Below are 144,179 nucleotides of genomic sequence, written 5' to 3' on the forward strand. Positions count from 1 at the left end.
GATCTCTTCATTTCTAGGTTCTTTCAAGGAGCTTCAAAGAAGTTCATTTAGGGGCTTCATCATCTATCTCCCATGTCCATGTCACAACCTTTCAAGATCTAGCTTCCTCCATCAGTGATAGTGGAGCTTGTCATCAAGAGAGGACTTCAACATTCATCCTTCTTCTACATTCACATCCTCTTGATCCAATCAACTTGGTAAAGTGAGCTGATTTTATTTGATTGATAAATCCTACTATTGTAAGGTGAATTTGTTCATTTACTTTAATTTCTAGCATTACAATTATTTCTATTTCAAGGTTAATTCCTAGAATGGGATTTGACCAAGGCAATACCCCCATCAACAAGATAGAACTATTTTTCTTGCAAGTTAAAAATTTTAAAAAGAATAACAAAGCAGAGATTTAAATACCCTTTTAGCCAAACTTCAGAGATTTAAAGTTAGTTTTTTGGTCAGACACAAAAGGTTAGGGATGCATTGTGTCCCCATACCCATAGATTAACCTTGTCTCAGATTTGTAGAATTTGATGATGAACAAATTCATAGATCCCTGGATATCTTGCATGCACATAACCTATTACAAGGAAGAAAGAAAGGCAGAGAGAGAGAAGGGTTTGCTCGATAAACAAGAAGATTGAATTTACTTGTGCAAAATAGAATGAATGAAATTACAACCGATAAATATTTATGAAGGAGATCAAAACCCTAAAAGGGAAGCCCTAAGAGGTAAAATCCATTTAATAATTACTAATTAATTATTAAATGTGAATGCAAAAAATCATAAAGGAGAAATATTAAGAAGGGAGAAAAGGTAATTTAATAAATTAAATTAAATTAACCTTTTTCTCTAACACCCCCCTTAAGATGAGAAACAACCCAGCTATAAACAATGCAAGGAAACTACAATGTTGAAAGAAGACTTGAGTCCCAACAACAAGGCTTGATGAGGTACCCAATTACAACCAAATCTCTATGAAATATAGAAATAGAGAAAACCTAGTGGGAAAAACTCTACTCCAAAAAGAGATAGAAAAGGATGCACAAATGAAACATCTCAAGAGAATCTCTCAAGACCATAAGTACATTGAAAGCCCTCATGATAGAAGCTTGAGACTCCATATCTCCCCTAGAATGGCAGAACTCTTGTGCCAATGAACATACCAATATGGCTCCAATCTAAAGAAAACAAAGGTAATGGAAAAGGATTAAAAAACCCATGTATGTAAGGTGTAGCTGGAAGTCCTAGATGATGCTCAAAGGAGAAAGCATGAGAATCCTAAAATGGGATCTCCAATGGAGGTGAGATAATAGATGGGCTCAATTTGTCATCTAAGAGATGTGTGTCCTCTGATATATCCTCAACAACTACAATAGGTGGCTCAAGGACTAAAGCTACAATAGTAGGTAATGCTAAAGAGTAATCATCTACAAGATATGGAATCTAAATAGCATGTGGAGGTTTAGAAGTCACAACATTGGTCTCAGGAACAACACTTAAGTTCAAGTGACTTGACTTCGCCTCAGTAGACTCTCATGAAAAAAAGAGCAATTCTTTGATAGTGGACATGGTGGACCAAAATGTGAGAAGAAATATAGATGAGAAGCATGAGGAATGGTCCATGTAGCAATAATATTGTATGTCTCACTATCTCTCATATGCATTGAATCCTGTGCAAACTCAATTATCTTCCCTATCCCACTATGTGTAATATAATAAATAGAGAGAAGGTTAGAGGACAAAGATGGAACACAAAGTACATCATGAAATGTACCATCATCAATGTCAATAGAACCTTTACCACATATAGCCATAATAGTGTTGTTCCCCATCAAAATGTGTTGAGTAGGAGAAGCCTCAAAAGAAGAGAACAAATCCTGAGAAGATGCCATATGGTGTGAAGCACCTAAATCCAGTAACCATCTTGAAGAATGAGGAATAATAGTTGCACATAGTGCATTACCCTTTCCTATATCTTTACCATCTAACTAAAATGATGATGATGAAGAATATTTTTGAGAACTAGAAGGAATATCAATGTTTCTCTTTTGAAGGAGAGTTGTCAATCTAAAACTTGTTTGGCATGGCCATCTAACTTCTTCTCATAGAAATGTGACTCATCATGATTAGGCTTATTAAAATAGGAACACTTTGGTCTTTTTGGCTTTGGTTTACCCCCATTAGGAGGAGGTGGCCCTAATGAAATGTGAGTCCTAGAATCAATTTGAGACTCTATAAAATGAGATTTTTGAGTCTTCTCTTTCATCCCTAAAGATGATTGATCTACCAATACATGATTATGTGAGCCTGTGAGAGAATCCAACTAAGAGAGATTAGCTTGCTCTCAAGTCAAATGATCACAAAAAACCTTAATGGATGACATGGAAAATCTATTACCCAAAGCATCTTTGGTGGAATAGAAGGTAGAAGCAAAAATCTAAAAGTTTCCATGAAGCTTAGAAAGAATAAGATAAATGCACTCAATGTCAATATTGGTCTTCCCACAACCCTGCAAAAAATATCTCTATTGATTGAACTTCATCAAGAAGTCCTCAATGGAAGAAAAATAATATGATACAAGAGAGGTAATCTTTGCCTCAATTTGAAGTGCCCTAAACTCATTCACTGTACCAAACAAGCCTTCAAGCTACATAGCTAGAGGGGTATTGCACCCATCAAGATGAAATTGTAGAATGTCAAATACTTATAAAATAATCAATCTCATTGCCTCATCCATCTTATTCCTATGTTACATGACCTCAAAAGGCCTCTGTAAAATTGGTTACACTACATCTAAACAAGACCACAACCCTTTTGATTGGAGAAGTCATGTCATCAAGGTCTTCCATGTGTGATAGTTATGAGGGTACAAAAGTTCTAGACAAGAAGAGGTCTCAATCATTGTTTTAGAAGGTGTTGGATTTTTTTTGAAAAAAAAATTGGTTTACTGATGTAAATAACAAAAACAATAATACAAAACATCCCGCACAATGTAAAAATTGAATCCCAACTGCTAGAAAGAATGCGTAAACAAGAAAAGAGAAAAAAATTTAGTTTATAATCACATGTATCTTTGAGAAATACTGATGAAAAATATTAGAGAATCTGAATAGAGCTCGAGAAGAGCTTTCTGGCACTTTTTCTAGATCAAAAAATAAAGCTACAATGAACAAGTTGTGCCCCCTGAAAGATGATAGACATCAATAAGCTTCAAGCATAGAAAAAGGTACCAAAATTGAAATAAATCCAAAACATACCTACACCATTGTCTCCATCTCTGAACCATCTTTTTGGCACTTCTTTTGGATTGAAAAAAGACCCTCATATGCTCAAGATATCGCAAAGAAACCAACAATAGGCTTTTAGGACAAAATAAATCAAACAATGATGGGTGAATGACCATCAAATTTTGGCATGAAAAATGTTGACATCAGCACTTGTGCATATGTCAGTGACTATACCGCTGATGTTAGCACTTTTAAAGTGTTTTTTGACTTTGTTTTTGGCATTTCTAATTTTTTAAACCTTTTGCATGGGTCATTTTTTTTTTTAAACTTTTCCAACACTTTATTTAAAAAACTTGTTTCTTTTTCTTAAAAAAAACTGATTTATTTTTTAATAAAAAATAAATCTCTATGTTAGGAAGTGTGTCAAATTGAGGGGCAATTTTTTTTGCCTCAAATTTCAACTATGTCTGAATTGGATGTACCTTATATGAAAATAGGGTTTTTTGGACATTTTGAGCACAATGGTGAGGTCTATTTTTGCTCAATGTGATCTAAAAATTAGAGACCCCCCTATTTTCACACAAAAATTTGAAAAATCCCAGATTTCTTTTGTCAAACCCTTGTTCTTTTTCTTTAGACAAGAACAAGCAGTCGCAAACAAGGTTCTAATACCATGTAGAATTTGATAATGAACAAATTCATAGATCCCTAGATATCTTGCATGCAAAAAACCTATTACAATCAAGAAAGAAAGCCAGAGAAGGGTTTTCTTGATAAACAAGAAGAATGAATTTACTTATACAAAATTGAATGAATGAAATTACAACTAATCAATCCTATGAAGGAGATCAAAACTCTAAAATGGAAGCCCTAAGAGGTAAAAGATGCTTAATAATGACTAATTAATTATTAAATGTGAATGCAAAAAAGTATAACAAAGAAATCTATTTTTCAAGGTTAGTTATTTATTTTCTTTATTCATTTCGACAAACTTAATTTCTAGATCCATAGTATTTAATTTTATAACTTCTTAGTAGATGAGGCTTTTCAGAATCTTGTATTATTTCTATCATTAGATATTTGTTTGCTTTAGTGATCCTTCATCATTTGGATTGTATTAATATGCTCATATATCATAACCTTATAGTTAGAATCAAAAGGTTCAATCTCCTTCACTTCCCTTTGAGGTATAAGGTCAACCCCCAAAATGAAATGTGTAGTAATTGAGACCTTTTCTAGTTGCTTCACATTTCACCTTGTACAATACAAAAATTGTTGAGATTAAATCTGTTGCACATATTGCATAATATTTTTATTTTATTTTATTTTATTATATAATGATTCACCTAGATGGGCATGCAACATGTAGAGATTCCCATGGGATATACTTGATGAATTGTATTGTAACATTGTGATAATATTCTCTTACTATCAAAAAATGGGAGCCTAATATGGTTTTATCATATTCCTTTTTCCTTTCTACCCCGATTTGGGCCAGACTTTCTGGACTCCCTCTCGAATTCTGGCATGAGGACATTTTTAAGGGTATAGCTAGTTCTTTTGGTGAGCTGGTGGCTCTGGATAATGCTACTGTGACCAGATCCAAACTCTAGAGTGCTAGACTATATGTGAAGGTGGTGGATCTGAATCACCTCCCTAAAAAGGTGGATTTAATCTCTAAGCTTGGTAAGAAAACTCAAGTAATCATTTTTGAAGATCTTCCTAATGCTTGTTATGCTTGTAAGAAACAGGGTCACTTGGTTAAAAACTACCCCTCCAAGAGTAAAATCCACTTGAGTAGTGAGAAGGAAGTGAAAAAGACTAAGGTTCAGTAAAAGAAGGTTTGGAAACCTAAAGGCATTCATCTCAAAGAGAAGAAAGAGAATGAGAACTCAATAGCTCCACCAGCAGTTGTGGATATTGTCTCTGAGCTTCTTCTTAAGGATGGGGCTAGGCTCATGCCTGAGATGGAGAACATAAACTCTAAAAAAGAAGTGAATGGCTTACAACTTGATCCCATCTTGCCTGAACAAGGTATAGATGACCTGCCAGATTTATCAAAGCAAATTGTTCTTTATCAAAAGATGGAGGATAAATGGAGTGATCTTGATGAGATGATAGAGCTTGAGGAAGGAGAATTCTTGGCTGAATCTGGAGCTCATAGAGAGGATGATGAAACTCAGCCCAAGGAGATGGAGGTTTTTGCCCCTTTACTTTCCCAAGATACCCTTATTAAGGACCCTCCTATCCTAGAAGCTGTCAAAGAAGATGGATTAAACTCAAAGCTTAAATCAAATTCAAAGAAAAGGGCTGAAAAAAAGAATAACATAAAGGCGGTTGAGACTCAAAGCAGTAAATTAGAATTGCATACTAAAGTGAATCCCAAAGCTTCGACCCTGGTAAAACCTAGGAAAAAAATAGACCAGCAGTCCAAGGTGAAACCAGATGTTGGGTCTCCAGATGGACGTGGAAGTTAATCTTCTAAGAAAACTAAGGAGTTAGAAAGCTTGCAGAATATTGCTGATGGTTGTCAAGCAACTATTCTAGATTATACCCCTAAAATATGGAAATGAAAATTATTACCTAGAATATTAGGGGGTTGAATAGTGAATTTTGTTAGAGAATAGAAACCTGATTTTCTTCTGCTTCAGGAAACTAAGATGAACAAAGAGAAAGCAGAGCAGATAAAATTTTTTTTAAATTACTCTATAAATGCTAGTAGTTCAGAAGGTGCTTCAGGGGGAACCCTGATGCTATGGAAAAAAAATTTCTTTACTGGGACTATTTTGAGGGCTAGTAAATACTTTATGATTGCTAAAATTACTAGTGCTGATCAAAAAGAGGACTGGTATATTGTGAATATATATGCGCCCAACTTGAAAAGCCAAAGGAAGAAAGTTTGGGACTCTATATCCAATTTTAAAAGTATGGATTACTCTGGAAGGTGGATAATCATGGGAGACTTCAATGTCCCTCTTTATGACCATGAAAAAATGGGAGGTAATGCTACCCAGCTCGAAGGTAGAATGGACCTTAAGGAGTTTATAAACAAAGAGGGCCTAATGGATATGGATCTTCAAGGCTTTCAGTTTACTTTGAGTAATAAGAGATTTGGCAATGATTGTTCAAGCAAGGCTTGACCATGCTCTTATCTCTCCTGATTGGAAAAATTATTTCATCTGCAAGTTGGAAGCCCACCAGAAAATTGGTTCTGATCACTTCCCTCTTATTTTCACTACTAATAAGATTAGTCCTAAGATGAATTTTCCTTTTAGATTTGAGAAGATGTGGATGCAGCACCCTCAGTTTGAAAGAAAAATGGAAGAATGGTGGAACATCAAAATTAATGGTACTGCTCTCTTCAGAGTGACTTCTTAACTTAAAAATGTCAAAAAGAAAGTCAAAATTTGGAACAAAAATTGTTTTGGAAACATTTTTGAGGATAAATCTGTATTGAAAGAGGACATCCAAAAAATCCAAAATATAATTCAGAAGGATGGATATTCCCGAGACCTTCTTTTAGAAGAAAATGAAAAGCTGACTCAATACCACGACATCATTACTAAAGAAGAGATCTACTGGAGGCAAAGATCAAGATTGATATGGCTGATTGAAGGAGATAAAAATACCAAATTTTTCCATCTATCCACTCTGAAGCATAGAGCCAAATCTCACATTTCACATCTTACTAAGGGAGATTTGAAGATTGAGGAGGATAAGGACATCATGGATGAGATGGTGACTTTTTTCTCTGGTCTTATGACAGCGGACCCCAATATCAATATGGAACACCAGGCTGAATTCCTTAGAGTGATCCCCACCCTGGTTTCAAAGGATCAAAACAAATTTTTAATCTCAATTCCTAAGAATGATAAAAATTTCAAAGCTGTTAGTTCTCTAGGAGGAGAAAAAGCCCCTGGTCCTAATGGCTTTCCCATGTTTTTCTTTTAGAAACTTTGGAAACTTGTTGGAAAAGATGTTTGTGATGCGGTAAAGGAATTCTTTGGGGCAAAACAAATGCTAAAGGAAGTCAATTCCACATTCTTCTACCTAATTCCTAAGAAAATTGGAGCTGATTCACCTGATCAGTTTAGGCCGATCAGCCTTTGTAATTCTTTCTATAAAATTATCTCCAAAGTGCTTATTACTAGATTGCTTTTGGTGACCCCTTTGATCATTGCTAACCAACAAAATAGCTTCACTCCAGGTAGACAAATCCTCAATTCTGTGATTTCTACTCATGAGAATATGCATTCCTTATCTTGTTCTAACAATCAAGGATTTGTAATGAAAGTGGATGTTGCTAAGGCTTATGACAGAGTTGATTGGTCTTTTCTCTCAAAAATTTTGTTTACCTTTGGCTTTGACAACAAGGTTGTTAGACTGATACATCAGTTGATCTCTACTTCTTCTATTGTTGTCCTGCTTAATGGTAGCTCTTCTCAATTTTTTAGGACCCTTTATCCCCCATTCTCTTTGTTATTATGGCTAATTGTTTGGGGAGGTACATTGGGGATCTGGTGCATAAAGGAGTTATTAAGGGCTTACAACCCTCTTCCCATCCTCTTATATGTTCTCATGTCCAATTTGTTGATGATACCATCTTTATGGGGAAATTTGAAGTCAGGGAAGCCAGAAATTTGAAGCAAGCAATTAATCTTTATTCTTCTACCTCAAGCCAACTGGTTAACTAGAATAAAAGTGTTGTGTTTTTTCTCAATACCCCTATTCTTAGACAACATAAAATTGCCAAAATCTTTGGTTGTTCTATAAGGTCTTTCCCTTCTTCCTATCTGGGTCTTCCTTTAGACTTGAAGGCTCCGGATTCCTTCTAGGAAGACCTTATTAACAAATTCAGCAAGAAGTTGGCTGGTTGGAAAGGGAACCTTTTAAGCCAGGATGGTAAATTAATTCTTCTTAAAGCTTCACTCCAAAGTATACCAACTTATGCTTTAAGTCTTTTTAAAATCCCCACTAAATTTTTTGAGGCTATTGACAAAATTCAAAAGAATTTTTTATGGACTGGTGCAGAGGAAAAAAAGAGAATGCCTTTAATTGCTTGGGACCAAGTTTGTAAACCGGTCAGGGAAGGTGGACTGGGCATCCGAAAAATCAGAAGCATGAATAAAGCTCTTCTAGCTAAACAAGGATGGCATGTCTTTCATGAAAACAAAGAGTGGAGTATCATTTGGAAACACAAGTGCCTTCTTAATTTTGTTTCTCTTCCTGATTTCTTCTCTTCTTCTGATGTTGCTCATCCTTCCTCCATTTGGGGAGTTGTGTAGGGAACAAAGAAAATTCTTGGAGATGGGTGCTCTTGGAAAATTGGTAATGGAATTAGGGTGAGATTTTGGGAAGATGTTTGGCTTAAGGATCACCCCCTGATTGAAGATGTTCAAGATATGACACAGGTTGACTTATGCAAGCAGAGATATGGCCCTCTTGTTAGTCATTACTGGCAGAATGACTCTTTGGTGAACTTGAAGGACATTGATCAATGCTTCAATCACATCCAATTATCTCTCAATACTTTTTCTCTCCATCCTTCTTTTGAGGATGAGATTATTTGGTATGCTAATCCTAGTGGGCCATTCAAAGTTTCTTCTTTCTTTGTTTCTAAGGAGAAGAAAAATCTTCCCTTTTGGTCGCAGGCTTGGACTAAGGATCTCATTCCTAAAATTAACATCTTCTTTTGGGTCCTGCTTCAAAATAAAATTTTGACCCTTGATAACTTGCAGAAAAGAGGTATAAATTTGGTGAATAGGTGTATTTTAAGCAAGAATGGATTTGAAGATAGAGACCACCTATTTTTGAACTACTCTTTTACCCAGCAAGTCTGGACTGAGATCCTTATGTATTGGAATTTGACCTGGGTTCATCATAACAATGTGGAATCTTCTTTAAAAGCTAGCAATGCCCTTCTAAGAATTTTGATGTTCAATTCATATGGAAAATTACTCTTCCTCATCTCTGGTGGGGTATTTGGAAAGAAAGAAATAATAGAATTTTTAGAAATAGAGAGATTCCTGGATGGGTGCTTGGTCAGAATATTATTAGAGCTTTTAAGGAGAACTTCAGATCTTTGAAGAACCCTGATAAAACCTTTCTTGTTGATAATCCAATGCATTCCAAAAATCCTAAACTTCAAACTGATAACCCAAGATTGACCATCACTTGGAGTTCCCCCCCTTATGGTTGGATTAAAGGAAACTTTGATGGTGCTGCTAAGGGCAACCCGAGAAGTGCGAGTTGTGGAGGTGTCTTGAGAGATCATAAGGGAAATGTTAAAGATGCTATAGCAATCCCCATAGGCAAGGCTAATAGTCACATTGCTGAAGCAACGGTTGCCCTTTATACTATAAAAATTGTCATGGATTTGGGATGTCCGAATTTATGGTTGGAAGGTGACTCTCTAAATATTGTGAATATCCTAAATAATAAAAGTTCTATCTCATGGTCGATAGAGGCCACAATCAAGGAGATCAAATACCTTATTCAAAAATTTGAAAAAGTTGTCATATCCCATACCTTTCAGGAGGCCAACGGTGTTGCTGATTGGATTGCCAACTATGTTGTTCTATCGGGGCAAAAGGTGAGGTGGACTGATGTATTAACTAACCAAGTTGATCTCAAAGCAATTATTCATTATGAAGCCATCCATGCGCAAGTGGGAAAGATTTGTAAAGATTAGAAAGTTAATGATTTCGTGGAGTGAGCATATTATTGCCAGATTTTCTTCCCCAAGGAAGTACACTCAAATGAATGCGATGTGGTTTTTGCATGTATCTCCAAAAAAGGGAGTCTCTTTTGATGGGATGAAAAATAGTTTTCATTTTAACTCTTTCACTCTCTGCATCTGATTACTTTAGTTTGAGTGTGTTGTCAATTCTCTACAGATGGGGGGCAAACCATGCAAGCAAGAACCAAAAAATTGTGATGCCTGGAAAGCTTGGGAGGATGTATGGAAAATTTTGCAGAAAGGAAATGTGACCTTTTATCTGGAGTGACTCAATGGTTTTAAGCCACACATCACTACGGCTTTCTTTAAGAACTAGTCCAATGAAAAAGTCACTCTCCATGGTGTTACTGTGAAACTTACAGAGGATTTTATTGTAGAGATCATGGGGCTCTCCACGGCGGACATAAAATTCACCAAGCAAACCAGTATTTCAAATGCAGCCTACAAAAAGTTTTTGAAAATGGAAGACGAGGAGAAGCAACTGGAAAAGAGTGGTGATTTCTTCAATGTGCATCAGATAAAGGAGATCTGGAGGGATGTTCTTTGTTGTATCTGTGAGTATTTCATACTTGATGAAAGAAGTAAAAGAGTTCATAAATGCCACTTTGTTTTTTTAAATCACTTCAGACATAAAGATAGAATATCTTTCCCCTTCTTTCTACGGTTTTCTTTACTCCATCGTTTAGAAGCTCATAAGAAGAAGGAGTTCAGACCCATTTTACATGAAGGGTTGATTCTTCTTATAGAGAGGTACTGTAAAAATAAACACATTGCTTCCACTCCCTCTAAGGACAAGAAGAAGGACTCCATTAAGAGTAAGAACAGTGACTCTATTAAGGGTAAAGATAAAGCCCTGAATTTGAAACCCTCAGCTTCTCAAAAACATGAGGATGACAAGTCTGAGACCGAGAAATTAGAAAGTCGTAAGAATATTAACCCTGAGGTTGAGGAAGATACTAACGTCGGGGATTTAAGCTCTAACTTGGGCAGGTACCCAGAGACTGAAGGTAATAATGAAAAAGGGAAAGAGGAAGCCAATAGTGAAGGTAATTTTGAATAGAGAAAATTTGTTAATGAGGGTAACTAGGCTATATCTAGTGGGGGTGATAAAGAGGAAGATAATACTGTTAGGAACCTTGTTGAGAAGAGTAAGGAGGACCATATGGCTAAGACTGCTTCTCTTGTCAAGGGGATAGAGGGAAAAAAAAAGAAGGATTCTACTCACATAGAGGACTCTGCTAGGGTTCGAGAGGAGGATCAAATGGAAATGGAGGAAACAAATGACAATGTCCATTCCCCCCACATGGGACTGCTGAAGATGATAGTGACTCAATGAAGAGGGATACCATGCTCTCTTTCCTGCATTCTGCAAAGGATAAAGCTGACACCATGCTCAAAGTAGATTCTTGGATCTAAAATGAAATGATGGGTTTGAAGAAAAAGGTGGAAATTCTCCAACATAACCTAGATACTACCAATGTCAAACTTAGCCAACTGGAAGGGTAGATGGGATACATCCCTAATAAACTTAACAACTATGAGCAGAACCTCAGAATGCTAATCAAGGAGAGTGGCACTAAGATGGAACAGGTCACCTCGAGTATATGTGCAGTCATCGCAAGCCTGGGCAAAAGGGCTAATGAAGATATCACTTTGACTGAGGGTTCAAGCAAAAGAACAAGGCAGATCTCGAGGAAGAGTGCAATGAAAGTTGATGTTGCTTCGGTTGCTGACACCGTTCAAGAGACTGCTGCAATTGGTAAGGAAGCTGCTAAAATGATCTTGGAGCTGCAATAGTGGCTCTGGGTCAGGTTCCCTGGTTTAGTTTCTATCTGTTCTGGTTACTGGTTGGGGTCTCTGGTCCTGGTTTTGGTTTTTATCATTTTGACTGTTTGTGGTTCCAAGTCCCTGTAAAACCTAGTTAGTTTGTTCTTGGACTTTTCTAGTGGTTTTAGGTCCCTGTAAAACCTAATTTTGATTCTGTTCTACAGTTTGTTGTAGGTTTCTTTTACCTGGTTAGGCTATATTGCTTTGTCTTTCTGCTTTTTGTTAAAGGGTTTCGAGGTCCCTTCAAAACTTGCTTTTACCGTAATCTAAAACATTGTGATAATATTTGACGTAATTATTTAATATTGGGGAAAATAAGTAAATGTCAAATATTAAATATAGGCCAATGAGTTAGGTTGCACATGGTTTATGTAATAGTACTTGGTGGTTTTGTGCAACTTGCTACTATATAAGTAGCCACAAGGGTAATTGTAGGGACAAGACAAAAGGGCAAAAGGAAAAAGGAAAGTTGGGCAAGACAGGGCTTGACAAGTTAGCCAAGGGAGAATTTTTGCAGGTTGGAAGCATGGCATGGGATGTGTGAATTTATGCTTTTTCACATGGATTTCTTGGTTGTGGCTATGGCTTTGAAAGCTTACATGGTTGTATTCCAATGGTATTTTGTTGATTAATATATGGTGATGGATGCTTTTGGAGGCTGGGTTTTTTGTGGGTATATCTTGTGTCACATTTTTGTGGGTATGTTGTCTATTCTCTTGCACGTGGATTTCAATTACATGTTTATTTCAAATCTATTATGGGTTATGTGAAAATGGTTATATTTTTTGTCACAATTTTCCTTACAAGTGGTATCAAAGTTATGGTTTTGTTGTTGTAACCCTAGATTGAATCCATGGCGATGCATGAAAGGATTGAAAAAGGGCAAGGTATATGGGTTTTATAGGTTGTTTATTGTAGACCTCAGAGTTTTGGATTTGTTTTTTGTAGATATACCCCAGGGTATATCTTGTGTCACATTTTTTTGGGTATGTTGTCTATTCTTTTGCACATAGATTTCAATTACATGTTTATTTCATATCTATTTTGGGTTATGTGAAAATGGTTATATTTTTTGTTACAATTTTCCTTACAAGTGGTATCAGAGCCATGGTTTTTTTGTTGTAACCCTAGATTGAATCCATGGTGATGCATGAAAGGATAAAAGAAAGGGCAAGGTATATGGGTTTAATAGGTTGTTTATTGCAGACCTCAGAGTTCTAGATTTGTTTTTATGATGGAAAGTTGGTAGATTTTAGGCATGTGAAATTGTTGGTCAAAAGGGTTTTTGGATGTTTCATTTAAATGAGGGTTTTACTTGGAGCTTGCATAAATGACCTCCTCAACAAAAACAGACCTCACCATTAGATCTAGGTTAATTTTTTTATAAATTTTGATAAATAATATGCCCTAGCTTGGCTATGTTGATAGAAAATGTAAAAGGTTTTTAGTTTCAACGTATGACAAATGTCAAATTTAATCTCGTCAAAAATTTTGTCACCAAAAAAAATGAAAAATCACAATGAAAATGGAAAAAAGATTATCTTGGTAAAACAACCATAACTTTCTCTCAAAATATCAGATTTCATACTTTTTATAGTTGTTGGAAAGATAATTCAAAGCACTACAACTTGGTATAGCTTTGATCTATGATTTTGAAATGTTGTCTTATTTTAATAGGCCAAACGTTAGATGTTATTAATTTTGAGCACAGATTAGGGTATAACTTGATCGTATATAGTCAAATTTTGGGTGTTAAGTAGCCAATGAAAAGATCTTGGAGAGCTCTACACATTGTTTTAGATTGGGTGCAGGTTTGGCATGGTTGATTATGTGATATGTTAATATGAATGGTTTATTAATATATTTACTATGGTAACATTGTAAGTTTATGACATTGTATATTTTGTAGATTTGAGATTTGATTTCATTGTATACTCAGCTTATATTTTAGATTTGTCTCATGATGATATGGTTATAGGTGTCTAATTTGGATATGTATGATGACTTATTGCTTCTAAAATTTGTGTAGTGTTGTAAGTAGTTTATATTTATAGGTTGTATTTATGGTTTGGATATGGGTTGTTGTTGCCCATTGATCTTTCATTATTGATACACATTCAGATTAGTGGCTTGGATTTGGATTATCTATACCCTTGGTCACATGATTTTGATTTGTCTTCATATAGAAGAGATGAGATGTTGTTACCAGGTATCGTCATTGTGGAGTATTTTATGTTGATAAGTTGAACACTTTGAGAGTTAACTGCTTGGTTCATGGATGTGATCATGGTGTCATGGATTTTGGTATGACATGATTAGATATACAGGTACATCTTTGATGTTTGTTGGTTTGGATTCCTGATTTGATTATGGTGTATATCTTCTTGGTTGAGGATCATGGTTAACCAATTTCTTTTGAGGAGCTCATGATGTGTACTTTGAGTTATTTGGTGGTTTGATGCCTTGGTTAATTCTCATGGTTAGAGGATATGTTTTCATCATCATGTCATGGATAGCTTAGATACATGGTTGAGTGGGAGATTATGATAGTGATGAGGTGGTAGTACAAGATTAGTTCCTAGTTTGGTTTGTATCTTCTTCGTTTGGTCTTGGTTTCACTTGGTATAGATTGTTTGGCCATGTATGTAGACTTAGAGGATCTTTATGTAGGAGATAAATTTTATGATGTCATGGATGACTCAATACCACAGTTGAGTGGGATTTTTTGGCATTGATATATTTATTGAGTGTTTGTAGATGTTGGAGGTTTTTCTTAGATCTTATTGTAGCATAAGCGTCTTTGACATTTGCATTGTGCACTTGGTTCTTCATGGTGTGTGGAGATGGTTGCATCTTGAGGAATCATGGGGTTCTTAGTAAAGGTGTATTTTATGCTTTCATTTGATATATTATCCTTGGTGTTAGGATGGTTTCATTATTATGTCATGATATACTCTTGATATGCATTTAGAGTTTTGACATGTTATGGTATTTCAAATAGAGCATGTTGTCTCTTTGGTCAAGATGGTTTAGATTATGTTGTCATTTTTATGATCCTAAGGGCATGGTTGGAATATTGGCATTGATCTTAGTTTAGTTTCTTGGTATTGAGTACATTGATCACTTACTAGATACTTTGTGATATTGCTATGTTGCATTTGGAGTTAGAATGGATTGATTGGTTACAAGTTCTCATGGATGCTTAGAGATGATGGTGATGTTGTATTCTCTTGGATTAGAGAAGTACTTGTTGTGATAGTTGATGGTTTTAGTAGGAAGTCTGAGGGGCATTCACCTTATATGAACTTGAGAGGAGATTATTTTTAGATGAGTCTTGGTTGGAGACTTGTATATTTAAATGATCATTATCATTCCCCACTCTTGGTCTACTCAGTGGTTTACTGCTTGAGAGGTATAGCCCATTGTTTCTCTCAGGTGCATTATGTTTATGCTTGTCTTTCATTGATATGGATCTTGAGCTATGGTACATGAGTTAGTTCTCGAGGTTCATTTGAGAGATGGTATAGCATTGGTTATCTCCTTGTGCATATGTTGTAATGTTGGTTGAGTTTTGGAGATGGTTTTATATTGGGCATATTCCTTGGATTAAGAATGGTTATTCCTTGGTTTAGGAATGTTTTATGAGTTTGATCTTCTTGTGAAAGGCTTACATCCATGATTAGCTATATCATATGGTCTGGGTGTTATTGTTTCTTCTTGGTTGTAGTTTTATCAAGGAGATCTTACTTGGCACTATTTACATCTAGAGGTGTGTGTAGAAGGACATGATACAAGTTATCATTTGTATGGTTTATCTTTAGTCTTGGTTATCTTCCTAGATGTTCATTTTTAGTTACATTAGATTTGAGATTGATTGGAGATTGTGATCACTAGTTTGTGTTCATGTATGTCTTGTGAGAGATGACATGGTCATTCCTTTATCTCTTTCCTTTGTTGGTTGTGGAGAACTTGGGAGAGTGTTGGAGACTTTCTATGAGATTTATTCTTGTAGGTTATTGATTTTTATGTGTTGTGGATGTCTTTGATACTATATGGATTCACTTCTATGAGATATTGTGAGTAGATCAGTTATAGATTTGGCATTATCTTTTACAGTGTGAGCTTCTTGGTATATATGTAACAGGTATTTCTCTTGAGGCTTATGATTGCAGAATACAGATCGGATATGTTGATGATGTCATATTAACTTGTTATACCTTTGTGTTGGAAACAATTCTTCCAATTATATGTTTCCATTGATGTTACAGAAATGTCAGTATTAACCAAGAAATGAAGGACTGACAATATTAACCAAGCATATTTGGTATTGATTGAGCGATTAGGTAATGAAGATCATTTCATTATTAACTAAGTAGTTGGTTAATGAAGAATGTCCTTCTTGTAGTAATAACTAAGTGGTCAGGCATCAAAGGACTTCCAGTGTTAACTGAGCCTTCAATCCTAATATTGATCGAGTGATAGAAAAATATAATTATCTAATTATTAACTAATTGAGGCTAACTATTTGGATATTTATTTGTTATTTAAAGGGGTATTTAAGCTAACTTGTCAAATCCTATGATATATAAGAAACATCAAATAGTGAGGATGAAATGAACAAATGAAAGATGTAGAATAAGATGGATATGTGAGTGAAAGTAGAGTAGGAAAGTGTCAAAGATAAGTTGCAAAGAAGATTCTTATAAGTAAGGATATAGAGATCAAGCTAGAATAGAGATCTAAATCTGAAAAGGAAGTTTCTTCACAAATCAGGTCAAATTGTTGTTACCTTCTAACCATTGTAGCAGTGAATAAATCTCTTAACAGAGTTCACTTAACAGTCATGTTGTAAATCCTCTAACAAGGTGACATTTCAAGATTGAAGTGTTTGAAGACCTCTAACCAAATTACTCCTAATAGGTTGATCTAAATCCTCTAACAAGGTCATACTTAGTAGTATGTATTGTAACCTTTAATAGTGTTGGCTCTTAACATGGCTCACTTTAAAAGAATGAAAATTATTGTGACTAGTTGCATGGTGGTTTTCCCAAATTGGGTTTCCACATTAAATCTTGGTTTCATCTATGTCCATGTTACTTTATTTATGCTTTATGTTCTTGCAACTAAGTTATTAAAGGTTAAAAATATATTAATATTCATAAGACTGCTTTGTCAATTGAGTGACAGCAATATCTTAGTTATAACCAAGCTGGACAGTATTGCATTGTCAATGATGAGTTTTATTTGACATTGATGGATAGGGAATTATTATTTTGGTAACTAAATCACCCCTCCCCTCTTAGTTACTCTCTTCATTTCCAAAAATTGGTATTAGATCATTTGGTGTTGCAGGAAAGGTGTCAAGGACCTAAGCTAAAGATCAAGATGTCATACAGAAGGGAGATTCTCAAGCTTAATAGAGAAAACTTTTTAACATGGCAGGAGTTGATGAAGCTACACTTATCAAGCATTAGTGATATTGGTTTTTTCTACTTTGAAAAAAAATATGTTCCACCACCTAAACCTATGACTATGGAACAGATGAAAGAGGCAAAGGATCACAATATAATGATGATATATATAGCTTCCTCTCCATACTATTCTAAATTTAATGAGGTTAAAGATTGTCCTACTACATTTAAAATATGGGAAAATTACAGAGAGTCTATGGACATGATAAAAATATGCAAGAGCCAAGGCAAAAATATTAAGAGGCAAGTTTAATTGAATGAAAATGAAAGAAGGTGAGAACATTGTTCAATATAGTGGAAGAATTGAAGAAAGTGTGAGTGCAATCAGAGTTGCAGGAGGAGATATAATTGATGAGACAATGGTCAACAAGCTACTAATAACTCTTCTTCCTATTTATTCAATTAGAGTTTCAGAAATTCAAGAGATGAGATGCAATCCTAAAAATAATATAACCTTGGATGTAATTGTGGGAAGATTAACTAATTTTGAATTGAAATACTTTGATAACCATGCCCCAACTTCTAGTAGGTTGATAGTTAAGAAGAAGATGAATCGGATGAAGACCTTGAAGTCATTGAAGCCCTACTTGCAAAAAGAGTATCAAAAGGGAAAGAAAAATTCAAAGGTGAAATTCCATTTATTTATTTCTCATGTGAAGAGGTTGGCCATATTGTTGCAAGATATCCAAACAAAGAAGATAAAGATGAGAAAATAAATAACAGGTTCAAATTCAAGAAAGACCTCAAGAGCTACAAGGACTACAAAGACAGAGGTAAGAAATCTTGTTACATTGCTAAACATTTTGATATTGATGATAATGAAGAAGAAGTACTTTACATTTCTATTAAAGATGAATCTAATAATGAGGAAAATAAAAAGATGGCACTTATCGCTCATGTTAGCAAAAATGATACATGGATAGTAGATAGTGGTTGTTCTCATCAAATGACTAGTGACAAAACTAAGTTTGAACATTTAGAACACTATGATAGTGGAAGTGTTAGATTTGCAAACAATGAACCATGTTATGTAAAAGGAAAAGGAATCATAATATTAATTTAAGGAATCAAATGTGAAAATTCCTACTGGGTTGAAGGATTAAGACATAATCTACTCAGTGTGGCACAACTGAACAATATAGGATACAAGGTAGAATTCATGAATGGAAAATTTAAACTATTGGATGGAAAAGGAAACCTAGTTGGGACTAGTAATCAGACAAAAGGTAATTTTTTTTACCTAGATCTCACTAAAAGTACATGTTTATTAGCTCAAATAGAGGAAAGTTGGCTATGGCATAAAAGAATGTGTCATGTTAACTTTAATAACCTAGTTACCATAAGAAAGAACAAAAGATTAAGAGGCATACCAAATTTGAAGAAACCTAAGATGGGCATGTGTAAACAATGTCAAATTAGAAATATGAGTAAAAGAATTTTTAGAAGTAAGTCTTTCAATTTTGAAGAATTTTTGAACTAGTTCATAAAGATCTTTGTGGACCAATAGGTATGGAAAGCCACTAAAGAGACATATAGCTCATTATATTTGTTGATGATTATTCTAGGATGATTACTACAATGTTCTTAAAAGATAAATCTAATTTCTTTCAAAAGTTCAAATGGTATTTGGCTAGAGTTGAGAAGGAAACAGGGAAGAATCTGAAATGCCTGAGATTAGATAAAGGAGGTGAATTCAATGAATTATTCAATGAAAGAGGAACCAAAAGATAGGTATTAGAACCTAGGACACCAAATTAGAATGGTATAGCAAAAAGAAGGAATAGATCCATCATGGAGTGTGCAAGAACACTAATGACTAAGAAAAATATTGCACCAAAATACTGGAGAGAAGCAATCAACATAGCAATTCATACACTAAACCAAGTTCAACTAAAGAAAGGTACAAACAAAACACCTTATAAATTATGGTATGGGTACAAGCCTAATGTTTTTTATCTCATAGTATTTGGAAGAAAATTTTATATCTTGAAAGATGTTAGGAAAGGAAAACTAGATGCAAAAAGTGATGAAGGTATATTCTTAGGGTACTACAATAAAAGTAAGGCATACAAATGCTTGAATCTCACTACTCACAAAGTCATGGAAAGTGCACATGTGAAGATTGAGGAGTTTTCAAAAAGAAGTAAAGAACATAGCAGCAACGAGCCTAATTATTACAGAAAGTTTGTTTACTATTAGGAGGAACCTAAGACTTTACCACAAATAGTTGAAACCCAACAACAAAAAAGTAGACCTAGAAAATTACTGGCAAGGCAGCCTAAGTCATAGGCAGTACAACCCAAGTTGTAGCTAGATCAGTCAAAGGAACCCAAGTCAGAGATAGTACAACCTGAGTCGTAGATAGTGCAACCTAAGATGTAGAAAAATCAGCCAGAAGAACCCGAGAAAAAGGTAGAAGATAATGGAGAACCAACTGAGCCTAGTTCAGAATCAAGAAAGAAAGATCCAAGACTTACAAAATTTGTCAAAAGACATCATGCACCTAAAAAAATAATTGGTGGAGAGACACATGGCATACTGACAAGGAAAAAATTAAAAGGTACATGTTTGCTTATTGAAGATGCTTTAGAAAATGAAGGTTGGATAAAGGCAATGAATGAAGAAATTGAGCAAATAGAAAAGAATATTACTTGGTCTCTTGTACCTATGCATAAGGATAAGAATGTGATTGGTACAAAATGGATATTCAGAAATAAGTTGAATGAGAAGGAGAAGCAACAAGGAAAAAAGCAAGGCTAGTATGCAAAGGTTATGCTCAAGAAGCTATTGACTATGGGGAAACATTTGCCCCTATGGCAAGACTTGAAGGATTTAGAATACTACTAGCATATGCTACACAAAAAGGATATAAATTATATTAGATGGATGTAAAATCAGCTTTCTTAAATGGAATATTGGAAGAAGAAGTCTACATTGAATAGCCTTAAGGTTTCATTGATCCAGGCAAAAGAGGCATGGTATGTAAACTTCACAAAGTTCTATATAATGAAGCAAGCTCCTAGAGCATGGTATGAAAGGCTACATGGATATCTGGTAAGAATTGGTTTTGAAAAGATAAATGATAATAGTAATTTGTATATTAAGGAAGGACCACAAGACAAGATATTAATTGCAAAAATATTTGTAGATAATATCATATTTGGAGGACATGAAATGTTATGCAAGTCATTTGTTAAAGAAATGAAGAAAGAATTTGAAATATCTGTGTTTGGAGAAATAAAATTCTTTGTGGGTCTACAAGTTCATCAAATGAAGGATGGCATATTCATCACTTAGTCAAAATACATCAAGTAAACATTGAAAGCATTTGGAATGGAAGATTCCAAACCAGTTGGAACACCTATTTCTGCTAGACATAAACTTTCAAAGAACAATGATTCGAAATAGGTAATTAAAAATACATACATATCAATGATTGGGAAACTTCAATATGTGGTACACACCAGACCTAATATTGCATTGGGAGTTGGCATAGTTGCAAGGTTTTCTACTAATCCTAAAGAAATCACATGATGATAGTAAAAATAATTATGAGGTACCTAAAAGGAACTAAAGAATATGGTTTATGGTATAAGAAAGGAGGAAATCTTGAGTTAAGAACCTTTACTAATGCAAATTGGGTAGGAAGCATTGATAATAGAAAAAGAACTAGTGGAAAAGCATTATTTCTTGGAAGGAGACTAGTGTCTTTGACAAGAAAGAAACATAATTGTATTTCTCAATCAATAGCAAAGGCAAAATATTTTGATGTAGCAATCAATTGTTCTAACATAATATGGATCAAGCAATTACTGTCAGGTGTGAAGGAGGAAATCAAGGAACCATTGGTTATCTATTGTGATAATACAAGTGCAATAAATTTATCCAATAACCTTGTGATGCACACAAAGACAAAACACATTGTAATCAAGTATCACTTCCTAAGGGAATTGGTTCAAGACAAAGAGGTGAGATTGGAATATTTGAACACCAAGGAGCAATAGTAGATATATTTACTAAGGCATTACCTAAGAATGCATTTATGTATCTAAGAGGTAAAATAGGGATTATTCCCCTATCTAATGCTCACTAAAAAAAAGATAGTGATTCATAAACCAAGTTGCATTGAACATCTATCAAGTTGATGCAGATTGTCACACTTCAGGTGTGAAATGTACAAAATATTGCATATGAATCAATACAAAAGGTACATAAAAACTTTAAAGTTTGTATCCTTTGGCATTTGATGTCAAAGAGGAAAAGTTAAGTGTCAACAAGAAAGAATTACAAGGGATAGTTGAAGTGAAAGAAGAAAGAGGAAGATTTTTGTATCTCATCAAGAAAAGTATTTAGATGATGGAATATCAGAAAAGAGAGATAAAATGATAAAAGTACACAACAAAGTGATGATAGATGTAAGAGGGAGAATTCATTTGGAATTAGCTAAGGAAAAATCAGGCAGAATCACAGAGGGAGTTGGTATGGATGAGAATCAGAATGAAACTAAGGATATTATTAAATTTCTCATACTTTTATTAGTTTATGTTGACATGTTGCATTTTCATCAATGCCAAATAAGGAGTTTTTTGGAAACAATTCTTCCAATTGTATATTTTCATTGGTGTTACACAAATGTCAGTATTAACTAAGAAATGAAGGATTGGTAGTATTAACCAAGCATATTTAGTGTTGACCGAGTAGTTGGGTAATGAAGATTAGTTTAGTGTTAACTGAGCAGTCGGTTAATGAAGGATATCCTTCTTGCAGTGTTAACCAAGTGGTCAGGCATCAAAGGACTTCTAGTGTTAACCAAGCATTCAGTCCTAGTATTGACTAAGTGACAATAGAATACAATTGTCTAATTACTAACTCGTTGATGTTGACTATTTGGATTTTTTTTGTTATTTGAAAGGGTATTAAAGCCAACTTGTCAAATCTTATGATATATAAGAAAGGTTAAATAGTGAGGATGAAATGAACAAGTGAAAGATGTGGAATAAGATGGATATGTGAATGAAAGTAGAGTAGGAAAGTGTGAAAGATAAGTTGCAAAGAATATTCTAATCAATAAAGACCTAGAGATCAAGCCAAAACAAAGATCTAAATCTGCAAAGGAAGTTGCTTCACAAATCAAGTCAAATTATTGTTACCTTCTAAACATTGTAGCAGTGAAGAAATCTCTTAACAGAGTTAACTTAACAGCCATATTGTAAATCCTCTAACAAGGTTATTGTTGTGGTGTACACAACACACGCCCCATTCCTCACTAGGAATGGGAACCCCCTACTTTTTTTGACTCCCAGACTCACAGTTTGAGAGTTGGAAGAAGAAAAATTGATTAATAAGTTAGAATTTTAGAGTCAAAAAGTTGAAAAATACAAAAAATTAGAAATCGAAAAAAATCCCCAAAAAAATTGGAAAACATAAAAACACAAAAATATTAGAAAATGAAAAATTGAAATGCAAATTTCAAAAAAAAAATCCCTGCTCACCTGCGCTTGCATCGAGGCACAACGCATGTCTTGCTTAGCATGCAAGGGGGAGAAGGGTTATAAAAACCCTCTCCCTTTCCTTTTCCCCCATTTTTTTTTCAAACTTTCCACAAGAGAGGGAGCAAGGTGAGCTCCCCCCACTCTTTTCCTTCCATGGTCGCGCACAGGCGTTGCGCACTAGCTCTGCATGCTGGCTGCACGTACACTAGTCGCATGCGCTGGCCGCGCAAACCGTGGGTGTTGCATGCTCGGCGTGCACGTGCGCATGTTTTCCTTAATTTTTTTAATATATTTTTTTTAAATAAAAAAATTTAAAAATAATAAAAAATTAAAAATAAAAAAAAATAAAAAATAAATAAATCCATGAGGGGGACTTTTTTTTTTTTACTTATGTTTTTGCTTGTACACTATCTTTGTGACTAATAAACTCTTTTCTCTCAATGTGTGGGCAACGTGATCAGATGGCGTCCACATCTAGAGCAGCACCCAAACCCATAGTTTTCAAGTTCCAAGGCATACCCCCAAAGTCAAGGCTCCACGATGATTATGCTGAGATCAAAGATATTGACCTCTAACACACGGACTTGGGAAATTTTCTGAGAGTTTGCAACAATCCAACAGAAAGGTCAACCATGATGTCCGCACTGATCTATTCTGGATTAGTGAATGCAGCATCACATCTAGGGACTGTACAATTAACTGAATTAATCATGACCTTATCTTGGCATTTCGTTCCTGATGAAAGGGTAGTTAAGAGTGTCACCAGAGAAGTGATATTGGATCTACAACCTGATAACATTGAGAGGGTCTTCCATCTTCCTAGAGTTGATCAGTTCATCTGACTCTCCTATGAAGCAGCTGAAAGATGGTATCGAGAGCATCACCAAGAGGCCATTGATATCATACATTCCTCATACCTTATTGAGAAGCCACCTCGGGGAAAGACAATCAAAAAAGTAGATATGACTCGAGGATACATGAAGGATGACATAGGATACTCTATCATTCTCCTGAGAAGAGTCATGGGCTTACCTACAGTAGGTCATCTCACTCCATTCATGGTCAACTTCATTGAGACCATCAGGCATGCAAAGATACCACTGGATTGGGCCACCACACTAAGTGAAAACTTGTGTGAGCAGCTGAGGATAGTAAAGGACAAGAAGAAGTTTTATATCACTTCTTATATGGTGTACCTACTTGCGGCAAGGGCAAAAAACTATCTCGAGTTGTATAGGAAAGATAGTATTCAAGACCCCAATGCTTGGCCATACATAGTCTACCCTCAGTTGGTGAAGAAGAAGTTATTAGCACAAAGAAAGGAGTACAGAGTTGTGAATGATGCATTTATCTTTGTGATCATTCAATTCATTGAGGGAGATTATGGGAAGAGGTTATCTAATGAAGCCAAAGCACAGATCACAGCTCTCAGAGCCTACTTCATCTAGTTCAAGACATTCACGTATATTCGGGTAGGTGGTGCATCCATCAATCCTAAGAAGCTCCCAAGATATCCAAGTGACAAGCTGGTCCTATTAGAGATTTCTTGACAAATTGAGTTAGCCTATGAGAGGATCAAGAGACAATGGAGACCTTGTTGGACATGGCCATTGGTCATAGGAGCATATCAGGTGAAGAGGAAATAGGATATTCTAACCTTCGAGTGGGAATGGGAGAACTATCCCCTTGAAGAATACAACTCTCATCAGCCATGTTTTGATAATGTTGGAAAAGTAGAGAATCTTGCAGGAAAGGACTTCTATCATGAGGATGCTATTGAAGATCATTGGATGAATGCCACAAATGACTATGATGTCTGCATCAAAGACTATTATAGGATGACTTTGTATCTAGCAGAAAAGGCTCTCCATTTGACCATCCCTGATGAGATAAGGCTACAAGACTCTAAGGAATTATTGGATCCCCTGTTCAATGCAGATAAGGTTGGTGAAAGACCCATTCTGAATGCAGAAGTTGATAGAGAGGAAGGAGATGACATCAATCATCGAGCGAGGCATCTCATCAAAATGACAAAGAATTGGATCAAGAAGCCTTTTCCACTTGACCCAATTTCAGATATAGTGATCTTCCATGCACATGCTCACCCAAAAAGGGGTAAAAGAAGGAAAGTCACAATTCGTACCTTTGCGCTCCAATCTCCTATCAAGCCAGAGACAATCTACTAGCTTGATCGCCCAGTTGGATACTATCACCCTCCATGGAGGAAGGGAAAGAGGAAGAGAGCCTCTCCTTAGAGGATTCAGATAGAATGTGTTGTAGAACTTGTGTCTCCTCAGTAGCAAGAACAAATCCCACAAGAGTCCCAAGATATTGGAATTACTCAAATCCAGGATGAACCTTAGTTGCCTCCTGTTGTGCCAAGCCAACCAGAAGAAGGAGAAATTCCAAAGACCTTCGTCCCTCCTGTACAAGGAGAGCCCATTTCTCCTTCTATCTCGAAGAGACATAAGAGGATCAAAATTAAGATGAAGAAGAGACAAAGGATCATTAGAGGATTAGTGCCTAATCCATCTATTCCTAAAACCATTCCAGAGGAAGAAACAAAATCAGAGGAGGAGGAGGAACAAGTGCCCCTACAAGGAAGAACTTGGCTAGTAAAAGCCACAAAGTTGGAAAGAAGAAAGAGTGCCACGAGTATCCTACCACCCACCCAAACAGAACCTGTAGAACTCTCTTCTTCGAAAGATAAAGTGCAGCAGTGGGTGAATGAGCAAAGGGAGCGAGGTGAGGATGTTTTCTCTATGACAGATTTTGATTTCATGCCCGTGGGTATAGAGTTAGTTGGGGATAAGATTAGAGACACCCCTACAAGTGAACTCCAATAGGAAGACTAGACGCAAATTCTGCCAGATACACAGGGTCCTGGTCTTACTCCTCCATCTCCACCGTAGGTTATGGTGGTAGATAAGGGTTTAGTAACTCCCCCACCTCTGATTTCAGAAGAGGAACAGGTTCAAAAGGAACCGTCATCATAGGAGCAAGCAGAACCAAGGGCTACTGATGAAGCATCAAAAGAGGGACAAATAGTAAAATATGTGCAACAACCTCCCCATGATGTTGAGGAGCAAGCTATAGGATCTACGGAGACCAAAGCTACAGAAGAAGAGTCCTCACAATAGGAGGCGACTCCAAGTAAGAGTGATAAAGGGAAGGAGGTAGTTGAACACATCCCTTCATCATCAAGAGCCAAGGTTGTAGAGAAACACATTCTGAGATGGTTTTGAAAAGAGATAATGAGGAGTGCTAAGCCTCAATTCCATGCTTCAGAGGATGATATTTGTGATATTGCAGAGATTTTGAACAAACCTGAGTCTCCATTACATTATGAAATGCCATTTGTGTTTGTCACTACCGTACAGAACCAAGATTTATTTGCACAAGTGGCTCTCCCTCTTGAAGGTAAAGATGTAGAAGTTGTTAGTCTTGAAGATTATGAAGTGAAGGATGTTATGTTGGGAAAGCCTACATGGGATTCAGCCCAAAAAATGATGACTATGGGAGTCAAAGAGGTTCTCAGGAACATGGAGCAAGATGAGATTAAACTCTGAATGCTTCGAAGGCAAGTTGAGATCCTAAAGGGATATCGAGCCAAATTTGTTGGTCCTCTTGATCCTGAGTGCCCTGAGGAGACTCTAAATACCATTCTTAGAGAAAGGGAAGGTGTACGGCTCAATCCATTTTTGAGAGCTTGTAAGGAATGGTGAGAAAGCCTTGAGGATAGAGGTGTTACCACAATCATAGGGGATTTGAAGTTATTGCATGCTACGCAAGAGAATGTGAATAAGATCATTGCAATTTTGAGGTAGGACTTCAGTATCATGGATGAGGTACGGGCATGGAGCAAGGATTTGCAAACTCTACAAGCCATAAAGGGCCAAAGGTATTGCATTCTGATTGATGTATATCTTGGAAAAGAGTTAGACATGATAGATGATTGGATAGAGAAGATAGCATATGGCAATAAAGTGATGGAAACATTACACGAGGAGATCCATCGGCTCAAGGACCAAGCCCAAGAGAAAATTTTGGAAGCAGTAAAGTTGTATAGTGATGCATGCTTGGACATTTTTGAAGATGAAGAACGAGAGAAGCTATTGCTAGTTGAGGTAGTAGTAGAGAATTTTGAGAAGACTTTAGAGGAAGCATCTAGTGATGAAGATATCAGGCAAGCCTTCAAAATACCAAAAGCACTATTGGAGTTGGACACCAAACTTGGAGATTTTGTAGATACTTGAATTGAGGTGGACAACTACAGACAGAAGGTGAAAGATAAATATAAGGCTTTAGATCTTCCAAATGCAACTAAGATCGCTGAGATGATAGATAAATTCAAGGGAAAACATCCAAACATAGCTTTGGGATGAAGAAGAACAAAACCCAAATGCCAGAATTTCAATTTTGACACTTAGTAAAATTTTGAGATTTTGACCTTGTCAACGTCTGCAACTCCACATTTTCATGTAGCTCCACAAGTCCACAACTCTACATTTTCATACAAGTTTGCAGGTGCGCAGGTACCGAGGTCCGCAGCTTCACAATTCAGAAGTGTTAGAACAATTAACTACCGATTCCAAAAATGGCACCTTCCATGCATTAGGAGTGCATTCTGACAGCAATTCAACTCCGATACATGCCTAGTGAAGGACCAGCTTCTATTTTTGGCACCTCCATACACTTTCACTTTGACTGATGGCTTCCTCCTACTTTCTCTCTCATGCTTTCTTTGTTTTTGACATGTAAAGTGCTCATGCATCCAATTAATGAATGAAATATGGATGGAGTCCCTCTAAGCACTAGATTAATGGTTAGTTTGTATATATTTAGTCTGTTTTAATGTTTTAAAAGCATTTCATTGCATGAAGATATCTCTCACTCTCAACACAAATTGAGGAGACAATTTCTTATAAATACCCCATTGTAATATGTAACAAGGGTTGTCGTTATTATGCAATAAAATTATGCTTTTGGTGCTCACATTTGGAGTGTAGTGATTCTTTCCTGAATGTGTTGTTGTTTTGTGAATTTTATTCATGAGATTGTGATTGAACCAAAAGTTTATTGCGTTGTTTTTGGTTGTGCGATCTTTTAGTTCTAGTGTTTGCTATAGATTTACAAATTTTGTTGATGTAACGAGCTTGAGAAGAGATCGTCAAATTGTGTCTGCATAGCCTTTTGTCTCACATGAGCGCACTTTCTATGGCCTTGCAATTTGATGAAAGGTGAAATATCATACGATTGTTAAAGTTTCTCACTGATAATTGCATCAGTGGATTCTAGGAAGCGTTGCTCCTGTTTTCATTGGTTTCCTACCAATTTCTTTGAAAGTTTAACTCGCAGCGTGTTGTTTTCTGTAGCTTATGTCAGTTTAGGATTTCAAATTCAAGTTATTTCAATTTCATGTTATTTGTTTTCAGTTTCGTTGTTTTCTTTACTAACCCCTTGTTAGAATAGGAACTCATTTTAGTTGCACTATTAGAATTGCATTCATTGAAAAAACCAGAAAATACAAAAATATTATTCTTTTGTATGTGATTTTGAGACAATAGATAGATATACTTCATTCTGAGTTTAAATCAAAACCAGCAAAGGCCTCCTTATGAACAATCACATTTATCTTCAACTGAGCAGATTTTGGTACGTCGCAAGACAAATACTGAACCTTGGAGTTGATCCCCAAAAGATTAGCTTTTTGAGAGAGGAATTGTGTAATGGATTCTGTGGTTGACCTAATGTAAAACGACTACCCGACACTAACCTTTCAAGATTGAAGAGTTTGAAGACCTCTAATCAAGCCACTCCTAACAGAGCGGTCTAAATCCTCTAATAAGTTCATACTTAATAGTATATATTTTAACCTTTAACAAGGTTGGCTCTTAACAGGGCTCACTTCATAAGAGTAAAAATTATTGTGACTAGTTGCATGGTGGTTTTCCCAAATTGGGTTTCCACGTTAAATCTTGGTGTCATCTATGTTCATGTTACTTTCTTTATGCTTTATGTTTCTACAACTAAGTTACTAAAGGTTAAAAACATATTAATATTCATAAGACTTCTTTGTTAACTGAGTGACAGCAATATCTTAGTTATAACTGAGTTAGATAGTATTGCTTTATCAATGAAAAGTTTGATTTGACATCTAGGGACAAGGAATTATTTTTGTGGTAATTGATTCACCCCTCCCCTCTCAGCTACTCTCTTCATTTTCAAAACTTTGGAGGTATGAATAGTTGGATGGGTTGGCACTTTTTGTGGGTGTTATTTCAGCTATGGATTTTGACAACTATGGATACATACGATTACCCTTGGATCAAGTTTTTGTGCTTGGCATTTCATTTGGTACAGGATTTAATAATTCTTATATGACACGATGGGTGGATTTCTCTTTGGATGGCTTCTATGTATGTCTAGTGGTAATGGATAATAGAAGGTGAGACCATTCGTGTTTGAGATGTTGGATACAACTTTAATTTTTTTGTGGGTACCAGGATGGAGCACGTGGTGTACTTTGATCCATGATGGTGGATGTGCTAAAAGGGATTGTTTCCTTGTTCATTTATGTGGCTAGTGATTGACCCTATGCAATGTATACAACAAGTCAGAGATTTTTGAGATTATGTGGGTTCCACACATTGCATAACATTTTTAAGATTATATTATTTCATTTTATTATGTAATGTTACACTTAGGAGCACCTAGATGGACATGCAATAAGTAGAGACTCCCATGGGATATACTTGATCAGTTGTATTGTAACGTTGTGATAATATTTGATGTAATTATTTTATATTGGAAAAAATAATTAAATGTCAAATATTAAATGTGGGTCAATGGGTTAGGTACCACATGATTTTAGCACATGATTTATGTAATACCACTTGGTGGTTTTGTGGGATGTGCTACTATATAAGCAGCCAAAAGGGTAGTTGTTGAGACAAGATAGAAGGGCAAAAGGAAAAAGGAAAGTTGATCAAGACAAGGCTTGACAGGTTATAGCCAAGAGAGAATTTGTGAAGGTTGGAAACATGGCATGGGATGTGTGGATTTATGCTTGTTCACATGGATAGCTTAGTTGTGGCTATGGATTTGAAAGCTTCCATGGTTGTATTGCAATGTTATTTAGCTAATTAATACATGGTGATGGATGCTTTTGGAGGCTAGGTGTTTTTCTTCAATGAGGATTTCCCAAGGTATATCTTGTGTCACATTTTTGTGGGTATGATGTCTATTCTCTTGCATGTGGATTTCAATTACATATTTATTTCAGATCTATTATAGGTTATGTGGAAATGGTTATATTGTTTGTTGCAAGTTTCCTTACACAAATAGGGAATATTCAACTAATGCACAAAGTGACTCCAACATCTTCACAAATTTTAATCATGGTAATCTCAAGAACTTGAAAGGACCAACAATGGCTCCATCAAATTGCTAGAAACTTGATTGAACTTTCATTTTGTTGATTATGATCTGATTTTGGTTTTTTGTATAGGGTTTTGGGTCCCCTCAAAACCTATTTTTACCTTAATCCAAAAATAATGGCTCCGCCTAGACATGTATGGATTTTGTACGCATAGAAAGATCTCAAATATATGAGTACAGTATACCACACATTTGTCACTAATCTTATTCTTTTCAAGCAAAAAACTAGACTTAGCTTTTATTTGGTGGTCCTAGGCCACCAAAAAATAAACACCAAAACCTTATTTATCAAAAGTGTGATTCTCATCCATATATGTAACCAACGGCATGAAAGCATAATTGCATACCTATTGGCTGTGTATATATGCATCTATGGGTTTAAAAGTACTTTATATTTACAATTGTCAATGTTCTTCCTATCATGTCCCACAACATAATCATACTCAAGAAAGTGTCATCATTCATCTCATCACTAGGTGGAAAGGAAATGTAATTTTCATCAAGTAATGCATCAACATACAATATGCAATGATTTTCATGCATCACCATAGTTATCTAGCTAAAAAGAAGTTGAAACCTCTAATTTGTCTTCATGTATATCCTCAACTTCACAAATAAGTATACTCGTCAAGACACTTGGTTCCTCCAAAAATTATGCATACAATGGATTGCAGACCAAGTGCAAGCCTCTTTCATCAACATTGTGACAAAGGACCATCATATCTATATCATCATCTTCATCAAATAATGCATTAAAATCGTAATTAAACCCATAGTCCACGTCGATGTCACAATCTTCTTCATCAAAAGAAGAAAAATCTAAATATGAACAAGAACATAGATTAACATAATAATCCGTGTGACATGAAGGTTCATTGTCATGATCCTCATTTTCTTCTTTAGTTAATTCACTGCATGAGGGTGATTCATGTGAAAATGAACTAATGTCATCAGCACTTTACACACTAACATCATCATTATCTGATGTGTAGCCTTCATCATTTTCTTTATCCAATATACATGATGCATTTAAAACATGGGGCTATTGATTATCATCACATGTATCCTCCAAAATGGAACAAAAAACAATTCCATCATATAGTGAGAAATCTGAAAATATTTCACTTGCTACTTCAGCAATGCTACATTATTCTTCACTACCTCTTTGGCATTTACATGAGGAATAACTACTATCCGCAAACAATTATAGTCTCTCACGTCACTTATTGGAATCAAAATTGAATACATGGTTAGTATGATTAGTAAGGATAAATATAGTTTGACATTTATTTTCACCTCTTTATTCACATACATCTTCAATTGATTGTTTATGACGACGAATACGAGCAGGTAGAAAGCCCCTTGGGATTCCATACTTTGTGTTATTCTCAATATCCATTGTTGTCATAAAAGTATTATGTAAAGTTTTGGGTTCTTTGCCTTTTAACAAGAAACTCCTCCTCTTATCAAAAGCCCCCAAGTAAACAACTAAACGCACCTCATCATCAGCCATGAGACTTATTTTGATTTTAAAAGAAAGGGCCAAATTATCCTCTTATGTTTGAATCTCCATGAGTCTTTAAACTACTGCATGAGGATTAATCCTCTCACCAAATTTCTCCATGAAAGTTGCAGTTAATTTTTTCCATGAAGAGATAGAATATGTAGGTAGAAAATAACAATAATCCCAGGCATCTTCCTTCAAAGTTTGATCAAACAACTTTATGAAAATATCCTCATGGCACGTCTCATAATCACTCATCAAATCAGAAAACTATTGCAAGTGCTTAATTTCTTACTCAAATTCCCTCCAACCAAACTTTGGTAAATACTTATTTATCTTAGTAGGAACAACATTGGAGAAGTCTCTAATGTCATCAAAATAAAATGGTCTATGTATTTTCATAGAGAAACTACTACAATAACTTGTCATGGGCTGCATTCTATGTGAAAAAATATCTGATATTTTGCACATTTACATTTAAATCATACCCACTTATAAAATTGTCAGATTTACAGCTTGTAGCATAAAATTTACTTATCTATCATAAAATACAACTTAATTCAATAATGCATAAGCTTAAAAACATATCTAATGCTGAAATTACTTAATATGGAACCAATTCTTTACAACATCACTTTCATTTAAAATATTTTACACATGAAAATCAAAATATATAGAAGTTTTGAGGTTGTAAATATGCTTGTTGGCTGGAAATATTATTAGATTTGAAGTTTGTTTCACACCTTCACTAAATTCTTTGTAGAGTAACCACCTCTTTAAAGAGGAAAAATACTAATCAACTGAAATTTCTTTTCAACTTCATCTTTCTTAAAAAACCAGCAACAACATAACAAAACCTCCACCTCCAACAAGATGACCTCATATGATTTCCTTCCTTGACCAAGAACCACATCACAAGGGATTCAAATATGCTTCATCACAATTGAAAATCCTTATTTATTTTCTTCAATAATACAACTAGTGCAGAGATCTTCGGAGTTTCCACTCACAACAAGTGAGATAATATGGAACAATTACATAACATGGAAAAATCTTAAGAAAATTTACACTTGATAAAATATAATACATATGATTGAGCTACCCTTGGATAGTTTTTTTGATTAAGGAAAACAGGTTTTGAAGGGTGCTGAAACCTTTTACACATCAAAATATTTTCAATGGAGACCGAATAAAAGAAACAACAAACCAGAGTTGGTATGTCACCATCCAAAATAAGGTGACCAGGGTGGCCTCACAGATAGCACAGTACACTTCTGCCACCAAATAAAACTCAATACAACAATTTAGGATCATTTAATCCCAAAAGAGTGAGATCTAAGAAGTCAATTAGAGGATTGTTGGGAACGTTTGTATTTTTTCCTTTAACCTTTGTCCAACCTTCCTCCACCAGAGAAGCCTCCTTCTCCCAAACAAAAGCATTGACATCTAATCCAACCAGAGAAACGGGCACAACCACACTAGAAAATTTGCCCATAGGAACCCGGCCCGTAGAGGGAGGGGTGACCACATTCACATCCAACAACTAATCAATAGCTTGTTCAAATAGAGCAGAGTCTTTAAAGACTGAGTAATGCTAAACCAAAGCCCCAGACCACCAAGAAGGTCTTTTCTTTTATTTCTTCAATTCTTCTAGATAGAACGCTATAATATGTCCAATCTTGGAGTAGACCCTACAAATGAAAAGGAATTCCTTCATAGTCTAGAGTATGAATTAGAGACCTCAAGTTTGATCTTCTCAAGGAGGCCCTTCAAAGTATCAACCACCACAAGGATGCGAACATAAGCAGTATGCAAATTATTAGAAGATTTAGAACCCACCATTTGGAAGTCACCAATGGCATCTCTCATAGCTTCAAGAACCGACTCCAGCCATAGGTGAAGGGGAAGATTCAGGAGCCTAACCTAAAGAGGCAAATGAGAAAAAGATTCTGATGCAGGGTCAAAAACCACGTGCCAGGGTTTAGCCAACAAAGGGTAACAGTCCTCCTAGCTGAAGCAACTACACAAAATAGCCCTCTTGTCATCAACAGCATCAAATTTTACTATGAAAAAACCCCTAGCCACAGGGTAAATCTAGACAGATTTAGAAATCAACATGTCCATGTGCTAGAAATCTAAGCATGAAGAGCCTGAAGGGAAGGCCAGAAGTCTCAAAATCTAAAAATAGTTTCCCTCTCAGAGAAATCCTCAATCTTATGAGCAATTTCTTCGGCAACATCATCCTCCAAATCCAATCGGATAGGATTGCAAACTGTGAGAAGAGTCACAACTGAGGAAAAAATTGGACGATCCACAGCCAAAACTCCCAAACTATAGACATCAACTTTGAAAGTTACCACATCCGCAAAAGAGGTAGCATTACTGCTAGCAGTAGGAGACCAAACCTAGGAACCACCGTAGGAAGAAACAGGTGGAGCAAACGCAGCCCAACAACCATACTTGGCCCAGGCAAGTAGTGAGCAAGGTTAAATTTTATTTGTTATAAAAACTTTTGGGGGAAAGTCTAGTCCTATACCCCAGGCTAGCGAAGCAGGTACTTGGCACGAAAGTCTCGTAAGGGAAACTGGCCTAGAGCCATTCTCTACTATGAAGGGGAGTCAAAATTATGACTTCAAGGAAGTAAACCTCAAGGCACAAACCAACTCACCTACAAGTGGCAGCTAAAACATTGGAGGAAAAGTTCCATCCTATACCCCAGGCCAGCAGAGTAGGTACTTGGCATGAAAATCTTGTAAGGGAAACTAGCCTACAACCTTTCTTCACTATGAAGGGAAGTTGAACCTGTGACCTCAAGGAAGTAAACCTCAATGCATACACCAACTCACCTACAAGTGGTGGCTAAAATTTGGGGGAAATTTTCAATCCTATACCCCAGGCCAGTAGATCAGGTACTTGGCACAAAACTCCCATAAGGGAAATTGGCCTACAGCCTTTCTCCACTATGAAGGGGAGTCAAACCTATGACCTCAAGGAAGTAAAACTCAAGGCACAGAACAACTCACCTACAAGTGGCGGCTAAACTTTGGGGGAAAATTCTAGTCGTATACCCTAGGCCAACAAAGAAGGTACTTAGCACGAAATTATTTTAAAGGAAACTGGCCTACAATCATTCTCCACTACAAAGGGGCATTGAACTTGTGACCTCAAGGAAGTAAACCTCAAGGCACAAACCAACTCACCTACAAGTGGCGGCTCGTCATCCTTGGATAGTTACACACTTGACAAGGAGATGGAATTTTTTTTATTAAACACATGACTTTAAACAACAAAAAGGTCTAGGGAAAGATTTAGCAAAGCAAGAAGCAACTCATTATAAACTTGGTATAACTAAAACCATTGAATAATAGGAATTTCATTCACATATATTATTTAATTCCAAGTAGAGTTACCATTTTTTTGGTGACTCAGATGGGATGCATAATTGGGAAATATGATTCAACAAATTACACCAAAGATTCCATCATAAGTGAACAAAAATATTCAATCTCTTCTCCCTGGTAGTGTCTCCATTTTGTTGGTAACTTGAATGGGTTTATATGATTTACAAATTACACTAGAGGTTCCAAAATATATGAAAAAATCTTTTTGAATCTCTTCTCCCCAATAGAGTTATCATTTTAGATGTTCTTGAAAGGGTTTATACTACTAAATAGAAACCAAGTTGATCACTCAATTTACATGGAAAATCCAACTCCAATAATCATAAATCTATGAGAATTAAACCAACTAACAAGGATCAAACAAATCCTTTTGCACTTTAGGATATGCAAAGCCAAAGTGGGTAGACCTTAATACCCTTTCATACACATTCTAAAGACTCGTTACTAGCATGAACAATGCAAATAAATTTCTTATAAGGAATAAGCATACCAAGGAAATACTAATTAATGGTTGATTCTCCATTGAACATCAATGTGCATGAAGCATGAGATTGGGGCAAGGCAACACTATACTTAAACAAAAGTAAAAGATATTTTGTGATTTAAACAATTTTCCAGCAAGAACAATTTGAGTTTGAACAAAACCACTTTTGTAAAACGCACAATATCTAAGATCAATACCCCATCCCATCGGACCCTGAGCTCATAATAAATACAAAATGGCATGCCATATCTGACTAAATAAAAATAATATAAGAAAGAATGTTGCATTACAATATTCTTCAATAGCAATCCCAACTCAACCCGCTTCAAATCCTTGTACACACCCAGCAAATCTACAACTTCTTATAAGCATTTAATTGATCCATTAGACCAAATCATAAAATAAAATTATATATCTCATAAAAAAACACTAAAAGATAATAACACTTTGTTACATTCCTCTTAAAACTTGACTGTTTTGCACAATGGAGTGATATGAACCAGCATAATATTTCAATGAGAAACTCTATGCTATCTCTGTCACACAAAATTAATAATACTATAAACTTAGAAACCAAGAAAAGGACTCGGCCCAAATTCATTAAAATTCTCTATAAAAGATTTACAGTGATGCCCAAAACCGACAAAAAAATAATACTAGAACCAAAATTGTTTATAACCAAAAGAATGGAGTACAAAACAATAAAACTAAAACCTTAAGAAAAGACAAGAGGAGAATAAATAGATAGAGAAATAATTTTGGATTCATTTTGATTTTGTCATTTCTCCATCTTCAATCTTCCCTCTTTAATCTAAAAATCTATCTCTTTCATCTTTTTGTAACTACTTTTGTTTGTCTCATTCTACCCTATCTTCAATCTATTGCAAAATTAAATAAAATATTGTATTAAACTCCCCTCTACAACAATCAAGACTTTCCCCATTACACATGCTTGGCAACAATGCATTCACTCTCAAAATGTAGAGAAAAGCCACAAAAATATTGTATTTAACTGCAAAAGGAAAGCCTTCTGTAGCATTTTCTCCACCTTTTTTTAAAAATTTTTACATCTGTATGCAAATATTATTTTCACCAGTTTGCAATACAACAATTCACTTCATTTTGGCATTCGCTTTATCTCTTCCATGACTTTATGCATTACTTTTTGCATTACATTATGCCCACATTACATTTTGTTTCATTTCATTTATTCACTTCATGTATTTCAAAATGTGTTGACTCGTCCAATTCCAAATTTCAAATTCTCTCAAATTTCTAGTTGATCGACTTTGGTCAATCATCATTGACTGTCATGTAGCAGCCCTTGATTGACCATTGAGTCCACCTCTATGCCACCTCAGCATCCTATAAGCATTGTCACATCACCCACTCACTATTTGACCTTGCCACTTGTTTCAATGTTGTGATCCCATGATCATTCTATCTCCTAGCCATCTAGATCATGACATCACGACATCATGACATGTGTCACCTCCAAGATCACCATCCAGCTCATCCTCATGCACCACATAGAACCCTCTTGCATTCCTTGGTCTTTCTTTAACCTCATTAGTTAGGATCATTGGATCATAGGACGACACCACATGTCATAACAAACCTACCTTGTTCATCAAACCATGTGTCGCATATTGCAATCTAACTCATTGTCACTTTTCCATCTAGTTCATTTTTGTGCAAATCAATGAATCATGACATGATGAGTGTACATGCTCTTTCTTCATATTTTGAATATTAAGATTATTACTTATATTGCAGTGATTTAAAAGATCAAATTTTAGTGTTCACTTTAAAGGATAAAATCTCGATGGGGTAGGTCGGGTCCCAAGTGGACTCGGCCCAAAAAAATATTGATAACCTAGTCATTGGAGAACCCTCTAAACCACTTCACTATGACTTTGAATCAAATTATATCACTATTATGTCAACAGAACCTTGATTTCCAATTAATCTGCAAAGTGGCCTGACTAAACAAACTACCTTCAAAAATGACTCCAAAAGTTTATCAAAACACATAACTTAGCCCTTGAAACTGACAAGCACACAGTTTGGTATACATATATACCCTCTATAAAATGATTTCTCATGATTGCATCTAAGGTGAAAGATATTAATTTCTAAAGAAGCCACTTTCATTTTGATCTACAACCAGACAAGTCATAAAATAATAGTTTGCATTTATCCTTAGGAGGTTGAAATCTTACACACTATTACATGAATATACCATCAATATGAAACAACAACATGTACCCCTCAAAAATCTATAGGTTGAAAGACATAGCATCCTTTAAATGGCCACCTAGAAGCGAACTAACTGAAAGTGCAAAAAACATGAATAAATTACATCGAAAATTGGCTTTGAAAACTCATCAGATGATCACTCTATGATTTGAAATTTTAGACATAGGATCACTCTTATATGAAAATTACAAGGAAACAACTCGTATCTCATGAAAATCACCTGGTCAAAACTTAACCACTTAATATTTTTGCATTTAATAACCAGGAGATCATAATAAATTACAAATAGAATGGCATTGGCAACTAGGAAAATGGACACATGAAGGTCTAAAAGTATGGGGGCGTATTTTTTGTGTAAAATATAGGGGAACATTTATTTTGCACTCATCGTCAACAGGTCATGAAATCTAGGACCTCAAAGTGAGAAAATCTCTCAAAGAAGTGCAGATGGCATATTTATATGGAACACCATGTGCAAGATAAGTTAAAATTGATTGTGCAAGGCCCAAACTTTAAACATAAGCTATTTGATAAGAAATTAATGCATCCACAAGTCAGTAACTCATAACACTTTGCAAGGCTCAAGTTATTCAATCACAAAGTGGGTTTGTTCAACTTATTTTATACTTAGGAAAAAATGTTAATTAGCAAACTACCTAAAATATGAGCTTTTCAAACCCACTCAATTGCAAGTATGGGTTTGGAAATGAACAAATGCGATGAATTTGTAGGGTGGAACCTACCCTTTAGCTAATGAGATATGAAACTCATAATCTACCCTAATGTTGAACGCCAAAATAGGGCATCTTTAAATAATGCACAAAGCGACTCCAACATCTTCACAAATTTTCAATCATGGTAATCTCAAGAATTTGAGAGTTCCAATTGTTTACAAGTTCAAACTCATCTTGTATCTTGGAAATTTCCTTCAAGGCTTCTAGGATGTTGAACCCTACTTTGTCTTGGGAGTAATATCATTGATTAGATTTAGACAAGCTTCTCCTTGGAAACATTATAACCCCTTTCTTCTTCGAGTATTAAGCAATAACACATCTAAATATGGGCATATTACATTAAATGTCTCATATATTACTAAAGGATACATATAGTTCTAATTTTATTATTATCTATATATATGATATAATTTGTGTGTGTGTGTGTGTGTGTGTGTGTGTGTGTGTGTGTGTTTATTACTATATAACCTTACAATTATAGAACAAGGAACGAGGAGGCACTCTACAACTTGCCACTAGGAGTCTGTGTGAAGGATAAAGTGGTGCACCCCTGAAAGAATATTTTGGGCCCTACACGACAACATATGCCTATCATTTTATTCTCTTTTTTGTGTTTTTTATGTCATGTCCTATTTGTGTTTCTTTTTTCTAACCCATGTCCTTGTATCTTCGCTTGGGTTGTCTTTGTCCCTTCTCTTGTGTCACCTATATTTCCATGCCCTTGGAGTTTGGCTCTTTGAGCCTGGTTCTATTCTAAAATAGTGAGAGTGAGCATGGAAATTAATGCCCCCTGGAAGGACAGTTGATGTGGTAGTTATTTAAAGTGATAAAGAGAGTAATAAGAGTGTAGGTGAAGATGATCAGTTTTTAAAACATAACTTTTGTTGGAGATACAAGTGATAAACCATCTTACAATTAAGTGCTCATTGGGGGGAAAAAGGTGTTTTCCCTCCCTTGATAGAGTTTTATGGACAATTTCATGGTGGAAACAATGGAAACTAGATGAATTTCAAGTGCCAACCCTAATGGAGTTAGAAGCAATGGTGGAATCAACTCTATGAACCTTGGAGAAAGAGGAGACATTAAGGCCTCTTTGAGTCTCTATAAGACTCTTCATCTCTCTCCTAATGATGACAGGAGGATTGCCCTTAGAAATGAGAGAGAAAGAGTAAAGAATGTAGCCACTTATTTTTCTTCTATAGATTATGATTTTTTCCCTTTTAGAAGATTATTTGATGAATGGATGAACAATGGTTGGGGTATTGAGTTAGGGATTCAATAAGTTTTTGCATAATGCTTCAAAAATATTTTTTTATAATTTTTTTAAAGAATTATTTGATGTGGGAGAAGGTTCTTAAAAAAAACATTTTGAATGTGCGCAAAACTATTTTTAGGGCCTTCCCCTTGTCAGTCAAAGGTAAAATGGATCAAGTTTTAGCAAGAACATCCCCGCACTTACTGGAAATTGTTAATCTCCAACCCAAAATTTGGCCATTCTTTCCTCAAATGCTTAAGAAATTGGGCTTTTCATACAAGTAGAGGAATCAAAAATTACTCTCCCTCATGTCAATGTTAGAGTTCTTATCGCTTTGACCCCTGAAGTTGATATTCCTAAAAAACTAGCTTTGAGTTTGGATGATTCTTTTTTTGAATGGGAAGTTATTTTGTTGGGTAACCAAAGTGCTTGCTTTCATTGTAAGAAAAAAGGTCATAACAAGAAAAAATTCCCAATTTTTAACTCTGCTAATATTGATGTTAAAGCTTCCTCTATTTGGAACAATGTTAATAAAAATGCTTCTAACAAGCCTAATAAGGAAAATGCAGAAAATTCTTCTCCTAAGATTGTTCAAACAAAGAATGTGAATAAAGTTATGGAAAATACAATAAATATTTTTGTAGAACCTGATATCCTTTTTAAGAATTATTTTATCTCTTTTTTGAACCCCCTATTCCTAGAAGACTATGAAGTCATTTCTAACAATCATAGCACCTTTGTTCATCCCAACTCTACTAACTTAGTTCAAGACTCCACCATTGGCCAAGAAGTGGAATCACAGGTTAGGAAAAATACTCAGTAGCTTTCCCTTGAATCTAAAAATGATAAAGCAGACAAAATTAGAAAAGTTGTTAATCTTCCTTCTTTTGCATCTATGGAGTATATCAACCTTACCAAGGGTTTGAGAAGGGACATTAACTTGGATGACCCTGGACAAATTTTTGATGGGACAATTAGTCAAGGTGATAAAGAGAGTAATAAGAATGTAGACGACCCAAGTACTAAGGAGACTAATGGAAAAGAATGCACCTTAATAACCAGCAGTGATGATGAACAATTGGATGATCAAATTGAAAATAACAATATGATTATAAATATTGATAATTCTTACGACGAGGGATTCACAATGGTAGGCATAAAGGAAAAAAAGAAAGATTCTTGACAGAAATTCAATATCTGAACACAATAACATGAATAAAAAGTCCAAAAGACTAAAAGTCATTGAATGCTTTAATAGACTATAGCATTGAAAAACCCTCAAAAAAATAATGATATTGAAGTTCACAAGTTCGATTGTGAGGGACCTAGAGATGCCAGATAGGAAATATGTTGTTAGAGACTAGAAGAATAAATTACAGAACATAGATGTCATATTTCTACAAGAAATTAAGGTGACTAGATACCACTCCTTCACAATCATGAAATTTTTTAGGAACCAATCCAAACACTTTATTTCTACTCATGAGAAGGGAAAAGGAGTTTTTTCTATTTTAATTAACCCTAAATGAGAAAATAGTATTCTAACCAATGGCTTATCCCCTTGCAATAGAGTTGTATGAATCCCTCAACATTCATAGTAATATATGTTGTATATGTAATATATATGCTTCTAATGATTACAAAGAAAGGGCCTCTCTAAGGGACTGGTTGGCTATGTCTCTCCTAAAGGCTCATTGAATTTTTTGCTAGAGATTGTAATATGATAGAGATAGGAGAAGATAAATGTGGAGGCATTAGGAATTTCTAGAAAGGTAATGAATACTTCTTCTAGGCTAGATTTAAAAGAAGGTTAAACTTAATAGACCCTATTAGCAGCAAAAAAGAATTCTTCTCTAATATTTGGTACACTTGGACAAATAATCAAATTGGAAATATATCAGTCTATTGTAGAATTGACATAGTGTATGTTGGTTTCTCTCCTTACTCCTTCCCCTATGTTAATGGTTTTTCCCCTAGCTTCTATCTCTGACCATTCCCTTAGCTGTTTCACTACTAATATCGATAGCTTGGTTGGCTCCAAATCATATCATAGATAGAAAGGATCTTTTAAGTTATATGTGTCCCTTCTCAATAATCAGGACACATTCGAAGAAATTAAAAATGGCTACTTATATTTCTAACATCTGTAATAAAGATATGAACTACACAGAACACTAGAACATCCTTACTAAGCTATGGAGAGATATATATCCGATTATTGGAAAGAATAGGGCCAAAAGTAGGAATATGGAAGAGTCGGGTCTTCAATCAAAACTAAATGAATTAGAGAAAAGATTGCAAATCCATAGAAATGATAACAATATTTTGAAAGACTTGTCCAGTACTAGAATGGAACTTTCGAAAATCCAAAACTACAGATTTCAAGGGCAAAAAGTGAGGACCAAAGAAAATTGGATTCATGAAAGGGGAAAATGTTTAAAATGTTCTTTTAATTTAATCAAATCTAAACAAAAAGGGGAACCGGTAGAATAAATTTAAGGTGAATTGGGAATCACTAATGATCCTATGGAAATCAGAAATATTTTTATGAAATATTATCATAAGTTGTCTATCTTTGAACATAATGAACAAAATAAGGATGCCCTTAGAAAATTCATGAAGCTAATTCCAACCAAAGTATCAAAAGATTGGAGGAGAGCACTGAGTAAAGAAATCTCTATTGAAGAAAGTAAGGGTGTTATTAGAGATATGGCCAATGACAAATTGTCAAGTATTGATGGTCTTCCAGCTCAATTTTATAAGAAGAATAAAGATTGGATTTTTTATGATCTTCTAAACTTTTATAATGAAGCCCATGATAAGGGTTCACTAGGGGAAAAAATCAACAGAGGGATTATTAAATTAATTCCCAAGGAGGATAAATCCCTGGTTGGAAATCAGAAGCCAATTGCGCTTCTTAATCTCTCATACAAAATCATAACCAAAATGCTAGCCAAAATAATCTCAGGAGTTCTTAATGAAGTGATCTTTGATGCCCAAACTGGATTTATTAAAGGTGTATATATCCTTGAAAGCTTGATCACCAATTCAGAGGCTCTATATTGGGCCAAAGAGGTTGAGCAAGATTGTGTTGTTATTCTTGATTTTGAAAAGGCTTATGATCGGATAGAATGGTCTTTTGTGTCAAGGATGTTGAAATCTCTTGTGTTCCCTCTTTTTTGTAATTAGATTGATAATTTATTCAAGGATTCATCTATTGTTACTGATATTAATGGGGAGCTATCCGATCCTATTAATATGTAAAGATTAATCAAGCAAGGTTTGTTGGAAATTTTTGTTAGCAATATAGCTAAGCAGGATAAGTTAAGGTTTTCATTTATGGCAACATATATCTCAGGATGAGATGGCAAAATGTACAGATGAAGACCCTACAGTCAAAGACAGAAAATTGTCTAAGTGTTAGACAATTTCACTAGCAGTACAGAGATAGCTTTTGATATTGTGTAGTCTACAGAGATATCTGGAATGTGCATAGTTAAGGACATGTTGTACAGACACTGCAGATGATGTGGCTAAGTGCATAGTATGGTGCATTCAGTACGTCATCAGTTATATCAGATTTACCAGTAAAGAGAGTGAACTGAGCATAACAGAGCACAGTAGTAAAAGATAAATAACAAGCTAAGGAATTATTTTGGTTATGAAATATTTACTTAATCATTTAGGGATGACATCCTAGATGTTAACCCTAAGTTAGCATGAGTTAATTTATATTTAACCAAACGTGTTAAAGCATTAAGGCCAACTAGACAAAGTTTTGTAAAAAGGAGAGATATAAGTAAGAAATTATAACTTGTGAAGTTATGTGTGATTATGCGAAGTAATGTGCAAGTATGTGAACTATGTATATGATATGTGAGCTTATGTGAAGGCTATGTGATGTGAATTCTGATGAAAGATCAGAGATATACAAAGTATAGCAATCAGTAGTAAAAAGGTTTGTGTATCTATCTCTTTTGTATAAAAGCATTATATTGTATAATAGCATATTAGGGACGTGGGCTCTTCTTGCATACATTTTTAATTGTATTACCAATTGCTAACAGGGTTGAATCAACTCCTAACAAGTTTGAGGCTTTTAACAGGGCCTAGTCCTCTAACAAGGATTGAGACACTATATGTATTTCATAGACTCCTAGTAGGGTCAATATCCTTAATAGGATTCTTTTGTTTACTAGATAATTTTGTGGGTGCCATCCCCACTGGGGTTTTCCCTTAGCCAAGGTCTCCCTAGTTAACAAAATATGGTGTTATGAGTTCTCTTTGTGTATGGGTTTATTTATTGTTTAGCATTGTTGATTTACTTTCATATGCATGTTATAAAGTAATTAGAAATATTCAGTTGTGGGAAAAAGTTTGTAGAATACTAATTCACCTCCCCCCTCTCAATATTACATATTTCTAACAATTGTTATTAGAGCACAATTACTCTAAAGAGCTTTAACAACTTAAATAAGATCCCTATGAATATGGAACAATTAAAGAGGAATATTGAAGAAGCCCTTGAGCATATTGATCTTCTTACCGAAGAAAGAGACAAACTCAAAGAAAGGTATGAAGATGCAAACGATTACATTGGAGAATGATCAGAATAGGATTGAACCAAGAAAGTCTACAAAAGTACCTAAAGAAGTTGAGCAAGTAAGTCAACTTGAGAAATGTGATGAACCCAAGCAAACAAAGCAAGTTGAACCACCTAAAGAAGTAAGACATGAATTCAAAGCTAGATGTTTTATATGTAATGAAGTTCATCACATGAAGAAAGATTGCATAGATAAGTCTTGTAAACCTGTCACTAATTTCTATTGTTATAATTGTCATGGTTCTAGACATAAAGTAATAGATTGTAGGAAACCTAAGTTTGATAGTAATAATGGCAATAGTAGAATGTTTAGGGATACTAACCTTGCAGGTAATGAAAATAGATGATTCTCAAGCATATCTAATAAAGGAAAAAGAGATAATGGAACATGAAGAAATATTGTATTTTACAAGTGTAACAGCTTTGGACACATTGTGAGGAATTGCATAGCATCAATCAATCAGAATGGACCTAATCAGAGAAAGAGTACACCAATTTGTCAGTTGTGCAATAACTTTGGACACATAGCGAGGTTTTGCAAAATGGATATGAGAAAGATCAACAAGAACCCAGACTATAGAAGGAATGACAGTAATAGTAGCATTAAGAAAGAAGCACCCAAAGAGCATGTTGAAGAATTCAAAGAAGTATATGTGAAAGCAAATTATCCATCAAGTTCATATGTGGTTTTAGAAGAATAGTATTTTGATGCACATGATGAGAGATTAAAGTCAGTCATTGTGTGTGATTCATCTTATTTGAATTAAACACTTTTTATCGAAGACAAAGTATTACAGAGATGGAACAGAAATCAGAGATCGAATTAAAGGTTTCAAAGTTAATGGAAGAATTAGCAGATAGTGAGGAAGCTTTGATTTAGAGCGCAAGTCATTTGGAGATTGTATAAGGTCGTATGAATGTAAATAAGTTTATTGGTTAACAAAGAGTAGTTTATACAAATTGAGTAGTTGCACAATTAATGTGGAGATCATTATAGGAAGATATAAGTCGTGCGAGCATGATTGTGGGTATCATTCAACTGTGTCAAGAGTTAAGAAGTGACCAAGAGCGATTTGACAACGAATTGAAGGAAGTTTACAAAACTTTTCAAGTGTGAAGAACAGAAAGCCCTAGTTATGTGTATCATCAAGGTACTTCACTTCTAAATCTAAGATTTGTGTCAAGAATTCACTTGTTAAGATGGATGAGTCTTTAATTCATAATGTGGAGGATGAAGGAAGACCCAAATTGAAGGTAAACCTCGTTTAAAATGCATGTGATGACCCTAATTTCGTGTTGTCAAAAATACCTTAAAATGTCTTACACTTGGAAGATGTTAGTAGCTATCTGAGAAGTAAGTTTGAGAATGTAGGAGAGGATCATATATCGAAGGAGTTTGACAATATTTACAATTGGGATATGAGCTATAAACAAGGATTTGAGTATTTGAAGGAAAACAACATAGTCAAGTTTCTTTTTTACTATGAGTTTGATGATGAGGAATGGACAAGGATAATCTTAAGTAGAATTCATGATGGCAAAAACTGGCTAGGAGATAATGTGATAGAATTTTTTGCTAACCTGATTCATGAGGTAATGGGACTATGTAATGAAGGTAGCATACCAGTCAATGAGAAAAATGTTAAGAAGTTAGTACTAGACAACACTAAGTCAGTCTATAATGGTAGAGGAATTGTTATAAGAAAAATTAAGCAAGATGATGTTAGATTCTTGAGCAAAATCATGGCTGCAAGAATTTGTTATACTTCTAGAGAGGATGACATGGCAGCTGGGTTTATACAAACGGGACTATGTAATGAAGGTAGCATACCAGTCAATGAAAAAAATGTTAAGAAGTTAGTACTAGACAACACTAAGTCAATCTACAATGGCAGAGGAATTGTTATAAGAAAAATTAAGCAAGATGATGTTAGATTCTTGAGCAGAATCATGGCTGCAAGAATGTGTTATAGTTTCAGAGAGGATGACATGACAGCTGGTTTTATACAAGCAGCCTATAAGATTTGTGTTGACAAGGAGAAGGTCGGCTTGTGTGAAATTTTGAGAGTGCAATTGATAGAGAATCTAGAGAGGATAAAGAAAGTGAAGAATAGTCAGTTCAAATTATAGTCCTTAATTACACACATGTTCGTCTATTTAATCAAAATATTTCCATTTATGCAGACATCTACAATAGTGAGCAGTGACAGATGTACAATGGAAAAGATTTTAGAAGTGTATAATAGACACCTTATTGAGAAGGTGAATGATGGTGCAAATCTGATAATGAAGACTTATCAGACAGAGATGAAGGAAAGATTTAGAATCCCACCTTCTATGACAAACAAATGCAAAGAGGACATTTGCTTCATGGTGGATGCAGACTTCACCTACATGGAAGCAGTTGAACCAAGGATGTTGTATGTTGAACCTTTGGGTTATGAATCAACAAAAGCAGAGATAGAAGGATATGCCCAAGCTATCCTTAAAGAAAAAAAAGATGAAGAGTTTGATAGATTTGGAACATATGAAGAGCTGATACAATTAGCCAATCAAACTCAATTGGAGAAATCTGCCAAGAAGAAGGTTGAGGCAATCATGAAGAAATCATTGGAGAAAGTTGGAATGACAACTGAGGAAGCGAGCACAATAAGGCAGACTCTCACTAGAATGTAGCAAATTGATCAGTAAGGGATGATGTACATTCCACCCTTGACATCAATAGGACCAACTAATGGTGTGATAGTGGTTGCACCTCCTACTATAGCACCTACTGCTCCTTATGCAGTAGCTTCACATCAGCGGACGCTTATTACACCTGTCATTCCACTCACAAAGGAGTCAGAGGAGAAAGAGGTCAAAGTTGTTGAGGTGAAGAGAAAGTTGGTCGGACTTGCAGAGGTGAAGCAAGAATCACCTGACTCACCAAGGAAAAAGAAGATGAATGCCTTGGCTACAGGACCAAGCAAGAGACAAAAGGAAATCATGCCAAGCCTGCCAAGCAAGAAGATACGAGGACAGATAGAGCCTCAAAAATCTACTGAGAAGGAACTAGAAAGTGTGCAAATAGGAAGGAAGGACTGGAAGCTTAAAATAGAAAGGTAAACAGTGCAATCATAAATGATGGAAGTTTTGTTCAATTAAACAAGTTTTATCATTTGTATATTGGTATAGATCGACTACAATGAGAGAATGTTGTTATTAGACACATCATTCTGTCTAGTAACAAATTTGAGGATGTAAAGGATGATATTCCCTAAGACCTCTATGAGAGACTGATAAATAGAAAGAAAAGAGTTGTTGAAGAAGATAAAAATATTAGACAAAATCTACTTAGTAAATTATGTCAAATTGACAATGATGCACACATGGCCAGTCTATTGAAAGGTCTAGAACCTTATCTAAGGAACAAGAAGACAGCCATACTGATAATGGGAGGCAACTATCGAAAAGTCAATAGGGAAATAGAGAAGACAATTGTGCATATTATGGGAGATTTGAATAAAGCAGCAACAACTCCACCCCAGATCACAATTGGAACTAACACCATGCAAGTTGGTGCCACAAAGGTGACAGTAAACATTGCAGAAGATCCTTTTAAGAATCTTGGGCCAAACATTGTTGGCAATATCACTGATTACTCTAGCTTAGATTAGGAAGAGGAGAAGAGAAAGAATGAAGCCGGAGAGAAAAGGAGAAAAGAAGATGAGAAGAAAGAAGAAAAAGAAGGAAGAAGAGGAGAAGAAGAGGAAAGAAGAAGAAGAGAAAAGAAAGAAAGAAAGAAGAAGAAGAAAAGAAGAGAAAAGAAGAAGAAGAAGAAGAAGAAAAAGAAGGAAGAATCAGAAGAAAAGAAAAAGAAGGAAGAAGAAGAGGAGAAGAGAAAAAAGGATAAAGAAATCAAAAGAAAGGAAGATGAGAAGAGAAAGAGGATGGGGAAAAGAGAAGAGATGAAGAACAAAGGAACAAGAAAGAAGAGTAGGAGGAGAATAATGCACCCAGTACTTCTCTCACCCTTGTAGAACTAATATGCTCGGATGACAATGATCAAACAAAATTGATATCATCCCTAAGAAAGATCATCACCAAGAATAAGAAGGTAAAGAGTTTACAAAAAACTCTTGTGGATGTAACTGAAAAGTTACTAGGAACATTGATAGTGAAATCACTAGATCCTAATCTAGAGGAAAGAGCCAAAGCTGTGATTCAAGCATTTGATGTTGAATTCACAAATTTGTCTGAGGTAGCGGTAGCTCAGGCACAAGCAAGGCATGATGCTTAAATGTTTGACATTGTATGTCAAAATATCAGAAATGATTTGGGAGCTCTTGATGCTTGCATCAAGGAACTGAGAAGGTGCGAGCTTGAAGGCAAGACCTTATATGCAAAATGTGTCATGTCTTTCAATTTCACCAAGGATATTGACGAGGAGATGAAGAAAAAACATGATGAATTCAAGGCACTAATAGATCAACTCAACCAACCTGGTGTCAAGATTGAAGGAATTGAAACACAAGTGAGCAAGACTTATGATGCAATAAGTCTACTAGAAGTTAGTAAAATAAATATCATCAAAAGGTTCTCATTTTTGAGAGAAAACTTATCAATGAAAGTCAGCACAATTAGTAGTAGTTAGAGGATTGCCTAGCAGCAAAGGCATCATTTGAGAAGTTTATTTACTCAAATATGAATGTAGTTGAGATTGCATCCTATGGATTATGCGCTCTCCTCGGTATTTCAAAAGGAGCAAAAAACACATGGGAAAAGAGCATGAAGAGTCTAACAGTCAATTTTGCAAACTGTATTTCTCACTCATCAGCTTAGAGAAGAGGTAATGAATCACAATTTTGACATGTATATAAGTTTTGACACCTTTGACATTGATGTCAAAGGGGGAGAATACAGGAAAAGTGTTTGGAGAGAAGAGTATAGGAAAATGTATAAAATATAATGTAAGAGGGAGTAAGAGTTATATACTAAGTGGGGTAGTATTATAGTATTATTATCAGAGATATAACGAAAAATGGTTATAAATGTAATGATCCACAATTTTTGTAATTTTGAAATTTTTGTAAAGTTTTAAAAGCCAATTTTGAAAAAGTTTTTGTGTAACATTTTGGGACTTAGCCAATTTTCCCACATGTTATCATCAATGCCAAAGGGGGAGATTGTTAGCAATATGGCTAAGTAGGATGAGTTAAGGTTGTCATTTATGGCAACATATATCTCAGGATGAGATGGTCAAATGTACAGATGAAGACCCTATAGTTAGAAACAAAAAATTGTCCAAGTGTTAGTTTCACAAGCAGTATAGAGACAACTTTTGATATTGCACAATCTACAAAGATATCTAGCACGTGCGCGGTTAAGGACAGGTAGTACAAACAGTCTAGATGGCGTGGCTAAGTGCATAGTATGGTATGTTCAATATGGCGTCAGTTATATCAAATTTACCAGTAAAGGCAGTGAATAGAGCATAATAGAGCACAGCAGTAAAAGATGAATAATAGGTCAAGAAATTATTTTGGTTATGAAATAATTACTTAATCATTTAGGGACGACATCCTAGATGTTAACCCTGAGTTAGCATGAGGTAATTTTATATTTAGCCAAACGTGTGAAAGCATTAAGGCCGACTAGACAGAGTTTTGTTAAAAAGAAAGATATAAGTAAAAAATTATAACTTGCGAAGTTATGTGTGATTATGCGAAGTAATGTGCAAGTGTGTGAACTATGTATATGATATGTGAGCTTATGTAAAGGCTATGTGATGCAAATTCTGATAAAAGATCTGAGATATGTGAAGTACAACAATCAATCATAAAGAGGTTTTTGTATCTATCTCTTTTGTATAAAGGCATTATATTGTATAATTGCCTATTAGGGCAGTGAGCTCTTCTTGCATACACTTGTAATTGTATTACCAACTTGTAACAAGGTTGAAGCATCTCCTAACAGGGTTGAGGCTTTTAATAGGGCCTAGTCATCTAACAAGGACCAAGACACTATATGTATTTCATAAACCCCTAACAAGGTCAATATCTTTAACATGATTCTTTTGTTTAGTGGATCATTTTGTGGATACCATCCCCACCGGGGTTTTCCCTTAGCCAAGGTTTCCCTAACTAACAAAATATAGTGTTATGAGTTCTCTGTGTATGGGTTTATTTACTGTTTAGCATTGTTGATTTACTTTCATATGCATGTTATAAACTAATTAACAATATTCAGTGGTGGGCAAAAGTTTGTAGAATGCTGATTCACTATCTCTCTATCATGTCTTGTCTTTTTGGCATCTTGGAGATCCCCTAAAGAAGATTTATGGTATTATTGTATGAAGGTGTAATGCTGATATACAAGGCTGACATTAAATCTCAACACTATTTCAATACCTTCAATGAGATGCTTGATGAAAAGGAAAGAGAGGCTCTAAAGCAGTTTGAAATGAAGGAGAATATTAACATTGCAGAAACGAACAAGGAGATACAAAAGACTTGTGTTCCAGATGCACCTCACTGGGCAGCTATTGCAGAGATGCCTTTCTAGATCCTTAGATCAATACAGATGATGTTGAATGAAGCAACAATGTCATTGGTGCTTGGGACTAGGCCATATCTTCTTAGTTGCTTAGCCGTTCTTTTTACAGTAGCGGAAAAGAAGTTTTTTGTATATACGATCTTCATATGTAAAACTGTTAGGTACGATTCGTATTTAACTTTTGGTTGTCGGTATCTATTATCAGCTTTTTAATTTCATGCACAGCAGAAAAATACTTGAAAGCTCTAAATTTCTGATATTATGATGTAGTGAATTATCCGGTAATTAATATAAAAAGAAAAAGAACTTACAATTACATCTGATATTTTATATATATATATATATATATATATATATATATATATATATATATATATATATGCCATTAATAGTATTCCGACACAATATTATCAGCATTCAGCAATAATATCAGTAATATATATACTAACTATATGCTTATTATTAGCCATTGATAGTATTCTATATAATATTACGTACTGATTTGTGCCAGCAATATCTATGATCCTCTTAGCCTTTCCTAATACAATATTTTCTAGAGTAGTGACAATGAAGTCACAGTAAACTATTTGCTCGTCGATTCTCGCCAGCAACAAAAATATTATATATTATATTTACTTCTAATCTGTGTCTCATGTTCAGTCTCAAAAGTATTTATTCTCTCTTCCCTATGCAATGTGTATTATAATCTTATTCTCCATCTCTCATAATATCACTCAATATGAACGGGTGCATCAATGTCATTTCTCTTGGAATGGGTTCTATTTACCAACAAACTCGTTCCCTTAAACCGCATCATAACAATTTGGTATATTCGAAATATGTTTAACATAATTATAGTAGCCGCAGTTGGTAATTAACTTTTTTAGTCGTGTCATTTTGTGATATATGCAGATCACTCCTTAACCATGTCATTGACTTCTAGTATACGTTTGGCTTCCAGATTGTAAGCACAGTGATATGAGGAAAGATGATAATCTATGCTCTTGTAATATGTTACGAGTTTACTGAGCATTGTTCAACTTGACTTGCTGAGCAATCATAATGCCAACAACCTAATGTGTGTGCCATCAATGGTTAATGTTTCTCTAGCTTGCAAGAAAATATTAATAGCGTATAGAAAGCTAAGATAACAGCTTTCTACTTAGATTTGGGTCCGAGTGACAGATAATTTAATGGTTAACCACAATTATGGATGTCTGGAAGATGCAAGATCGGAGATGGGATCCTATGTTTATGGGCTCTTCCACAGGTGATGATAATAATGGTCAAGAGGTAATAATAGTGGACATGGCTGGTTGGGGCATTGATCTTGCAGGTGAGGTTAGAGCTTCCGGTGCTTGTGTTTAATCATGTCATTACGTTTGGTCTTTGGGCTGATCTCTTCATGGTTTATGGGTTGCAGCTTCGTCATGTTTGTTTCAAACAATATACTCAATATTTCAGTTTAACTGTCAATTTTCATGGATAGGACACTAATATATCACTCACTATTTAATATTAGAAAAATTGTTTTTAAAGAAAAATATATAGCCAGAATTTATTGACTGTAAGATTGTATTTTCCAGTAAACGATTTTTTCATCCAAGTCCAAAGTGATACTAAACAGATGAGATAGCAGTAAGAAAGATTAAGACATCCAAGGGTGAAGGAGCACTATTTTTATAAAGCACAAACAAGGCTATAGCACTGCCCAATCTGCATTACAATCGAAGCAAAGATATAGGAGAGGTTACAGTTATCAGGTTCTGCAAAATGGACTTCAAAATTATTCATCCATTGCCAGCAATTTCGGTTCAACTGGTTTTCCCATGCAACAAAAGCCATGGAACAAATTCCAGATATATGAATTCTCAAACTTCGCATTAGAATTGTCTCTAAAAATTTCCAAGATTTTTTTTTTATTTATTTGTTTGATGCTCCTGATCTTTCATATAGTGTATTCTTATCTGTAAATCATTTTAATATTAAGAATATTGACTTGTAAATGATGTGGTACCTTAAGTGTTTGTTTGAAGCTATACACATTTAAAGGTTTAATAGCATAGCACTTTCTTGTACCCTCCTATCCTATTTTTTGAAAAATGATTCGCACCCACCCCTTACTGGCAACATCTCCCATCTACAGGTGCCTATGGTTGCCAATTTACAAAATGATCAAACAGATTCATTTTTCATTCAATAAAAAATTTGAGGATGGGTAACCATGTCAACAATGCCTAATGAATATGGTAATGCTATATTTGTACATTTGTTTGTGCTTACCTATAAATTCAACAAATTTTGATTTTTAGGGGAGAGTATGCTAAATGTAGCAGATAAGGTTTCGCTGGTAAAACCAATCTCTGCAACATTTACTTAATTTCTTGCACCATTGCCTCAAAATTGACAATTATATTGCAGATTCAGTCCAACACCTCCCAAAAAGTGAAGGCATCGGACAAATTATAAAGTTTTGTTATCAATTTGAATAATACATTTACACATATTGTACAAACTGCAGCACAATATCCAAATACATATGATGTTCCACATTAGCCAAAAACAATGATGGATAAGAATGCTTACATCATATGAAACTCTAATATTCAGTTAACATAATCAGAACAGATAATAGGGGTGTACAAGTTGCAACAAATATATATCAGCTGATTGTTCCAAGTTGCAAGACTCGAGTTAATTGGCTGCTCCATTTTGAGGCAAGTTGATGGACCATGCCCTTGCTAACTGTAATAAAATTTCATCAACTGTATTACCCTCCCAATCTTCTGGTAATTCCATGCCAGATGATTCTTGCAGGCTCAGAAGGAGCTCTTTCTTCACATCTAGAGGAAGTCCCAAACAATCTGGATCACTTACAACAACCATATCTGCAAGCTGCAGGAAAAACCCTTTTAAGTTACAAAATTGTCTTGCTGAATATTTGTTTGACACAGCATTTTTCATGCTGTTACAAAACTATATACCAATTTTAATTCATTTTTGAGAATCCCTGTAGGTAACTGTATATATATTTTTACGTGAAAGATGGTATGAACTAATTATAAAAAGACCACTAGCTTGTCCAGTATGAGAAATGAAAAGCAGCTTTCCACTTTCTATGGTGTCTCCCATTATCAAACTTTGCAGAATACTGGAAGCATTCAAAACATTTATATTCTAGACAGATTAGATAAGGATTTTGACGTGAATTTACACTCCTACCATTTTCCTAACAGGTTCCTAGATCTAGAATATGACCTGTGCCACAGTTATTTAACAAGAAACCAGCGACCATAGCACAAGAAATATGATGTAATAACATATCAACCAGATCAGATGCCAGACGAGATCAAATCAAACTGTCAAAGGTATTGTTGCACCCTGGGGGAGCACATGGGCCAGAAAGAAAGGAATTTTGTCATTTGTATAGAACATAAATGACTTAATGATTCATCCAAACAAAGACTCAAACAATAATTATTTCCCCGAAAACTAATTCATTTTTTATATGATTTGAACAGCAATTTGTTCCAGCAAGATGTGCCAAAGAAAAACATTTCTTTTTCACTTATGAAATTTCACAAGGACTAAATTTTGTACTGTATTCCCCACAAAGAAATTTAACGTACACAATTTCATTCACATTTATGACTGGGGAACTTGCTCATACACCAAACCTTAAGAAATTCCGATATTGATCTGTATCAGTAGAGCTGCCTTTGCAATTACAAATACTTTTACTGGTGGTGTATGGCATCACTCTCACATAAGCCAATTTCCATAAGGAAGAGCTTTAGCCTGTCTGGAATTACTCCCGATGTCCCACTCATATATGATATATTCTTATCATATTACAGTTCCATGTTCATTTGCTATATACTTAATGTTTATGTGCTGATGCACAAGCCAGGACTACAAGAGATAACAGCATACTATATAAAAAGCAACTTTGTTCTCATTCCTTTGTGAAGCATATTATATAATGAATGTTATTTGACCATTTCCTTCAGCTAGAACTGCAGCATGTCGTTTCTACTGATTAACATCTAGTTTACCTTTGTTTTTAACTTTTAAAGATTACAGTCTAGACACGCCCACACCCATTGGTTCTTCCCCCATCTTGATTGGAAACTGTCTTTCACTTGGTAAACCCACATCACAACCCTAGACAACATCCTTCCAAACTAGTATACTAGAGATTTGATACTGTCCACTAGCAGAAGTCCTGAGGCAAAGAAAAAGATTTATAGAATTGCCTAAGATTAATGATAATTCTGTAGGAACCAGCTGGTACAATGGGCTGAATCTATGTCATAGATGGAGAGAATTCTTACCTGTGATTGATTTCAATTTTCATCATATCATGGTCTGTAAAAACAAGAAGAAACGGAACAGTAAACAAACTTTGGATGAATGATGTGTAGACCTTCCAACTCCAGTAAGTTAAGCGATGAATTAATTCCATCTTCTATCATATTTTTAAACTAAATTACTAAATAGAGTTAAATGGCAATATAAATTTGTCTCTAGTATGGAATTAAAAGATGGTTATTCTTTACCAAAGTTTGATATGGTGTCGAAGGGATGGAGATCGAAGTGATTAAAGAATTTAGTCTCACAGTAGAATGGAGAATTAATGCAACGGACTACCTCTGTGTTATGCTACACTTTTTAATAAGATTAACCAGTAAATCAAATATAAACTAAGGCATTACAACACTGAACTGAGAGCAGCTAATACCAAAAAAATGTCATGTACCCAACCAGGCTACACTAAAACTCTAATATACCTGTTGAATCCATTGTATTCCAAAGTCAAAAAAGCTTTGTTGCTGTAGAAATTGTCCAATAGCATGTAATGCATCAGCTGCAGTCCCAGTGGACAGCTGGTCTAGAACTGGGCCTGATTTGCTCATTAGCCTTGCCAGCAAGAGCTCATCTCCTGTTATGAGTACCTCACCATAAGCTAAATCAATATCGCCAGAATGCAGGCTTTCTATTGCACGGTTCCATGCATTCCACAACTTCCCTTGTCCAGGATTACTGTATTGTAGCACTTCCCCATCCAATTCAGGTACAGCCACTCTTGAGGAACCCCTAGATGTCTGGGCATCTTCTCCAGCTACTCTAATTGCAGCAAGAGTAGCCTCATCTTTTGAAGCCTGCCAAACACTTCTTGCAGAAGGACCCTCTCGGACAGGTCCAGATCCCCTCTCCCAACCTCTTCGGTTGACAACTTGCTCCCCATCTTGATGCTCCTGCCTTGAAAACCTACCATCATTTGAGATACCAACATTACCTCTCCGTGAGCTCACTTGCCCTTCAACTAAATGACCATTCCTAAAAGCTCCATGTGAATAACTGTCCCACATATCAGGACCAGAATCAGAAGACCTCCACTGGGACTCTCTTGCTCCTCTGGCTCCCAATGGAATAGAATCGGATTGAGTATACATTTCAGAAAAAGAAGCCCGCCCATCATTCCCTTTAGAAAACTTGGGCCCAGCATAATCAGGTATTCCATGATATCTATTCCCATTTCTATTTGTCGGACCTTCATATCCCATCATATGACTGCCTGCTCGCCTTCCTGCTGAAAAGGCCAAATCTCGAGCCATATCATCAACAACCCTCTCAAGACTCCGCACCCTGTTTTCCAAGGAGACCATGCTGTGCTGAGAGTTTCCCATGAAATCCTGAAAATAAAAAGCAATCAAAATCTGGTAGACACCAAAGACAGGAAAAGGGCTGTATTTAAGACAGATTGCATCAAAAGAACCCCCTATTAAAAAATGCAACAGTAAGAATAAGATGAGCAACTTAGATGATGATTTGTGATCCAAGGATTCCGAATAAAATATGGTTAGGCCTGATGATCCAAGAAGATCACATACATATGCATAAATATAAAATAAAGACTGTAAATAGAGACATTAGCAGAATATTATTTAGAAAGGCAAAATATGTAGGTTTAAAACTTTAAAACTTTTGAAAGTTGAAACCTACTACAATATTCACTTGATTATGTGTCTTATAGGTATCATGATTCTGCAAATTCTTAGAGCTGTTGTGCATCAGAAACAGTGTAGTTGTAAAAGGATAAAAGAGCATAAGGAAGGATAAAGTAATTTTTTCTCTAAAGAGTTCTCCAATCCAAAAACATAAATTTCATTGCTCTTAAATTCTAAATGAGAGAAAATTTTAAATGACTGGAGGAATGAGCGTTCTTAACAATGAAATGAAAACAACTGATAAATAAATCTACCACCCATGCTACTAACTTGAGCATAGTGGGTCAATATATTGGCCATGACATAAATAGAGTTTCATCCTAAACCCAAGATAAGACTTTAATGATATCCACTAATAATGTGTTCCTATTTGTTATGCCGGATGAACAATGGATGAGATAATCCCAAACTTCTCACTAGAGTCAACCAAAGATATCAGGGTACAAGCATATGTACAGGGGCAGGAACACCATTCAAATCCAAGTACACTAGTAGATCAACAAGGTTCCGGCTATATTATTTATGAGTATATTTCAGGTCACCAGAAGATGTAGGTACGAGGACAGGAATGCAGTGTTCATCACCATACTGAGGTTTCCTTGAGACTCTGCTTCTTATTGTCTTCACTTCTACTCTTTTGAAAAGGTTTAAAATGAATTAACCACATTTTTTACAATTCTAAAAAGCCTCTCCATAATCGAGTTACTCCTTACACTAATATAGGTCTTTAAAAGGCCATTATAACCAAGAAAAGGAGAGATATACCACTTGTATAAACTCTTCTCCTTCTATTCACAATTGGTAAAAGTTATATCTAGTCTTCATAGAAAATTGGCCCACTTAAAAAAAGAACCTCTCCTTCCTTTGTGTACTGTTTCTAGGTCTTCGTGTATAGCATCAGCTCTCATCTTTGGTAATTGACCCGCTAACTCTTCTCTCCATCCTAGTTCCACCATAGGTGTACTTGCAGCTCACCTAGCCATGATAAGCCATGCTTAGTTCATTTATTATGGTATTAATAATCTATGCCTCCTTGGGGGCAAATCAACAGCCCTAAATGACCCCATCCCCTATAGGGAACATTTCAGAGATGCAAGGAAGGATAGGAAATGTACCCGCTCTATCACCCCCCGTTTTTTGGAAAACAAGAAACATACTCAAGATATCAAAAAATGAATAGGGTACACCAGGCATTATACAGGACAGCTCCCCTGTGGTGCCCAAGCAATTTTTAGGTTAATTAAAAAAAAACACATACAATATTGATTTTAATAAAAGGATGGTGTGAGCACACAAGGCTCCCCACACCCCTTTACCTAAACCTAAAATAACCCCCTCAACAACTGAAAAAAATAACTCTTCTTTACAATTTCGAACTTGTGATACAGAAGACAGAGCAGTGCTGAGGAGAAGAGAATAGAAGTGGAAAGAAGGCAATTTCAATAAGGTATTGAATCCATGTCATTTGAGATTAATTTGCCATCTTCTATTCATTTGTTCAAATTCTCAATCCTTTTCTTTTAATTTCAAAAAAATTCAGAAGAGTTTTTTGTTTTTGTCCATATAGTTGCAGTTGCAGTTGCATTCTGAATTCTTAACAAAAAGAAACAATGAGCTGCAGAGGGAGTTGTTGAAATATGTACCTATGATAGAATCTTCATACCTGTACATAAGTGCCTTAGACTTATCTGCAAAGATTGTCTGAATATACGTTTTATTTGCTGCTATACTGTTTGCATAAGAGTTTTGCAATTGATTGAGAGCTGCTCCTCCTTTATATATTTACCGTTTCAGCGTGTGATGCATTTTGACAGTCATGTTTCATGAGTCTCTCAGCTTCTGCTCATGGTGATTCTGTGAAACTATATTTTTTCTCCTTCCTATTTCTGAGTTCTGGAATATAGTATGATGCTCCTGTGTTATTATTTGGTTATCATATGCCAGCCTGGTATCATACTCGTTTCTATATTCTTGGCATCGAGTGTATTGCTGGCTTCTAGTCTTTGTACCATTCCTATGTGGCATCTATTACTGATGGTGATTCATTCAAATTGCCTTGACCGTGTTTTCATTCCTGATATTGCTTATTCTCCGCACGTCATCATTGGGCATTTCTATTATTCGTGGATGGCAGCTATTATTAATAGTTTTTATTGCTTTGGCAGTGCTGAGTCTTGGCAACGCTTTTCGTGTCTCTCCATTCTCTCTTTGCTTTGAGAGTAGTTTCAGTTTTCATTGGCAACAACACATTGCATGAAAAGCAAATTTAAGTGATGTGAGCTTTGGCAGACTGAGAAGTTGTTTTGTTAGATGCCGAGATTTCAATAATTCTGGGTATTGTGAATTCTGAAGAAGCATTGATCAGCATTTTCTACAGCTATCACTCTGTGTTGCTCAATGCATGAGCAAAGATACTATGAATTCTATGAATAATTTTTAGTAACTGATCTATGTTCTGTGTTCCATCTCAGATTATTTCTGCTACTATTATTTCATCACTTTATGATCATACAACATCTTGCTGACTAAATTGTTCATATACTTATTGATTGTCAAGTCTGTGACATCAATAGGAAGAAAAGATATTTTATTTGTTGATTCCGAATAAACTTATAAAGGCATGACCATTTTTGTGGGCTGGGTTGTTTCCCTCAAGTAGTAGGGTTTTTCCCATGATAAATTGCTTGGTGTTATTTATTTTCTGAGTTCTAGTTTTCCTTTGTTGCATTCATATATTTCTCATTCAAATTTAACAGGAGTAGTGAGAGTGAAGTTGAAACGCAACTAAGAACCATAAGCAATAGAATATGGCTGTCACTGGGGGTTCTTCTAAGAGTGGAAGTGTAGCAGGGTCGGCAAATTCAACTCACTCAATTGAATGCCCTTCTGAACTTCTCAAAACCTATACAAGAGGCCAATTAACGCTGAAAAAACCCTCTTACAATTTACAACATGAATAGGCAAAGAAAATAAAAGAATTCAAGGGGGAGTAGAGCATAGCTATGTCATTTGCTAAACAGAGACTATCTGAGCAGATATACTAGAGTTTATTCTCGTCTTTTGACTAGGTTTAAAAAAAAAAACTCTAGCTAGAAGACTGAGATAGTAGGTTGCTTATGGAGAGGGAGTCAAGAAACAAGGAATTTCATTGAAGAATATGTGGCCTAGTGTTCATTGCCAACAAAAACCATGAATGTTGGAATTCGATGGGTAAACGTTTCTACATCTACCGAGGTAAAGAAAAGAACTACTAATGTTGCACATTTGTTTCATTAACTATCACCAGAGGTGGCTCGGTCTTCCATTGCTAAGTTTTTTATGCTCCATGATACCATTTCCTATAACACTTTTCCCTCTTTCAAACAAGTGCTCAAAAATATAATAGTTATTTGACCCTGATTAATCCCACTTACACAGCATAAAGTATGAACCATCCTCTTGGATAGAGAATATCCTAAATTATATGTGTTCATGGATGAAATGAGATACTTGTATAAGAGATGGCCAGTCCATCATCATGGATGGGTGAACCAATGTCAAACACCAACCACTCACCAATTCGTATAAGAGATGGCAGATCCATCATCATGGATGGGTGGACCAATGTCAAACATCAACCACTCACCAAATCATTGTCACATATTCTATTTGCTCTTATTCACTTAGAACTATCAATTCTCTAAAGAAGAAATATGCAAACTTGCATTTTCAAATTTTTAAGATGAAAACTTTCAATTTCATTTTTTAGGGATGTCATTGAAGAGGTCAGAGTCTTTAACATTGCCAAAGTGATAACTGATTAAACCCATGTCTGTAAGTTAGCTGGTTTGATGGTGGATGGTGCTTACAACTTTAAAAGTATGTTTTTTGGACCCCGTGTGCTCATTCATTGAACAACTCACTGAAGGACCTACGAAGATAAGTTGGGTGAGGACAGTAGTATGAAAGGATAAAGATATATAAATGTTCATTTGCAGCCATCACACTTGGTTTTTTGAAGACTTCTTCGAGGAAGGGATTCCTCAAACCAATGGGTACTCGATATGTCAGCTACTTCATTTTGTTAGAGAGAATGGTTGAAATGAAAGAGGTTTTACAATTAATGGTGATTAATGGGGAAGATGGAATGAGGCAAGCACACTTAAAAGAAGAAATGCAAAACAAAAGATCATCAATGATGATTGGTGGTCAAAAATAAGGTTAGAAATTGCTGGTTTTATTATTAAACTCTAAAAATGTGTTAATGCTTTAATTTGTAAATTATTTTCACTCATTGTAAAAGCATTTACTCTATCATTTGAGTCTTAAATTCTTCACTTTTTTTTTGTAATTTTATTTTTTTTGTAACTTGTTTGCACTTTGTAGATATGTATGTTCCTTCATGAAGCCCGTTGAGCAAGTCAAGATGTGTTTATATAGAGTCTCCTAGCCTCCAAGCCTTGGAGAGATTGAGAGGACCTTTGGTCACATAGGCAAATGAAGCAAGCCATTTATAACAAGGATCTTACTTTGGGATTTTATGAGGAGCATCTTTAACCTATTATTATGAAAAGGTGGAACACTATGAACACCCCACTTCATGTGGCAAGCAACACTCTAATCCCCAAATATTATGTATGTTTCTAGTCCTAAAAAAGTGCCTCTACCTCATGTTGAAGAGGTGAGAGGTCTCATGAAGGACCTTCAAAATAAGTATACTAACAAGAAGTCTTATTTACTTTGCCAACAATAGCTTGCCTTTGCCAACTCTGTGGTCCATCATTAAACAAACTAGAGGCGGAAACAAATAGAGTTACATTAGCTCATACTGAACAATTAGATGATTGATGTGACATGGTAAAGATGCACAGAAGTTGAGGAGACTCTCCTTCTTTCATAAGTTGTCAATACATCTAATGCAGAGAAAAAGTGGTCCACACATAACTTCATCAAGTAAGTCAAGAAGAAAAACCTCTTCATCTAGCCTTACATTGGGATGTTTGATGAGGTGAATGCGTTGGGGATATGTTGCATGAAGAAAACCCCCATATGAATCGAACTACAATTTTGGACTATTGAGGCGAAGACAAATAGAGTTGCATTAGCTCATAGTAAACAATTGAATGATTGATGTGGCATAGTAAAGATGCACCAAAGTTGAACATTGTCACTCTCCTCCTTCCATATGTTCTCAATTTGTCCAATGCAGAGAAAAATCAGTTAGCATATAACTTCATCCAGTAAGTCATGAAGAAAAACCTCTTCATCTAACCTCACAGTGGGATGTTGATCTCGAAGATGTTATTAGCATTGATGAGGAGGTGAATATGTTGGGGTTTTGTTGCATGAGGCAACCCCCCATAGTAGGAATCGAACTACAATTTTGATGGACTATAATGTCCACAAGTAGGACTTAATTTACCCTAATATTCCCAAATAGGGTTTGGATTGCAGTTGGAAATGTAAATTTGCAACATTCCCTACTAGGAGGCTGCCAATTCTTAATGATTAACATACATCACAATGCGACTAAATCAGATCAAATTAAGAAACAATCATTGACTCATGATAAATACTTAAGCCCTAACTCCTTACTTCTTTCTCAATTAATAGCCCTGAGGAGGATAGGAATTACTTGGTTGTAGGCACTTGGAAACCAATCTACAAGAAGGCTCCCTCAAGGTTTCCAAAACACATGAGCGTACCTATTTTGGGACATCTTTGTCAAGCATTTGTGATATATGTCCTTACCAAATCTTGGGAGTTCCCTACTAAATTGTGAGGCATTACTCCATCTCTCATTGACAAAACCAACCTATCCTCTTAATAGTATTAGTGAGCGATTAAGGAATTGACTTCTCCTTAACAATACCAACCTATCCTCTTAATAGTATTAGTGAGCAATTAAGGAAAAGCCAATGTATATATTATTATCTCGTGTTACAAATATATACATGTCCATGTATAATAACATAGTATATCATCTGATTCCATAACTATTATTCATCGCCCATCATAAGGACAAGGAAATAGTGGAGAACCAAGTCCCACCACTGATTAGATATTGACAACAAACATTATTTGAAAGTATGCCTAAGAACCACAAAGACTTTAGAATCATCGAAAAGCCAATGTATATATTATTATCTCATGTGTTACAAATATATACATGTACATGTATAATAACATAAGTATATACATCTGATTCCATAACTATTATTCATCGTCCATCATAAGGACAAGGAAATAGTGGAGAACCAAGTCCCACCATTGATTAGATATTGACAACAAACATTATTTGAAAGTATGCCTAAGAACCACAAAGACTTTAGATATTGACAACAAACATTATTTGAAAGTATGCCTAAGAACCACAAAGACTTTAGAATCTATTGTCAAACCTATGTTCCTTTCCGGTGAGTACTCTTTATGGTGTTTACTGGAGAACTTCAGTCTTTGGCAAATATTAATGATTAGTGAAACATTGAAAGTTTTGAAGATGTCAAGAATAAATAGAGTGTGCTTTATCAAAATCATAAGTTCTTGGAACATTTATATCAAGGTGTATTTGTTTTGAGCCAATGAGCATTGATGTTGTGAATGCCTCAATATTTGAGGAGTCTTTTGATATTATGAATTGGTGGTTAAACATAATTTAAGTTGTGGAGATATCACTTAGTCAAAAATAGTTCATAGTCTTTGGGTGTTTGGTACCAAAATCATATCTATTGATCCTATATCTCTAAGATCATAGTTATCTCAATGATGATCCATGGTGTTATTATTATGAAACTAATCAAGATGAATTGCTGATTTCATCATATTCCCTCGTACCAAAACTGTATATCCTTTTTGCACTTTTGTCTCTTTTAGAGATTTCACAAAATTGATGTGAAAAGGATAAGCATATTACAATAAGGGTTTTTAAAGGGGCATGTGACAAAGATCTATTAAGGTTAGATGTTGATTAGGAACAACTATATATATTTTATCTTCTTTCATTTTGTTGTAAACTTTATATAACAAAAATGCATATTAACAATGAAATGCATTGAAATTTCATTAATTTGTTTGTCAAATTTTCATGAGTCTCAATTTGCATCTAATGTTATGTATTAAGGTTCAATAAGATCTATGATAATGCTTTATCAATGCTATCATATAAATATTTGAGAAAATATTTATTCTTGATAATATCATAATTCTCAATGGTCATCCCTTACTATCTCCCCAAAAAGGGCGAAAAAAACCATATTAGAGACAAATCCCCCACCCCCCCACTCCTAGGAACATTGAGGAGCATGACAAGCTTTGGTGATCTATGCAACCCAAACACTACTACTTCAACTTGTTAGGCATGTGCATGTGGGCCAAATTTTCCTTCTCTTAAGGCAAGCTTCCCTTATTAGTCAACTTCCTACTCTTAAAAGAAATTAGGCACATATTTTCATGAGACCAAAGCCTACGTCAATGGATGATGGATGCATCACATTCACCTACTAATAATTCTACGAAATAAAAAAGTGTAAGTTAATTGTTAGATGTCATCACCCTTCTTCATTATAGGAATGTCACTTCTATCACTTTTATAAATATCAATTGTTTGCCCTTGTCCATAAAAATTGGTCCATTATAAACATCAATTCGAGGCACCGTGAGTTCTCCAAACCTCTTAACAAAGTTCTTGTTAAAACTACAAGGCCCATGGAATGCTTTCAATTCGGCTTAATTTAGTCTAGAACACTCAATAGTTCCAATATTCATTGAGTCAGTATTACTTGTGTACTAATAGTGTCATCAAGGTGTAGAAGTTCATCTTCTCCAAGACCCCGTTCCATAATTTCACAAACAAGGATTAGGATGAAAACAAAATACAAATTGTAAATGATGCAAATACTCTTGTTTTGATATAAATGTTAAACTCACAAGATTGACCTTCAATTTGAGTTCAAAAAGGTAATAATTTGGAACAAATGTACCCGCTAATATCCTGATTAATCTCAAATAATATAAGGTTAATAAATTAAGATTTTAAATAATATTAAAGCATAAAATGTAACAAAAATTAAATATTAATAGAACTTCAAATTAATAAGGTTGGTATTCTGAGTAGGAAACGATACACTAGTCTGGGCAGGCTCTAAAAATGGAATGTTCAATGCAAAATATAGTTATAGATTGGTAACCAAGTTAGATGATCAAGTGAAAACAGACATCCTCACTCAATTATGCTGGGACAAACTATGTGTGCCTCGGGCTGGGATGTTTGCATGGGCTGCCATTCCAAACAGATTCTCGATAGCAGATAAGTTTAGGCAGATGGGATTCAAACGGCCTTTTAGGTGTGTTCTAAGCAAAGCTGATGAGTTAAGTATAGATGACCTTTTCCTTGGATGCCCCTTTCGCCAAGAATGTTGGCATTGATTGTGTGCCCAGATGGGATGAATCGCAGTCATGCCAAACGACATCCTAAGTCTTTTTAATGAGGTTGGCCAAATAGAACAAATTGCTGGAATCCTGGAATGCTAATGGATTGTATGCCATTCCCTCCTGATATGAGAGATTTTGAAGGAAAGAAATACGAGGATCTTCGAAAGTATCGAAATGACAATCTTGTCCTTCAAAAACAAAGTAGAAGCAATGGTAGTAGATACAACCAATAGTAGATCATGCAAAAACAATAAGCAAAAAGGTATATTCGCTGCTTGGGATCTATAGATGAGATTGTGATGGTATGGATTGTTCATCCCACCATCTATGGGAGACAGGACAGTAGATAGAAATACTGCTTGAGCCCAAGCACAATGGCAAAAGCCCATACAAGGATGATATAAGTTAACTTTGGCGATGCTTTGAAGGCCAATCTTGGCCCCTCATGCATTGGTTGTGTAATTAGAATGTGGGATGGTGAATGTGTTGGTAGACTGGTAGTCCCAGTCGCGGAAGACACCAACAACATCGCTGAGTTTAGAGCACTCATGCAAGGCTACTTTTATGGAAACAACTTGGAACTGGACAAAATAGCAATAAAGGATGACTCCCATTAGTGGTTAATGCAGTAAGGACATGCTCATTGACCAATTGCAAGCTAACAGTCATGTTAGAAAGAATTCTTCAAATCCTCAAGTTCTTTGAAGAATTGCCAATCAACCATGTGTTTAGAGAGGTGAATAAAGAGGCTGGTGAGATGGCAAACTGGGCAGCCGATGGCAAATGTTTTGGACCAATAGAGCCACTCAAAGAATTGAGTGTTGATAGGACTCAAAAAGGAACTGGTTTGATGATTATAATGCATCACTGTCCTGCAGATCAACTCTCCCAACTTGAGGACATTGTAATCATGCAAACAACACTTCAAATAGAGTGGAGGAGAAATACAACCTTCCTGGAAATTTTAAAAAGAATGATGGAAAGAGAAAATTGCTTTGTACAGCGGTGGAGATCATTTTATCCCTGTCAGAGAGCATATTCAAATAGAGCCATAACATAATTTAAGGCATAAGAACAGTCATAACAATTATATAGGTGGTAACTGACACAGGTTAGCTTAACCTTGAAGATCACCATTGCAAAGATCCCAAGAACGTATTAACTGCTCGGTAAAGCCAGTTGGTGATGCACTCTAGAAAGCAGAGTATTTTGGTCTATAAATTCAAATGTTGATCAGAAGGTGACATGATTGGACAGCTAGGTTAGTAAGGCTTTTCTGGCATCTCTTCAGCTTTTCTGTATTTGAATAGGATGGAAACCCCAGTCTGTCTCCACCACGAAAGGTGACAAATGGCATTTATTGGCATCATTGCAGACCTCCACCTCCACTCAGTAGGATTCCATGGCTAATCACCAATGAGGCAATTTGTATGCTTTTGGGGAAGGATTTCATAGCTGCCACTAATAGATACAGAGTCAATTCAGATATATCTTACCGCTTTCTAGCTTCCTTTTAGAACAGGAGGGACTAAGGTTGATATACTACTCCTATGTGAAGTCTTTAAAACAGATTTCCTCGTGGAAATTATAGACAAGTGGCATGTTTCTACAAAAAGGATGACAGTTAACTAGAGCCTGGTTGAACCTGACTCCACACATCCTAAGCATCTAGATCTTAACTCCATATGATATCCCCATTCCCTTAACCATGTTGAACTTTGTGGAGCTAGATCTTATCATACTTCTTCCAAAAGGTACTTCTTTGAAGTCCAGTAAGGTAAGGTATACCCAAGCTCTAGATTATGTAATTCTTCCATTTAGATGTCCTATGGATGTCATCGATATGGGCATCTCATAAAGATCGTCCAAATCTTCAAGGGAAAGTACAGATATAAAAGATTCAAGATGAATATGAAAAAAATCCTAAAGGTTCCACCGAACCCAAAAAGAAGAACACTCTCAAAAATAAGAATATGGACAAAATTAAGAAAAATGTTGTTAATCAGAAAAGGTTTCACGATGAAGGATTAGAGTAGTTAAGTAGACTTGATACCTAGAAAGTGGTTATGAAGGCAAAGAGGATGTGATAAAGGCCTAGAAGTTTAAAGGGGATCTTGAAAGCTAGCAGACAAACAAGAGCTTGGTAATGAGATTCTAGATCTAAAGAGCACAAACAATAGACAACCATCCTAAGTATGCTTTCAAAGATTTATCAAACTAGTCTTGGCCTACCTACTAATCTTCAAGATGGTTTTGGTTTAGGGCATGAGGGTTGAAGCAAGTCCTTTGCCCCAAAACACCTTAAATAAGAAAGGAGACTTTGACTAGCTTAAAGTTGGACGACATAATAGATATACCACCTTACAAGCTGCAATATTGGCCAATGTGGCTGCCAGGACTCAATCTCAACTTGGCAATGTCTTGAGGAGCGCTAGGCGATCAAAAGCTACTTTATACTAATGATCTCTTTGAATATTAAGTGATTGAATTCCCCCTACAAGAAGAGGCTTCTCTAGAAAGTTTTGAAGAAAATTAATCCAAAAACCTTGTCACTTCAAGAAACCAAGATTGACTCAAATCTATAATCTTCAAAACATTTCCCTTTTGCGAGGGAAATGTGTATCAGGCATTAAATTGTGAAGGGTTCGCATCTAGCCTAGCCACTATCTAATATAGATAGGAAATACTATTCAAGAAATGCTAGATCAGTTCATAGTAATACACAACTCTAATTTGTATTTACAAGTCAGACCTAAAATTTACCCAAGACAAGTTTCATGGCTAGAATCAAATCAAAGATATGCTAAGGATAAACGAAAAAGCTATGTGGATTATCGTTGGAGATTTCTATGCTACATTGGATTCTTCAAAAAAGCAAGTTGGGTTTTCTCTGCCTCTTGAAGAGGAGGGGCACCCTACAGTCATCAGGGTCACCGCCTTTTAGGATATTTGTCCTTAAAAAGGTCAGTTCACTTGGGCAAATAAAAGAAACGGAAGTTATCATATCTTGGGTAGGATTGATCATTTAGGCTTCTACTTCTTGGTCAGTTGAAAATCTATTTGTAATTCTAAGTCTTGAGAGAGGGAGGCCCTAATCGTTGCCCAATTACTTCAACCATTGACCTTGATAAACGCAGCTCACTCGTTTTGATATTGAGCAGGTGGTTTCTTCCTTTTGGAAAAGCTAAAATCATTTCTATGAAGCAAGAATATATGTTTTCCTGAAGCGTTGAACACCCTCGATCTCAAGCTCAAAGAATCAAATCACTGGGACTTAAAAATTGTATCCAAAGAAAAGTATACCCTAGAGAAGGGATTGAGAAACATGCAACTTGATGATATCTAAAAACACAAATATTTTGGAAGCTAAAATAAAGAATCAATGGTTTGACGAGGAAGACAAGTGTTGTTATGTGGAGCCTATTTAGAGGTTAATTTTTCCCCACTTCCTTCAATGCAGTTTCACACCACTATGATGGGGTGAAGGGGCAGCACCCCTTCCAAAAATGATTTTATTATTATAAATGGTGTTCGTAGTTATTTTTCTATTGGATGACATATTCTAGTCCTAATTTTGTAACCAACATAAGTCTTGTATAAATTGGCTTACCATTATGGATTTTTGGGGATGATGATTTAATAGCTTCTCGCAGCAGTATTGACTTGCAAGGGATTGCATATTGTAATCAAGTTGAATCACCAGACAATAATATTAGACTCTCTGTTTGGTAGGCATAGCCCGAGATTGGATAACCATATTAAATTTGTGTCCTCTATTCCATTTATGTGTGCTTAATTCCTTTGTGATATTGGTTATATTTGCATGTAATTGTTATTTTTTGTCTAACCAATCCTAGCAACAAGAATACCAATACTTTCCATCTTTCTTGTATAAATTAAAGACAAACTAATCACATCTCCAAGGTCCAATAGACGGATGGAAATCTCATTAAGGATTCTCATATTAACAAAGATCGGGAGGTCAATATGTGCAAAAGAATGAAATGATGTTTCCTTAGGAAATGATTGTAAAGAATAGAAACATTCTATTATAGGTTACAAATATTAGAAACATTCTAATATTTATAATAGATTACAAATAGATAACCATTAACCAATAATAGAAGCTATCTATTATTGCAATACCTTCCCTAAATGGTTAATCTATCAACAACACCAAGTTGTCCTCCGAATTTGACAAACTTATGAGGACCAAGAAGCTTGTTGAGAATGTCTACAATCTGATCCATTGTACTATTAGTTAATGGCTATCTATTTGTAATCTATCATAAATATTAGAATGTTTCTAATATTTAGTTAGCCTGTAGATAACTGTCAGTTTTATATTACCTAGAATAGAATGTTTCTATTCTTTATGATTGTTTCCTAAGGAAATGTCGTTTCATTTTTTTGCATCATCTTGTCTTCAACCAGTTGTCATATGTAGTGACAATGAACATACACATGATTGGCTCGTTCATGCAAGACTAGAGTCTGTGCTAATTTGATAACACCTTCGTTATCAACAAACAAAGTGGTTGGTCTTGCTAGTGACATCTGCATATCTCCAAGCATCTAACAAAGCCAAACCACTTCACAACCAATCTTAATTGTCCCTCTGTATTTAGCCTCTGTAAAGGAGAGAGAAACTGCCTACTGCTTCTTACTGGTCCATGTGACGGCACTGGATTCTAAAATGAGAACATCCAAAAGTTGACTTTTTATCATCAACAGAACTTGCCCAATCTAAATCTTTGAACCCACTAAGTCTAGCATTAGAACTCTGAGAGTACAGAAGTCCATAATATGTAGTGCACTTCACATAATGAAGCACACTCTTTGCTACCATCTAGTGCTCAGCCTTAAGAGCTATCGTAAAGCGTGAGATCTAGCTAACTGCAAAGCTGATATCAAGCCTAGTAGCAAGGCCACCTACTAGTTGCCTGTATGTAGTATCATCAACAAGAGGAGAAACAGACTTAGCTGATAACTTGAGACATTTCCCCATGAGTGTAGATGTAGGTTTGCAATCCTGCATACGGAATTTGTCTAACAAAGCCCTCGCATATTTGGACAAAGAGATGAATATACCATAAGACTGTTGCCAAACCTCAACACCTAGGCAATAATGCATGAGCCCAAAGTTAGTCATATCAAAAGACTAGCATAAGTTTTGTTTGATTCCCTAAATCAAAGATGTCGAATTGCCAATGATGATCAAATCATCCACATAAATAACCAGACGAATAATGTCACTATCAGTAGCCTTGATATACAAATTTGAATCTAAAGAATTCCTCTGGAAGCCTTGATCACTGATGTACTTATCAATTTTCATGTACCATGCCAAAGGGGCCTACTTCAAGCCATTGAGAACTTTCACTAATCTAAGAACCTGATGTTCTTTACCAGCAACCTTGAAACCAGGAGGTTGCATCATGTAGACCTCTTTGTGGAGATCACCATTCAGGAAAGCACTCTTGACGTCCATCTGATGGATCTTCCAACCGAACTATGCTGCCATAGAAAGGACTAATCTAATTGTGCTCATTTTTGTAGTAGGAGCAAAGGTTTCATCATAATCAATGCCCTGGCAATGAGAAAAGACCTTTGCAACTAAATGAGCTTTGTACTTATCCAAAGTATCATCAGATTTGTATTTGATTTTATAAACCCATTTGCAGCCAATGGATTGCTTCCCTGGTGGAAGATCAAAAAAGGACCCAGGTGTTATTCTCCAACAAGCTCTAGTGTTTAGATGTCATGGCTTGTTCCCACTCTAGAATTCCTTTAGCCTCGTAATATGTTTGAGGTTCAAACACACTATAAATGTTGGCCATAAGAGCAAAATTAACCGACTATGTAAGTTTGCTCTTTTTTCAAGAAGTTCTCCCATAAATGAGCTCATCTCGAAGATCAGCAAGTATCTTAGCCCACCACTTAGGCCGAAGAGAGAATGACCAACATTAGGATTAGGAGATGCTCTATGATCAGGTTCCTTATCAAAAGAATCTGGATCAAACTCAAGTGAAGCATCTACAAATTTGGGTGATCCTACAAGAGAAGCTAGAGGTGTGTACAAGGATCACTGGTATAACTGGAGCTGTAGGAGTTGTTGGAGCCCTCCCATCAGGTGGACCTAATGGAAGCCCAACTCCCAAATCATGAACCTTCATTGGCTGTTATGCTAGATCAGGAACAAAAGAAACGGGCATGAATGGTCCTCATTGTTCATCAAAGACTACATCACGACTGTACAGGAAACAAGATGTCTCAGTGTCTATCAAGCAATAGGCTTTGTGAAGACTACTGTATCTAGCAAGCATGAGTTTCTGATTCTTTGCACCCAACTTGGTGTGTGATGCATCAGGGATCTAAACAAAAGCAAGAGAGCCAAAAACCTTCAGGTGACTGATTCTGGGCTCGCAACCTGACCAGGCCTCTTTTAGACTCTTACCTTTGACCGCCAATGTGGGTGACCGGTTCAAAAGATAAACTGCAATGTTAACTGCTTCTTCAGAACATCTTTGTGTTCGAGCATGGAGCAAGCCATCTCGATGATTGTTTTGTTCCGACCATAGATGTGAGTATCGCCGATTAATCGGCGATACGAGATAAAATTGCGATTTTTTGGGGCCGGCGATTTAGTCGCCCCAAAAATCACGATTTTTTTTTGCAGATTTTTTCCAAAAAATCGCAGATTAATCGCCTAAAAAATCGCTCGCGCCCGGCAATCACATAAAGTGACGAAAAAACACGGTTTTTTCATTATGTTTTTACATTGCTTAGGGCGTTTTGGAGAGGAGAGGATAGATGAGTTCTTGGCAAGAAATAGGCGGAATCAAGTGCATTTGGAGGCCTTTTGATTCGATTTCTTCGTTACTAGGTAAGTGATTTGAATCTTTGTTTTTTGTTTTTGCAAGAGATTGTATTTTTTTTTCTTGCATGTAAATGGATAAAAATACATTCCTAATTAGTTAGGAATGCATTTGATGAATGTAAGCAAGATTAAATGCATTCATTTGCATTTTTTTCCATTCTAGATCGAATTTATGCTAAAAATTTGCCCTTTTTAAAAAAATTTGAAACCCTAGCAGCTAGTTTGTTTGAATGTTATTTGGATTTCAATTTATTGGTGTTGTTATTGGAATGTTGCTTGAATTCTTTGTTTAACTGTTAACTTTGATCTTGTTATAATTTATTTATAGTTTTTTTTTTAAATTTGTATGTGTAGGCAGCCCGCAGCAGTTTTAAATGGCAGACAAATGGCCATTGACTCCATGCCCCTCAGGCTACACTGGCACCAGGCCAAAGAATGCGAGAGATCAAGCATGGAAATATGCCTATGAAGCACCCGATGAACCAACCAAAGTGATTTGCATTCGATGTGAAAAAGTAATATCCGGGGGCATTTACCGGTTCAAATATCACATCGCAAGGATCTCAAAACATGATACGAATCCTTGTGAGAATACAACAGAAGAAATAAAAAGGTTTGCAAATGCCTTGCTCGCAGCTGGAGAGCAAAAAAAATTGCAAAGAGAGCGGAATAAATTGCATGTCAGGGCAGCCATAGCAGAGACCCAAGGCAGTTTCGTTGATGTTCAGGAGGAGGAGGCAGCCATTGAGAGCATGGCTGGCTCTTATCGTGGGCCGCGTGTCCGCAAACAGGGTGATTTTTCTTTCACGAGTTCCACTCCCACTCCCACTCCCACTCCTACACCTCCTAGCACTTCCGCACCATCAGGATCAGCAGGTGCTTCTGGGATAGGGAGCTATTTTGTTCCGAGGCACACACCTGGTGCACAACCTTCATTAGAGGCCACTAGATGGAATAAGGAGATCCATGACCAGTTGGACAATGCACTAGCAGATTTCTGGGTTTTCAACAACCTTCCTATTAGTGTTGTTGACAGTCCCTATTGGGAGGCTTTGGCCACAGGGTTGACAGTTGCAGGAAAGGGGTAGAAGTCCCCTTCTCGTTTTGTGTTGGGTGGCAGGTAAGCGAATAATTTTATTACACTTGATTTCCTTTTAATTTTTAACTTTTTACTTAGTTCTAAATTTTAATTAATTTATCTAGAAATTAGAATGTTGATTACTAAAGTCTAAATCAATTTTAAATTACTAAGAATCTAAGACATAACTAAATTTTGTTTTTGTAGGCTTATTGGAAATGTTGTTGAGAGGGCCAAAGCATTTGTTGAGGAACAGAAACAAGAATGGACAAAATTTGGTTGCACCATTCTTTCTGACGGGTGGACGGATGGGAAGAGCAGGACCATAATTAATTTTTTGGCCTGCTGTAATGATAATGTGGTGTTCCTGAAATCAATCGATGCCTCCAACAAGGTAAAAAATGCTCAGACATTAGCATTGATGTTGGAGAACATGGTCTTAGAGATTGGCATTGAAAATGTGGTGCAAATCATCACAGACAATGCTGCTGCATATGTATCAGCAGGTAAACCGTAATTTTATGTTGCATGTGCATTGTGAATTTCACAACAAGAATTTTTAATAGTTTGATATATTTGAAAAGTTGGAAACTAATTAGTATTTGCTTTTACAATTGGCAGGAAAACTCCTACAGCAGAGGCACCCCACTCTCTCTTGGACCCCGTGTGCAGCACATGTCCTTGACCTTCTTTTGGAGGACATGGGCAAACTTGAGTGGGTCACTCCAATTGTGGAGGATGCAAGGCGGGTGACAAAATACATATACAATCACCCATGGGTCCTTAGCCTGATGAGAGAGCACACTGATGGCAAAGAAATTGTCAGGCCTGCCGTCACAAGGTTTGCAACGATTTTTTTGACATTGCAAAGCATTCTCGATAATTTGGCTTCTTTGAAGCAAATGTTTGTTTCCAAAAAATGGCTTGCTTCCACATTTTCAAAGAAGAGTGAAGGAGAGAATGTTGTGCAGATTGTGTTTGATAAATATTTTGAAGATAACGCTGATGAAATAGTAAAGGTAACTACAAAACTTTAAGTTTTAGTTTACACTTTACAACTTTATAACATACTAAGTTTGTAACTCAAGTAAATAATAATTTTGTAACTTGTCAACTAATTTCAAATTTATATTGCAGGTGTCTGAGCCTTTAGTCGGAGTTTTGCGTTTGGTTGATGGAGACCAAACGCCAATGGGTGAACTATATGAGGCTATAGACAAGGCCAAAGAATCTGTCAAAAATTACTACAAGGGGCAAAGCATCAAATATGAACCCATTTGGCAGATCATTGATAGAAGGTGGAATAATCAGCTTCACCAACCCATTCATGCAGCAAGATATTTCCTCAACCCACGTTTTAGGTATACTGTAAGCTCATTCTTACTCAAATTTAAGTTAACGAAGACTTGAGTTCATTTTGCTTTCGTAGGGTGTTGGGTGTGTACTAAAATTGGAAGACTTATTTGTTTTTGGTTTTTGGTTTTAGGGCTGATGGTACATATGCAGATCCTGATGGAGAGGTCATCAAAGGCCTAAGTGAGTGCGTCGAAAAGATGGTAACCAGCGAGGAAACAAGAGATAAAATCATCGTTGAGCAGGAGATCTTCACTTCAGCAGGAGGCAAGGTGTTCTCCACTTCTCTCTGCAAAAGAGCAAGGCTTACACAAACCCTAGGTAATACATTTGCAAACTTCTAAATCTCAAATGCTAAATTAATATTTATGTTTCATTTTTTGTTGTCTATTAGTATTTTCTAACTTGTACAATTTTTGTGATGCAGTGGCTTGGTGGACCACTTGGGGTGCAAGCACTCCAAATCTTGCAAAATTTGCTCTCAGAATCCTATCACAGCCTTGTAGCGCATCACATTGTGAGCGCAACTGGAGTTTGTTTGAGGCCATCCACACAAAAAAGAGAAACAGGTTGTCCCAAAAGAGGATGAATGACATGGTCTATGTGCAATATAATCTTAAATTGCGCATGAAAAAGGCGCAACAAGATCCTCCTGGGCCAATCGATTTGGATGAGATAGATCCTTATTATGATTGGACGGCACAAGAGCAGGTTCCCTTATTTACATAGGAGGACATCTCCAATTTGGAGAGGGAGGCCGCAGAGGAGGCTGCGGAGGAGGAAGGGGGTGGAACTGGATATGACATCGATTTGGATGACATCGAGGAGGGCGATGATGAGGATGATGACATTGAGCTTACTGCAGAGGACCTTGACATCTTGCGCGCAGCGAATGTGGAGATATCGACATCTAGCTCTATAGCTACACCATCTCCTACATTGGCACAAACACAGACACGGGCACAAACCCTGCGGGGTTCTAGTTCTAGAGCTTTACCCTCTCCCGCACTCGCTGGTAAAGTGACTGGGAAGAGGAAGATGTAGTCCTGTATTTGACATTTGTACTTATTTGTAGTCATGTTGATGTGCTTATTTGAACTCTTTACATTTGACACTTTATTTATGAGAATACTTCTCATGTGTTGTGAACTTGTTAGTTGTTAGTAATTTACAACTTGTCACTACTTACTTGTTAGTAATTTACCGATTAATAACTCTTTTTGCATTGATATATATCTAAACATGATTGTTTCTTATGTATTGTTAGTAATTAAGTCATTCGATGCAAAAAAACATTGAATTCTGTAAAAAAATCACATTTTTTTATTAAAATTTAGTGGTTTTTTAGTTCTCGATTTTTCCCGATTTTTCCCGATTAAACTTTTTCAGGCCTAGGCGATTAATCTCCTCAGGCGATTTTTACATCAATGGTTCCGACGTTCAACTACATTGTTCTGTTGTGGTGTGTGGGATGTGGTGAATTGGCATTTAATGCCATGAGTATCCAAGAAGCTAGAGAATTCATTAGAACAAAATTCCCTCTCATTGTTTGACCTAAGAGTAATAATTGATTTCCCAAATTATTTTTCAACTAAAAGTTTAAACTTCTCAAATACAATAAATGTATCTGGTTTCCTTTTAAGAAAATATACCCACATTTTTTTCTGAAATCATCAACAAACAACAGAAAATACCTAGACCCAAGAATAGGAGTGGCCTTAAGCCCACAGATATCAGCATGAACAAGCTGAAGTATCTAAGAAGCTCCCCGTGAATCGCCACTAGTGAAAGGTGTGTGATGTTGCTTCCCATCCTGGCATGCATCACAAACTCCAAGCTACTAAGTCTGAATCTCTAGCAAACTGAGGACAAGCTATTCCCGAGCAAGCTAAGAGAGATAATGCATTTAAGTGCCCATATCACGATGCCAAAGTGTGCTAATAGAAGACCACCGAGAAGCCATAGCTAAGTCCCGAGAATCACTAGAATCAATAAGTCGGAAAAGACCATGATACTCAAGACCCACTACAACAATCGACTGAGTCGCCCTATCAATGATGGTACACTAATGTGAATTGAAGGTGACATCCAACTGTGGAGAGTGTTGCAACAACTGCCTAACTGAAAGTAGATTTAATTCCATCTCGGAATGTAGTACACATCGAGGAAAATGAGAATCCTCCTAGCAAACTAAATCTGAATGTTGCCTTTGCCAACAACAGTGTACTCTTCTCTGCCACCAAAAATAACAGAACCTAAATAAGGTTGGTAGTCCGTGAACCAATCTCTGCGGTTGGTGAAATTACAAGAGGCACCTAAACCAATATACCAAGCAAACAACTTCACATGATCTGCAGGTCTTTTTGCCATGAAGGCGTAAAAGGCAGATTTTGTTGGCTTAGTGTGCTCTACACTGTTTGCTTTGGGTTGTAGATCTAATTGCTTAGATTGTGCAGTTAAGCGTTTTCGACATTCAACCTTTATGTGACCATACATGTAGCAATAGTTGCATTAAACGTTCTTTTTCTTAGAGACTTTTGAAGATGGAGCAGAGGACTTTTCCTGAGAAGACTGTTGAGACTTGCCTTTATCATTTGAAAAGGATTTAACAGCAAAGGCTTTCTCTGTGGAGGTGGAGTTGGAACTACTACAGAACTGTCGTTTCCACCAATCTTGTTGAAGCAGAAGTGTGCAAAGATCTGTGAACTTCAAATCAACACTAGTAGAAGTGATGTTGAGTCTCGATAAAATGCTCACAGTACTTGGGCAAACTTTTGAGCGTTATGACCACAATGTCCTCTTCCCTCCATCTTGCATCCAATGGCAAGCAACTGATCACAAATTTCCTAAATCCTATTTAGGTGTTCCTAGAGCGATTTCCGCTCATCCATGATAATAGAAAACATAATGTTCTTGAGAAAGAAGGCTCTGCTTTTGTCTGATGTCTCACAAAGTTCCTTTAGATGCTCCCATATCTCGATAGCTATTTTGTCGAGGATGGAATCTGAGGTATTTGATCATCAACTACGGATAATTTGAGAAGCATCACTACCTCCCAATTATTTATATCCCATGTATCTTGATCACTACTAGTTGCAGTCGAACGTTGTGTAACACCCAAAAAAATTGAAGAGGTACCTAGAAGTGAGCTCAAAAACCTAAAAAAAATTTGTCAATTTCTAGATCTATTGGCTTGAAAATTGAGGCACCCAAAAAAATCTAATGACAACCCAGTTGAGCTCTCAAAAAACCATCAAGAATTTCTTATGCAGAAAAAAATTTGAGCTAAAAAATTAGGGTTTTCAAACAAAATCCTAGTCGGCAGCCATAGAAGAAAAAATTGCAGAAAAATGGCAATTGCAAGTAGGTAATGGTCAATTTTTCCACAAAGAGGAGCGGTCTTGCAGAGACGTCACAAGAGAGGAAGATTCGTCACCCAAAAATGGCAGTTATCAAGCGTGCCATCAGCAAAATACAACTGGAAAAAAAATGGCTTCAAAAACTAGTAATGGCTTCCATAAACCAGATCGTGGTTGCACACAAACACAAGAGAAGTCCGCACTTGAACACCAAATCGCTGCACATAGGCGGATCTTTAATAAAATTGTGATTTCAGTTGGATTTTTCACAAAAAAATGTGATTTTCTGCATTCAGATTTCTCTAATCAAAAACCCTATATAGGTTGTAGAGAAAGTGTTAGAAATGGTTTTTAAAAAATGAGCAAATAATTTTGAAAGAAATTATTAAAAATAAATTTAAGTATTGGCTCTAATACCATATTACGAAGTAATTGGTAAAATACTTGCTTGATATTAACAAAGTCCGAGAGGTCAATATATACAAAAGAATGAAACAATGTTTCTTTAAGAAATGATTGTAAAGAATAGAAACATTCTATTCTAGGTAATAGAAAACTAACAATTATCAACAGGCTAACTAAATATTAGAAACATTCTATTATTTACAATAGATTACAAATAGATAACCATTAACTAATACTAGAAGCTACCTTTTATCATAATACTTTCTTGGATTCTATTTGGGGGAGAATGCTCTATATTGATACTACAAACAATAATGACAAGCAAGATTTTCTTTTTTGACCAAATCCCCTCCATTCATATTGCCTTCTTTGGTATGGTTGGGGAAACATTCCTAGTTCGAGTGACCTTCTAGCACACTTCTTCTAAGTATACCAAGGTCTTCCTTTCTTATAACATTGAAAGAGAAGGAATTGCATCTCCAAGCTGATCTTGGAGAATGGAAGCATGAACAAAGAACATCAAATCCTCGATAATTCCTTTGTTTTTTTCTAGATGAAAATTCTCTGCTAACTTGAGAAGAATAATAAGGAAGATTTATTAATTGACCAAATATCCTCTATGATTAGTCAAAAAGGGAATGAGATGCTCATACAAACCATGTCTAAACAAGAGGGGTTTGTGCTGCCCTCTTCCAAACGGATGGGGATAGGACTCAATGCCTGGATGGCTTTCTAGACCTTTGCTTCCCTAAATTATGGTATATTTTGGGGATGAGGTATGGGAGGTTGTACAAGAATCTCAAGTGCCTAGATACATTTTGAAGTCACTTTACTTTCTTCTCTCTCTTTCCTAAGAAGGAAATTAGGATTGAAGGCTTCAAACTAATTGCCTTATGCATTATCATTTATATGCTCATCTCCATGTAAGGAAACTCGAGTGCAAATTCTATTTAAATCCTTACAATTTCAGATTCAATATTATGTAAACAACAATATTGCAATCAACCATGAATACAGAAAACAGATAGAGAAAGAAAACACAAACACAAAGATATGTCAATGGGGAAAAACCTTTCGGTAAAACAACCCCACCCCTCCAAAACCTGCACAATGTTTCAACACAAAGGTTACAACACACTTGCAATGCAAGTTCTTTCAGAACATGGAAGACAAATCCAGTCGCAACAAAACACTACCAACAATACACTTTCACTCCTGCCTATCTACAAACCCTAAAGTCGCTTATATCATGCGCTTTCAATTTTAGAGCAACTTCCAAAGAACCGTATTAGGGTTTTACCATTCTCTGGAAAAGTAGGAACCCAAAAAAAATTTCTAGATGGAGACTTGAGTGTACAATATTGCAATCAACCATGAATATAGAAAACAGATAGAGAAAGAAAACACAAACACAAAGATATGCCAATGGGAAAAAACCTTTCCGTAAAACAACCCCACCCCTTCAAAACCTACTCAATGTATTATCTTCAACACAAAAGTTACAACACACTTGCAATGCAAGTTCTTTTAGGGCACGGAAGACAAATCCAGTGACAACAAAACACTACCAACAATACACTTTCACTCCTGCCTATCTACAAACCCTAAAGTCGCTTATATCATGCGCTTTCCATTTTAGGGCAACTTCCAAAGAACCGTATTAGGGTTTTAGATATGCCAATGGAGAAAAACCTTTCGGTAAAACAACCCCACCCCTCCAAAACCTGCACAATGTATTATCTTCAACACAAAGGTTACAACACACTTGCAATGCAAGTTCTTTCAAGACACGGAAGACAAATCCAGTCGCAACAAAACATTACCAACAATACAGTTTCACTCCTACCTATCTACAAACCCTAAAGTCACTTATATCATGCGCTTTCCATTTTAGGGCAACTTCCAAAGAACCGTATTAGGGTTTTACCATTCTCTGAAAAAATAGGAACCCAAAAAAAAATTCTAGATGGAGACTCGAGTGTACAGTACTCAATGATCAATTGCCACATGCCTTCATGTCTTCAACCATCATCATATCTTCCAAAGATAGCTCTTACGCGTCATAGGAATCTGTCATAACCGTTTTAGTCATGATCTCCTTACACACTATTCAAGATGCTGACACATGCAAGTGAAGTCACACATCAACATGCCAACTAGACATGTACACTCACACTTAATTACATTATTTGCAAAAAATACATTTACAAAACAAATAATAAGAATAGGAATTATCCAAGGTTGAGAGACCTTATTCCTAACACTCCAATGATAGCCAAGAAAATTAAATAATTTCCTTCCTACTGTCCTCTTTCAGGACCAAAGAGGATTTGTGTGAAAAAAGAAAATCATGGATGGTATTGTTACAATTCATAAGTTGATTCGCTCCCTTCAAGGATGCAGGAGGAAAGGTCTACTTATTAAATTAGACATTTCCAAGGCCTATGATAGATAAACTAGAATTTAATAAATCATGCATTGGTTAAGTTGGAGTTTCAATTCTAACTGGAGAACCTAGGCCACAAGTTTCTTCCCTCCAACTAATGTCTTAAATTCAATCAACAGCCCGAAATGAGGCTTTTTCTCAAATTCTAATGGGCTGAGGCAAGGTTATCCACAATCTTCGTCTTTTTAGTATTATGGTGGGATCTCTCCAGACTAAGGTGCCCCAAAGCTCTTCAAGCCTCTTCTTTGGGCAAAGAATTCATGCATCAGGAATTTGTTGATAATACTATACTCTCTGCTTTTCCTTCTATTAGAGAATGTGAAGTGATTAAGGATCTCCTTATGACGTAAGATTAATAGAGATAATTCTACAATTTTTTTCTTTATAATCAACAATCAAGAATTGCATTTGCTATGTAGCTATCTATCTTTCAACAAAGGATGCTTTCTAAGTTCCAACTTGGGCCTCTCTTTGTTCATTGTAGAAATAAGAAACAACCTTGGATTCCAATTTCGGAAAGGTTGAATCAAATTTGGATGGTTGGGAAGAGAAATGGATATCCTTGGTTGGAAAAGTTGTGCTCCTGGTAGTTATTTTTCAAGCTATCCCTATCTATTACTCTCCCTTACGATGGCTCCCATAAGAGTTATATAACAGTTTATCTTGCCCATTTAAATTTTGCTTTGGCAGAGCACATGTGTTCAATTTAAATACCCTCTAGATTTTTGGCAAGACATTTGTAGTGAGGACAAAGGTGATCTTGGTCTCAATGAGACAAATCTATTAAACCAAGCTCTCCTAGCTAAGTTAGTTTTTAGATTTATTTCAAGAGAAGAAACTTCTTGGATCAAGGACATATATATGGCAGGCAATCCTCATGCTTGCTTCGTAGGGATGACACAATGTGGCATTCAAGGTGTGCTAGGTGTCTCATCCTAAATATCTGACATTTTATTATATGAAGAGACATGCGTTTAGAAATATGAAGAGAGTCGCATTCGGAAAATGCAATATGAAGTCTCTCGATGCAATATATATATATGATTGCTTTGTGTGATAAGCATTGTATTCAGTTGAAAGCATTGTACTCAAACTTCTATTATTTAATAAAAGAGAATTTTTTTGGTCTGGCTGGGTTTTTCCCCTCAAGTTGGAGGGTTTTCCCAGGATAAATTGTTGTGTCTCTATGTGTCTTATTGCTCTTCATTTTCTTAATTGTTGTTTATCTTTATTCCAGGGCAAAACAGTAACACGGTATCAGAGTGGGTTAGATAACAGCAAATAAGGGAGTTTCTCTTGTTCTCTAGTTTGTATATCTGTTGCAGATTGCATAAGTATTTAGTAGGCAATATGTATGTGTGGAAAGTTGGTAATAGCGAAATAGATTGTTACCTCTAATGATTGACATTCAGCTTCAATTCTGCCTTGCTTCCTCATTTTGTTTTGGCTTGAGTTGTTTATCTGCAAGAGTTATGTGGTTGCTCACTTCTCATTATATTGTGCCCTTTCCTTGCTGCTGTATGATATCTTTACTTAAGATTCTTCACTTATGGTGGTACTATTTCTATAGATTCATGTTACTGCTGTCTCAGTCTTGCTGTGTATTCTTCTTGTGATGTTATGGCATCAATGTGAAAAGCCATGTGTATTTGTCGGTTACAAGAACATAAGCGGATGTTTATTATTGTGGCAGTTTTTTTTCAAGCTTCTTTGATAATTTGTACGGAACAAACATCTTCCTCTTGTCGTTGCTCAATGGGCTCTCTTCATATACTGTGTAATGTTGTAACAGTAAAAGGTCTCTTCCTCAATGATTACTCTTCCATTCAATAGTCACATTATTCAATATTGGCAACTCTCGTTTTTGTTCTTCTGAGCAAAGCTTATTCAATATAATGAAGATTCTACATATCAATTGCATCGGAGAAACTTTGGAAGTTATTCATCTAAGTATAGAAGTTTTACTGCCAGTTTTATATGCTATGTATGTGAGCCATATGCAGTAGTTTTCAGTTCTGTGTATGAGCTTTATATAAGATTATTGGTGTCGATATATATTTGTATTAAGATTTATAACAGTTTCCATCTGTAGTAATCCTTGTGTTTGATCTGTGTATGATCGATTAGCTGGCTTGTTTAGTGGAAAATGTTGAGACAGTTTGGTGTGTGTTACTGTCCTGCGTGCAATTGTATTCATCTGTATTTTTGAGTCTCATAATAGTTATTAAAGTTAAATGGGGAGCATTAAACTGTAGCATATAAGTTTATTTGTGCTCTGTGTGTGAGCACTGCTTCAAGATCCTTTCCACATTGTTAAAAGAGATATTGTGTATTGATCAATATTTGTGTGCGTGCTGAGATCCTTCTCATCGAAGATCAGACTAAAAAGAGATAAGTATTCTATGATTACACCTTTGAATGATGATCATAATTTTTTTTTTATATATCACTGGGAATAATGTATGCCTTTAGCATTGATCTCTGCATTTCTCTTCATTATTATTAATCTATCTTGATTGCAGGACGGATCATGAAACAATGGGATGGTGAGAAATTATAATGCAAAGTCATGTAGAGTGTTGAAATGAACATGGGGACACTGCTTGCAGTCATGGGACTGAATTTGTGATACATATCTTCCTTAAATACGAAGATCATATACAGGTTGTTACTATGATCAGTTTCTTTGAAGAGGAAGAAATGATATTCAGAGGGAGACTATTCAGCTGCAGAAATCATATTCAGAGGCAGCTTGCATGTCAGAGGGAAAATGCCAAATTCGTGGCAAGCTTGTGTGGCAGTGTGACTACTAAAGCTCCCAGTTTGATCAACTTGGAATTAGCTCTCTTATTGTGATAATCGAAGCAATGAGAATGCTGCTCTTACTAAGAGGGAGTCCCTGTTGAGAGGATCTCAGCCATTCATATACATGTTAGTGAGTTCTCTGTGAAGGAGAAGTTCAAGGTGAAATCCCTTTGTTCCACCCTCAATGAGTAGGTATGGTGGATCCACCCTCTATGAATAGTTATGGAGGAAATGCCTTCTTCTCTGCAAGAAATCTGAGGTGAAAACCCTCATTCCACCCTCTGCAACTAGGCACGCTGGACCCAACCTCTACGAGTAGGCATGGTGCAAGTCATGTGTGTGACTCATATTACGCTTTTATGGTTCACCCTCTAGAAGTAGCTATGGTGAATAAAGTTACGCTGAGATAACAATGTTTTATTGAGAAAATCTGTGATGCGAACTTGTTATTCATGTTTTTGGTTGCAGCTATGTATGCTTGCCATACTAAAGATATCTCTCCTGCTAAGAGGGAGTATTGAAGATTATAGCTGCAATAGACATCTTTACCTTTGATATTGCAAGAGAAGAGATTTATGATGATATTTTTGTCATATTCATTATATCTAACTTATAACCAAGTGAGCACGATGTGGCATTCAAGGTGTGCAAGGTGTCTCATCCTAAATATCTAAGATTTTATTATATGAAGAAACATGTGTTTGGAAATACAAAGAGACTTGCATTTGGAAAATGAAGAGACTTTAGCTTATGAGAAGAAGAGTCTCTCAATTCAATATATATATTATGATTGCCTTGTGTGATAAGCATTGTATTCAGTTGAAAGCATTGTACTTGAACTTCTATTATTTAATAAAAGAGATTTTTTCGGTCTGGCTGGGTTTTTCCCCTCATGTTGGAGGGTTTTCCTAGGATAAATTGTTGTCTCTATGTGTCTTATTGTTCTTCATTTTCTTTATTGTTATTTATCTTTATTTCTGGGCAAAACACTAACATCTTACTGATAAGGAGAATTGCAACCACTTAGCTACGCATTATAATTTTGTGAGGGTATTTGGAATAGATTCTTAGATATGTTAACCTTAAGTGGATGTTCCAAAAGTTCCTTTCAAGGTCAACTTGGTTGGTTGAAGATCCCCAGTCTCTCTTAATTTCCATCATGTGCTTCAAGATAATTGGAAGGAGCTAGTGGAGACATGCTCTTGATGAATTATTTCTCTTAATATTTCTAAATCTAGAGAGGCTAACCCTTCTAGAATTTCTATTTTCTAGGATTGGTGTGAGATTAGAACCCTTTTTGACAGTTCACACTATTGTTCAATTAAATCCCCCTAGTGGTTGGTTTAGAACTAATTTTACAGAAGCTTCAAAAATTAAGGAATATTAGAGGTTGGAGCTCTCATAAAAAATCATGGCAATATATAGTGACGGCTATGGGTGCTTTGCTTTAAAAGTGCCAATTAAAATGATATAGCTGAGGTAAAAGGCCTAATCTTGCATCTCAGATTGGGAATTCAATTCAGAGCCAAGAAGCTCATTAATCAAGGTGAGTCTAATTTCATTGTAGATTTTGAACAAAAAGAAAATCAATCGCTGGCACATTCACTTCCATAGTAAACAAAAGGAATTACCGGGCAAATTTGCGGGCATCCAATTGACATGGGTAAGTTGTTAAGTCAACAAAGCTACAAAATGACCTGTGAATTGAGTTTACAACAACACTTTCCCAACTTTGCTGTGATTGGTTACAATTTTCCGAAAAATGTTATTTTCTTGCCTATTTAGATTATCACTAATAAAGATGAAAGTTTAAGTCCCTTCCATTGATAAGGATTTGTACACTATGTTGGGTCTTGATGGTGTTGATTATTTACGATGGCTTCCATTTCTATTATACTATTCAGTCATTTGAAATGCAATGTGAGATGTTTGTTTCTTTTTTATAACATTTTTCGTTGTCATTCCTACTTAGTTTCTAGAAATATGTTGTTCTTTGGACATTAAATGGGTTATTTATCCTCTTTATCCTATGTTTTTTCCTTTATTATTGATCAAGCACCTTTTGGTCTTTTGGTGACCTTCTTTTGCCTTGGTTTGACCCTTTTGGCTTCCTTTCCAAGCTGATATTTCCTTTTTATTGTTTTTCTGGCTAACTTTTTCTCCACTTCTGGATGTCTCCTTCCTCACATCATCCCTTTTGGCTACATTTCCCTTCCAGGGCAGAATTGTCCCTATTTCCTTATTTTCCTCCTTTTTTAAGATCCTAGGAGGCTTCGTCTTTCCATCCTGGCAATGTGATTGAAACTTGAATTTCTTATCAAAATGAATCGTATCTAGTTTTTGGGCTCTTATTGGTCTTTAGGATGGTTGATCTTGTTGACTATCAAGAGGCATTTTTGGAACTTCTTAAGAAAAATACCAAGTGCTAACACTTGTTGAAGTTAGCTTTAGGAGGCTTACATATCAGATTTGCAATGATGTATCAAATAAAATATTATTTGAGACATTAATCAATTATTTTATGACATCCAATATCACTCCATTATTAAAAAAAATCTATTTAATCTAACTATTCAAGGATAGTCATTGTGACACAACCTAAATGGATTCCTCCCTAGCTAAGAGGGAGTCTTGATTTTATCATAGTTGTGGCTAGAATCCACAAGACAACCTAGATATCACAAAGCTTGTAATTATTTACATTATTATGAAATGATTATATTATAATATATTAGATCATTGTGATCACTCTCCCTCATCTTGATGATGGATCACTATGTGTGATCTGAAACATTGATGTTAAAAATTCTTACACAATCAAATTCCAGAAAACTGTTATATATTGTTAATGGATTGTGGAAATTTGATCACATTAATTAATATAATATATTGATTAATTACATTGTATAATTATTATATTATATGATTATATAATATAATAGTCATTGATAATATATACATTATATTAATATAAAAGATTGGTGTCCCTTGGTGAAAGGGCACATCTTGCCTATATATAATGAGATAGGTTATCTAATCTAGATGAATAGGACAAAGGAATTAAAATTAAAGTAGAATAATAAATACTTGACATTTCAAAAACACTCATAGCACCATCCCTCACTCATGTCCACAGTCAATTGGCAATATGTAGTATGGCTCTGTTTAACATTGTCCCCAATTTGCATAACTATTTGTGGAAAATAACTACATTCAAGTAACTCCGATTGAGCAAACAAATCTGCCCAAACTTACATTCACCATTAAAGACCTAATGGAAGATTATGGTAACCAGCACATTTTATGATTCGGATGGAAGATGGTCATGATTCATCATAAAAGAATCATTGATGACCAAGCAAAAGTTTTGAATGTCTCCATTATCAACATGGGATATATGGAGGACATCTATCATAGTCCATGCTCTTTGGTGCATGACACGAGGAATATGATTCACTAGGTGCAATTCTCGATCTAATATGAGATTCCTAGCCCAAAGAATATTAATGTTAATCACATTGTGTAGCTTGAGAATTTCAACAATGATAATTAGGCTTCTTTCATGTTGATTGTTCTATCTTTGTTTCTTGGATTTTATTTCTTTGTACTTGACCTTTCGCATGTTTGATTGATGACTAAAAGTTTTTTAATTTATCAAAACAAATCAAAATAAATGTCAACTCGTCATGATAGTTAGTCATTGTTGAAAACAGAATGCAATCAACCATCAGCATCATAAGGGTCTTCATCATGAAATGCTAAAAGTATTTATAGATACTACACAATCTAGATAGCAAATGTGAACAAGTTTTTAAAGGTCAGAGATACACAACTCTAATTGGTACAAAAGGTTTGACTTTGCATGTGCAAGCACCGATTCCACAACAATAGAATCACGTCATCTTGCAATTTAGTAGAGGTTTACAGCCCCAGATATTGGTGAACCCTGGTAGATTGAATTATTGAGCACAATCTACAAAGAAAGAATCCCTCTCACACATGAAGTTACACATTTGAACATCTTTTGTTAATTTCAAAAAGCAAGTTTGTGTAGTTTTTTTGTCTCTATTAAAATAATGTTTTATTATTTATCTAATGCTCAATAATGTACTTTATTGTAATTTTAGGTGATAAGATCGTTTCTCATCTTATCTGCGAATTCTTTTTGAATACATGCTTATTTTGTAATATCGTAAGCTTATTTATTCAGCGTCTTTGCTCATTGTTAATACATCGAATAATTTACCAATTACTTGCATGCTATGGTATCAAAGCCATAGTACTTTATCAAAAGAAAAAAATCAAATAAAAATTTGAAATGAATTTTTAATGTTTTTTTTTTAAATATGTTTTTCAAAATTGGCTTGTAGGGATTTGTTTTGCAAAAATAGTCAAACCTAATTAGGGTTTCTCCATTTTTCGAGGCCATCTTTTTGGAGAGCAATTCCGTCTAGGGTTTTTGTGAATCGTGTTTGTGTTTGGTATCAATTTTTTTTAGTGGTCGTTTTCTGCACTCAACACCATTCTAGTGGCTCGAATGGCCCATTTCCTGCGGTTTTTTTACTCAACCAATCATTATGGTTGTTTTTGACTACCAAAGGTTACTTTTGGCTCCATTAATCCCCAAGACCATTTTCTACAACTCGCGATGACGGGATTTTTGGGCACTCTTTAGTCCACGACAACCTTTTTTCTTTTGACATTTTGACCTATTTCATGGTTGATTTCTTCTGCTCTTGAGTCATCTAAGTTTTTAAATCCTTTGTTACAATATTATCAACTTCCACAAGTTCCCTCTAGAAAATCAGGTGCTGAGGTTTGGAAGCACTTGAAGGCCTTGCATGAAACCTTTGATGTTGTGCATTTCTTTTAAAGAATCAACTTTTCTCCATCATGATGGATGAGAGAATGTCCTTATAGGAACATCTAACGAAGATTAAGGACATTCATGATCATCTGGAGATGATTGGTTAGAAGATGGAGGAAGAAGACATGGTGGTTATTACCTTTAAGACCCTTTTGAGGTCTTATGAGCATTTTGTTGAATCGTTTCCAAGAATGTTGATATGATGTTTCTAGACCTCTATACCAAGCTTCCCCAACAAGACGTTGGAAACAACAGTTTGGTACTAGTACTTCCTCATATTCTACAGAGCAAGCTTTTGCAACACACTCACAACCAAAAAACAAAGGGAAACGTTGCCTTCACATTAGAAAGGCTTAGGTCAACCCAGGACAGTTCTAAGAAAAAGAACATGCAATGTAATTATTGTCATAAATACAGTCACATGAAGAAGGATTGTTGTCAACAATTGGAGCAAGGAGGGTCTTAGCAGAAAGTGCATGTTGTCGAGTACATTGAGTAAAAAGAGTCTCCCTTTTACGCCTTCATGGCTAAAAGACCTACAAATCATATGAAGTCTTCTACCTAGTACATTGACTCACTTTACTAATTGGTGTGATTGGTTCACAAACTTCTCTTTGTTCACTAACTCAATTGTTTTTGGAGGAGAAGAATACACAGTTGTCGATAAGGGCACTATTCAGGTACACTCTAGTAGGAGGGATCACATATTCCTTAACATGTACTATGCACCTAACATGGAACTAAATCTTCTCTCAATCAGTCAAATCATGCGGCATTCTCCTCAACTGACTGTTGTATTCAGCTCACACAAGTGTTTGATAATTGATCAAGAGACTTGTACTATTGTAGTTATTAGCATTGAGGATCATGGTCTTTACCAACTTGTGGATACAAGTGATTCTCTGGAGTTAGCCATGGTAGCCAAAAGTTCTTCCATCACCAGTCTTTGGCATTCAACAATATGGGCACTTATATGTGCACTACCTCTCTTCGTTGGCTCGAGAGGGACTTGTAGCTAATTTACTTGAGATCTAGACTCAACATCATGGTGTTTTCAGAGCTTGTCAGGCTAGGAAACAACACATGACGCCATTCACAGATGGTGACTCAAGGCAAGCCTCTAAGGTACATCAATTAGTTCATGCTAATATTTGTGGGCCAATACAAACACCTTTTGTTACTAGGCGCAAGTATTTCTTTCTTTTTGTTGATGATTTCAGTCATAAATGTAGGTGTACTTTCTTAGATAGAAATTAGATGCTTTTACTGAATTTCAAAAGTTTAAGGCTTTGGTGGAAAGAGTATGGTTGTTGTATAATCACTCTTAGGTCGGATAATAGGGGAAATATTGTTCCACTGCATTCTCCAACTTCTATGGTACACATGGTATAAAACATTAGTTAACCACACCCCACACTCCTTAGCAAAACAGTGTTGTAGAGTAGCAGAAAAGTACTATTGTTGAGATGGCTTGTTCTATGTTACAACAAAGGAGCATTCCTAATAAGTTTTGGGCAGAAGTAGTTTTCATTGTGGTCTATCTCCTTAATAGGTCCCCTACATAGGCTATTAAGGGAAAGACTTCTGAAGAAATTTGCATTGGTCGCAAACCTAGGATCAGTCATCTCAAAATCTTTGGCTCTTTAGCTTATGTATGATTTCCAAATGCCAAGTGCTCCAAGTTGGATTCCAAGAGGCAAACGCTTATGTTTACAGGGTACAGTAACAACCATAAGGCTTACCGATTGATAAACGTAGACACTAATTGTCTTGTCTTCAGAAAGGATGTTGTCATTGATGAAACATGTGGACCTTTTACCCATCCTCACCTGTGTAGAATCATGAGGATCATCCTTTGAAGGCTTCTAATTTGGGTGTTCGTCTTCTGATAGGTCTACCCGATGGAAGGGATGATGCAGATTCTAAGTTTGAAGATGCTCAACCTGAGTTTCCTCCGAATGATGGTAATCTTCCACCTATTGAACCTATTCTAGCTCTACTACCAATTCCTACATCTGATGTTGGTTCTTATTTTCTCTAGCCTAGTGGGCTAAAAGATTATTGGTGATCTTTATTATGATGAGCTCATTGAGAGTAGATCATCTTGAGACAAGAGCAAACAACAACATTCAGTTAATTTTGCTCTCATGACCAACATTCAAAGTGTTTATGAGTCTCAAACATACTCAAAGGCTAAAGTGATTCCTGAGTAGGAAAAGGCTATGGAAGCCGAATTTCAGTCTTTAAAAGAATCACACTTGGGTCCTTTCCGATCTTCCTTTAGGAAAGAAGCCCATTAGCTGCAAATGGGTGTATAAGGTGAAATACAAAGCTAACAGACCCCTTGACAAGTACAAAGCTCGTCTCATTGCTAGGGGTCACAGAAGGAAGGCACTGACTATGAGGAGACCTTTGCTCCTTCAACCAAGATGAGTACCATTTGCCTTGTCCTTGCCTTCATAGCCCAATTTGGTTGGAAAGTTCATCAAATGGATGTTAAGAGTGCTTTCCTCAATAGTGAGTTGAAGGAATAAGTCTATATGACTCTGTCTCCAAGGTTCAAGGTTATCGGTCAAGAACACGAGGTGTTTAGACTAGTGAAAGCACTCTATGGCCTAAGACATGCTACTCGGGCTTGGTACATCAAGATTGATAAGTACCTCACAGATTATAGCTATCAAAGATGTCCATCCAATCCTAGTTTGTATGTCAAACATGTTGGTAATGAGATTCTGCTAGTTGTTGTCTATGTTGACGACCTGATCATTACTAGCAGCTTAGGAAAATTGATTGGTGAACTCAAATAGAGTTTGTGCAGCTCATTTGACATGAAAAATTTGGTACTTCCCCATTATTGTTTGGGTGTTGAGATTTGGCGGACAGAGAACAATATCTTCATCTCCCAATCTAAGTATGCTCGAAGTCTTCTAGATAAGTTCTAAATCCAAGATTGCAAACCTGCCTCCACACCTATGGAAAAAGGGCTTTAAGTTGTTAGCCAAGTCCAATTCACCTATAGTAGATGAATCATGTTCAGGCAACTAGTGGGTAGTCTATTTAGCTCACTGCCACTAGACCTGACCTTAGTTTTGCAGTGAGCTACATTTCCCACTTCATGACAACCCTTGATGTTGATTATTGGATAGCAGCAAAGCATGTGCTGCATTATGTGAAGGGCTCTTCTGATTTTGGACTCTTATACGCTTGGAGTCAAGATCCTAGATTTCTTTGTTACACAGATTCAGACTGGGCAGGTTTAGTTGATGACAAAAAATCAACATCTGGGTATAAGTTCAGTTTGGGAAAGGAGCAGGTTGTTGCTCTCTCCTTGACAAATGCAGAGTACTGTGGAGCTGTTAAAGCAGCTTGTAAGGCAGTTTGGCTTCGACGGATGCTTGAGGATATGCAAATATCTCAAGCAGATCTGACTCCTTTGTTTTGTGATAATCAAGGAGTTCTCAAACTCGCCAAGAATCAAGTCTTCCATGACAGAACCAAGCATGTGGAAACTCATTGACACTTCATTCAGCAACTTGTTGAAGACAGAGCTATTAGTTGTTGTGTGTTCCAACAACGAATCATACAGCAGATATCCTCACCAAGTCCCTCAGTCCAGATAAGTTTTTAAACTTCAGGGGCTCTATCGGTGTTGTTGATAGATTGAGCATTAAGGGAGGATATTAAAATAATGTTTTATTATTTATTTAATGCTCAATAATGTACTTTATTGTAATTTTAGGTGATAAGATCGTCTCTGATTTTATCTGCAGTTTCTTTTTAGAAACTTGCTTATTATGTAACTATTATAAGCTTTTTTATTGAATGTCTTTGCTCATTGTTAATACATCAAATAATCTACCAATTACTTGTGTAATAGTCTCATACCTTAATTCTATGTTTATTTGTTTACCATTTTCAATTTCTTGTTTTATCCCAAGATATTTGTATAGGAAGCACTTATTTTCTTCACAATTACAAATAAGTAGAATATAAAATAACTTCTAACATAATAAATTTAAATAATATATAATAAAAATAAAAACCTAGTAATTTTTTATTATCAATAAAAAATTATTAAGGTTTTCAACTAAATAAATCCTAACTAAATTAAGATTATAAAATATATTGATAAGTGTCAAGTTAATGGGCTCCCGAGAGCTAATTCTCAGTCGCATTCCCAACCCACCTATTGATTTCCCCCCAAACTTGTGTGAATTAAAATTAACTTTGCTGGTGCCTCCAAGGGCAACTCGGGCTCTTCGAGAATTGGGGCAATGGACCACTCAAATGATGGTAGCATCCTGGCTATGCGTGCCAAACGGATCAACGATGGAACAAACAATCAAGCAAAATGTATGGCATCCCTGGAGGCTATTTCATTGGGCGTCAAGTTAGGTATTTGAAAGATCCATCTCGAAGGTGACTCTGAAATTGTGATCAATGGCATTGCCAAAGGCAGCATGGGTTCATGGCATTTGGATAAGATCATCAAGCAAACTAGGATCATGCTTGATGGCATGGACGAATTCAAGGCCTCTCATGTGCTCAAATGTGCCGATTCAGTAGCTGATAAATTTTCTAATATCAAGGGCTCTCTTGACAACTAATTTGAACTTCAAGAAGACTACTCTTATCTAAGGCCCATGGATTTTGATGATTTGGCCTTTCTCTCAAGGCTCACTAATTGAACCTACATGCATCCCGTCTGTCGCAAGTTATTGGTACTTGTCGATTTCTAGCATTCAATTTTTTTGAAGTAAATAAGTGGCTTAATCATAATTGTCCAAGGATCACAATCTCAAAATTAGATCTTTTAAGTGCATTCTCCCTTCTCTATTATTGAGGCATGTAATCAGTCTTTGAAGTGCATTCTCCCTTCTCTGTCATCACATCATTCACGAGTTGTACTACCTATAGACATTTGGCAAAAAGGTTATTGAAGATTTGTTAATGGGTTGTGATTTTAACACAATTATCAAATGGAAATGATACTGCAATAACGTGCCCTTCTTGACGCTTTGAAAGTGCTTAAAACACTCGGCTGAATATCTCATTTTTTACAACTCTGAATTTTTCAAAGATCAAAGTTGTTAGGAAGACAATGGAGGCCAATTTCTCGCTAAACACCAATGGGCAAATCGCTTCTTTCAAATGTGGTATCTTTGTTACCTGATTGTGTCACGTCTTCAAGCTAGATGGGGATCTCTTTTGGGAAGCAGTGAGACTAATTTTCGGTGAAGGGTATTGGGAGAATGATTGGAGACCAAGGTACAACCTGGACATGTCGTCCCTCTTACTAGCTATTGGGTTAATGTAGCAGATTCTAAGCCCGAGGTGATCTTTGTGGCCAGAGAGTGCCTGGAACCGAAATGGGGTGGTGATTTTGAAGGCATAGTGAATCACGTTGAACTGGGTGTGGGCATCCACATGGGACAGCTGTCATGGCGCCTTATCGGAGGGGGACTAGGAGAACTTCAGCTGCTAATGGTGTGGGCCTCCAATGATCCACCTGAGTCCCACCTTTTGGTGGCCAAGTGGGGTTGGCACAAGTTACTTGTTTTTCTCGGCATAGTCAACTTGGAAAGGGCCTTGCTTGGTGGTAAATTGGTAGGGTGTAGGAAATCCACCCCAGTGAGATCCAATGCCCCAGTGGATGCTAAGGGTCGCCTAGATGATTCGACATCGAATTCCACCTTGGGCAAGCAAGTGACACAAGGTGGTGGCAGGGGATGTGGTGTGTTAGTGCAGCAGTGGTCGATGTGGAACAAGGTGTTGATCCGAATACTAGAGTTGTTCATGTCGTAGGGCCTAGTCACTCTACTGGCCCTGTGGGCATGGACATTTATTTGCTCCCTTCACGTGACGAGTCTTCCAAAGGAGGCAAGATGGGAGGATGAGGCAGGGCATCCGGCGATGAGTACGCTATTCCTAATTTCTATGAGGATGCAATGAATTGGTTCAAATAACACAGTCTAGGGTTCTTGTTTTGTTTTGGTTCTTCTTCATTTCATGAACCTGATCTGTTTAAGTGGTTGTTCCTTTTTTGTGCTTCATGCTATGTAAGCGATGTTTCAATGTATGGGTTTAGGGGTTCGGCATTAGGAGGCTACTGTATGGGGATCCTGCTTATCAGCAGTAGGATTATCTTTGAATCCCATTTTCGTACTTTCTTTCATATCAATATAAATTACTTCTATTACCGATCAATATATATATATATATATATATATATATATTGATAAGCTAATTTTTCAAACTTCAAAATAAAAACAAATGAAAATTTTAAAACCTAAATATAATTTGTATTCTATTAAATTTTAGTATAAAGATATATTATACATAAAGTTAAAATTGTGAAACGTTAAAATAAAGTTATAGTTATTTTTTCAATTTTATTATATACTTAAGAAACTTATGAACTCTTGCACTCTTATCATATTTCAACCCAGCAATGTGGACTCCAAGTGCAGGGATCAGTTGATCTTAGGCAGTGCCCTCTCTCTTGCATTTTAATCTCTTAAGCACAAAAAAAGCAGCATTTTCTTCAGTCCCTCCCACAGAATGCAGCATGGTCAGAAATAACATGATGGCAGCACTTCTGCATGGCAGCATAGGGTGAGAAGATATATTGCATGACTAATGATGGATGGAAAACAATCACAAAACGGAAAAACCCTCAGAAATTTGTAGTTAGCAGCTTAGATGAATGTAATGGATGATACTAATCATTTGAGATTGAAATTAGATTTTTCAAATTTCAAAATTCTTCATCAATAATTGCGAAGTCTGCAACTTAGAATATGAATCTAATAAAAGAAGAGCAAAATAAATATACTCAGATAAGGCTTAAAATGGAGATCGAACTAACTCAAAATATGGCTATGCATTGACAAGGCAAACAGGTGTCATCTAAAACCTAACGGCCATGATGATTTGTCATGGTAGTTTGTAAAGCTTGTCTTGACCTACTCCCATCCTCCCAGCCTAATCTGGTTATATCCATATCTTAATTATTTGTGGATGCTAAATACAGCCCTGTGTAGTTTAACAAGCAATTTGTAAATGCATGGAATGGGAATTTTAGGTTCAACTTACTCAGTTATATGAAATCAATAAACTGATGGAAGTGCCTCTTCTGAGATGCAAAAAGCATTTGCGAAATATATTTGAATCCTTATTTAATAGTCTCTACATGGTCATTTCTAAATTATCCTTGAACAACTTGGAATGACTGAAGGGAGGAACAAAATTTAGTTTGAAACCTGGTTCTACAAGGGATGCCTGTGGGGAGAAACAATGACTGGAGTGAAACCTGATTTTTCTTGGAATGCCTATAAGGAGGAACAGTGTTTAAGTTGAAAACCAGTTCTTACTTGATGACATAACTTTTCCCATATCATGTGGTAGCCCACGAGGCAGGTCTTGAAATAAACCTGCAATTTCATCAACAAACATTGGATGTCTTTGTCCCTAGCCACTTGCTCTTCGACCTTCCCAAGCAAGACCTTGAGGCATCAAATCGAAAAATGAAATAAAGCTTGCCAAGGTTTTTTCAAGTTTGCTGAACCAAATTTATATAGAATTATGGTTCTCTAACTGTATCCTTACCCCCAAAATCTATGTATCAACCAGATTCATACAGAATTCATCTTTAGACTTCACCCACTACGTTTGCATGACCACATCAGACCTTGCTAAAGCTACAACATAAAAATTGAGTGCAGCTTTATTTAGGAGCAGCGAACTATGGATAGAGGGCCCTTTGTTATGAGATAAGTGCATAACATGACTAAGACCAAAATATTTGTGCCAACGTCCACAGTTCGGAAGCATACCACTGGGCAGACAAATCAGTATAGGCACAACCATTTGAAAGGAGGTGGATATGAAATTGGCTGCATAAGAAAATTGACAATATTGGTGGGTGCAAAGGATGAATTGGCATGTGGAATCAGTCAGAATACACATGCTGGAGTCCATGGAAACACATTCCCTGAAGAAAAAACCTAAGTTTCCTATGCATGGATGTTTCTAAGATTTGGTGACTTGGGACACACCCACACAGCACTACCAGCTCTCCCGCCTCCTCTGGGAATGCTGCTGGGTTGCTTGGTATATGGCACGTCATTATAAACTGGTTGCAACATTTGACTTTGTGAAAGCTAGCTTACCAATCATGGGATGCTCGCACAGAACATATACTGCAGACTTTCCCTTGAAGATTTCAGTTCACCTCAAATTGTATATCAGGGCTGCTCCCCAACACCACTCTTCTGGTGTCTGCCCACTGTCCCCAAATATAGACATTTGGTCCCCCAATGCCAAAAACCTGTCCCCCCATTAGGAAACTCTCTGGAACTATGGGAACAATATGTTACGTAGTTATACAACATCCATGAAAAAATATAAGGTTGTGACAAGGAAAAGATACCACACAAATTGAAGGGAGATTATTATCTAGAAGCTCAAAAACAGATACAGTTGGTAGTTATGTGCAAAGAGGTGTTTGCGTTCATGAGTATTTTTGTGTAATGCTCCATTTTGCTGAATTGCAATAACAAATTCGATGGATATGGATGATTTCTGAGTGACTTGTAAACAGACTTTTCAAATAGTTATGAATGGATTCTAAAAGGCTTATCACCCATCTATGTGCATTAAAGTATATTGTTCAGACGAGAATTTTTTTTTGTCTTTTCCCATGCACCCAAGAACAAGGTCATGGCATATATTGATATGGATATGGATCCACAAAAATTGATGAGCCTGCACAAGATTGGGGTTATATGAGACATTGGAATGAGCTGCATATTCAATATAAAGTCCTACTCACTTGACAGGCACAACAGCTCATTGCCCATGTGTGACAGTAGGATGGATTGGTTACCATGCAGACATTCCATGATAAACCAATCTACACAGTCACACTAAAACATAAAAATATGAGGTATGCATGCAATCGTGCAAGGTTCCTAGTGAGTAATGTGCAAGAGATAGCAGAGTGTGTGCACGACCATCAGGGTTGGCAACTTGGCAGTGATAGATAGCAACTACAAGGATCAGTGTCCAAAATTGTTAGTTTTTGGTGTTCTTGGTGTGCCTGATGTTATTTTATTTAGCTTACCTTGTGAGATATCGTTAAGATTGAGAGATCAAAGAAACATATACACCAGTTGTGGAGGTCCATGTAGTTCCCACAGACACACCATATAACAATTGTAATGGTGGCACATTGGAGGAAGAATGGCAGCAGGTGATTTCATCAATGGTGCTAAGCTCACATCATTTGGATTTAATTGGTTGAGTAATTATTGTAAAGCGTTAAAAGGATGGAACAGGTAATGGGAATGATCAGATGTTGATGCCGTAAGTTGCCATTTACATGAAGCATCTATCATTAGAACTTTGGAATATTGATTGTTAATTAACATATTAAGTACAAAGAATATTGGCTGTTAATTTATTCATCAATTAATTAAGCAATGTTTTTAGATTCTAGAAGATGTATATGCATAAGAATTGCTTGCACAAAAAACAGTGTAATATCTACGTATTGGAAAGGCACTTGCAAAGGCCTTAAATATAAAGATAGAAAATCAATTACTATAATGACAGGATAGTCCCGAGTCAATAAAAGCATGCCTCAATGAATATGAGCATAGATGATAGAGAGAATAGATTAAACCATATTTGTGGCAGGTTTAGGTACATAGGAAAGGAGGTAGTATGAAAGTTCAGTTGCCCCCTTGCCCTTCAGGCAACAGTAGCTTATGTGCACGTAAATGTTATTGCAGTGTGATTAAACAAACTTCTGTATTGTGTACATCATATATTGATTAAAGATTTGAGTGTGTGTTTTCTCTAGTCTACTGATTGGCAGCAGGTTGTAGCTTTATCACAATATTCAGTATTGGCTCTCTCAGAACGACTCTGCACTTTGAGGGGTCATCAAAGGCGGTTGTTTTACTCGCATATTGGCAAGCCAGTATACAGATTTCGTTGCTGGCAGCATGGTCGAAATGCACAAAGAGTGGAAATGTTGTCAACACTGTTGGAACTACAAAAATTGACTTTACTAGAAACCCAATATTTATCACATTATGGCAAGTTGGAAATTATAGGTAGCAACAACAGAATCCATCTGGATGACAAGTAATACATAACTCCTTTACAAGACAATTTCTGATTAGACAAAAGGATAAATGCCCCTGACTGCAATTGTACAAACCTGTAACATTTCCATCAACATGGCTTGTTGGCGTTCCATTTGCGACAACTGTCGCTGGATGACTACCCAGTTACCTTTTCCACTTGTGCTTTGGGCATCACCATAAGTTTCACCTCTTGAAAAATTGGTTCTTGTACCACCAGTGTCCCTTTGATTAAGATCATTCCAATCATCCAATTCCATGTTTCTTGCTTTGGAATCTCTGTTTCTTAGAGATCTTCTTTCCATCCACTGATCTTGTGAGAAATCATCTGAATTATCAAGCCCATTATAGGTATCCCCTGTGTTTTGCATGCCAACTAGATCCATATTTTCACCCTCTTGGTTTGCAGCCGATGACTCAATCGGTCCATCTTCAGATTGAGCAGATGGTGGGCGTCCCCGAGGGACAGCTACTTCAACTTGCCATTCATCTAGTCCCTTTTTCTCAAGCTTTTGGAAAAATTCAGGATTTAGTTCTTTGTCAGTCAATACAGAAGTCTTTTTCTTCAAAAATCCTGCTGTCTTTTCAGATATGTTACCACCTTGTAAATTGGAAAGAGAGTTTGAACCAAGACTTTGACATTCCAATGAAACTTTGTGTGGTGAATTCCCTTTATTTGCTGTAGAATTTGAATGTTCAAGATCCACCTTTTCCAAGGTCTGGGTCACCTCTGCAGTTTGAGTTTCTGATCCATTTGACAAAACCTAGTCAAGCTCTTCTGTATGTACTGCAAATTGGGCCAAATAGAACAAAAAACAAGAAGAAAGCATATCTTGCTCACCTAGAGATGGCAGTGTCGATGCTGCTAAATTTGATTCATCTTCAGGCCCTGGAATATTCTTCCACAGTTGCAGTGCCTCTACCATACTATCTCTTACTGGTTTCACCTGTGTATCCACACCTTCACAACTCAATGAAGTTCACTAACCAAAATGCTTCAAAAAACAAGAATAATAAACAAATATGCTTTCACAGTATCTAGGTCAACTTCAGAAATGAAAAGAAAGGTTAAAAAATGAGGAAAAATGATAATAAAGGATTGTATAACATGTCCCAAAATCAAGTAACTGAATAGTGAATCGACACAAACTTTATTATCCATAAAATTGAGAAAAAAAGGTCTGCGGGAACCTTATCAAATCGACAGGCCTCAAGTAATGCAATGGTTGAAGTCTTGAAGCTTGTTAAAATATGGCTTGAATGAGTTGCCATCCTGCTCAAGGTATCAGCTGCCCCTTTACGAGTAGCCCAGTCCGTACTTTCAAAGGATTCAGTTATGCATTGCATTGATATCAATAAATGTTGCTGAGAAATTGCTCCGACCTGCATGAGATAATAATTTACCATATTAAATTACCAAGCATCAATAGTCATAAGTTTCAGACATCAAAATTGTAGCATGTTACTTGAAATCTTCTTATATATTGCATTCTATCAGTATAAATTCACTAAATATAATATAAAACAAAAGAATACCATTTAATTTTTTCTATTATGAGATTTGCCAAAGTCCACTTACAAATGCTCCATTATGTTTAGGTAGCAGATAGCATATTATATCATAATTCTTCATTTCTATATTTAAATCTTGTTATATTGAATTTAGAAGGCAAAGGAAAATAATGTATCAAGTCACTAACAGCGTTGCTGAACAGTTTATTTTGCTGACTAGTTTCTTATTGAAAATATAGTTGTTTCCACTTCGAAAGAATGTTCAATATCACATCAACCAGTCCACTGAAATTTAATTCTCTGGGCTAAGCAATAAAAACCATGAAAGACCATATTTAGAGCAAGTGGTGCCCTCTTCAGAAGGGATATTTTAAGTTTTAATTTTGACGGAGCAGCAAAGAAAAATGCAGGACAAGCAGAGAAGGGGCAGTGGTACAAGACTCCAATGATCAGATTGTCAAAGAAGGATTCTTCTGCTAAGGTCAAAATCCAACAATGAACCTGAAGGGCTTGCGCTTTTGGAAGGTTTGAAATTTGTAAAGGCAATGAACTGTAGAAAATTAGAAATTGAAGATTAAAGTTTAGGAAATAAAAAGCACATGAGAGGAAGTAGTATCACTCAAGGAGTTCTTTGTCAATATTTCCTTCAACCATTGTTACAAGAAATGCAATAGTTTTGCAGATAAATTGCTATAAGATGTGACTGGAACATTTTACTTTTGCAGCGGGGGTTAGTATGGACCTGTCCAAATAGGTTATTGAAAATTTAACGCATAACAGCGTTCCACGGATTTTTGGGACAGGGGGACAGATATCTGGGATAGAGGGAGCACGGACCTAAGTATGTGGACAGCAGGGGGTGGCAGCAGGGGTGCCACAAATATATCTAGTACTTGAATATCTAGTTATAAAAAAAGGTACAAGTATAAGAACTATTAATGAAACTTTGCCACACTTTGTAAAGTTGTCAATATTAAACATTGAGAAAATGGCAATGATTGCGTTGAAATTTAAACATTAACAATGGTGGGTCATACTTTTGTAACTTTGGGAGCAAACAAAGACTAACTATAAGAACTGCAAATGAAACTTTGGAATCCTAAATTTTAACTAATAAATATAAAAGACATGGAGATGATTGCATAAACAATAGGAATGATGATTGCATTAACAATAGGAATGGTGGGCGGAGTATTGGGGTACCCCTTGAGAGGGTTTGGTATAGAGCCCCCAATGGGATCAAGAGGAAATGCCCCTTGTGGGGGTGTGCGGCCAGAGCCCCTGGCGGGGTTGAGAGGCAATGCATCTCACAGGGTTCAGGGGCAGCAAGCACAAATAAGGCCTCAAAAAACTCAGAAACCTTCATTACAAACACTTGCAGAGTGCAGGAAGTTTATTACCCCAACCTCCTCCAAATTTCTGTAGTAGCCTTCTTAATTATTTTGGTGGTTTCATTGTATTGAGGGCCCAGAGTAAGGATTGGAAAATAGAAAGTAAATTAGAGGAAAAACTGTTGCTCAAGGAGTTCTTTCTCAATATTTCCTTCAACCATTAACACAGAGAATGCAATAGTTTTGCGGATAAATTGGCAAATATAGGAGTGGAACAATTTTCTTTTCCAGCAAGCATAAGTACAGACCTGTTCAGATGTGTTATTGACAATTCAATCCTTGGTGAGCATCTAAGATACCAGATTCCTTTGGCAACACCTGGATCCTAGTTGCAGTGCAATCTGGAGAGATCCAGAGGAATTCACAGATCTGGGTGTCCAAAAATGGACCCCACTTTTTTTTTTCTTTTTTAAATTAAAGTGAAACTAAACCTCTAAACCCTGACTTGACGAATAAAGGCTGCCTAAAGTCATGTGATTATCATCCATTCATCTCTCAAACATTTTTCACTGTTTTAGTTTCGTTCTACAGTGTACACCTGTAACATTTTTTCTTGAAAGTGAATGCTCTGGGGGACTAAGACCCGCATCAGAGACTTAAGAATCATTGTGGAAGGTAGATTCAGTTGGCAAAGGTAACTGAGTCTTCATTTGTTATTGTTTTCAATGATTTTTTCAAGATTTTTTAAAAGAAATCAAGTTTTTAAAGAAAAAAATTTGTATATATTGTATGCATATTAAGGGATTATAATGTCGTGTTTTTTGCAATAATGTGTTTTCTTTTTCATTTTAGATTTATCATTCAGAGTTAGACAAAATGGATGGAAGTGGAAGCGGAAGCTCTAGTTTAGTTGTTGGGGCAAACCTTTTTAAAATTGATGCAGGTTCACCGCTTTGGCATTAAACAACAATGATTAAGGTAGTGCCTGGTGGTGGGGGTTATATTTGGCAGTGTAACCATTGAAACATAGAATATTCCAGCTCATACTATCGAGTGTAACCTCACTCCATTTGTAATACTGGAAAAGTAATGAAACCTTGAATGGGGAAAGATAAGAAGGGGCTGCCAACTCGTTTAATCTTGCAATATGCTAGAGAACAACACGAAGCTGATAGGAAAAGGAACAGAGGAAAGACAGCGACTGCCCCATCCCATGCCCAAACAAGCTCAAGGAGACCTCTTAGTGGCTTCGTACAATCTACTAGCAACTATCCTTTATTGCCAACACCACCACCTTCTAAACCAGCAATTCTTCCATGAAAAAGAAGCCCATTGGATGGGGCCTTCATAAATGAAATAAGAGATCTTTGTGGTGAAAGTATTGGTCATTGCTTGTATGCAAATGAGCTTCCATTCAACCTTGTTAGATCACCTTGTTGGTGGAATATGGTGAATACTCTTTGCAAGGGACCTATTGATTATGTTAGTCCTGGGTATGAAAAGTTGCAAAACACCTTATTGTCAAGGGAGAAAGCCTCGGTAGAAATACAGTTGAAAGTGATCAAGGATGCATGGGTGGAAACAAGTGCCCCATCATATCTGATGGATGGAAAGATTGCAAGAATAGATCTTTGATCAATGTTATAGTAGTGCCATCTAAAGGGGTGATGTTCTTCAAGGTAGTGGATTGTGAGGGGCAAGTGAAAGATGCAAGTTTCATTGCCAATATCCTCATGGAATCAATTGAGATGGTTGGGGTTGCAAATGTTGTCCAGGTCATAATAGACAATGCTAAAAATTGTAGGGAAGATAGAGCTATAATAGAGGCCACATATAATCACATTTTGTGGACACCATGTAGAGTCCACTCACTCAATTTAATCATGCAAAAGATTGGCACCCAAATTGAATGGGTCACTAAAGTTTACACAGAGCTCACATAATACAAATGTTGTGACTAATCATCACAATACAAGCCATAATCAGGACCTTATCTTCATTGAAGTTGTTGAAGCTAATTTTATTTTGTTTTTATATTTTATTTTGTGGGTTCAAACTTTATAGATGAAATTGATGATGACATGGATAACATTTATGCCATCATAGGTTGCTGAAACATAATTTGCATCGCACACAATCATCTTAAGACACCTGTGAAGGTGCGATAGGCCTTGAGTGCTATGGTTATCAACATTTTAGATTTTATGGACGCAATCAAACACAGCAAAAGACCAAAAGTAAAAGCATTGATCCGTGAGTGATGAATGGTGGGAACGTGTGGAATATGTTTTGCAATTCACCAAGCCCATCATGAGCATGATTAGATTTGCTGATACTGATCTCCCATTTTTGGGTTAAATTTATGATGGCATGGACACCATGGTGGAGCACATCAAAAACAATAATAGTGGGCAAGGAACATACAAATACTATTTCAAAGAAGTTGAAAAAATTATTGTTGACCGTTGGAACAAGATGAACACCCCCTTACATTTCTTGGTATATGCTTTGTTGCCAAGGTTTTATAGCCAAGAGATGATTTAACAACCAAACAAGGTGGCACCATATAGTGATGCAAAGGTTGCTGCTGGTTACAAGGCTGCATTTACAAAGATGTATCGTGATGATGATGATGATGAAACTCAAAACACTGTCCTCAACAAGTTTGCCTGATTTGCATCTACCAAATATCATGATGATACTGCTCTTAATGCTCAATATAGAATGGATGTTGATGAATGGTTGTATGCAAATGGTCAACACTTCGTTTTCTTGCAGCCTCTTGCAATGAAACTTCTCTCCCAAGTATGGATAAAACATCTTCAATTTTGAGTTTTCACTTAATCATGATACAATCATATTGATATTAAATACTAAATGTAAATGTTGTTTGCTAACTCAACAGGTTGCATGTTCTTCTTCAGCTGAGCAGAATAGAGGTACATACTCCTTCATCCACTCGGTCAAGTGCAATCACTTGGGTGCCAAAAAAGTAGAGGATTTCATCTTCATACACTGCAACTTTCACCTATTGTCACATAAGAAAAAGGACTGCAATGAGGCTGCAACAAAGAATTGGGATCTGGTCCCTGAGTATTCTGATTTAGAGACCACAGTTGCAAAACTTGCCCAAGTCTCTGTAAATGATCAAGAGGCAACTGTTTCACATGGCATGGACATGGTGAGTGTCACAACTGTTGGTTCAAATGAAGTTGAAGAGGAACCGAATTTTGACCTTGATTCCGATGAAGAAGATAAAGAAGAATATGGAATTAGATATACGTTTACTGTTTTAATTTTTAAATATGAAATATGGCTTGTGATTTAAATTTTCAGCAATTTTGAGTCTTTTGCAAAGTATGAATATGATATAATCATATATTAACAATTATGGATTTATCATTTATGAGAATCATGCTTCTAAATTCTTATTATTATTATATGTTTGAATCTTAGAGTTTTGAGCCAATGACGAATGAACATTGACATGTTACATGTATGAATTATATATGTGTGTGTGTGTATTCAAAAATGTCCATACATATACCCGCAGTTCCGGTATCTGGCCAAAAATATTTTTGCTGAATCCCTGAACCAGAATCAGGATAGGCTACTTATGTGAAGATGAGTCAACCATCCTGCCGCCACCTTCAGATTTCAGTTTTGCTAAAATATTCTTGGTATTAATTTTGGTGTACATCACATTAAAATTTTAAGATATTGCTGACATGCATAAGCAGAAGTGTGAGTGATGGCATGATTGCTGACTCAACAGACAATACAGATTATCTTTACTACTTAAATACCCTCCCTAAAACACAACTTACAGGGCCTGCAGAAGACTATCACTTACTCAACAATTCTTACATGGAAGGAAAAAGCTTTTCCTACTGTTAAAACCCTTCATCTAGACAGAGAAAAAAATTATACTGCTCTTTTATAAATTAAAAAAATCCATAAATTAGTGAAGGAACATAATTGCATTTCCTTTTGCATTTATTATACTATTGTCCTTAACACATTAAAACACCCACATTACCATAGAATATTACTGACCATTCAATAAATATTAAACTGAAGTCATTATTAGAACGAATACACACAGAGTCCACCCAATTAAACAAACTCTTTATTTTAAGCATTCTGTGTGCTCCTGTTCAAGGGATATTATAGTAGGTAAGATAATAATCATGAGAAACAATAGAAACAACTACGCTTCCTTGGAAACATCAAAATCTACATAAGATAAATGGGAACCCCCAATATTAGGTATAAAATTGAATTTAAGGGCACCTCCAAAGCAAATCCAAGCAAAGCAACTGTTGGTCATTGTTCATGATATGCAATTGCCAATTAAATATGAAAATAGCCAGCATAAAATATCTTCGCAAAAAAGGTCAAATAATGAGGGATCCAAATGTTCATCAGCAACCAACACGTGTAGCTGGACATATTCATAACATTCTCAAAATTGCAGCAATTGGATGCTACTAAAATAATATCAAATGTAATGTTTCATCTTACTAATTTGTTGTTCGAGACTTCTCAATTTTTTCTTCTTTTTAATTTTATTTTTTTAATAGTTAAGAGTTGCCTCCAATGCAATCTTGAGACGACTTGTTAAGGTTTGGAAGGCACTTTATAACATGGTCATCAATCAGCTTTGGCCCATATGGAGGCAATACAACAATGAAAGAGTGACAAATATTAAGTGAATGATACTAACACTTGGTGGGATAGTATGGAATATCTTCTTACTTTCACCAAGCCCATCTTGAGTATGATCCATTATACTAACATGAATAAGCCATGCCTAGAAGAGATATTGGATGACAACAAATCAATGATTGGTCAGAGTCCAGACAGACTTTCATTAGATCCTCTGCTGATCCTTTCTTTAAACAAGTAAATAAAAATCTTGTAAGTGATACTACTAAATAACCACTTTACTACATATTGTTGCCTTTGCAGTGACTACAAAATATTACAATGTTGAAATCCTTTCTTTGCCAATGAGGATCACACCATCAAAGATTTGGAAGCCAAAATAGAATGCAAGCAAGTGTTTGCTAGACTCATTGCTGATCCTCATTTGAAGGATGTAGTCAAAATTAGTTTGCTGATTTTCTACACTGATGAAAGAAGAACTTCCACTCTTGGTGTAAGAGCACCCACATAAAGTTATTTTGGACATGATTTCTGCACAAGCTGACTTGAGGAATTTGACCCGATTTCGTCATTAGGATAAGATCTTTTCTTGGAATTTGTTCAGACCATTGTGGGGCATTCTTCCCTATTCTATATTGATCTATAATATTCTGTAAGCTGTTTTCCTATTTTGTAATAATCTAGAATGTTCCGTAGACTGTCCTAGCAAGTATAAATAGAATTTTTAGGTTTAGGTTTAGGTCAAGTTTCTGGATACGAAGTTACGGGAAGAAGAAATCTTTAGGAGAGCAAGTGTATATACTGTTCATTTGATCAATCAATTAGAAGAATATTGTTATCTATCTCTTTTTGGTGCTGGTTCCTTTTGTTTTTGCTTCCATTGCGTTTATCTCTACATCATTTTTGGTATCAGAGCTTGGGGAAAGCTCCTGAGGCAATTGGATTTTATGTCTAGATCAGAGTCGGAAGCTGAAACATCAAACATGGTCACCAATGCTGAACTGGCAAAGAAGATAGAAGAATATGAGAAAACCAATAAGTGGTTATTGGATGAATTTGAGAAGCTAAAGGGCCGGATGGAAAAGAGAGCAAAGGTTTCCTCAGAGCAAGAGGAAGAAGGGGAAGAAGAGGATACCCCTGACAGGAGGTGGTTAACTTACCTGCAGACTTGATATACTTCATACAATCCCTTGAAAGAGTTGGCAAGAAGGATGCCAAAGGTGACCTACCCATCTTCTCGAGAAAGATGGATGCCGATGCTATTGTGGATTGGATAGAAGCTTTAAACAACCATTTTGAATGTGAAAATATAGCAGAAAGGACAAGGTAAAAACTGCCAAGTCAAAGTTTAAGGGACCAACCATCACTTGGTGGAATTTCACTCAAGGAGAAAGGATCAAAGAAGGTAAGAACATGATAACTTCATGGGAAAGGATGTGTGCCAAGGTGAGAGAAACATACTTACCTAAGGATTATGAAATCCAACTTCATCGAAGGAGACAAAGTTTAAGACAAAAGGAGCTAGATGTCACAGCCTATATTGAAGAATTTCAAAAATTAAACCTAAGGGCAAAGCAAAGTGAATGTGAAAATGTAAAAGTTGCTAGATATCTCAATGAATTTAGGTTCAACATTCAAGAAGAACTTAATTTATTGTGTCCTGATACAGTACAAAAATGTTATCAACTAGCATTGAAGGTGGAAGCCGAATTGAAAAGAAGGCAAGAACAAAATAGCAGAGGAAGAGGAAGAAATCAAAGGGGAAGAGGAAATTTCCAAGGAAGAGGACAAAACCATGAAGATCATAAGGAGATAAAGCAAGAAACCAGTCAAAGCAAAGGAAATTTTAGAGGTAATTTCAGAGGTAGAAGAGGCAATTCAAGAGGTAGATTTGGTGGTAGAAGGGCAAGTCCGATCATTTGTTTCAATTGCAATAATGAGGGACATTATGCATCTAGGTGTCCGGATAGAGTTAGTTCAAGTTCACAAGGTGAAAGAAGAACATATTTGGTACAAGATGATGAATACCAAGAGAAGGAGATGGCTGACTCAGATAGTGTACCTGAAAGAGGAGAAAGTTTAATGATGAAAATAACACTTTTGAAAGTACCTACTACCATGGAACCACCACAAAGGAAAACTATCTTTAGGACTACTTGCAAATCCGGAGGTAAGGTATGTAAAGTCATTATTGACTCAAGATCTATTGAGAATTTAGTTTCTCTTGAGATGGTTCAGAAGTTAAAACTTAGGAGAATACCTCATCCTTTTCCTTATAAGGTTTCATGGCTAACAAAGGGTCAACAAACTCTTGTAAATGAGCAAGCATGGGTTGATTTTCAAATTGGAAAGTATAAGGACAGAATTTTGTGTGATATAGTTGACATGGATGCATGCCACCTATTATTTGGTAGGCCCTGGCAATATGATTTGAAGGCACAACATAATGGAAAACTCAATATATACACCATTAAGAAGGATGGGAAGGTGATTAGATTGATTTCATTTGTTGATCATGAAGAAGTAGAAGAAAATAAAGACAGAGAAGCCAAAATTATGATAGTTGATAAAAAAGAATTCTTACGGGACATGAAGGATGAACCTAAGCCTTGTTTTCTTTTGATGTCTAACCCACAACCACAAAAACCCATTGGAAATGACAAAAAGGAGGCTAAAACAAAGAACGCAATTCCTAATAAAGTGAAAGAACTTTTGGACAAGTATGAAGGTTTGATTTCAGAAGGTATGCCAAAGTCTTTACCACCTATACGAGACATTGGTCATTGTATTGATTTCATTCCTGGAGCTACTTTATCCAATAAGGCTGCATACAAGATGACACCTCAACAAAATGAGGAGATTGCTAGACAAGTAAAGGAGTTACTTGATTTTGGCTTGATTGCGAAAAGCTTAAGCCTATGTGTTGTACCTATTGTTTTGGCACCCAAGAAGGAAAGAACTTGGAGGTTGTGCGTTGATTCTAGAGCCATTAATAAGATTACAATCAGATATAGGTTTCCAATGCCAATAATTGAACATTTGCTTGATTGTTTGGGAAGTGCAAAGTATTTCTCCAAGATTGACTTAAAATGTGGGTACCATCAAATAAGGATAAGAGTTGGAGATGAGTGGAAGACAGCATTCAAAACCAATGATGGATTATATGAATGGAAGGTAATGCCATTTGGACTCTCTAATGCTCCTAGTACCTTCATGAGACTTATGAATGAAATACTCAAAGACTTAATGGCAAGTTCATCATAGTGTATTTTGATGACATTAATTTTCAGCAAGACAAAGGAAGAACACCTAGAGCACATTGGCATGGTTTTGAGAAGACTTTGTGAGGAGAAATTGGTAATAAACTTGGAAAAGTGCTTGTTCATGCAAGAAGAGCTGACATATCTTGGTTTTGTGATCTCCCAAGGTAGCTTGAAGATGGATAAAGATAAGTGCTATACTATCCTGGCCACCCCCAAAAATAGTTGGAGATGCTAGAAGCTTTCATGGTCTTGCTACATTTTATAGAAAATTCATAAGAAATTTCAGTCATATATGTGCTCCTATGTTAGAAACTATTAAAGGAGGAAGGAAGTGTAAGTTTGCATAGAGTCAATCAACAAATGAAACTTTTGAATTGCTTAAGAAAAAGGTTAGTGAGCAGCCAATTCTTTCTTTACCTGATTTTAACAAAGTTTTCCAAGTAGAATGTGATGCTAGCAAGGTTGCTATAGGGGCAGTTCTTAGTCAAGAAGGAAAACTAGTGGCTTTCTCAAGTGAAAAGCTCAATGAAGCCAAGCAGAAATACTCTTCATATGACCTAGAAATGTATGCATTGGTTCAAGCTCTCAAAAGGTGGAGACATTACTTGTTGTCAAAGGAGTTTGTTGTGTATACCGATAACCAAGCACTCAGTTTTTTGAATAGCCAAGACAAATTAAGTCATAAGCACATGAAATGGGTGGAGTATTTACAGGCTTATATCATCAAGCATAAGAAGGGCATATCAAACAAGGTTGTTGATACTCTTAGTAGAAGGAATCTGACTGTCTCCCAAATACAGCTAGAAAGTGTGGGAATTGAAGCACTCAAGGACATGTATGTAACAGATCCAGATTTTGGCGACATCTACAAGGTATGTATGGAGTTTGGTGAAAGATACAATGTTGATTTTCCTGATTTTTTGATACAAGACAGACTTCTTTTCAAAGGAGGACAACTATGTGTACCCAGGTGCTCTATGAGGACAAACATTATCAAAGAGAAGCATAGTGGAACAATAGGTGGACATTTTGGTTTGGATAAAACCTTAGAATTGGTTAGGAGGTACTACTATTGGCCTAAACTTCAGACTAATGTTAGCAACTTTGTGGAAACATGTGTGATTTGTCAAAGGGCCAAAGGAAGGACTAAAATGCAAGACTTTATCAACCCTTGCCAATACCATCTAGACCCTAGGAAAGCATAACGATGGATTTTGTAATGGGGCTGCCACAGACACAAAAGGGGCATGATAGTGTATTTGTTGCAATAGATAGGTTCAGCAAAATGGCTCACTTCTTACCATGTAAGTCAACCAATGATGCTTCTCATATTGCAGATCTCTTTTTCAAGGAAGTCAAGGATTCACGGGCTACCTCTCAACATAGTTTCAAACAGGGATGTGAAGTTTGTAGAACACTTTTGGAAAACTTTATGGAGGAAACTTGGAACCAATTTATCATTCTCATCAACCTACCACCCTCAAACTGATGACCAAACAAAGGTAGTTAATAGAACATTGGGCAATTTGTTAAGAGCACTCACAAGACAACATGCAGCAAAATGGGATGTAATCCTACCCCAAGCTGAATTTGCATATAATGACTCCATCAATAGAAGTACAGGAAAGTCACCATTTCAAGTGGTGTATGGAATTCATCCTAGAGGGATCTTTGAGTTAAGAGATATGAGTTCACAACAAAAAGTTAGTGCCCAAGAAGAAAAATTTGCTACAGCCATAAAAGAAATTCATGATGAAGTCAAAGCACAACTCCAACAAACCTCTGACAAGTATAAGAAGCATGCAGATCAAAAACGGAGACACTTAGAATTTGAAGTGGGAGATTTAGCATGGGCAAATTTCAAGAAAGAGAGGGCTACCAAAAGGTAAATCTACCGAAGCTTATGATGAGAAAACTAGGTCCTTGTCAAATATTGAAGAAGTTTGAAACCAATGCTTATGAGATTCAATTGCCACCTGAGATTGGCATCTCTCTCCCATCTTCCACATAGCAGATCTCACAACATTCAAGCACCCAATGAAGAAATTGATACAGGACAGATTGCTGATACAAAAGACATTCAACGTCTCCCATTTAAGAAGACACCATAGCTAGAAAGGATACTTGACACCAAAGTCATAAAGCAAACAAGAAGATGGGAGTCCAAGCGGTATTTGGTAAAACTCAAAGGTTATTCGGATGTAGATGACCAAACAAGATATCACGAAGCAGGGTACCACTCTACAAGAGCTCATCTCAAGTGGGCTTGAGATAACATTTCTTGGGGAGTACGGTGCAGAAGCACCCACAAAGTTATTTTGGACATGATTTTTGCACGAGCCGACTTTAGGAATTTATTCTAATTTTGTCATTAGGATAAAATCTTTTCTTGGGATTTGTTCAAACCATTGTGGGGCATTCTTCCCTATTCTATATTGATCTATAATATTTTGTAAGCCATTTTCCTATTTTGCAATAATCTAGAATGTTCTGTAGACCGTCCTAGCAAGTATAAATAGAATTTTTAGGTTTAGGTTTAGGTCAAGTTTCTGGATACGAAGTTACAGGAAAAAGAAATCTTTAGGAGAGCAAGTGTATATACTGTTCATTTGATGAATCAATTAGAAGAATATTGTTATCTATCTCTTTATGGTGCTGGTTCCTTTTGTTTTTGCTTCTGTTTAGATAATCTCTACATCAGCTCTTCATGACAATTTTAAGAAGGATGCTCACAACTAGAGGTGCATCAATAGCCGAGCATTTCAACATGTATAGCCTCTTGAAATCAAAGTTGTATCACAATTTTATCATTTTACATAAAATATTATCAAGTTTTCACTTTAATTTATAAGTCTAACTCTATAATTTTGCCTCAATAGATTACCAATTAATCTTCTCGTCAACAAAATCGGACAACAAACTCCTTTACCCACTCAATGAACTGCAACTGATAAATCAAAAAATCCAAGAAATTATTGTATGCACATATCAACTTGTGACTTCTTGCACACAAACAAAATGACTACAAGGGACATCAAAATTGTGGGATGTAAAGCCAAAGAATACTAACTTCACAATTTTCTCTAGGATTGAAGTCAAAAGATACACCAACTTCATTATGGCAGCGCTGAGTTTACATGCTATTGTCTAAGGCAGATATATATGTAAATTAAGAAGGCTGGGATCAAAATATAACTTTTGTTTTAAGAGCCAGCCCCTTCGAAGAATTGCTACCTTTTGGAGTGCTCTAAATAGGAACAAGTCATCCCTTCCTTTGTAAACACCATTCCTCTCTATGTGGTCACCTCTTTAGAGAGGACTATAATAAATTGAAATATATTCAATTAATTAAAGAGACCCACCTGTTTCAATAATAGGTGTCCCTTTGGGGCAAGTCATCTCTCTTTGGAGAAATCGCACCTTTTGGGTATGGTATAAAAGGAGATAAAATGGTGATTGGAAGAACAAGCCTTGCAATCAATTATCACTTGATTTGGAGCAGATGAAGAGCATATTTTGAGGAAATATATGTGATGGATTAACAGGAATGCAATGATAATTTGAGTAGACCAAGAATAGAAAATATAAAGGGAATGCAGATTTTATGGGAAAACAAATATAAATAACCAGTCTTAGAAGAGCGGATATCTTAAGCATAACAGTAGATATGTGAATATGGTACATGCAGATCTAAAAAGGAAGAAAATTAGATTTGAAATTAAGGTAGAAAGAGCAGTTAATTTAGAAAGGGCGCCTCTTTATGAAGAGAGAGATCCTTAGTAAAGGTTGTGACTCTATGTTTCCCTTTTGAGGGAGGAAGGAAGAACGGAGCATAGGAAGGGTTAAAGGAAAAAGAAAGAAGTGGGAAGAGAATTAAAAAAGTAACACTCTCAAAGGGCAGAAATGATGGAGGGTTTCGACTCTTTCAAAAGGAGGAAATTGTGAAAGTCTGTGAGCCTGGGAAAGGGCAGAGATGAAGAAAAGGTGAAATTCTCCCCCACAGTGGAAGATATAAAGGAAAGACGGTTTCAATCATGGAGGATCCAAGGGAGATCAATTTGGGAAACAATATAATATTCTCAAAGGGAACAATATATTATTTCTTACTCGCTCGATGTCTAGATCTTTTATTCTGATTTCTAATTCATCTTCCTTCCCTTTCCCAACAGTAAGTCTGTCCTATAATAATCCCCAAAAATGGGTTAAAAGGTCATCCACAAAAAAGATACAGCCCAACCTTATTGACAAGTCCCTCATAAAAAATTTACTGAAGACTTCCTTTCAAACAAACCAACACCCTCCTTTTTTTAAAAAATAAGTGCCCGATAAGCTTTCTAACATGACCAGTGACGCTGGCACTGCAAAAACCCTCCTTTTATTATAAATTGCTGTCCTTGTGTTACCAGCAATAGATCATAGGCAATGTTTAATTAATAATCAAGGTTGCAAACTAAGTGTTATTCCCTTTAACCCTGGGGCATCCCATTCCTTCAGTCACCTAAGCGTTATTAAATGCAACCCATGATTTGCTTTTTATTTGAGGCATGGTATCTTAGTTTGCAGGGGCATGACAATAAACTAAAACAAGTGTCTGTGAATTTCCTCATTTCATCAGTCATGATTCTCCATTTTATATGCTACACAACTCAAAAAGCATCAACACTAATCAAGATACCTGTCGCGAGCTGAAAATGACAAAACAAAGAACTGGTATGGATAAAAAGGCTACTCATTTCATGTAACCTTGATTACTTCTCTGTCTCCCTCTCTTGTATAATTGTCACGTAGATGTTCCTCAACTAAACATCAAATGGAAAAGTCTATCCCATCTCTCAAACCATTGTACAAAACTTTGCATAATACAATCTTGCATCACACTTCTAGCATGACGATGCATTGTCTTTGATTTCTCTTTGTCTTTGCACCCTAATTGTTATTGTTGTTCTGCTCTATCTCTTCCAAATTGTTTCTCCACAAGACATTTTAGAATCTGTTTAGTGTGCTGTTCCCCTAATCTCCAGGTCCAAGATCACAATTTTCCCATTTATATATGGATAAAAAATATGAAGAACAAAACTGTGCTACAAATATTCAAAATGAAATGAGAATTGGTTCAAAATAGAAAGAATGGATTCCTGGATGTCGGGGTTGATAAAGATTTTATAGATAAAAGTTAAACTATTATTGAACAAAAGGAATTTGTCATTTGTTTCTTTTTCAAGCATAAAGATGTGTAATGTTACAATTCATAGTTGAAATTTAATAGACAAATAATGTTCATATAAAACAAGATTCACAGTTGCCACACGCATTTATTTCCCTAGATGATGTCCTGAACTCAAAGTTAAAATACACATCATCAAATCTGTGAAACACCGAAGCAAGAGACTCGTTAAACTGAAACGCATCTCAGCATCAGGGTCACAGATCAGAAGGCAGAGTGAGTCAGGAATAATGTTAAAAGGTTACAATATAATGGACAGAAATAGTTTTGGGTTTTCTAAAAGCCCTTTCCTTTTGTAGCTAATTCTTCTAGCCAGAGACAAGCTACCATCAAGTTCCTAGAGACAGTTTTGTGTAGGCCCAAGTTTGTTTGTTTCTCGCAACATAGAGAGATAAAGACACATGCACACAAATTTAGTTTTTTACTCATACAGTTAAGTGTGCAGAAGCAAACAATTGTATTAAATTGAGGGATGTATTTTGGTCTGTTGCATCAATGATGTAGAAGTGTGTAGTGGTGTGTGTATGCCTTGAATACATGCACGCATTGTGTTATGTCTTGGGGATGTGTTTATGCGCACATACATCTATGGTTTACAAGGGTGTAGGCTTGTTTATGAATACAGACAAATATGAATGCACATTTTTTTGTATGGGTGTGCATTGTACAGAACACACACATTAGACATACATATGTTTATATACACACACAACCATCTATAACATGTTCATAGTGCATGTATAAGTATAGATGTGTTTAAAGGTAATGGTAAATTTGAGATGAAGGGCGACCGAAATGCCAATTTAAGCTACAAGAAACCCCTGTTGGAAGCTATATATCCATTGTGAATCTGCGCTGTAAAAGAACGAGATCCTTAGAAAACTATTCGAAATTCAAAGACAATGCGTACGAGAATGTTGTAAGAAACTTTATCACAATGCATTGCAGTAACTGTGAGTGATCTATATATGGATGGCAGGATCAGCCAACAGGTACAAAAATTTACTAATAGAAACAACTATGAAGTAATTTGTGCTTGTTAATTGAATCTTGTACGATAATGTGTACATGATAGTTTGACAGTTCATTACAATGGTAATAAAAGCTTCCGGAAAAACTGCATTAATTCTGTTCATATCAATGTTTTGGATCTCATTCTTGATCCATCATGATAACAAATGATAGGCGGTGTTGAAAAAAATTTAAAATAGGTTAATAAGATTTACATCAACATTTGGGATCACTCTTCGTGATCAATTATCAGGATGAAAACAAATGAGAGGAGGAATTCCAGAAGAAGTTAATAAACATACTGCCAAAGAATGCCATGAAAGGCACAGACACTAATAAGGCGAAAAAAGAGGGGGCAAATACCATAAAGTTGATAACAGGTCAATATGTGAGAAGTTTATTGCTACACAACTATAAGGTTAATTAATAACGAATAAGAATTATATATGGAGACAGAATTGCTCTACCATATTTCAAAGGTAAATTGGTGTGAGAGAGAAATGGTTGTGTGAGTGAACTAATAATAAGATGAGTAAAGAAAAAGCAAATGAACCTGTGAAAGACTTCCAAAGACAGAGAGCAATTGCGCCTTGGCCAAGAAGTTGGGATTACTCAAAATCTTGCAGATTTTAGGACATAGTCGTTGGAAGGCGTGAAGAGGAGGGTCCTTGGCATTTTCAATGAGTTTTGCAAGGCACATTGCAGATCCACTCTGCACACTTTTGGTTTGCTCCCCCATAGCCTCAAACAGGGGCTTCACAAACACGGACACGAGGGAAGCGCCCGCCCCGTTCGCATGAAGATAGTGGGCTGCCAGGACGCCCATTGTCGCATGGCAGGCTTCCCGCACGCTGGAATCAGGGTCCTTGAGCCTTTTGACAATGTGGATCACTATTTTAGTCAAATGAGGAGAGACTAAATCAGTGTGGGTACTCGCCATAGTACCCAGCAACTTTACACATTCCTTGCGGACGATGCCCTTGTGCTGGAAATCTGTGTCATAGAGGCAGTTGAGGCACACAATGATGCCCTCTGGAGTGAGGCCCTCAATGATTTTCTCCAAGTCCTCCATTGCTATTTGTTGGGTATCCCGATCTGCAAGCTTGTTGAGAGAAGTGAGGATTCTCTGCTTAAGCTCTGTCATGGCAAAGTGCGTCATTAGACCTCCAGATCTACTGCTGCTAACTGAGGCACCCCGACCCTTCGGTTGCTTCGCTGGTGGCTGCAGCGGCTGCTGCTGTGGCGGTGTCGCCATTTCCTGGATTCCTTTCGAATTCTTTCTTGTCTTTCTTACTTATATTCAGGAATGTGTGAAAATATTGAAATGAGGAACATTTGTTTCGCCACTCAATCCTACCAGGGAAATCAGTGAAATTTGTTTTCCCCGCGCAGTACTGGAATATAGAGGACGGAGAGAAAAGGACTCGTTATTGTCATGCCACCAACAGAAGATCAAATGTCATTTCTTTGGCCTTCGTGGAGTTATGCTTAAGTCATTAAATTGCTTTTAGAAATTCAAAAGTTAAATAGATAACCTTTACATGTCTTAAATATATCTATTTTAAGATTTGTTTTGTCAAGTGAGTTATTTTTTCATACATGTATTTAAATATTTTTATTTTGAATTTAAATAAATAATTTATTTATGTTAAATATATAATTATATTAAAGTGTTTAAATAATTATGAACATAAATTATTTTTTATCTCAATTTAAACTAAAAGGGATAAGTTTTGGTTAATATCTTAAGAGTTATATTTCACTTCTTGTTATTATTCTACAACATTATAACTAGTATACTTGTTTTATAACTAGTATACTTATTTTTATAACTGGTATACTTGTTTTTATATTTTTCTAACTCGCATACTTCTTTGTGTAGCATTCTAACTAGCATACTTGTCTTTATAGCATTCTAATTGGCATAGTTGATTTAAATGTGTGTATGTGGATTTTAAATGTATTTAACATTCATATATACTAATAATTTTCCATGACTAAGGTCCAAGGGTTAAAATGATAGTGATATATAGTTTGGGTCCATGAATGAGGTCCAAGGGTTAATAGTGATATATGTAATCACCTAAAATTGGTCTTTTGAAATAGATGCCCCTAATCATATTTATCAATCAAAAATCATGAAAGTCCTACCCAAAAGGCATCTCTATTTCTACCACTTAATCTAATCCAAGTATCAAATTGCATAAAATCCTTAACTTGGAATAATCATCACGGATCTATTAATTCCTAAATATCAATACTAATTGGTAGTTAAATTGTCCTAAATCAATTAATTTAATTCAATGTCTTAGCACATTAATTAAATTGAACCCATTTGTTAATTACACATGAAAAGTGAATTAGTTGGATTAAATTAAATTAAAATATCAATTATTGGATTTAATATTCATAAATTGAGAAAATCTATTTATTCAGGATATATATTCAATTATTCTCTAAAAATGTTCTACAAAATCCTAAATGTGAGGAAAAAGATGAATTTAAATAAATCAATCGATCAAAAAAGGTGACAAATCAATTAACTCAAAATCATAAATAAGCTTTCTAATTAGATAGATCAGTGAACTCCTCAAATCACTCCAATCATGAAAAGGTGATAAGGTTGTTAACTAAGCTTCTCAGATCTAATTGCTTTGTTAACTCTCCTAATTGATCTATTAACCTCTTTGATTGATTTCTAACTCAATTTTGACTCATGCTAAACTTAGTCTTGACTGATTAGTTAACGTAGTTCTAACTCAACTTTGATTTAACTCTAGGATTTCTATAAAAGGAAGACTATCACCTTTCATTTGAATATGTACAATTGAAGAGTAAAGACACACTATTGGAATTACTTTGGAGATATTATGCATCAAGCTTGAAGATCATTATTATTGCTTTATCTTGTTATCATTTAGACTTATTTTACATACTAGAAACCTTGACTTTGTAAGAGATTGACTCTTTGAGAGGCAAGGAAAGGTAAAAATTCACTTGACTCATCTACTAGTGAGTGGATTATGATGTTCTCTCTTTGAGAGAATCATAACCTAGAAGCCCTTAGACTTGTTAGGAGAGGAGTTAGCTCGATGATAAACATGTTTTGTGTATATGGGTGAAGAAAAGAGGATAGAGGAGTATGTTCTTCTCCTTTTGGAGAATTAGAAACTTTGAACCCTTCAATCTAAGCCAATCAGTATCAAGAGTCGCCTTTAGCAGGCCTATCGGATGAGGGAAAAATCTCTCTTGGAATGAATTAAGTGAGCACACACCTTTCATCAATGATTCCAACTCATTTTAATAATTTTTGTACAGTCCAAAGATGTAATGGGCACCCCTGGATGTCCCAAAAAACTAAACCAAATTGCTGAAAGGAATTATGTCAAACAGTTTGCATTCAACTTCTTATTTCTCCGTTTAATGTTTTAAACCCCTTATAATTTCGGAAATCAAACATTTATTGTTTGTTGTGTTTCGTGCATGGAATTGGTATCATACAACATAAACAAGAAAGCAACTACAATGATATGCAAAGTGGAAATGAACTGTTGCTAATAAAATGTTATTTTCAGAATTCATAAAATCAAATACATAGCAGATTTATCAACTCACTAATTACTTCAGCAATATTGTCATAATACTCCAGCCCATGCTTACGAACTTGCTGCTACAATACTTTGTCCTCCAATCAGTCCACTACCTTCATAATACCATTCCCTCCAAGCGGCATAAGCGTCGGACAAGTAGTGAAGAAGATATGAGCAAAATATCTAATCTGCCTGTAGCCGGAAATGCAACTAAACTGCCTGATAATGAAGCCAATAAGAAAGAATTCCAAAGGCCAAACCCCAAGGGAATGACGTCTAGAATGTTACAAGAGAGGATAGATGTCCTCAAATGCCAAAAACAAAGCTGCAACTCACACACCAATTTCTTCTCATATTCAACCTGTCTAATGAAGCCACAAATGCTTCTTTTTATTCTATTCCCACGGGTCCCCTCAACTCATATGGGCAATGTGGGATAAAAGATGTGTAATATAAAACGTATATTAAAATACCCCTTATGTCTCCCTTGGGTACACATCACCATAAAATAAATATTAAAGTAACACTTTAATATTTTACAATTAAATTAGACGTTACTTTAATAAAACTTCAGGCATTAAAATGTATTAGCAATCGGACTCCGAATAATGCGAGTGATAGCTCATCGGAAAGCTCTCACCGAGGAGTATCGAATCCAATCACCAAAATTGACCTGCACTGTGTCCTGCCGACTTACTAAAAATAGTAAGTATGCCTGAAACTAAGTAAATCAACTTCGTTTTGGCCCAAACTGGAAATGACTAGGCCAAAACACTCCAAGATCCCATTAAACCCTTCGTTAGCCCTCGGGACCATGTAGAACAAGGCTAACGCGCACACACTTGGTCAACTGCTAAAATGGGGACATTACAAAAGACTCCAAAACCGTGTTAATTCCATCCTCTTGATTCGAGATTATCGCATAACCTGAGGATTCCCTTTTCATTGTACTAAGCAGTGTCGCTTCTAGCATTGCTTGCTGACGGTGTACACATATCAGTGTTAGTATGGCTAAGAAGCCTCAATATCACTTGTCTAAACATTAGAGGGTAATGTGAATAGAAGCCTATCAAACACTCTTTAGATAATTGCTACCTAGTACACCTCTGAAAGGGGGCATAATCTTTGTGCAAAGAGGACAAGAATCTCTCCTTTAGATCCTCACCATAGGTATAAACTTGGATGCTTGAAGGTGAGCTATGACACTAGCCTTATTGAGTCTTTGGAAACACCCAAATGTGGGTGTCGTTTAGGGGCTAACACAACTACATGAGGTGAACTTATACACATAAGATGTGAGACAAAGGTTTTGCCTTCTCTACCATTTTGTTTCTAGGAATGGTTGTGTCTTTTGAGTCTACACTTGTCCAAACTTGTCAAAATTGTCTAATTGAATCCAAACTTGGCAAAACTAAGCCCCTTTTGTCCAAGTTTCTTTGTCCTTGGATATGAATGTTTATGACTATTGTTTGTATCACTATCTGTTGTCTAAACAATCTGAAAAATACTTGGATTAGTTAAGAAATTGTCAAATTTACCTCAAAAATTGTGTAAAGTTAGAAATTATCCTCAATTATTGTTTGGTCCTCTAAGAAATGTCGCATGAGCTAGGATTTTAGATATTGTTGTCCTTTTTTGTCATCTAGGAGCCCACCTAGAATTGTCTAGAACCAAGTTGTTTGTTGTATGAACTTTGCTCATTTGCTGTAAAAATTGTCAAATAAACTTATCTAAATATTGCAAGACATCATGCAAGACCAGTAAAATCTCATCTGGGGTTACATACTATCGTTTGATCCTACAAATTGGCATACAATAATACTATGTCAAAATAGTTAAACCTTGTCAAAATCTACAAATTATCGTCTAGAACTGAATTTTATCATCTAACTGAATATTTACTTGTACAAGACAAGCATTTTCTCATCTAATAATGCAAACCCTTAGATGAACCTATTTGAAATTTACAAAAGAAAGCTTCAAAATTCACTAGTTGGGTCCTTTGATAGGTCTAATCACTTTCTGGGTGTCATTTATACTTCCCCATGTCTACAACAATCAAATGTGGAACTACATATATCAACTCAAATTCAGTCAAGCATCCTAATTCACGTGCAAACTAATCTCAACTTTTCCATCTATCTACTATTACCTATTGTGTTGACACTCCTATTGTTTTGAGAGTCACTTATCTAGGCTAGCAATCCATTCTTTGACAACTCACACCTTGGTTATGCTTCACCTAACTACTTATCCATGCATACTTAGATGAGACTTGAACACACTCTAGATCTGCAAACCTACCTAATGTTGTTACACGTCCTTACTGATTGTTGAGACTAGGAGTGGTAGAAATTTCACCACAAAAAAAGCTAGGAAAGGAAAGGGTCCTGCACTGTTGTTGATATAGTCTAGCGAGGAGTCCTCTTGATCTCCATCATCTGAGAAGACTCCTTATGTAAAATGATCTTTTAGCAAAAACTCTAACAAAGCATGTAACACACTTTTCAAGAACGATCCACATATAGAATCTTTGGCGACTCATCTCATGAACCAACATGCATCACCAAGAGCTAGACACGTAGACTATCTAGGCCAAACATTGATATACTAGTATGACAACCCACAAAAATAATGTCAAATCATGATCATGAAAAAATGAGGAACTAAGGAGAACCAATAAGGATCACAATGAGAACAATATTCTTGGAGGTTCAAAAGATGAGGAACTACCTCTTGAAGAAATTAAAAAATGTCAAAGTAGCAAAAACTTTCGTAAAATGATGAAACAAGAAAAGGAAAGACCTCCTTGAACTCTCTCTAGAAGGGAAAAGAAACTAAAATATCTATTATTACCAAAGAAATGCAAGCTATGCAAGCGAAGATGCAACAAATGATGAAACAAAAAGATAAACCTTCTAAAAAATACACGTTGGACAACATTTGTCCATTTCCTTTTGACAAAAACATGTTCATGCCTCCCTTCCCTAAAGGAGTGGAGATGTAAAGATATGACAAGTAATTATGTACATCAAACTCCCAAGACCATCTGAGACAATTATGTTCTTTTTCCATGGAGTTCATACATGATCAATCCTATCTTATGTGCTTGTTCCCATGCAGTTTGGGTTGACAAGCTATCGAGTGGTTCTTTAGGTTACACACTAGGATCAAAATGTTTGATGAACTTGCAAAATTGTTTTTAAAACAATATTCATACACATCCAACATTTTTTGACAACGTCAAAACTTTGCAATATAAAAAAAAGGAGAACCTTTCTTAACATTCCTTCAAAGATGGAGGAGGGTATACTCTAAATATTATTGACAAATCCCAGAGGATGAAAGACTATAAAATTTCATCAATAATCTCATCCTTGAATTGAATTACAATCTACAATCAAAAGGACCCTCTACTTTCGATGAAATGACTAAAAATGTCATGCAAATAAAGGATGCCATATTCAAGAAAGGAGAGATATCCTTATTTAAGGAATCTAATCAAGGATCTAGTATTAGCAATGACAAAAACAAATATTAGAACAAAAATTTGGATGTTGTGAATCATGGTGTTATAGATATGGTAACTCCTAAAACAACTAAAATTGTATTCAATTTGACAAGCAACATACAGGCCACCAAGGCTACAAAAAAGACTACCTCCGCATCCAAGACATCTAGAAACATCTTTAAAGAAAGATCTTAGGAACAAACACCCAAGCTTGATTTTACACCTCTGGGAGAGCCTCTCGAAATGGTCTTTAAAACACTTATGCAAAACTAGATCGTCACTTTTCTAGATGATTCTAGATCATATGACTTGAAAGTGAAGCCTGAGTGGTGGAACAACAAGGATTATTGTTAATACCATTAGAAAAAATATCAAAAGAAAAGTAACTACATAAAACTAAAACATACTATCCAAGACCTCAAAGATTCTAGAGATGTGTGGTCAATGAACATAACATGAATGTTGATCATAGAGCATTCAAAGAACCATTTCCCAAATACAAGAAAGGAGAAGGATCAAAACCCACAAACAACACTAATGTGAACTACATGTTGTAGAGCTATGGAAGTTAGTATCTAAAGAAAATTTAACAACAGTTATAACATTCACAAACTAAAAAATAAAACTCACATATAGACTAGACAAAAGGAAGTACAAAAGAGAATGCAAACTGAAGGGAGAGCACCGAACAAGCCTCCTTGATTGTGTAGATGTGTCCAATGATAGGGATGTATACATGAATGTGCTTCAAGCCTTCAATCAATGAGAACCTTCAAAAGGATGAAACATGGTGTATAGGGTGAGTGAGGATTCCTGCATGGTAAGAGTGTAATTCAATGATTTGTTCTTCAAAGGGGCATTATGAGTTTGCATGAATGTTGATTATGAATTTTTAAGGGAGGGGGTTTCATTTATAGGCCAAGGATGTGAGGATGGAGGGCCATGATGCAAGGATGGAGGAAGGATGAGGGAGGGCTAGGATGCAAGGAAAGGGAAGTACATGGGTTGTGTTTCTTCAAATCCATGGCCTTGTGACAAGTTTCACAAGGGTATTAAATGTGAGGGGATGGTCAGAGTGAAGGTTCAAAGGGAGTTATGAGGGAGGAGTGTGGAAGAGGGATGTAAGAGGCCTTAAAGAGCCTTCAAGTCATGTAAGAGCCTTAAAGTCCTTTCGATAGGAATGTAAGAAGGACATGATAGAACTTTGACTTTGCTTTGGTTTAGGACTTATTAGTCCTTGGTTAAAGTTGTGCACATGCTTAGGGAGGGGATTAGGCTTAGTTTAGGAGGGAACTAGGATGCAAGTGGCATGTTAGTTGGCTAAGTGAGGTTAGCATGGGTGAATGGGTTGGATTTAGCTAATGATAGGGATTTAGGAATAGTTAGAGGTTGGAGATTGATTTCAAACAATATATTAAATCAAAGGGGATTTTAGGGGTTAAATTAAATAGATTTATGAATTTATTTAATTTAATGGGAGAATTGGGATTTTAATTGATAATTAGACTTTTGGCAGTCATTTGATTTTATCAATTGGGCTATAGTTGATTAAATGAATTATTTAACTAGGGATTGACATTGAATTAATCAAATAGTTAATATTTAATTAATGATGCCTTAGAAGAAAACTAAATTGGATTTACTTAAGTGATGTAATTAGAATTAGGTGTCTATATTTTGCCTCTCTTTGAGATAGTGTTGGAACAATATTATTTCTAAGAAGTTTGAAGATAGACGACATGAAGAAGATTTTTAAAGCAACAATGTAGCCCCATTCACAAATCAAAAGAGGAGAGACTGGACTATGTAATGCCTCCTCGAGAAGGTGGTAGAGAGAGAAGACGAGGCCCAATGACTTCTTGAAAAGTTCAAGAATATGGGGTGAGAAGGAGGATGTAGATTGGCTAAGAGAGGAGTGGACAAGACTTCAGACTCTCACTATGGGAGAATGAGACAAAAGAGAACCATGTGTACAAGAATAACCATGGGTTAAGAAATCAGGTTTGAGATGGGGTCGGGGGGGATAGATGTAAAGGAGATCGAGAACTAGGGATACTATGAAATTGGTAGAGTGGTTGGATCATGATTATAGGGTTGGTTGGATTGGATGCTTGGATAGGATTATAGAAAAATGGATTTTGTTTCTGTGGAAGTGAGGTGTGAAGGAATTCATTGAAGTTTGAGTGTAGGGGTGTTCCAAAGGGGAGAATTGCCATGTAGTTAAGCACTTATTTTGATATAGGAATATTGGAGACATGCCAAGGTTGCAAAGAACATCAAGGCCTTTTCACCAATATTACATAGGACTAACGTGAAACAAACACACAAGGATTGTCCTAGCATCACATGTGAATCCTAGAGGAATCAGAGTGGAAATGATACTGGGTAACCCACAAGAAAATGATATTTCCCAAGCACACCATGTGATCACATGTTTGGAACATGCAAGGCTCACATCTGACTAACTCACAAGCATAAAAGAAAGAGACAAAAAGACTTGATCAAGACCTTGCTCTCGAATTGCCCCATTTGCAATCCACCATGATATAAAAGATCATGGTGACCTTGAGGAGGGAACAACTAAATTGCTTGGAAAAGATAATCAAGAATCAAATTTGAAATCCAATATTGAAAGAAAGATTAAAGCTATAGAAAATAACCTTTTGCTAAAAAGATCAGGAGGATGGGAGACGTACGAACCAAGATCAGATGAGAGGAAAGTTGTATCGTACAAGGGTCTATTGGTGGTATCTAGAGTGGTGATGGGATTTAGGAAAACTAAAACTTTTAGGACAATGTTGGGATGACAAAGGATCTTGCAGGAGGACTTTTTAAAATGCATAGCTAAGAGAACTATAGATTCTGATCAAATGCGAATTGACATGAAGAGGTGAGAGATGTACAATGATACTGAGCTAAGGACTGATGATCAAGGAATATATAGCTAATAGACCAAAGTATTTACAAGGGAGTACCATACAAAATCTCAATATGATAAGATAATAGAGTTGATATGATATAATCCAATGTGAAAAAGCTCAGGATGAGGAGATAGTGGCATTCGTTGATACGAGACGTCGATTATAATATAGGGGTATGATACATGAATATAATACAAGTGATAGGATATAGAGATATTATACATGTGAGAATGCCATGATATAATACACTATTCTGATTCAATTTTGAAGTTCAAGAATTGGGATAGTGGTATTGATAGTATCGTGATGTGATGTTGGAACATTATGGGATCATGGGGAGATGGGTAAGTAGATGGGGTGAGAGGATGAGAGGGTGTGGATCATTGATAGATAATGAAAAATCCAAGTACACATGACACCTATTGCTAGGTTTTTACCAAGGTGCCTATCCAAGGCACTTGAATTGCCAAGTTTTCACCATTGGATGCTTGTTTTTCTTTACTATTTTCTTTTGCTTTTTGGATATTTTGATTTTTTAGTCTTTTTGCAGGATTAGCAGGATACACTGAGGATCTTAGGCATATAACTTCTTGAGGTGAATGATGTTGGTGGGATCATTTAGTGTTTCACCTTCAAGTGTTGATAGTTGATATGCTCCTGAACCAAAAGATGTTGTGACAACATATGGACCGAGCCAAGTGGGTTCAAACTTGCCCTTCTTCTCATGATCTGCCTAGACTTTCATGTTTTCTTTGAGAACCATATCACGTACTTGAAATTAATGCGGGTGAACCTTCTTGTTGAAGTTGCACTTGAGCTAATCTTGATAGACTACGAGGTGGTCATAGGCTTGTTGCCTTCTTTCATCTGGTAGGTCTAGCTATGTGAGTATGGCGACTTTGTAGTCCTCCTCTGATATTTGTAAGGAGTACAGAGTTGTGCCTTTGGATGTATGGAAGGAGGTGTGGTAAGCCCATAACGCTGGGTTGATTTGCAGATGCCAATTGCGGCCAGAGTCATTGACAAATTTCTTGAGGATTTTGAGTTGGGTTTTGTTACTTGCCTTAACCTGACTATTACCTTGTGGAAAGTATGGGCTAGAAAAATGGTGATGAATGTGGAGGGAGGTGCGTAATTCTTCCATATCGAGGTTTTCAAAGTTACCTTTGTGGTCTGTGAAAATGGTAGTAGGGATACTGAAGCAACATATAATATGATAGAGGATGAATTTAGAATCTTGAACTCCTACAATAGTGACAAGTGGGACAACCTCAACCCACTTGGTGAAATAACTTGTTGTAGTGATTATCCATTTGTGGCATTCTAAAGATAGAGATGTAACAATACCAACAAGATCAAACCCCCAGCATGCAAACGACCATGACAGTGCAATGGGTTGAAGATCCCAAGTCAAAGCTCATATTAAATTTGTACGTTGTTGACAAGTTAGACACCTTTTGATAAACTCGCAAGAATCATGTTCAATGGTAGGCCAATAATATCATAGAAAGAGTATCATTATAACCTCGATGATATAGGGTGTTGTCTATGATAGTGTAGCGGGATCCTCTATGAATGAGGTTTTGGCATTGGGTTCATGTGAGATGAGGGGATATGATACCATTTTCTAGGTAAGCATGAATTTCATGGTATCATGGAGATTAGGGGCCAACCAAGACATGTACTCGTGTTGATTCATCATTCTCATATATGGGCTCATGTAGTTGCTCGACTAAGAATTTGTATCGTGTAGCTTCCTATGGAATCTCCAAGAGTGAACCGATAGTGGCCATTACATCGACAACCTTGTTTTGTAGCCTTGGTATCTATGTGAATTGGATATAAGTGAAATGCTTGTTTAATTGATCAACCAATTCTTTGTAGGGTAGCAACTTGTCATCCTTTGTTTAATATACATCAAGTACGTGTTTGATAATCAATTGTGAGTCTCCAAAGACTTGTAGTTTTGTGATGTTCCATTCAACTATTGTCTTAAGCCCTGCAATTAGAGCTTTATACTCTAAGATGTTATTGGTGCATTGGAATCATAGCTTGAATGCTTTGGGAATGTAGTCACCTTGAGGGGTAACCAATAGTATGCCTACTCCTGACCCATGGGAGGTATAGGATCAATCAAAATATAACTTCCATGATGGTTGTTCTTTTATCATGTAGAGATGTTCATTAGGAAACTCCATTACTAGAGGATAAGCATCAACTAATGGTGCATCAGCCAAATGATCTGCTATAGCCAATCCCTTAACTGCCTTTCTATTCATATACTAGATGTCAAATTCACTAAGGAGTATGACCCATTTGACCAAGCAATCTATGAGTGTTGTGTGTGGTAACATGTATTTCAAAGGATCAATCTTGGAAATGAGGTGCACTGTATGACTCAACATGTAATGACAAAGCTTATGAGTGGCAAAATCCACAACTAAACAAGCTTTTTCCATAGGAGAGTAATTAAGCTCGTAGCCAACTAGAGTGCAACTGATGTAGTATATGACTCTTTCTTTGCCTTTGTCATCAAGTTGTGCTAGAAGTGTGCCTAACATTGTTAGAGTAGTTGTTATGTATAGTATTAATGGCCTCTCGGCAACTACTAGAACTAAGATAGGTGGATTGGCCAATAATTTCTTGATTTTCTCAAAGTTGCGCTAACATATATATGATCCCATCTAAAATTATGGTCTTTATTGAGAAGATGTGTGAAGGATTGGAATTTATCTGCTAGCTGTGAGATGATCTGTCTTACTGATTGCAACTTTTCTTGGAGACAACGAAGCTATCATAGTGTTTTCGGAGGAGGCATGTCCATGATGGCTTTGACCTTCTAGAGGTTGATCTCAATGCTATGTCGTGATACAATAAAATTCTAGGACCTTGCTAGATATGACACCGAAGATACATTTCTTGGGATTTAACATGAGGCGATACTTTGTTAATCGATCAAATAATTCTTCAAGGTGAGACAGGTGATCTAGGGAATTTATAGATTTAACCAAGATTTCATCGACATAATCTTCAAAGGTTTTATGGATAAGATCATGGAAGATGACCATCATAACTCACTGATAGGTTGCCCATGTGCTCTTTAACCCAAATGGCATCATGTTGTAGTAAAAGGTCCCCCAAGGGGTAGTGAATGTTATCTTATGTTGATCTTCGTCTACTATCTATATTTGATTGTACCCTGAGAATCTATCCATGAGTGATAAGAGTCTGTGGCTAGCAATGAGCTCCACAATCATGTCAATATTTGGTAAAGGATAATCATCTTTTAGACAAGCTTTGTTGAGATCTCTAAAATATGTGCAGATTCTAATATCACTAGAGGGTTTCATGTTTGGTACCATGTTGGAAATCCAGTTTGAATAATCAACTTGATGGATGATCTTTGCATCTAGCATATTTTCTAATTCTGCTTTTACTAGTAGAGCAACCTTGGGATGCATCTTGCAGAGTTTCTACTTGACTAGCTTGACTTTTGGATCTACTGCCAAAATAGTGCACCACTAATTGAGGATCTAGTCCTGGCATGTCTTGATAAGACCATGCAAATTGACCAATGTTTTCCTAAAGTACCTCAATGAGAAGATCTGCTTGTTCTAATGGTCAAGATGTTGCAATGTATGTGATCTTGCGTGTCTCAGTGAGACTGACGTTGACTGGTCTAGTATCCTCAATCAAGATTGATGATACTATAGGACTTTGATCTTGTGAAATCTTTGTCCACAAGTGTTTTAGAGGGATTTTCACCATTAGATATGTCCTTTATTTGCATTTCATTTTTTTAATGATCCAATGGTGCTCTAGAAGAGTTTTCACCAGGGGATACTTTTCTTTTTCTTTTTGGATTTTTATTTATTTTATCTTCATCATTTTTGTGACTCGAGATTTCATCCTCCCCAAAGTATGTAGACATAAGTTGATGGTGGCTTCAGTTTCTTGTGTTGTAATTTATCCCCGATGAATCTTAGGAGCACGTGCTCCATAGAGAAATTATCAACATGGATTAAACTTGGTTGGTTCCAATCAATGAGTTTAAGATAAGTGAGGGTAAGGTCTATGAGGTTGATGGATAATTCACAGACCATAGAGGCTCCTAAGATGATTTCATCAAGGAAAATATCATCATAGGCTTTCTTTTCAACTTCTTCAAGGATGTCTTCAACTTTGAGTAGGTCATGCTGGATGTTTAAAAAGGTATGAACATCCTTAGTAGTGCCCCTAATTGTGGGGTGTCAATGGCCTAGACCTTTCTTCTTTTCCTCTTTGTATGCTTCTACTAGTTGTCTAATGCTTGACCCCTCTTTTCCTAGGCCACCACCTCGATAATCCCACTTTTTAGTAGCAAGTCATTATGAGCGTGGATATTTCTATTTGAAATAATAAAGGACTTTTTTATCTTTTGGAGGTGGATCTGTGTAAAACATGTGCTGATGTCAAAGGTCATTTCTTCCCCATTGAGGATCTTGTTGGCAAAAATGTGGCAGACCTAAGTTGTTTGAGCTAAGGAATTGTGTCTTTCTTCAATTTGTGATAGGTTTGACGCCCTTGAGTGTGTGGGTTAAGAGGTAAAGCACCAAAATCAAATGCATTTGAGAGACTATATTCACCACAACCTTGGTGGTTGATTTCAACAACGGAGAGTGTGGAAGTGAGGATGGTATCAAGATCATGATAAGTGCTGGAAGAATTAGTGATGGTGGTTCTGACCTCAATTCAAGGGTAATGATTATCATAAGATGCTTCTACTGCATTACAATATGCAAAGGATTATGGGTCTGTGTAGATGGTTATCCCAGTGCCATGATGCAAAAATTTCACATAGTAATGATAAGTGGATGGAATGGCCTTTGTGGCATGTATCCATGGTTAATCGAGGAGGATATTATAGGGTAAGTTAAGATCAACCACATGGAAAATAGTTTCCTAAGTAGCAGGCCCAACTCTGATAGGAAGAAAGGTGGTTCCTTTGGTGGTTCACTCCAAGTTATCACAGGCTTTGATGGTGATGACTTCATTTATGATGTCGGCCTTAATGTACCCTGCTTGTTTGAAAAATTTCAATATACATAGGTTTAAGGTTGATCCATTATCTATCATGACCATTTTGACAATGAAGTTGGAAACCACGATAGTTATGTAGAGTGGAAGGATGTGATCTAGTTCAACTATTGTGATATCAAAGGTTTTGAATGATAATGCATATGGAGTGGAGAGATGGCCTACCAAAATTTGAAATTATGTAGCATTGTTATCAATAGGGACATGAGATTCAATAAGAGCACTATCAAGAATTTCTTTATACAATGGACTAGTTTGGAGTAAATATAGGATGGATATTTGGGCTAGCATGTTCCCAAGATGTTCTAGAATATTGTATTATGTAGTTGAAGGAGTGCGTGCAATATTGAGTCAAGTTATTCGTGTAGTGATTTCACATTGAGTATCAGGTCCTTTGATATTGATTACATTGACAGAGGATTCTACCTTGGATAGTTAGCCAATTAAGCTATCATGGTCTAAGTATGTGGAAGTGTAATCCTATGATCTACCATGATTGTTACCTTGCTTGGTTTGGGTATTGTTTGTTTGGCTGGTATTGTTTGGTATAGGTGCCTTGCCTATTTTTTTTTTGGTGTGTGGTGGGAATGCATTCTGATAGATCAAGACTCCTGCATTTAGAGAGGCTTGTGCTCCCGTTGTGATCTCCTTACGATCAATTAGATCTTGCATATAATCTTTGAGTTGCATGCATTTGAGGGTGAGATGCCCTTTCACACGATGAAATTTGCATAACTCATTCTCTAAGTACCATGGTGCTTTAGATTGATTTGGGGCCAATGGTTGTGTTTGGGGGTAGTGGATGAGATTATCTTTGGCCAATTTGTCAAAAATGACATCTAGTGGTTCCCCCAAGAGAGTGTATACTCAAGACTGTCTTGGGACCTGAGGTTTTGGTCTTGTTGTGATAGTAAGAGCATTGGTTTGATTTGTTGGTCCTTGATAAGTGGGTGCTAGTGTGTTATGTTGATATTGATGTTGTGGAGATTATTGATATGTTTGTTGATAACACACATTGGGTTGATATGATGGTTGTTGTTGTTGAGGTATTGGTTAGTAAGATGAGTTTGACATGCTAGGTGTTGTACCAATCACTTGGACATGTCGAGTGTTAGTGGCACCATCTGTGACAGTATTCTTATTTTTGTCCTAGTATCGTGGTTTGTCATTAGAGTGTCCTCACTCTTAGTTTTTTTTAATGGAGCTTTGTGATACCATCATTGATAAGCTACTGCTCAGGGACCATGCCTTTCTCTTTGATCTCTTTGTATGTTTGTAGATAGTTCATGACCATGTGGTGAGAGAGTCTAGGATGTGCATAGTTAATGAACATTTTAACAAGGTAGCACTCTAGTATTTTGCAAGAAATTCGTGTTGTGAGAGTTTGCCATCTTTGCAAGTATTTGACAAGGCTTTCACCCTCTTTTTGTTTGGTGTGAACTAAGTTGACTATGTTTCAATAAGACGGGCATAGTGTGCCACAAAGCTTCTGAAAGATCAACAAAAGTGTTAACAATGCCTTGGTGTATTCGATAGAACCATTCTAGAGTGGGACCTCCCATGTACTTTTAGGAAAGAAATGCATGAGGAATACATCATTGTAGGCTACTTCTTGGTAATTCATGTGAAATTATTTGACATGTGTAATTGGATCTCCTTTCCCTTTGAATTTATCAAACTTGGAGATCTCAAAGTGTTTAAGAAAAGGTGTCATTGTGATAGCTCTATCAAATGGGTATGGACAAACATCTTCAAATTTGAAGGTCTTGGATTCATTTCCCTCTTTGAGTGCCTTTAGAGCATTCTTCATTTCTTCCCACTCAAGATTGATAGGTGTTATTGTCGGTGCCCTCAATCCCAGTGTCCCTGGTGTAGGGTATGTATTAGATTAGGTGAGTGAATGCAGATAGTTTTTATGGGTGTACTGTGGTGGGTGGAATGTGGATTGAACTACTATTTGGATGGGATTTATCAGTTATTGCGGTGGTGGTTGGATGTACTACTACATTTGTTGGGTAGATTTTTGATAGTATGGTTGTTGTCAGGATGGATAAGAGTGGGATTGTTGCCCAAATGGAGGATTTTGTATGGGTGCCTACACATACTGACATACTACTACTACAGGGGTTGTTGTTGGAGGGGTGGTGGTGGATATGTTGGTGCTATGATTTGAGATTGCACACTCTACCCTATATATGTTGGTTGTGCTCCTGCTTGAAAAGGCAACTAGGTGTTGAGGGGTGCAAAGTAGTTGAAGTAGGGAACTATCCCTATTGTTGGTTGTTGTTGTTGTGGTATCATTTGGCTACTCCCTAAGGGTAGCATAGAAAAGTAATTGGTGATGTGGTAATGGATTGTTTGGTAGTGGTGGTGGTTGATGTGCTTGGAAAGTTGGTATAAATGAAGTACTAAGTGGGAGTCTTATGGCCAATGCTTGTGATTGACCTAAACTCCAAGGACCAAGTGGGAATGAAGTGGTAGTGTTTAACATGGATGTAAATGGACTAGGGGTGATGAAAGGTGGGTTGGTAGGCCCTACTGGTAGCATTCCTATAGTGAATTGCGGTGGTAATTGGGTACTTTACTAGAATGTGTTGGATGTACTATTAGTGGGTATGTACAAAGTGGAAGCAACAACTTGGGAGGTAGAAGGTCATGCAATGTTGAATGAAATAGATGTGAATTGTGAAGTGACAATAAAAATAGTGATGGAATTTTTTGCAAATGTGGGTTGTGTTATGGTAGGTTGTTGAGGTGTGGCGTAAACCAATGATTATGCGATGGTGGGTTGGTTACTTTGTAGGATGGGAGCACCGAGTTGGGTTGATGGTATATTTGGATCCATGAGTTTTGGTGATACATTCCGATGTCCTCTTTCTAGTATGAAAAAAGGGTCATTGGGATCATATGTACCAATGAGTCTGCCAAATAAGGGATGTGCAAGATTTGATATGTCCAAAGGTGGTGGTCTCTCAAAGACAAAGATACCAACATTGTCTCTCAAGAAGTTTGCCATGATGGTTTCTTGATTCCTATCTATGATAGAATTAACAATGGTTGTGTGTCCTGGTTGATTCATAAAGGCATGTATGTCTAGTGAAGGACCCAAATCTTCCAGTGTTTTTAGTGGTGGGTCATGTGTGATCATAGATACCATTGGGTATGGTTGTGTGTTAGCTGAACTACCATTAAGACTAGGATCCATGTCTTTCTTCTTCCTTTTGTTCTTGTCAAAACATGTGGTAGGTGGCATGAAATGATAATGTTCCTAAGAATGAGATGCAAGATGGTATGACAATGAATGAAAATATGAAAAGGGGTGTAATTCTAAGCTTTCTAAGGATGTGACCACTATAGTGCAAGGATTTTCAAGGATGTAGAGATGTATGATAGATGCAAAGGATGATGATGAAGGATCTTATTTCTAATGATATGATATCTAGGGGTCCTAAAGGTTTAGTGATGTAATGTCAAAGTGCAAAAGAGATGTTGTCCTATGTGTAAGCTCAAGATGTGATGGTGATGTCAACTTTAGGATAGACTAATGACCCTTGGGAAGATAAGTGATGATCAAGTGTGGAGCCCAACCTTTAGCTCAAGGTGACGAGGGACATAAGTGACAAAGATAGACTACCCTAGACAATATTTAGTCAAAGGGATAATCATGATAGGATTATGGATGTAGGATGTAGGATAGACAACTCTAACAAAGTGACACTAAATGCTTAAGGATGATGGGAATGATGGAAGGTTTTGATCTATGATTTTTGATTTGGATGGGGGCAGATTTCTAAAACATGATCTAAGGATAATGAATCTATAAAATGACTAAGGAGGATAAGAACATATATGACAACCCTAAAGAAAAAGTCTATGATGTGATAAGTGCAAAGTGTGTGTGGAGGAAGAGAAACCTAATAAAAGTGGGTATATCTAGTGTAATTGATGAGACTGTGATTGAGTCCATGTCTTAAGGTTAGGTTTTGAATCTTATGGTCTTACTCGATTTGTAGGGCAATGTCAATACCTTCTTTCTCAATTTGATCTAGTTTAGCAAGTCTTTGATTAGGTGTATGTTTCTATCTCTCTATAGACTGTTGGCTGCTAAAGTTTGACCTTTTAAAATTTAGGGTTTTGGTTGGTCTAACATGAGGTTTCCACTAGGTCTATCTCAACTTTGGGTTAAGGTAGTGACTACACTAAGTATACGTTTTACTTAGGTTGGACAACATGAATCTTTTGGATAGAAAATAGGTCTAAGTGGATAAGAAATGGTTTTATCAAAGGATGATATAATGGTTTTAATTTAAAAGTAAGGGGTAAATTAGAACAAGCTATACTTAGGGTTATTGTAAGTATACTTGTTAACAACCATTTTGAAACAACAAGGATAAAATTCTTTTGATAATGGATATGGTGTATTGTGAGCAAACAATCTCTTAAGGGACAAAGCAACTTTGAGAGAGACAAACAAGTGATCTCTTTAGCAAAAGGATTTGATAATAACCAAAGTGTATGTTTTAAAAATGTTTTTTACAAGGTCTATGCACAAATAAGACAATTCAAGCACACTTTTATCCCTAAGGTCAATTTGGTTTCAATGTGTTACTCATTAGGCATGTCAGGAGGAGCTCATCTTGATGTTTTTAGGATCTAGTGTGATATTTCCCTCTAATCAAAGAGGTGAGTCGATACAAGAGTTGATCGACAAACTTACACGTTAATGATCCTTCAAAGTATGAAAAATAGAAGCCCCCCTTCTTTGGGGACAATGACTCTTTGGGATGAAGTCCAAGTAGTCTTATGCCTCTACCAGGGAAAACACATATTTCGGGTAACTTCAAAGAAGACTTATATTCTCTTGCACCATGATAAACACACCAAGGATAAAAAGGTAGCTATTAATTTGGTTCATAGTTAGATCTATGGAGTTAGCCAATTGGTTGTTACGTACGTGAGTTACTTAAGAATCTATTCTGAACATGCTATAATTATGGGAAAGTTTTCCCACCTCAAGCTACCCCTATAAACGCATTGCTCAAACTTGCCCAGTGGAGGAAAACATTTACCTTTCTTCCCATTTATATATTGGCTAGAGGATTTTACTGGTTTGAACTTCTATCGAAAGGGGACGTGCTTCCCAAAGGATGATGAACTCACTAGAAGCACCCCTAGGTTGTTGCAAATGATCTTGCTAACAACTTTAGTACATGCGTCACATATTTAAAGGTTTTTACTTTGCAAGAAATAAAAAGATAACTCAAAAGATGTGCTAAAAGGCACAATCTTAAGACACACAAGACAATTGGTTCATTCTAATTTTGAAGCTTTTAGGTCTTCCCTATCCATGACTTGAAAACACTTGTGGTTAGCATAGAATTTTCTTTCCAACTTTGACAGTGATGGTCAACAAAATAACTCATGTCAACAAAAGAAATCATGCATGAAAGTGTTTGAAAAGGATGGGAATAAGAGCTTTTTACTTTAAGGGCATTCAAGATTTTGTGATTTCATTTTTAAGCCCTAATTTGAAGTGTTTGGAATGTTCATTTAAAGCCCAAAATGAAATATGTGGTTCTTTTATCCTTTTAAGCATTAAAGATCTATTTGATTTCTATGCATTCATTCTAATGAAGTGTTTGTTGATTTTTTTAAAGCATTCAAGATTGAATATTTTGGTTGAGTTTTAGGTGTTTTGCATTCAAGATTTGTTTGATAATTTTGTTAGACCCAAATTGAAGTGTGATTTCATCAAAAGCAATGATTAAGCATACAAGCGAATTCTTTTGGCACAACCTTAAAAAGAGGCTCAAACAAAACCTACAAGCATAATGCCAATAAAATATCAATTTCCCAAGCTACTCCACCTGCACAAATATGAAATGCATAGTCAGATCTATAGGATTTTGCAATTTTTTATATGCACTACATAAAATATTATATACGCTACAAAATATATCAAATGCACTACATAAACTATCAAATGCACTACAAAAACTATCAAATGCGCTAAAAGAATTATCAAATGCACTACAGAAACTATCAAATGTGCTACAGAAACTATCAAATGTACTATAGAAATTGTCAAATGCACTACAAAAACTATCAAATGTGCTACAAAAACTATCAAATGCACTAAAAGAACAATCAAATGCATTGAAAGAGCTACCAAATGTGTTGAAACAATTTTTAAGTCTTACGATGCAACAATGAGTGTAAAAAGTGTTGAATATGCAACTACACTAGAACTTTTAGCAGATGCGCTACAAGAATGCATAGATGCACTAACAAACTAATCAAATGCGTGGTTAAAACTTTCAAATGTGCTATTTAAGGTTTTAAATGTGTTGTTCTAATAATCAAATGTGTTGGGTAAACTGGCAAATGTACTACAGAAGTGTTCACCAAGCGCTACAAAAACATGCAAATGTACTGAAAAAGTCATAGATGTGCTCCAAGAAGCAATATATGCAATAAAATGATATAAAACAAAATCTGCCTAGGCTGTTTAAAGGGTTTGCAAGTAGTTTTCAAAAATTTTGACATAAGCATCCATCTTCTAAGCACGTTTCCAAGCCTACACAAACAACAAAAACAATCACAAAACACTAAAAATTTATCAAATGTTAGATTGTTAGCTTGCAAGCCAAAAAAAATATAAGTTGGATAAATGAATGACCCATTTGTGGGGTACCACCAGGTGTGCCAAAATGTAGAGTTATGCAATTTAGAATGTAAAGAAAATTTAACAATAGTTATACCATTCACAAACTAAACAATGAAACTCACATATAGATTAGACAAAAGGAAGTGCAAAAGAGAATGAAAACTAAAAGAAGAGCACCCAACAAGCCTCCTTGATAGTGTAGATGTGTCCAACAACAGAGATGTATGCTCAAACATGCTTCAATCCTTCAATGGATGAGAACCTTCAAATGGATGAAACATGGTGTATAGGGTGAGTGAGGATTCCTGCATGGTAAGGGTGCAATTCAATGATTTATTCTTGAAAGGGGCATTATTAGTTTGCATGAAAGTTGATTATGAATTGTGAAGGGAGGGGGTTTCATTTATAGGCCAAGGATGTGAGGATGGATTGCCATGATGCAAGGATGAGGTAGAGCTAGGATGCAAGGAAAGGAAAGCACATGGATTGTGCTTCTTCGAATCCATAGCCTTCTGACAAGTGTGACAAGGGGATTAGATGTGAGGGAATGGTCAAAGTGAAGGGTCAAAGGGAGTAATGAGGGAGAAGGAGTGTGGAAGAGGGATGTAAGAGGCCTTAAAGAGCGTTCAAGTCATGTAAGAGCCTTAAAGTCCTTTAGATATGAATGTAAGAAGGATAAGATAGAACTTTGACTTTGGTTTGGTTTAGGACTTCTTAATCCTTGGTTAAAGTTGTGCACATGCTTAGGGAGGGGATTAGGATGCAAGTGGCATGTTAGAGGGATGCATGTGGGCTAGCACTTATGAGGTGGGTTAATTAGTTGGCTAAGCAAGGTTAGCATGGATGAATGAGTTGGATTTAGCTAATGATAGGTATTTGGGGATAGTTAGAGGTTGGTAATTGATTTCAAATGATTTATTGAATGAAAGGGGATTTTAGAAATTAAATTAAATATGTTTCTGAATTTATTTAATTTAATAGGAGAGTGGGGATTTTAATTGATAATTAGACTTTTGGTTGTCATTTGATTTTATCAATTGGGCTATAGTTAATTAAATGAAGTAATTAACTAGGGAATGACATTGAATTAATCAAATATTTAATATTTAATCAATGATGCCTTAGGAGATGACTAAATGGGACTACTTAAGTGATAAAATTAGATTTAGGTTTCTACCCATGTATATTAATGATGAAAATATGATAAACATGATTGAACAATGTCAACACAATATTGCAATGTTATTACCATAATGGGGAGAAGCAACAACTTTGAATTGACAAATGTTGTAACAAGATCAAGATCCTCGATTGTCATTAAGGGAGTTGGATCTTCATTATTTGAAAAAAAAAACCCATGCTAGTTGAGAATGTTGTGACAAGGTCAAGAGCCAATGTTGTGTGTAAAGGTGTTTGACCTACATCATATGATCAAGAACAACACAAAGCCAAACAAACTATTGTAAATGCAACCAAAATGTCAAAACAAGGATCCTCATCAACATTATCAACTATAGAATTCTTGAAAAACTTCAATGAATAAATTCTCAGATCACAATCTTTGAACTTGTAAAAACCTCACCTACTCATAGGGAAGTCTTAGACAAATCTCTTGTTGAAGCAAGTATTCCCAAAGACTTGGACTTAGATCGATTTCAATCCATGGTGTATCGTTTGATCTCACCACATTACTTGTCCTTTTTTGAAGAAGATGATAAATCATTAATTCATATGCATAACCAATCATTCCATATTGAGGCTGTGATCCATAATATGTGGGTCAAATGTGTATTGATAGACAGGGGAGATGGACTAAACATATGTTCTTATAGTTTAATACTACAAGAGGGTTATTTTGAACATGTCATGGATCCTTGAAAGAAAATTGCAATCAAATCTTATGATGAAGAAGAATGATCATCTAGAGGACTTGTGGTACTACCTATAAGATTTGGACCTATAGAAAGAGATGTGATTTGACAAGTGTTGGATATACCATCCTCATATAACATCTTACTAGGGAGACCTTGGAAACACAACATGCAAGTTGTACCTTCCACATCATCATTGCATAAAGTTCCCCTATAACAAGATGGAAGTGTATAAACCTATCGATTCCATTATTACATGCAATTCAATACAATAAGTTGTTAATAATCCAATGCATTACAATTGATAAGCTATTGGAGATCTGGTTGCAAAATTGAAAGAAGCTGAGAAATCTCTTAAACTAAAAGATACAAGAATCAGAGAATACAAACTGAAACCTATTTTTTCATTGACGTCACTTCCCTCATATCCTTATTTTTATGGGAGACCTTCTTAAGACAACAAAACCTCTACATTTCAACCAAGAACTATTCATAGTAGAACATTTTTAGAAGCAATTGTCCCTCTAGAAGATGAAGATGAAGATGAAGAGAAAGTTGTTCTAGCTTGGCTCTATAGAGGAGAATATAGAGAGAAAGATGTCAAACATTGTAAGATATCACCTGAAAAATATGGAAGAGGGTACAAAATAATGAATAGAATGAGATATAAAGGATAAGGTCCCATAGGAAATAACAATGGAGGTTTGATAGATCCAACCGAGGCTAAATCTAGGACATCCAATGATACAACAACTCTTGATTTTAGAAAAACATCCTTCCATTTATGAAAGAAACAATTTAGAATAGTTCAAAAAAATCAAATTGACAATTTAGATTAGGCAGATCTTATTGATCTCTAAGTCATGTTGACTATCATGTCAAACACTTAGTCATTTCCTAGGCAAAGTTGGTCAATCATCACTGCAATCGAGCCACCTAATGAAGGTCAAATAATGTATTTAGACTTGTTCACATTTTAGTTTGAGTCAAGAAATTGTTATGTTATTGAGCATGCTAGTATGGACTGAGTTCCATTTTATGTTGAGCAAAGAAAGAAGATGTCAAGCTAAGCATAGTCAGTTTATGCCAAGTCACACAATTATTTCCAAGAATACAGAAGTTGAGGGACAACATGAATATTAGTTGTAACTGAGCATCAAGGTATTCAAGTGTCAAGTAAACCAATTTTTTTATATGTGTTTGTGATGACACAAACACTTTTGTAAACTATTTGGTCAACATCTATATGCAATTTAAAGATTTTAGAGACAACTAAGGAGTTATTTATGCATTTTGTCAGAGATCATTGATTCCCATGCAAGGTGATCATCCAGTCAAAAAATTGGAGGAACTAAGTGAAAAAGGGGAGAAATTTGGATCATTGATCATGATCTAGAACCTTCTCCAGATGTTTATTTAAGGAGAGTCCAAAACTTAAATCAATGTATGTGCCTGAGAGATGAAGGAGAGATTGAAGAGTCGAGTGTATGAACAACAGAATGCTATGTTTTAATGTTTAGAAGCAAAAATGAGACAGAGCAACCTAGTAAAGAGGGACAAAACAAAGTTTATCAGATAAGGAGATCAAATCAAAATTGAAAAGAGAAGATTCGTAATCTAGCAGTAGATTGCTATCCACATGATTAGGTATTGATAAATTCTAGTAAGTGAATCTAGGTAAATCTCTTAACACAGTGGTTCTAATAGGCCTATTAAAATATTCTAATAGAGTGATTACTTAGTTGTAAGTTTAAATCCTTTAATTAAGGTAGACTAAATAAATCTTGTAAACTCTTAGCAAGGTGAACCCCCCACAAGGTAAATCACTAGAAGTGATCAAACATTATAGCCTTAACAATCACACTTTATTGCTACAGTAGTGGAGATTTGTGGGTGTAATCCCCACCCTAGTTTTACCTTTACCCTAGAGGGTTCTTGGGTAACCAATATTTGTGTTATGTGTTTACATTTACTTTCATGTCTATACATGTGATGGATAGTTAGATCTATTTCAGTTTATGGTTTATATGATTCATTATGCTGATATGCGATGGGTTAATGGTGAATGCATTTGATTTGTTTCAAAGAGTCAAAATTTTAATAGATCCTAATTCACACCCCCGCCCCCCCCCCAGTATCTTTCTTTCCCAATAGACTTCCAACAATTCGTATCAAAGCTTTGTTCTCTTAGAAGAAGTCTAACAACTTGAGAGTTGAAATATTAGAGACAGAGGCTTACAAATTAGGAAAAATCATTAGGAGTCATAAACTTGACATCATATCATATTATAGTAGCTTAAAGAAACAAGAGAGGAATTAAGGAAATCCTTAAAGAAAAGATTGGGCTATTCAGAAAAATGATACACTTTATCAAGGAGAAGACATTGAAGGACTACTTGAGAATGACAATTCCAGTGAAAGTGATGTTGCTATAGCAGACCTATTGGAGAAGAACACCAATTTGAAAGAAAAAATTAGAGGACTGAATAGAGAACATGAAATTCAATTAGTAAGACTATACGAAGAGGCTGAATAGAAAAAGAAAGCTGGAGAAGACAAAATTATGTTAGAAGAAGATAAGAGAAAAATGACTACTAGACTTTATGAAAGGACATTTGATGTGCGAAAGCTCACAAACAATCAGTTGGACATGATGAATCAACTGCTACTTGTAAATGAAGAACTAAATAGGAAGGATATAGAGATTGCAAATTTGAGATCACAAAATGGTCAACTAAGGAATGAGTTAAGATATGATAAGGAACTTATTGAAAGGCTGAACAAACCTAAAGAAGTTGTGAGATATTATGAAGAGCTGATGAGATCACAAAGAAGGCCTCATGAAACATTTGGTCTAGGCTATACCGAGCACCTTTTTGAGGAAGGAGAATCATCAAAGAGTATATAATAGAGGAATGCAAATCCAAAACACAAGAAATCTACAAGTCATCACTATGGGAAACTAGGACATACAGCAAATATTTGCAGAAGCAAGAATGGTAAACAAAACCCTAAACCAAATTTCAATGGATATTGTTTTAATTGCATAAAATAAGGACACCAAGTACACAAATGAAAGTCAAAGGCTAGCAATACACTAGTTGCACCTAGATTAGAATGTCATTGCTACAATTGTTAGAAATATGGACATAGAGATCAAGCATGCAAATTCAAGGCAAAATCCAATTGGACTACCAAAAGGCAAACAAATGCATCCAAATAAGGTAATTCCTATAATTGGGATTACGACATGTGGTACAATTATCATTATTGTGGTGAATATGGATATATTGCAGAAAATTGTATTAGGACACATTCTTGAGGCAAATAGAAGAGTTGGATGAATGGAAGTTTGGTTTGTTTTAGTTGTCATAAGATTGGACATGTAAGTAAGAACTACAGGACCCAAGCTCCAACACCTAGCAATGAACAATTCAAAGGAAAAGGAAAAATTGATATAGAAAAAAGGAATGAGATGAATCAAACCTAGAGAAAGAAGGAAATAGAAGGAAACAGTGGAACTAGTGAAGTTGAGGTCACCCAATCCAATGGAGCATGTGATTACACTACTTGTAACTAAGAAAAGTGTTAAGAGTAAATAATTAATAATTAATTATTTATTCTTTTACTTAAGTTTACTTAGGTTAATGCATTTATTTATTAGTTGTAGTCTAGGAGTTTTTGACAACACGAGAGTTTGTTCCTATCCAAGTCATACTTATCTTCTCACCTTGATCAAGGATATTCCACCTTTTGTGGACATATGCTGAGTTGTCAACCTTATCTTCTAGCACTTTCTAGCTTGTTCTAAAAGCTTCTTTGAGGCCTTTATATTTAGTCTCTCTCATTGTAAATTCATATCATTCACATAGCAATTTCATTTTCTTATTATGAAATATATTTTCTCGCTTTGTTGAATTGCTCCAAGCTCTTGTTCCTTCTTCTTCGATTTCTCTTTAGCAAGCTATTTGCATGCAGGTGATCTTGGTGCACTGTGAAGTTGGCTTTCATCAACTTCTACTTGGTATCAGAGCCTCCCTGCTACTTCTTGTTTGAAGGATTTTTGAAGCCGTGATTTAGAGACACAAACCCTAGTTTGTTTGTGCATTTTTCTTTAATCGGGAGGTGGACCAATTTTTTGGAGCACTTTGGGCCTAAAAAGATGCTACCATTGAGTTTAGGAGGCCAGTTATAGTCAAAATTCATATAAAACTTTTCAATTTTGGCTTTTGTGGCATCTGGAGATTTTTTAATCCTCCTATAGGGCGACTGTACAAACTACAAAATTTTCAAGCCAAAAAAAAGGGAGCACGCCACAGCAGTGCCCCCACACCATCGTGACGCCTCCCTCGCACCACTTACGCACAACCTAGATGCCACCGCAATGACACCTAGGCTCGACTGCCACCGATAGGCCACCATTCCACCACCCTCGCATGTGGACAAGCAACAGTGCCGTCAGGTTCTCCTCCTGGGTGCCACCACCACTAGTAGCACAATCGCTTGTAACAACCCTAGCCAATGACATCATTTTTTGGCATCTACGTCAATAATTTATGGTCCTACATTAGCTTTTTTAGGTGCCACGTCAGCTTATCCGACCACTTACGTCAATCTGATGTCATCACCGCTGGACCCCATGCTAATGTCATTTTCTGCCAGGGTGATGTCATTTTCTATTTTCTAACATCACCAAACCAGCTGACAAATTTTTTTTCGGCGATGTCTAGTTGACGGCCATATGATCATCAATTTTTTTTCCAGTGACTGTATTTTTCCAGTGAGCTAGACTTTTGGAGCAG

General features: G+C 36.0%; 1 protein-coding gene across 1 annotated transcript; it reads right to left on the bottom strand.

Moving 5' to 3' along the window:
• Positions 1-53,360: 53,360 nt before the first annotated feature.
• LOC149552560 (microtubule-associated protein TORTIFOLIA1-like) lies at positions 53,361-117,210 on the bottom strand. Its single transcript, XM_089788155.1, has 6 exons — positions 116,295-117,210; positions 99,924-100,115; positions 99,574-99,679; positions 98,810-99,477; positions 55,759-56,664; positions 53,361-53,863 (listed from the first exon to the last, which is right to left on the bottom strand). The coding sequence occupies exons 1-6, from the start codon at positions 116,994-116,996 to the stop codon at positions 53,663-53,665; spliced, it is 2,775 nt and encodes a 924-aa protein (XP_089644281.1). The 5' UTR covers positions 116,997-117,210; the 3' UTR covers positions 53,361-53,662.
• Positions 117,211-144,179: the final 26,969 nt, after the last annotated feature.

This window comes from Cupressus sempervirens, chromosome 6, assembly GCF_028749045.1.
Source record: "Cupressus sempervirens isolate cs-2001-9-10 chromosome 6, ASM2874904v1, whole genome shotgun sequence".
In the NCBI taxonomy this organism is placed as follows: Eukaryota; Viridiplantae; Streptophyta; class Pinopsida; order Cupressales; family Cupressaceae; genus Cupressus; species Cupressus sempervirens.

What these genes read in the sequence shown, in the direction of transcription:
- LOC149552560 (XM_089788155.1), bottom strand. Translation starts at nt 116,996, where the DNA reads ATGGCGACACCGCCACAGCAGCAGCCGCTGCAGCCACCAGCGAAGCAA. An exon ending in TCTTTGGAAGTCTTTCACAG is followed by an intron (nt 100,116 to 116,294) that starts GTTCATTTGCTT and finishes TATCTCATGCAG; the next exon opens with GTCGGAGCAATTTCTCAGCA. An exon ending in AGGCCTGTCGATTTGATAAG is followed by an intron (nt 99,680 to 99,923) that starts GTTCCCGCAGAC and finishes GTGGATACACAG; the next exon opens with GTGAAACCAGTAAGAGATAG.